Source organism: Hevea brasiliensis, chromosome 4 (assembly GCF_030052815.1).
Source record: "Hevea brasiliensis isolate MT/VB/25A 57/8 chromosome 4, ASM3005281v1, whole genome shotgun sequence".
Classification (NCBI taxonomy): domain Eukaryota; kingdom Viridiplantae; phylum Streptophyta; class Magnoliopsida; order Malpighiales; family Euphorbiaceae; genus Hevea; species Hevea brasiliensis.
In genome coordinates, this window is record NC_079496.1 from 10,544,651 (window position 1) to 10,672,302 (window position 127,652).

General features: G+C 35.1%; 6 protein-coding genes, 1 long non-coding RNA gene, 1 other non-coding gene and 2 pseudogenes across 10 annotated transcripts; 5 read left to right on the top strand and 5 right to left on the bottom strand.

The window, feature by feature from the left end:
- Nucleotides 1-10,568: 10,568 nt before the first annotated feature.
- Nucleotides 10,569-26,692, bottom strand: LOC110636390 (E3 ubiquitin-protein ligase UPL1). Of its 2 annotated transcripts, none has more exons than XM_021786077.2 (16): nt 26,275-26,692; nt 26,001-26,096; nt 25,676-25,882; nt 17,527-25,452; nt 17,132-17,449; nt 15,835-16,036; nt 15,465-15,748; nt 14,972-15,258; nt 13,620-14,742; nt 13,350-13,496; nt 13,131-13,211; nt 12,765-12,990; nt 12,536-12,675; nt 11,323-11,429; nt 11,018-11,188; nt 10,569-10,855 (listed from the first exon to the last, which is right to left on the bottom strand). In XM_021786077.2, exons 1-15 carry the CDS (start codon nt 26,305-26,307, stop codon nt 11,086-11,088), a joined length of 11,280 nt encoding a protein of 3,759 aa, XP_021641769.2. In that variant the 5' UTR covers nt 26,308-26,692; the 3' UTR covers nt 10,569-10,855; nt 11,018-11,085. The 2 variants fall into 2 exon arrangements, with proteins under 2 accessions (XP_021641769.2, XP_021641768.2); XM_021786076.2 differs by having other exon boundaries at nt 17,527-25,455.
- Nucleotides 26,693-28,770: 2,078 nt separating this feature from the next.
- On the bottom strand, nt 28,771-54,696 carry LOC110636427 (uncharacterized; annotated as a pseudogene).
- Nucleotides 54,697-55,845: 1,149 nt separating this feature from the next.
- On the top strand, nt 55,846-59,717 carry LOC110636431 (poly(A)-specific ribonuclease PARN-like; annotated as a pseudogene).
- A 3,334-nt stretch (nt 59,718-63,051) lies between these two features.
- Nucleotides 63,052-63,483, top strand: LOC131179379 (uncharacterized). Its single transcript, XM_058146204.1, has one exon. It carries the CDS (start codon nt 63,052-63,054, stop codon nt 63,481-63,483), a length of 432 nt encoding a protein of 143 aa, XP_058002187.1.
- Nucleotides 63,484-66,200: 2,717 nt separating this feature from the next.
- On the top strand, nt 66,201-68,306 carry LOC110636422 (uncharacterized). The gene is made up of 2 exons (XR_002491340.2): nt 66,201-66,330; nt 66,511-68,306. It is a non-coding gene; the product is annotated as an uncharacterized LOC110636422 (long non-coding RNA).
- Nucleotides 68,307-77,766: 9,460 nt separating this feature from the next.
- Nucleotides 77,767-86,800, bottom strand: LOC110636412 (uncharacterized). Of its 2 annotated transcripts, none has more exons than XM_058145302.1 (10): nt 86,424-86,800; nt 83,464-85,601; nt 83,242-83,361; nt 81,104-82,397; nt 79,915-80,243; nt 79,615-79,818; nt 79,046-79,115; nt 78,733-78,821; nt 78,497-78,615; nt 77,767-77,974 (listed from the first exon to the last, which is right to left on the bottom strand). In XM_058145302.1, exons 1-9 carry the CDS (start codon nt 86,605-86,607, stop codon nt 78,589-78,591), a joined length of 4,455 nt encoding a protein of 1,484 aa, XP_058001285.1. In that variant the 5' UTR covers nt 86,608-86,800; the 3' UTR covers nt 77,767-77,974; nt 78,497-78,588. The 2 variants fall into 2 exon arrangements, with proteins under 2 accessions (XP_058001285.1, XP_021641804.2); XM_021786112.2 differs by having other exon boundaries at nt 79,046-79,200.
- Nucleotides 86,801-87,592: 792 nt separating this feature from the next.
- Nucleotides 87,593-90,217, top strand: LOC110636413 (nicotinamide/nicotinic acid mononucleotide adenylyltransferase). The gene is made up of 9 exons (XM_021786113.2): nt 87,593-87,807; nt 87,902-87,981; nt 88,200-88,285; nt 88,506-88,589; nt 88,763-88,847; nt 88,974-89,053; nt 89,421-89,522; nt 89,880-89,938; nt 90,029-90,217. Exons 1-9 carry the CDS (start codon nt 87,755-87,757, stop codon nt 90,129-90,131), a joined length of 732 nt encoding a protein of 243 aa, XP_021641805.1. The 5' UTR covers nt 87,593-87,754; the 3' UTR covers nt 90,132-90,217.
- A 462-nt stretch (nt 90,218-90,679) lies between these two features.
- Nucleotides 90,680-93,172, bottom strand: LOC110636414 (nuclear transcription factor Y subunit B-9-like). The gene is made up of 2 exons (XM_021786115.2): nt 93,011-93,172; nt 90,680-91,646 (listed from the first exon to the last, which is right to left on the bottom strand). The coding sequence occupies exons 1-2, from the start codon at nt 93,090-93,092 to the stop codon at nt 90,979-90,981; spliced, it is 750 nt and encodes a 249-aa protein (XP_021641807.2). The 5' UTR covers nt 93,093-93,172; the 3' UTR covers nt 90,680-90,978.
- A 13,358-nt stretch (nt 93,173-106,530) lies between these two features.
- Nucleotides 106,531-107,330, bottom strand: LOC131179380 (leucine-rich repeat extensin-like protein 2). Its single transcript, XM_058146205.1, has 2 exons — nt 106,791-107,330; nt 106,531-106,605 (listed from the first exon to the last, which is right to left on the bottom strand). Exons 1-2 carry the CDS (start codon nt 107,328-107,330, stop codon nt 106,531-106,533), a joined length of 615 nt encoding a protein of 204 aa, XP_058002188.1.
- A 6,031-nt stretch (nt 107,331-113,361) lies between these two features.
- On the top strand, nt 113,362-113,468 carry LOC131179808 (small nucleolar RNA R71). Its single transcript, XR_009148694.1, has one exon. It is a non-coding gene; the product is annotated as a small nucleolar RNA R71 (small nucleolar RNA).
- The last annotated feature ends 14,184 nt before the right edge of the window (nt 113,469-127,652 follow it).

Below are 127,652 nucleotides of genomic sequence, written 5' to 3' on the forward strand. Positions count from 1 at the left end.
GTTACACCAGAAGAGAATTAAATAAAAAAAATAAAAAAATAAATTGGAATCGAGAATTAAATTAAAGAACTAATAGAAAAATAAAAAAAAATAAAAAAAAGAAGAGAATGGAAAAGTTAAAAGGTGATGACATCATGCATGACCTCATGCATGATGCCATGAAGAATATAATTTATTTATTTATTTATTTAGATTTTTGATCTTCCTAAAGAGATAAAAGACAAAAGAAAAGAAAAGAAAAAAAAAAGTAAAAAGCCTCATCTTCCTCACCATTTACGTTTCTCTCTCCCTCGCCATTGTAAACCTCCATTAAAGCTTGCTTCAAGCTTTGAAACCACCATTAAACCCCAAATCCTCCCATACTTGCTTCACAAAAACTTGATTTAATCACTTGAGAGGAAGATTGGTCATCAAAGAATTGAAGAAAATTGAGAGGAAGTGAAAGTTCAAAGACATCTAATAAGGTAAGTAATGCAAACTTCAAGTTTTTAGTTTAATTAGTGTATGTATAGCATCAAGAGCATAGAAATAAACTTAAAAAAAAAAAAAATATGTGTGAGGGACTAAACTGAAATTCATCCAGCAGGGAGGGGAGAGTGATTTGCATGAGTTTGATTTAGTTAAACATGTTAAGATGCTTGAATAAGTTGAAAGATTGTGTTTATATGCTTTGAATTAGTTAATTGCAATGGATTAGAGTGGTTAGGGTTTGAGACCTAGGGTTTTGAGGCAAAAATTTAGAGAAATTTGAAAATGGTGTCTTTGACCTAATGTGAAGTGAAAAATGGTCATTTGTGACTAAATGAGGTGTATTAAAAGTGTTGGAATTAAAAGCCAATTCGGATTGGATAAGGTCATGTGCTGGCAGAATGATCAAAATTCCCTTTAAGGGACCAAAAATGAAATTTTACAAATCCAATGGATATGGGACCAATTGGGGATGAAAATAGGCACTAAATGACACAATTTTCATTTGGGAAGCATGCCCAAAAAGTGACTAAAACCTAGTGAACAAATTGATCAAAGTTGAAAAATTGCAGGCTGCCACTGCACAAACTGACCAAATGAACAGTGTTTGTTCATTTGGTCATAACTCGAGCTAGGAAGGTCTAAATGACCTGCAATTTTACCAGTGGTTAGATGAGATATAGATCTAAAACTTTCATGAAGCACACAAACCCAGATTATGCCATTAACTAAATCAAATTACTGAGCAAAGTTGGGTCACTGAATCTGCAGAATGTAGCTTTGCCATTTGAACAGTAAAGTTTCAATAGCTATAACTCTCTCTAGAAAACTCCGATTTAGGCGATTCTTGAACCGATAGAAACCTAAGACATAGTAGAACATTTCATATGAAGAAAATTAGACCAAATTATGGACTTAACTTGATCAAATTGCTAAACAAAATTGGATCAACAAATCTGCAGAACCAAAATTCTGCAGCATGAATAGTAAATGTAATTTGCTTATAACTTGAGCTACAAAACTCCAATTGGGGTAATTCAAAAAGGAGAATAAACTTAAGACAATAGGGAACATTTTCTATGAAGAAAGTTTTTCCAAATTCTAACAGTAAACTGACCAATGAACAGTACAATTAGGGACACCAAAACTAAAAATTTGGCTATTTTGCCTAAAAGACCTAAGTTTTGAGAAAATGACCAAAACCAACAAGTTTGGTGATCAAAATGTGGTATGTGGGTGAAGTTAGAGTTCCCATACCTATTAAGCCTTAGAAAGTCAACAATTTGACTTGAATAGTGTAGTGAATAGTAACCCGAAACACAAAATTTCGAGAACGTCGAGTTTAGTACGTTAGAGCTAAGTAAAAATAAGGCTAAATTTTTTTTTAGATTTATGTTAAATTATGGTACTGAAACATTATAAAATTATGTATTTCAGTTGAAAAGAATATCGGGAAAGAACCCGAGGAACCGACTCGCTTGAGGTTTGTGCACAACGTATACTTTTTATAATCATCTTTTGCATACTGTTTTGAATAATGTAAAATATTGGATTATGGCATTCTTATGATGTTTGATTTAAATTGTTGAAAGTTATTATGTATATTGAAATGACAATGTTTAGCAAATTGTTAAGATAAGTTTTGAAACCACAGTGTCATAACCATATATTTGAACACCTCACTAGCATGACTAGTGGGGGTAATTAATTTTGAATTTTGATTCCTTCTCTGGAGAAGTGTTGAGGTGTGCCAGTAGAAGAGGATATGAATGGATATCCATATATTTGAGCTAGCTAGCCTTGTGATGTGATTTCTCTTTAGCCTCTGGCTATTGAGATTCTATTTGTTTCGAATGGCATGATCTAACTGTGGGTTTTATGAAATGTGTTTTGATACTTTGAAATAAACTTGGTTTGCTTTAAAATCTCATAATTTATGTTTTGTGTTTAATGCTCATGTTTAGTCAATTTTTTTGAATAAATGCGATTTAAGTTTTGCATAGAGATTATTTTAGTATGTTGTGCACCACTGAGTCCTAGTACTCAGCGATAGCTTTTATTGCTGTCGCAGATACAGAAACCAGAGGAGCAGCAGACTGAGCTGCTGAGGTGTGAGGAGCTATCAGCTTAAAGTCATCGGGTATAATTTATACCATAATTGTAAATATTTCTTTTGATGTATGTACTGCATATAAAAGTATGAACATGTAAATGGGTCTTGAGCAGTTTGTATAAAATTTGTATAAAGTTGTAATATATATTATAGTTTGAAATTCTCTTAATGTAAATTTTGTAATAATGTATCTAAATTATTTTATCTCTAATGAAATATGAGTAGAACTATTTTATTTAATTTGAATGAAATGTATTACTAGTATTTTGAGGATTATTAAAATTTGAACTTGAGAAATTGATTAAAATGATTGTGGAGTTGTTGAAATAGATTGAGCGTGATTGTGAAATTGAAGTAGTTGTTGGGGAAAAATTTTTAGAAGTGCTTTTTATAGGTATTTGAAGAACTTTTTTCTCAAAATACAGAGGGAACTCTGTCAAAATTTTTATAAAATTTGCGAAAAATTAAAGTGGACAAAAAATATTAACTAGTTTTAATTTTAATTAAATGTTTTAAATACTTATTAGAAAATGCTCACCACTTATCAAAAATAAGAAAATTGTTTTAAAATCCCTTGTAGGGCACTTAATGAGTTATCGGTCGGTGAAGTTCGGTAGTTCATTAGATACTCTACGGGATCATGTTATGCCTTACAGAGGGGTAAGGTGTGACAATTATTATATGTTCAAGCATGCCCATGCATCACTTATAAATATGTATCTATGTAGTTAAATACTAGGCATATTTTATACTGCATTCATAATTGATGAAGTGTCATGGATATTGTTTGTGGTAATTTAGAGCAGTGTGCGTGCGTTGGTGTGCGTGTGGTATGGTATTGGACATGGACAGGATGGGTAGACACGGCTTGAGAGACACTCGTTGGGACCCCGCACTTGATTTATTAAGCGAAAGTCCTACTTGAGAGACACTCGCTAGCAGAGGTTGGATTAAGAGAGCTGTATAGGGGATCAGCTCCCATATCTGTACTGTTTGAATAGTGTTGGGTGGGTGAGTGCTCCAAATTGCCTTTCTATTGCTATAATGTGGTTTGTATAAAAATTTATGATGATGTTGCATTCCATGCCTTAAGATGCATTAGCTTTAGTTAGCTATAGAAATTGTGATTAAAATTAGTATTTTACTCTCTGAGTCGAACGCTCACTCTTGTTTATCTATTTTTCCAGGCTACAGGAGGATTACTTGTTGTGAATAACCTGCTCTTCTTCTTTGCAGGTCAATTAGTAGTTTTTGATGTATTTTGTATAATTGAGTTAAATTTTAGACTCTGCATGTGTTAGAAGTATTTTAATTAATTTGGGTCTGTAATATAATATTGTGCTGAATTTATAAGAATATTAATTGCATGCATGACTGGATGGGATGAGGGAGCTGAGCTCTCATTGGACTTTGTGATATTATAAGTATGTGAAGGGTGAGCTGAGCTCCCAAATTTATTATATATTGTGTTTACAGGTTGGACGAGTCAAAAACTCCCCGTTGAATAGTCCATTTTACGGTCGGACTTTGTTCTATTGAATTCTTGAAATTGGGCCCAAATGGGCCTTAGGATTGGGTTGAGGAATAGTTACGCTTACTACGAGCCTCGGGGGCTTTAGACTGGCCCAGATCCTAGTGCTAGTCTGGCCCATAGATTGGGTCGTGACATGATATGTGGATATAGATGGCATCAAAGATTAGAGAAGTAGCTAGAAAAGTACTTGGAGAGTCTAAAGGACATGGACCACCCTCAAAAGAGAGATGGTGGTGGAATGAGGAAGTACAAAAGGCAGTGAAGAGAAAAAAGGAATGGTATAAGAAATTATCTAAATGTGGTAATAATGAGGTTTATGAACGGTACAAGATAGCAAAGAAAGAGACAAAAAAGGCAGTTAGTCAAGTAAGAGCACAAGCCTTTGAAAAGTTATATGAGAAACTTGGAACTAAAGAAGGGGAGAAAGTTATTTATAGATTAACAAGGAGAAGAGAAAGGAAATGTCAATATCTCAATCAAGTTAGGTGCATTAAGGATAAAGAAGGAAAAGTATTGGTGAAAGATGAGGACATTAAAGAAAGATGGAGAAATTATTTTAATGATCTCTTTAATAATAGTCGAAATGGTAATAGCGTGAATATAGACTATAAAACAATAGAAAAGAATGTGAATTATACTAGAAGGATTAGATCTTTAGAAGTAAAGGAAGCACTTAAGAGAATGAAGGTGGGTAAAGCTTGTGGACCAGATGGAATACCAATTAAAGTGTGAAAGTGATTGAGAGATATGGGAGTGGCATGGTTAACTAAATTATTTAATAAGATTCTAAAATCAAAGAAAATACCTGATGAATGGAGGAGGAGTATTTTAGTACCTATTTTTAAAAATAAGGGAGACATACAGAGTTGCGCGAACTATAGGAGAATTAAACTCATGAGCCATTCTATGAAGTTGTGGGAGAGAGTTTTGGAACATCGACTACATCATTATACTTCTATCTCTCTCAATCAATTTGGCTTCATGCCCAGTCGTTCAACTATGGAAGCGATCTTTCTCATTAGAAGCTTGATGGAGAAATATAGAAATGTGAAGAAAGATCTACACATGATTTTTTATTGATTTGGAGAAGGCTTATGATAGTATTCCAAGAGATGTCTTATGGAGTGTGTTAGAACAAAAGAGGGTATCTATTAGGTATATACAAGTATTGAAAGATATGTATGAAGGAACAACTACTATTGTGCGCACAGTGGGAGGAGACACAAGAGATTTTCCGATCTCAATTGGATTACACCAAGGATCAGCTATAAGCCTTTACCTTTTTACACTAGTTTTAGATGAATTGATGAAACACATACAAGAGAGTATTCCTTAGTGCATGATGTTTGCGGATAATATTGTTCTGATAGATGAGAAGCGAGAAGGAGTAAATAGAAAGCTAGAGCTTTGGAGAAGTACTCTAGAGTCAAAGGGCTTTAAGTTAAGTAGAACGAAGACAGAATACATGCATTGCAAGTTCAGTGAAGGCCAAACTGGTGATAGGGAAGGAGTTAGTTTGGATGGAGTGGTACTATCCCAAAGTAATCACTTTAAATATCTCGGCTCAGTCCTTCAAGTAGATGGGGGATGTGAGGAGAATGTTAGTCATAGGATTAAAGCCGGATGGTTGAAGTGGAGACGTGCCATGGGAGTTTTATGTGATCGCAAGATTCCCAATAAGTTGAAAGGAAAATTTTACCGTACAACCATACGACTGGTTATGTTATATGGTAGTGAGTGTTGGGCACTGAAGGAGTCGTATGCGTCTAAGATAAGAGTTGCAGAGATGAGAATGCTAAGGTGGATGAGTGGCCATACTAGACTAGATAAAGTCTGTAATGAGAGTATTAGAGAAAAGGTAGGAGTGGTGTCAATTGAGGATAAGTTGAGAGAAGGGAGATTGAGGTGGTTTGATCATGTGAAGCGTAGACACACGGAGACTCCAGTTAGACAAGTAAAGCACATTAGGTTAGAAGATAGAAAGAAAAAAATGGATAGACCTAAATTGACTTGGAGGAGAGTAGTACAACATGACCTAGAAGCATTACATATTTATGAGGATTTAACTCAAAATCGTTTAGAGTGGAGAAAGCGAATCCATATAGTTAACCCCAAATTTTTGGGATAAAGGCTTAGTTGAATTGAGTTGAGTTATAAAAAGTAGTTGGCAATGGGTATGTTGTATTTTTTTTTTTTTTTTGGAAAAACACATGTAGTTAGTATTTAGTATAAATAAATTTCACAAAATTTTATGGAATTTATTTATAAATTTAAGATTTTAATGTTTAATTTATATAAAAATTAATTTGAAATTCTTAATAATAAATTCCATGGAGTTTATTTTAATTAAACTAAATTCCATCAAAATTAAGACTTTATTTGATTCAATTCTTCGATAAAATTCATTTCATTTGTAAATGAATTTCATGATAGAATTTATTTACAAATAAATTTCTTTATTTAGTATATTTTATATTAATTATAAAATTCATATCAAATGAAATAAATTTTATATTTAAAATAAATAAAATAATATATAATAAGAGAATAATTTTATTACTTGAAATATATATAGTTTTAAATTTAAAATTCATTTGTATATTATATTAATTTTGATGGAATTTGGTTTAGTTATAATAAATTTCATGGAATTGATTATTAAGAATTTCAAATGAATTTTCATTTAAAATCAAACACTAAAATTTTATATTTACAAATAAATTTCATAAAATTTCATGGAATTTATTTATACCAAACACTACTTAACAAAATTTGTAAATGAATTCTAAACTTAAAATAATATATATATATATATATTAAGTCATAAAATTAACTTCTTATTATATTATATTATATTATTTATTTTAAATACAAAATTCATTTCATTTGAAATGAATTCATATTTAATATAAAATATACTAAATAAAAAATTTTACATGTAAATAAATTTTATCATCGAATTTATTTGTAAATAAAATAAATTTTCCCATAGGATTAGCCAAAACGGGTTATATAATGATATTTGAGAAGTCATTTCCATTAGAGCCTCACAAAGTTATGAAAAAAATAATTTGGAATCTATTTTTATGAAAAGTTTGGTTGTGGAAATGGTTCAAAAGATGATTAATAAGATGCTTATATATTAATAATTAAGCAATCAAACTATTAATATATAAAAGAAAAAAAATATTAACACTATAACAAAGGATAAAATAAAGGCAAGAAAGAGACAAGTTAGCAAATTTTGGCATTTGATTGAACAAAAATTTGCCAACAGAGCTCCATGACTGCAAATAATTAAGAAGCCAACTCAACAAGCTGAGATCTAAACACTTTTTTTTTAAGGTAATTTTGTTGGTTGTCTTAATCAAAGCCCCCTTAAAATTATATTCTAAGTTTTGTATCTATCCACCATTAAAAAAATGTGCAAATTAATTGATTGTTTTACAATCTTCAAACTGAATTTACTGTTATTAGTTAGGTAAGCTTAATAACCAAAGTAAATTTTTGTTATAACAGCCATATAAATTTAAGGCGCACAAATAATCATATAATTATATAGTATAAAAAAAAAAAGAAAAATAATACAGAATTATGTGATTCTATAATAAAATTTACGTCCACATATGAGACACGAGAAAAAAAATTTATTATCATAAAAAAAGTAAGACAATCATTTTGAACTCTTAAATCTTAATATTTTCTCGAATATTTGATAACTCTATCGTTAAAAACAGAATATTATAAATTTATATTATTGGTCTGTGTTCTCTATTACTACCATATATCTCACTTTCTATCTCAATTGAATCCTAATGTGAAAATTTTCGAATCAGATCATAATTTAAATTTATAAAATATATCTAAAAATTTAAGCTACATAAAAATAATAACTTTTAAATTAAATCAGCTCGATCGGTTTTTCGATTTGAAATGAATTCTGTCTTCGTAGACTGAATCACGGTTGTGAGATTCACCCTGCAATTTTCAAGCCATTTCCAGAGTGATGATAGCAATCATGAAATTATTAACAAAGTCAATTATAGCAATTGCTAGATTCTGTCTGCCATGCCAACAGCAATGCATTATATTTTGCAGAGCAAGATGCCTGATTTTAAGGGTATACTATCAAAAAATTTTATGATTCTCTCTCCATGCCCCCATCTCTGGTGCAAAAGGAAGAGATACGGACACACCATTTAATTTTGTTCCCTCAGTGGCCGCCTCTTGTCTCTCAATGTTAGCAGAGAGTTCCTTCAACACCTTCATTGTGCTGCCATCTGTATGGAAATGTGGTTCTGCTGAAATCATGACACAGGATAAAAGGTTAAATAAGAAAGATCTTGAGAACAAGTTAAAGAAAAAGTTGATGGGGTCTCTTTAAGTCTGATTGGCACTCACAATTTGGTTACTTGACAGCCGTAGATCACCAATACATAATTAGACAGTGCTCATCGGAGTCTGATTAATGTTGGATATCCTGCATGTGCAAGATGACACCCACTTGCAGATGCAGTGAGGACGAGTTTGCATCTCATTGGACAACAAATTAGCCTAGTTATTCTATTGTCCCTTTGCTCAACGTCACTGAAACACGCCTGTATCGTAGCCAACTTGTTGACAACTGCATGTAGAAGAACGTTCAAAATGGCAACACCACCACTCTCAGAACATACAAGCTGTGTCTCTGTGCAATGCTTCCACTCCGAACGTCAATAAATTAGAGGTAAAGCCATTTCAGTATTTTAAGAGAAATTTTGATCATCTCATCAAACATAGAGATTAATGCTTTTAACCCATTGCCCAAATTCCCATAGCCATTTATAATACAATCAAAAGTGACAGAATTAGGGATGCCTCTCCAACCTTTCCATCTCTGCAACTATATATAGACCTTGAATGCTTCCACAAGATTCCCCATTCCAGCTTTGTGCATTTTATATATTATTTCCTTCACGTTTTTAAACTTCCCGACTCTGCAAAAGCCATTAATGAGCACAGAAAATGTGATAAAATCGGGACTTGCACATTCTTGAGCACCTCATCAAGCAACTGCACAGATTCATCAAGTGATCCATTTTTCACAGGCCATCTATAAATTGTTGTGTATGTTATACAACCAATAATCATGCCATCCATCCTCATTCTCTCAAGAAGGCTTCTGGCTGATTCGAATTTGGCATGTCTGCGCAAACCAATTAATTAATTAAAAGAGCACCCTAGCTGAATGCATTAGGCCTTGCCTCAAAGCTTGTTCAAAATTACCCTCATCCCAATGACCATCAATCAAAGCACAAAGCATAGAAATCTCATCCCAAGTAGCAACTCTCTCCTTCACAAATCCATTACAGAATTATAGGTTAACCAGTCCTTCTCTCAGTTGGATCCTAATCAAAAGATCAAATGCTGAAGGGTTTGACTTGCAAAATGGGTAAGATTTCATTCAAGAACTAAAACCAAACTTGGAACCAATACCTATTCGTAAGAGATGTTTTAAAATTAATTCGGTATGAGCAGTAATGGTCTGATGGAGAAGATGTGAATGAGGTGACCAATGTCCAAACTACGTTACTAAGGACCCAATTGTGTAATTTCAGCGCTGGCCTCCCGTTGACCAGCCTCAGTGAAGCCAGCTTTTATTCCATGTGATCCGCTGATCTAAAACTGTTGTTTCCGTTTGATAATAAAATGCGCATGCGCTGTTAATAATATATATACATATCACGTATTTGGTTAAAATTACTGTTTCAAATGTTGTTAGATGCAAGGTAATAAAAAAATACAGTAACTATAAATATAATATTTATATATTTTTAAAAGTTAATAATTTATTTTATCCTTTTTAATTTTTTTTATAATTATATTTAATTTATATAATGAAATATCTTTAATTTCAGTATTCTTTTTATGAAATATTAAGAAACACCAACAAAAATTTTCATCAATATTTACCAAATAGTTATTATCCTATATCGCTGAACTTTACATTTGCAGCAGAAGAGAAATTAAATAAACATTCAACAAGCAAGTAGGCATGGCTCACAATCGGCCATAAATATTCCATTATTCCATAAGAAATTACATAAGAACTTATTTGATCTGATCTTTTAAATAACTTTTAAATGAGTTCATCTTTACAATTTCTATCTTTCGAATCATAAATCAAGTTAAACCTTAAAAAGTTGAAATTAATTAAGTTAATTAAATTTAAAATTAATTAAATTATTTTTTCTGGCAAGCTTTTATTTATTTAATTTTTTTATCCGAATCAAAGGAAAAATTCTAAGAAAGAGATTGTATTTTTTCTGATATATAAGAGTAATCATAGAACGAATCAAATAAAAAATGGTTGAAAACTAGTGTAAACTCTACAAGTTAGTGCATTCACAATAATTAGCCTCTGACCTCCCTAGGAAATTGAAGGTTAGCAACCACTTCAAGCGCACCTAATCATCAAGACGGCAAAATTTTCCATCATATAAAATTAGAGATTAAAAGAATACTATTAGTAAAGGAAAAGACAAACTAATATAAACATTCAAATGACATTTTTCATCCATAAACATTTGGTACGCCCTGCAAGAGATAACACTGACATGGCAAGAAATCCCAAAAAATGATATACATTTCCCAGCTCTATGCTTCAACAAAGCTTCGTTTGCCTCGTAAATCCAATTCTGATGAGCATACCATTCCTTGAATTTATTTTTAATTCCTACCCACCGGAATCAATCCCCTATCTGGATGGAATTCAACAAGAAAACCAATTTCAGTGATCAGATCTTCCAAAAATATATGAAAATTAACGAAATAAAATAAATAGATAAATGAAAACACCATAGCCCATAAGGATGGAATCAATGACTCAAATCTAAAATCAAGGAAACAAAATTCCAACTGACATGTACACAAAATCTGAAGACAGAAATGCTTTAATTTCCCGCCAGTAGCATCACACTCAACTCTATGGCTAACCAAATCCAAAACCTTCACTCGCTTCATGAATGGCAAGCAGCAAACGTTCTTTAAGGTGTTCTTTGGAGGCATACTCAGGAAGATCAAGCTGGTTAAAGCTGAAGGAAAAAAAAAAAGAAACACACACACACACACACATAAATATTCCAATGTCAGAGCACATTCCAGCAGCCAGGCTTCTGAAAACAGATAATATTCTAATTGAACTTGCATCATTTTATTCTGAACCAACCATGTGTGAGCTGAGGGCAACCGCTCAGGAGCTCCATATGCTTTGTGAATCTGAAACCGTTGAGCACCAGAAATACCCTGCAATGCCTTGAAACCCTCCAATGGAACCTGAAAACCCATAATTTGGTGTCAGTGTCATAGATGCCCTATCTGAAGCATTTTTGAGAATGAGAAGACTACACCTAAACCAATAAAAATTTATCAGCTAAAATATTAGGTGATCAATTTAGAATCCAATTGTAGGGTTCAACATTTTTGCAGGTTCAGGTTCAAAATATGTAAAACTTAATCTCTTGGGTTGGTTTTGTTTTAAGTAAAGCTGATCTGAGAAGTAAAGCTCACTTGTAATTTTACGCTTTGCTGAACATTGTTATTTTGTATCGCCTAAAAAAATACACACACACTTTCACCCTAAAACATTATTCTTCCCAATCCCCACGTGCAATCCTTGATTTTCAAACCCTCTGTTAATCTGAATTTCATCTGCTTGATCTTCAGAGACTTGCAGTTCTATCCCTCTCTCTCAGCGTCCCCATCTGCATTGGTACTCCCTAACCACCCTCTTCAGATTTAATATGGAGAAACTATCAACACCAGCAAACCATTTTTGCATGTATGGACTTACTAGAGAGGAAACTATCATATTAAAAAATGAAACTATCAGCACTTGCTTTCTTTCCAACTTCCGGTTTTCACTGAAATACCTTGGTTAGTTGGCCCATGCATTTTCTTTCCTTTTTTTTTTTCCCAGTTCTCTTTCCATTTGTCTATGCATCTCTACAAGGGATTTTGGTTGCATGCTCAACTTGTTTTACTTCAATTTATGAAATTGATTTTTGCTAGAGTGAATGTGTTTTTAATTTATTACTGTGGCTTTTAAATTTTGATTACAATTGGCCTTCTCTTAATTTGGGTTATGATGAAGATATCCGATTGCTATTTCATATTCAATTTCCCAACCCTATACTACAAACAAACAATGAACCCAATTATATTAGCTTTGCAATTTTCTTTTGAAGTGTTTATATATATATATATATATATATTTATTTATTTATTTATTTTGGGGGTGGGTGTGTGTGTTGATTTTTTTTTTTTGGGGGTTGGGGGGGTTAGAAAACTCTTGGTCCAGTTGAGCAAATTATACCCCAATACACCCAACTGAACCCATAAATGGCCCCCAGACTAGCTAGGTCTATAGTTCAACAAATTACCTTTGATGTTCCGGTAACAAATTGCAGCAGTCTTGCCATGTCTTCCTTGTTAAAACCTTTAACAACCTCCCAAAACCATTGAACAACACTGGATGCTGCAGTATAGCCAGTGTACTCAGTGTTGGCTTTTAGATCATCCACTGCAAAAAGAATGATATCATTCAGATACTGACAAAGAAAACCAAGCAAACTACATATATAAAACAAGAAAATCGAGAAGCCAACTCACAATCAATTTCAGGAAGTCCACTAATTAGAAGCTCGAGTTCTTTATCATTAAAAATGGAAATAAGTTCTGGAGGGACCAATTCATTAAACCCTTCCAAGAAGGAATTGATTTGAGGACGAATAGCATTTGTCAAGATATGATCAGCAACAAGGTCTACATACTCATGTTTTGTTTCTTCTGTAACCCTTATATTTCTTCCTCCGGGTTTAAGCTCATAATCAGTAACCTTTTCAAAGCAAATAATGCAGATTAATATAAGCTTGGAGACTGAGATAAAACTTGGGAAAAACAAAAGATGAACTTCTTATTAGCTATATACACAGACAAAAACCAAAGAACATTAAATATTTAACATGTTTAGAGTACCTCAGTTTTCTCATAAAGGATGTGCTTTTCTTCATCAGCATCCATGCTGAATGACAAGTCAGGTATATCACTCACATCATTCTGAAACAGATTATTTACAGAAAGGGATCAAATGTGTCATTCCTCAAAGAGAATACAAACACTTAAAAATGGAAAAAAATGTTGGTATAAGAGCAAGAAAGGAAATCAGAGGAGAAGACCACAATAAATGTCACTTACCTCTAGCATCCATTTCAAATTCTTGTAATAATCAGGATCAACAGCCTCTATGTCATGGTAAGTCACTTTTACTCCAAGAATGTGTTTGTAGAAAGATCGTGTAAAATAAACATCCAAAAGTTGGCCATCAAAGAGTGCCTTCGCAACCTTCACAAACGAATGAATATAGCATAACCTTCAAAAATCTAGCACTGCACCACAAGGCAAAAAGAAAAAGAAGAAGAGATGTACACACAGAGAGCTCAGATATCTTAAGTTTTGGAGAATTACCACACGACCCACAAACTTGAAATAAGAAAGATGTTCAGTCTGATACACAGAATTAGGGTTTGGCTGGAAAGTCGCATTATTCCCCACAGTTGTGAAAAGCAATGCTCCCTTGTCAAATATAACCCTTGACAGTAGTTGATACCATTCTCTTGTCAAACCTCCAGCATCGATACCTTCTTCACCTTGGAATTGCACATTCAACCGTCCCTTCAGATCCTGATTAGGTCGCATCCTCAACTGATTGTATGAATCCTCCAAAACATATGCCCTCCGGACACTTATCCGCAAAGGACCAGAGAGTTGTTGTTCATGTTGTTGCCTTATTCTTGAGCGGAAATATGCTCTCTTGTTGTCAAAATCTATCAGTTTTGGTGCTTTCAGCATCAAATAAAGTGATTTCTCCAATAAGCCAGGATTCTGTCTTATAAAAGTATTCAATAGCCGACGGTGCTTCTCAGCAAACCTGGCAAATGTAACAGCACCATCAAGCTTTCTCTGAGAATCTACACTGCACGATTTGGTCAAGGAAGAAGAGCCCCCAGCAGACTCTTTCACTTCTCTTGCAGTTACATTGGCATGGTCTTGCTGCATGACAGACCTGTTTGCTTGTAGTTTTTCACACAAAACAAAGAACGCTTCAATAAAAGGTAGTAACCTTTGGGTTCCAGCAGGAAGAGGAGAAGAACTCCCCTGGACATGCTCCCCCAAATTTATATTGGACATGGATTGACTAAATGAGCCCTGACCCAGCTGTGTCTCAGTCACACTAATGCATTCACTCAGTTCTCGCCACAAGGGCTCAAGTGCAACATTTAAATTCCACATGGTGGCCTGCTCCTCCTGTTCCCCATCACTGTCCAGCCCTGTATTCTCATTAACACTGGATGAGTTGAGCGAGCTGAGTGCCTGCAACACACGCAAGATTGCTGCCCCAGCCATGGAACCTGCACTAAGACCCAGCATCTGTGTATTCCTCAGAGTGACAAGCTCACTGACAGCTGAATTGCTCAAACTATGAGCTAATTCTGAAAGCTCTGAACTGAAGAACTTCCGATGGGATGTGACAACAGAGGCCAACTTCTTTAGCACTTCACCAGCTAGCATATAAACTTTGTCTGACAACCTGAATTGGTTAATAGAAAAGATTAGTGCTTTATTGGCTTCTTTACTGCGTCAATAAAAACATGAGACAGAGTGCAGAGGACAACGGGAGGGAACTGTAGAAAGGAAGCTGACACATTAAAGAATGTTAAATTGTTAATGACAAATTGACTGACATATATATAGCAAGCAAGCTAAAAGATAACACAAGTCAGAACATTCAGATATAAGAACCAGTGCTTGAATAGTACCCCTCACGACCAAGAAGGCTGCACAGATTGCGCAAATCAGGTAGTGGCAGCCGGAAGAATATATTGCTTGTACTAAAGCTCCTCTTCCCATCTGAAGTGGTTAATTCAGCAGTCGTAAACTTATCTTCTTGATTAGATTCTGGTTCCAATGGAGGACCTTTTTGATCATCACATGAAGCTTCACTCACATTTTGCTTTTCAGAATTTGTGGTTTGATGTCCAGACAGGGCTTGGCCCTCTGATTTTGATGCAGCTGTGTAAATTACTACTTGAAGCAATCCCATAACCTGCAGCATGAAGAATTTATTACACATAAAAAATATATATATGTTAATAGAAGACAAAAAGGGAGAGAACAAGAAAAAAAAGATTGTAGTACAAGCTATAAGAAATATATGACAGTAAAATATGACCCTAACCACTATTTTAACATAAATTAGATTAAGAAAGGGCAAGAGAATTTAAAACCACTTCTGTGGGAGATTGGCTATACCTGCTCAAGATGTGCAGTGCTGCACAAAAAATGTCGTCGATTCAAGAGCTTCAGGAACAGTATCAAAGGAACATCATCCGCATTTACCAAAGATTTTGATGCATCACCGCCACTCTCAATTTTCTCCTTACCCTTATCCATCTTGCTTTCCAAATATTTTGGACCTAAATGCTCTGGGACAATTGAGGGATCCAAGTAGACCATCATATTTGCTATAGATGAATGATTTGTAGCCAAATACGTCAAAATTTCAAGAATTCGATGCAGAACCAAGGGAGGAAGGCCTGCAGGGTAACAAAGTCAAATATTGGTTGAAGTTAAAACAAAGTGTCATGGAAATAATACTGATTTCAAAAGGTCAGGGAAATACCATCCAACAACTGTGATCGACCATAAACAACATTTGACTGACAGCCATAAAGCCTCTGGGAGTTGACCATTGCCAATCCACTGACTGACCCTTCAGCCTCAGGTTTAATCATATCAAGCAATAGACGAACTAAAGTCACCCTTGTAACGCTATGTGCACAGAGGTTTAAGAAAAGTCTTTGCAGAAGGCCTTTCCCAAGGGGCTAATGACAAATAGAGAAATAATAATCACCAATTTAGGAAAATATTAAAATGCTCTGGAGATGTGACACTGAAAAGTTAACTGGACGACCCTTCTTGTTCAGGTACACAACAAACTTTAAGGAATTTGTACGGTAACTCCAAGATTCCAAACAAAACAATTTCTCACACATGCAAGACTTTATTTGATAAGGAGAACCAAGTAAACATATCCTTAACAATAAAACTTTTGAACAAAAAAAACAAGTATAGTATATCTAATTTTGGGCATGTAAATTGTCTAATGTACTTCTACACTAGAGATGGGTAAACATATTGTGCTTGTCTGTACCTTAACTTCCATTCTCATGTTAATTAGTTCATTTCTTTATGATGTGCTGGACAAGAAGAACTAAGCTGTTAAGACTACTATGCTTAGAAAATACAATTTAGGGCAACCACCTATCAAGTTTATATTCCTTAGGGCACAATCAAATTCTTCAATATTGTAAGCCATCCATCATAAACAAGGCTGTCATCCATAGTCCAACTACCAGACAGCTTCCAAATGAACTTCAATGTCCATTGATAAAAGAATTTGTTCAGAGAATTCCAAATTATAAAGCATAATCATTACAGGATTGCCTGAAGGAAAAATTAAACAATTCCTTGAATGATGCAATGCAATTTGTATTCATTATTTAAAATATCTATAAACAATAGTCAATCAAAAAAATTCACATGCATAACCCAACCATCAATATCCTCAATGTGAACTCTGCCTATTTTGATGTTTTTGTACCTGGTATAGCAAGTCCCAAGTCTAGCTAAAAGATAATTTGATGTCAAAGCCTAATCTGACAAAGAAACAATGAAACACGTCTTTCATGCTAAGGATCAAACATGACCTTAACTGTTTTACCAAAAAAGAAAAATGACCTTACATGAGAATAAAATTTTTATCCAAGTATTTTAAACCACTTTTGGCAGGTTAGTTATTGAAAGAAAAGAAAATTAAGGAATAAAAACCAAAAAGAACACATACATAAACCAAACTAACTTTTTCCAGCTAAAAGGATTAATTGCCAATGAATCATAATGTAGAAATCACCCTTTACCTGTGACAGCCGTAGCAGGCGGACCAAAGCTTTCAAAGCATTAGCATCCAGAAGTGGCTCACCTTCAATTTCCTTCACCTTCATGCTATCTGCAATTGCAGAAGCTGCCCTCCGTCCAATTGTAACTCCTACACCCCTGTCCATCACTGTCTGCCTATCAAACCCCAAACCATTTCTACGGCTAGTCAGTCTGTGGCCGCCTCCAAACAGGCTGTGAGCCTGATAATGACTCATTGCTCGATCCCTTAGCATTTGGGCTTCGGCAAGCAATGGAGAAGGCAATGCTGATAATACTGCTTCTGAAGAAGTCAAAAGTACCTGGGATAAAAAAAAAAAAAGACCAGAGGGTTATTTACCACTAAATAAGTAATGAAAGGAAAGTTCATAATGCAAACCTCTTCACGCAAATCAGCAGGGAAAGTAGCAATTATTGAAGCATTATCCATGTCAACAGGCTGTCCTTCAGCCTGTTGTGCAATCCTCTGCACTCTTTGCTGTGCCAAAACTTCGGCTTGAATATCCGGAGGAAGGGCAGCCAAAAACTCAGGATCAATATCATCAACAGGAGTTGGCGTATAAGTTGGAGGTTGAACAGATTGAGCTTGCTGAGAAGCTAGAACTTCTGCCCGTAAATCTTCAGGTAGAGCTTCCAAGAAGGTTGGATCAATTGCAGTTGCACCAGAGGCCTCGTTATTTGTACTAACTTGGTCAGCCTGATCAGCTTCCTGAGCAACCACTGTATCTTGCCTAGATGATGGCTCATCCACTGCATGTTCAGAAGCAGGAATAGGCTGCTCTAACTGATCTCCTTCAGCATCAGGACCATTCATATCAAGATCAACATTTGCAGAATCTAGAGTACCCATTACCAAACCAGAATCCATGAAGACATTGTTATTGGACTGACCATCAGTTCCTGCATGACCACTGCAAACCCCAGCCTCAGCAGGCACATCATTGAGACTTGCAGGCCCCTCAGCAACTCCTTCACATTGCAGAGCAGCATGATATTCTGTAGATGAGTTAACAGGCTCTGGCATCGTCTCTACTTGATCAATTGCAGTTCCATTGCCTTCCCCAATGTCCATGTTATCATGACCATTTGGTGTACCATTCAGAGAAATTGTTTGAACTGACATAGACTCATGTACTAGTAGACATTCACCTGCATCTTCAACTGGAGATGAGGAATTGACTTGCTCTTGGCCAGAAACCCTCTCAACTGCAGGACTAAGCTGATGCGTCACTTCATTACCATTTTCTTGCCGCTGAACTTCAGTTTGCTGACTGCTAGTATTGTCACCTCCCAACACTACCTGGCCACCATTGGATGGAGGGTCATTAGCTGGTTGACTCTCTTGCACTCCAGAATGATTGGACTGCCTTTCAGCATGACCACTGGCCGGAGTGAGACTGCGCAACTGAGACAGGAACATTTCCTCTACTGCTTGCGCAATTACAGCACCTTGGGTACTTGCTTGCAGCCTACCATCATCAGTCCACCGACCATCCCCTGGACCTCTTCGGCCCTGTATCTGCAATGAGTCCATGCCTACAGAATAATCAGTCAAAGATGGGGGTACTGCACTACCCAAACGATCACCAAAGAGACTACTTGACACATGATCATATGGAAGAACAGGAGCATCAAACATGTAAAAGTGAGCTACATCAAAGCTCCCGGCTGAAAGGGCTTCTAAATCCCTGGATGAATGCCCACCTGATGACCACATAGAAACTGGATCCCCTGATTGTGATGGCCTTAGGAGAAGTGGATGTTGAAGTCCATTTGCTTCAGTGACAGAACGCTCAAAGGAAGGTCTAACACTCTGACGCCGGCGCTCAAAACCCAAAGGCCTAGGAAGACCAAAAAGGTCATCCACATTCACCCCTTCGAAAGGCTCAGCTGCAACATCAATTAGATTGCTTGCAGCTCCAGGTTGGCCAAGGACCTGTAAATGATCTAGCCCGTCAAAGGCTTCCCTCCACCTAACCTCTATGACACGATGCTCATGAAAATCATCATCTTCATCAATCATCGCATCATTGTAGTCATCCCCCAAACCAGTATCATCATGGTCTTCCACATCAGTATCTGCTAGAGACATCATGCCAGCACCATCCTCTGCAATATCCTCATCCTCATCTTCCCCATCATCATCATCATCTTCATCTTCCTCACCCTCATCTCCCATGTCATCATCCTCATCACCCATATCATCATCTGCCCTATTCTCAACCCGGAAAGTCATATCAATTTGGTCAGTGTTGTGTAAAACACCACCTTCTTCCATTTCTTCACGCATGAAATCCATCCCAATCTCCATAGGTGGGTTGTTGGCCATTGTCTCTTCCACTTCTATCCTCATATCTTGTGGAGCAGACTGATGCGGATGCGCATCATGATTACCCTCATTTTGATTAGGAACTTGGCTTCGTTCTTCAGTCTCCTCTCCATTTGGAACTTCTGCTAAGCCACTATTTTGGTTATGTTCTACTGCCTCGGAAGCTGATGTGGTTGTTTGATCATCTGGTCTTCCATTTGATCCAATGGTTTTCTTCTTGTTCAGACCCTCAGATTTAAGAACTTGTTCACTGGCATTAGCAGCTCTCGTCAGGCTTTCCAAAGCCTTGAGTAGAAGATTAACAATCTTGGGAGCATCAGGATGGTCCAAATCAATTACCTGCAGAATACCTGTTAGACCCTGCACCATCCCCCCATCTATCATGCTTTTTGCTATATCCGGTGAACATCCAGAAGCAGGTAAGTTGCCAGAGGATGCATTTTTTGACAAAATAGAATACACCAAATCAGCAAATGCAAAAACCTTTTTATCAGGCACTAACGTGCTTTTACTTGAATTGCTCTCCAAGAATAAGAATGAAGACATAGCTTTAACAAGTTCACTAATCACTCGCCTCCGCCCTTCCCCAGATCGGCCACACAGTACCACCAGAAACCATGAAGCTCTTTCAGACAACTTGGTTCTCCATTCATCAGGCCCTACAGATTTGTCAGTAGACATTGGAAGCAGCCGATGCAACACATGATGAACCATCCCACCATTCCCTGGACTATCTGTTTGATTAGATGCACGGAGTTGGCACAATTCTGAATCCCGCCTCAGTATGACCCCAACTGCCTGTACATACATAAGAAGAATTTCACTCAATAACTTGAGAACAAAAGTCACCTTCACCAAACCAGCAGATCTTTCTGATTCAGACTCCACTTTCCTCGTCTCATCAACCTTAGATTTGCCCTTCACCTTGGTGGCAGGTTCATCCACCTCCATAGAATTTGATTCACTTGTACAACCCTCCTCATTTTTTGGCAAAGGGTATTTCAAGACTATGTCCAAAAGCTGATCAATTACTTGAGCAAGATTGGCAGGAATCTTTTTATGGCCTTTGGCACATTTACCTACACCATCGTGTACCTTGTTTTCAGAAATCCGGACAGATTCATCACCACCTGATGCTTTTGATTTGTCCTTTTCCTTCTCTTTTTCCTTTGATAACACCACAAGGGTCCTCCCCCCTGATAATTCCAACTGACAAACTGCAGCTGCAGCTTTCATAAACACCACAGGATCTCTAGAAATAACAGGTGCCATTTTTGTCAAAAATGTCCGCGGGTTAGTACGCCCCACATGCCTGTTTCCACTCAATGTTTGTCGTATCTCCAATTCCATAGCAGTTTGCAAAGTCTGAGGGTCTTCAATGAGATGCCGAATAATAGCAGCAGCAACTCCAGGGAAAAAACAACTCCTTGGAAGATTAAAAAGAGCTACTAATCCTCCACCTTCAAGAAATTTCAGTGCCAAAGCATGGGTTTTTGTCAAACGAGCACATAACTGCAGAACAGCCTGCGTGATGACAGCAGGAACATGTTGCTTCATCAAATCACAAGCAAGTAGGAGCACCTTATGACTCTCTTCATAAGTCAAACAACCTGTAGACTTCCCCAATATTTTCTCAAATGCTGAGCTAGTTTCCTTGTCAGGAATATCTGCAGCCAGTTTTCCTTCTATGGCTGATGCAATAACTGAAGAATCTGGCAGAGATCCTGTCTGAGTCCCTTCCAGAGCTTCAGAAGAGATTCTAGGCCTGGACTGCAACATATTGTCCAAGATAAGCAGCAAAGCACTGATGCATCTTGGGACAAGAATCTCATTTGCTGATGCATTGCTGGCCTTGAAATTCATCAAGATATCTATTGTGGCAGGTATGATACCATTCTCTGCAGCAATTTCACGTACAGTTCCATCCTCAAAAAGCAGCAGTGCTAAAATATGTGATATCATACACAATGCACTAGAATCCTTTGAAAAATCCAATGGACAAAGTTTTAGCTGCTGAATAAGATAAGATGCCACCTTTGGACGGTCCTCTCCTTTGTTTCGGTTGCAAAGGGTGACTAATAAATCTGTCAATGAGAATGCCATTGTATCACTACTCTGAAATAACTTCACTGATGCTGCAAGAATATCATCAACAGGAGGTGCCTTCATTTGTGCTTCTTCTGTCAGTAGATCTATTGACTTGTCTACATTGTCAACTTTAGATCCTTCTGATGAGCTCCCTAGTGACAAAGCAAGTGCTCGAGCCAGTTCATCATCCTCCTGCACAGGATCATCAGCATGATTAAACAGCCACTCCATGGCCATTTCAACACTATTTGTTTCTACCCTTCTCAATGCTTCCTCAGCTCTTGCCCTTGAGAAGCCCATTTCTACAATAGTTGCAATGGTTCCCTCATCAGGAGGTGGTGGCATGAACCTTTGATTTGTGCTTCCTGCAATGCCACTGCGATTCCTTTTTACATCTCCAACACCAGAGTATACGTGTGTAACAACTGAAACAATAGAAGCAATGAATCCTGGACTACAATTTGGAAACATGGGATGGTTCCAGACAGGCAATATCACATCCAGAACCTGAGATTGCAACATGCGAACAAAAACTTCAGGATCCCTTGGAACAGGAAACAGACCAATTGATAAACTGACTGCAACCGGCTGGACAAGCAACTGGGCCTGGGATGCAGAGGTTGCAGACAAGAGTAAAGAGGAGTTAACAAAGTACTCAAGCACACGGCAATAGCTTTGCAATGTGTCAAGCAGCCACGTACATTGAGATAATTTATTTCCTTCACTTGCCTTCTCATGCTCAGCAGTATGTGCTGGAAAAGGGTATGGTAGAGTCCACAATAGTTGACTTGTGGCTTCGAACGTGGCAAGCAGCTCCCTAAAGGTTCCATGTACATAAAAATTATTAACCATTGCTGTGTAGCAAGTTCTACGTCTACTGTCAAATGTGAGAGCTGCCATATCATCCACAATCTTTCCAAGATATCGACATTTCACTGATAGTGACATATCAAGCCCGGACGTAGAATACCCAGAGAAACTGAAAGCCTCAAAAAATATTTTTGCCAGGGCAGTTCCAAGGGTTTTTGACACTGAACTCAATGACCCTAAATCAGCTCTACGACGGTTAGGTGATGTAAATCCTTTGACAAGGGCAGTGAAGAAAGAACGCAAAGTGGATGCCAGCTTGTTCAGAATTTCCAGGACAAGAACATCTGGACTTATCTTTTTCACATCCAAGGATGATGTCTCCAGTACATTTGAAGGAACTTCAGAATCAATGTTTAAAGCATCCAGGTGGCGAGCAGTCCTCCCACCACGCATGTGTGCCAATCCATGTCGACTACGACGGTGTAAGCCTTCTCCTGAACGAAGAACTGAAAGAAACTCCCGCTCTCCACCCCACACGGACTGTGAACCATTCCTAATAGAAACTGGGTTCATGTATCTCACAACTGGAATATTTGTGTCATCATCACTATCTCTTCCAACAACATTAGAGGACGATGCATCTGCATTCTCAATTTCTTGATCTGTATGCCTCTTCTCATCCACTTCGGAGTCATTACACAAAGAAATTTGCCAAATTATTTCGCGGTATGTCTTCCCTAAATCCTTCAAAATATCAGCATCTGCCGTGCCTAACTCAGAAACAACAGTAGTAGTCCCCTTCAACAAAAAATTGGACAGAGAGAGTAAACCCTCAAGGCTGGAAAGATATCTCAGAACCTTTGTCTGGTTAGCAGATTCTACAGCAGCAAGCTGAGTTCCTCCAACTGAAACTAAAAGTTCGTTCACGGATTTCACTTGTTCTCTCAAGAATGTGCATACTGCCCGAGCCAGAGAAGCAGAATGCTGTTGCGAGAAGTTCTTGAAGGCAATAGAGATACTCTGACCAATAGATGCTGAAAGAGGCATTAGAGGCAAATTAAATAATTGCAGAACAGCATCAATCCCCTTCTTCTCAATAAATACACGACATGTGTCAGCATTCTGAAGAATTGTTTCAAGAAGACGAGCAGCATTGCTTACACAATCAGGAAGGAATGACTCAACATTCACTATTGTAGCATCTGACGATGGCTCAGTGGGATGCTCTGAACTATCCATCCTGATAGATTCCCCATCATCTGCTGGAACTGAGCACCTTTCTTCAGCATCAGTTTCCATGGGAACAGGAGTAGAGCCAGAGCAGCAAAGAGAATCTAAGGATGAGCAAGAGGCATCAACTCCAGACCCTATTTTTGAAATGGCATTCAAGATTTCAATAACCATATCCACTCCAGGTCCACGCAGTGAAGAAGCATGGCGCATTAGTTCATCCAGTCCAGTAGACAAGGACCCTGGTGTATCACCAGTAAGGACACGCAAATATGTTCTAGATGTAAAAATTTTCACAAAGCATCTCAAAGCATTACAATCTTTTACAGCCTGAAGACCGTTATTGTTTAAGCACAAGGCATCCAAACATTGAGGTATGCACATTATGGCTTCTGCAGAGCAGAGAACACCATCCATTATAGCATTTAGGAATGCAGAAGGAAGACCAGCTGCTTCTAAGACAGGAAAACAGGTAGGATCCTTGTGAATTAGATCACTCGTAACAGTTGCTGCAAGCGAAAATACTCCACCACCAAAATCTTTTGCTCTTCTAAAGATTATGCATAGGCATTGTGGCAACAAACTCTCCTCAGATCCGTAGATACGAGAAGTGTTACCAGGGGCATATGTTCCCAGGGATATAGCACGTAACAGATTTTTCATCAGTAGCAGCCGATGATATGAAACCAGTGCCTCAGAATATAACGGGCACATATTATCCAGCTCAGAGGAAGCACCCGAATCAGCTTGCAGACTTCTCCCCCTCAAATCAGAATCTTCTCCTTGTTGCTTTGAACCATTTTCTACATATGAGACTTCTATCTTCAAGCGAGAGATGGTATCATCTAAACCACCCAACTCTCTAAACAGTGCAGCAGCTGGGTTACTGAAATCCATGAAAGTTTCTAGAATATGCACTGCTGTGCCAACCAAGTGCAAGTGCTGAGGATCAGTATCCTTAAGGAGAGGAAGAAGAGTTGGAATAAACCCTGCCTCACGCATGGCTGTGCAACCTGATGATGATGAGACCAAAACAGTGACGAGAGATAGTAAAGCTTCAGCGAAAACAACAGACCATTTTGATGTACCACTGACAACAGAATCAATGGCTTTCTGCATGAGGCTAGATAGGATGCCACGATGCCCATCAGATGTGACAGCAGCCAACACAGTTGGTTGGCGGGACCGATCTTGAGAAAGAGCAACCAATGATAGGAGACATAAGATTCGAATTTTCTCAGGAACTGCATCTTCATAACTCAGCAGTGAAACTAACTCATTTACAAACTCTGGCTCAGAGTTAAAGAAAGAAACTAAGTCATCAGCGTCACTATTTGCTTGAACGAGAACAATGAAGGCATACAATCGAATGCAAGTATACTGTTGCCGAGAAGCTAAAGAGCCAAAAGCCCTTGCAAATCGCAATCTTGTCAATAGAGGGAATCTTAAGCTCAGAGGTACTTTGTACCCTGCAACCAACTTATTCAAAAGTTCTAGATCTGTTTCTGAACAAGTATTGACATTAGGTAAATGAATGATTTGCAGACCTCTTGGCTGATCTTTGGTGTGGTTCTCGCTTGACGACTCATCCAGTTCATAGAACTCAAAATGAAGCGTGCAACCTAACTCAAATGCAACAGGATCACACCCATTTTCCACAGTACATGCAATCAATCCAAGACCCTCTTCCTTTCCACCCCAGCCTTGCGCCAGAGAAAATAGCTTTGCATTCAGAAACGCATCTCGAATTGAATATTTTCCAATAGTTTTCTTCAGAAATGCAGCCAAAGTCTGCAGGCAAGCCTCTATCACATCTGCATCAGTAGAAGCAAGAAGGAAAGAAAGATGCTGCTGCAACAACAAAAAGAGCAGGAAACCAATGGTTTTAAGGAATGAGGATAAGGAAAAAAAGAAGAGCTTAGGAGTACTTGATACATGTTTATGAAATAAGTTCATCAGCACTAGAAACAGAAAACAAGACATTGCATGAATACAGATAATTATGAAAAGGTAAATACCATTGACCAAGTGCAAAACACAGAGGAGTTACTCATAGGAGAAAATAAAATACCTCGTAAGAACTATAAAAATGCTTATTTGTGCAATTTTCCAAAATTATTCTGATAACACGGAGAATTTGAAGAACAGCTTCTCTAGGAAAGGAAGGATCAGATTCCAAAAAATTGTCCTCAACCTGCAAATCTTTTCTTGGTTTTAGGTGCTTCTCAAAAAAAGAATCAAAATGGTTAAAAAGATCAACCCAGTGATGAAAATCTCCCTGCACCAACATGAAATACACGTAAATAACACAGACCATTGACAACAACTGTGTAACAACAATTGATTCTTTATCAAAAAATGACTGATTCTTTATCAGATGAAGGACATAAAATCACCTTATCGAACTCCCACACAAAACTTTTCAGGGGTTCTTCTATATTCTCGAGCGGAGTAGTAGTAACACTATTGATGAAGGATTTAATTTTGGGAGGCTGATGCAAATAAACAATCATAACTTAAAACCAACCACTTCAAAACCAATTAGAACATTGAAAGTTAGCATAAACCCTTCAACTAACAAAGTGAATACAATTTGCAGCTCAATAAAAACGTACTACAGAAACAAAACCAAGAACATAACAAATACACGATATTGGTGAATACACTGACCACTTCCAAAGACCTCCTCCGCTTGAGCTTCATCTTGAATCAAAGAGCATTGCCAGCGCAAAATAAAGCGATTGATAATCGATCAATTCTCCAAAATCGAGAACCGATCGGCGGCCCAAAAGAGAATAAATTAGTAACAATTAGATAGTAATATCAAATTGGAACTAGAAAAGTAGGGTTTTTGTCCACTGTCCACAATGATCGGATCCCGCTAAAAAAAACTATGAATGGGAAAGAAATTAAAGAAGAGAGGATTAGAAATTAAGATGAAAAAGGTTTGATTTTGTGATAGAAAATTAGGGGTTTTCTATAAAGATCGAGCATGTTTGTGTATACAATAAATATATATATATAGAATCGTACTTGTACAGAGAGCAAGAGAATAGAGGTTTAGTAAGAACTTGGGAAGAAAGTTAAGTGGTGTTGTATTTATATCAGAGAAAAGCAAGAGAAAATCGAGCAGGGGGCAATTAAGAGAAACTGAGGTAACAGGAGAGAATGACAATAATTTATTTATATTTTCTTTTCTTTTCTTTTTTATGAATATAATATATTTTTCAATTTGTATTACATATCCAGATAAATTGTAATTGAAAATTAATCTTTGAGATTTGTTAAAATTCATAATTTAAATTTTTTTAAATTTAAAATAATTTAATCTCTCAAATTTTATCTTATAATAAAGTGATACTTTCATATAATTTGAGCAATTTATCATTAATTATAATAAAAATAATCAAAACATTTTTAATTTATTTTTAATTTAAAATAATTAAACATTTATGTTTTATTTTATTAATATTTTTTATTTAAATTTCACATTTAAATAATTATATATACTATATTTAACATATATATATATATATATATATATATTATAATATATCCTCTATGTGTTGAGTTGACTTGGAGGAAAGTAGTACAACATGACCTAGAAACATTATACATTTCTAAGAATTTAACCCAAAATCGTTTAGAGTGGAGAAAGCAAATCTATATAGCAGACTTCAAATTATTCAGATAAAGGATTAATTGAGTTGAGTTGAGTCCTTGTGTGGTAAAACATATATCTTCTCTTTCCCTTCCCCATTAATCAACTCCCCGCAAATTTCTTAGCAAGAACATAAAGAAGTAAAGAGAAGAAAACAATCTTCTATTTTCCTGCTTTTCTTTTAGCACCTTCAACTTCGCTTAATCTTTTTTAGAATATCCAAAATAATTTATATTTTGTGACATTCATTCACTGCTTCACAGCATACCTTTAGTTCTTTACCCTTTCAAAATTTTAGGGTATGAAGTTTTCCTTGAGCAAAGAAAAAAAAAAGTACTTTCAAATGTGAAAAAGAAAAAAAAAAAAAAACATGTGAGGAGAGGAAAGTGTTGGATTTGCTAAAGGCGCAGATATAAGGGAGAGTATTAATGTCACATACAAGAGATAGTTTTCATTACTCCTTTCTTACCATAAACATATACTTAATTTTCTTTTTTATATATCTTAAATTACATGTTACTTTCTTTTTAAAATATTAATTTATTTATTAACTTATTAATATGCCCTTATTTAATATATATTAAAAAGGTAAATATTATTAATTTTAAAAATAATTTAATAATATCAATAATTTATTTTTTAAAAGAACAATATGAATAGAGAAAGGTATAACAGATAAAATTATTATTTAATTATATTAATGGTATATTTTCAATATACATGAAAATAAAAACAAATATACCTTTTTAGGACGATAAAGTATAAAAATTATTTCAGCCTCCATCAAAATCTAAGCAAAAGAACTTTATGTAATGTGAAATTAAAATTAAATATTTTTATAGTATAAAGTAAAGTTAATACACTAACGCTAAAATAGCTCTATAGATTAAGAGAGAGAGAGAGAGAGAGAGAGAGAAGGTAAAAACAAGCCAATATTTTCTCTTTAGGGTGGAAAATGGAAAAAGGTGCAACGAAGAAAAAGGGCAGCATTTAAAGTAGGTGATTCCTTACTTTGGCTCCAATTAATATTTAACCACACGCGTGCATAACGCTGCTACTCTGATCCTAGCTGCCCAGTTAGGCATCAATGCCCCGAGCTGGACAAATAAGCATATCCAAGAATTTATTATTTTCTTCTCCAAATTTAATAATTAAAAAGAAAACTATTTCCTTTTTATTTTACTTGTTAAAATATAGGTAATCTCTCGTTTAAATCCTTTTAAAGTAATAAATCTATTAAAACTAATAAATCTATTAAAACTGTAGCTGACACTTTAATTTATATCAACTCTAAAATAAAAGTTTTTTGAATTGATTTTATTTTTTATTTAAATTATATTATTTTTTAAAATTTATTATTTTTTTATATTTTTAACTCATATATATTGTAAAATAAATTAATAATTACATATATATATATATATATATAGTTCAATAATAAATAAAAAATAATATAATACATAGTATTACATACTCTAATAAACAGTAATGATTAGACGTAATGATTAGACAAAATTTCATCATGGCTTAAAATAGATGAGCTTCAATCGGTTATCAACGAGCATCAATTATATCCAAAAGCTAAAAACCAAAAAGAGGCATATGCCAATGCTATTGGAGAAGATGAAAAAGAAAAAAATTACACTTTCCCTCCAATAAGCGTGTATCAGTAAGCATATTCATATGAAATATCAAATAGTAGCAAACAGAGGGTTACCCTTCCCCAAAACAGATGCTTATAATGTACAGTCTACACCCCAAAGCCTAGTCTCAGCACCACTAACTCCCCAAAGTTAATGAGATCAATTTGTACCAACAAAAATGGAGAATCAGATCTTGAAAAGAGTCGGCAACTTCCTTGGAGCAGTCACCTGGAAGACAATTGAATTATCTGTCCTGCAAATCCAACAGCACAACCAAAAATAAATCAAACATTGCAATAATGGATTCTACTTCAGTCCTTTCCTAAAATAAGAGACATTTATAAGAAAAGTACCCAATAAACCGTCTGAAAAGCCCCCAGCAATCATGCTTCAATCACCTGGAAAAACTGTTCCTTGTCACATGACACACTTGAAATTGGAGACACTATGCCTTAGTTGAAGGATTGCTCAAATGGTCAAATACTTGCAGGGCACGTCAGAAATCAAAACTTGAAAGTACAAGAACATGCTCATGCAAAAACTGGGAACGTGGGATCATTATGGAGCACGTCATTCCTTAGTTACCTTTACATTTGGCCATGGGAAGATACAGGCACTAATGCATCATTGAGCATCAAAATGCTGCCGCATATCAATTTTTGGTTTTTTGCTGCCGCAGCCTGTTTTAAAAGAAGAGAAACATCATTAGAAAGTCAGCAATATGAAAATGAAAGAAAGGGCACAACAAATAATTTGAACATGCCAAAATACAACGGTTTCTTCCCTCTTGTTTTAAAAGAAGAGAAACATCATTAGAAAGTCAGCAATATGAAAATGAAAGAAAGGGCACAACAAATAATTTGAACATGCCAAAATACAATGGTTTCTTCCCTCTTGTTCCACAATGACACGTAATATGCTGAAAAATAGTTATCTGCTGCCACATAAATGACAATCTAGCTTCATTGGGCATAGAAGTAACAATCTAACTCCATCACGTCAAACTTTAGCAGTAATGCAAATACAACTTCCAATACCAATTATCACTTCATCAGGTCGTGTATCTCATTTGCAAGTCATTTAAATTTATCTAAATAAAGAAGCAAATAAACAGGCTTGTAGAGCTTCAGGACATTTAATTTAAGCACCAAATCATAATGTTAATTCCGAAGATGCATAGCTTCTCATAATTTATCAATATGTACCCATGGCTTAAATGTCATCAAATTGTAGAGAAATTTTGATAGGGAAGCTGATTCCAGCAAGGCCAAGGGATATCGAGGGACTACACTAGGTGCAGGCTCAAAGGAAAGGGAGAAGCTCCAGAAGGTTCCACAAGAGAACCTTCTAGAAGGAATAGTGAGCTGGGAAGAGGAAACTTCTAGAAGAGATGAGCTGGAGAAGGCACATGGGTAGCAGGCTGGCGTCATCCAGAATAGGAGGGGAAAAAAACCTATAATGGAGGGAGGATTATTGTAGATGAGTATTATTTGTTGATATCTAGTAGCGACTGTTGGGCCAGAGGATGTATTCCCTGGTTGTATTGCTTTCTCTGCTCTAAAAGTGGTTATAGAAACTCTTCTATTTCATTTGCATTACTGGCCCATTCCTTCATCTCATTTTCCAGTTTCTTCCATTGACAAGTTCTTAACTCTATCAAAATTTGGCACCCACGAAATGACTTCCCTTGCTTCGCTTAGAAGCCACATGACCTTCAATAATTCCACCAACAAAAATAAGGAATAAACCTGTAGAGACGGAAAGTAGATCACCCAAAATACAGTGTGGAGCAAGGTTGTCCTAATTAATAAAAGTTAGTAATATATCCTAAAGCCATATCTAGGAATGGCAATCGTCACCCATACCCATTTATCCATCCTAATTCACCTACATTATATGGGTATGGGTCATAAATGGGTGATAAACATTAAACCTCATATTATATGAGTGGGTTGATTTGCATATGGGTACCCATTAAAAAAATTTTACATCATTTATCTATTTATTAAATTTTCTTTACAGCAACTACTACCACTATCTACCACTGCCCCCACTGCCACTCCACCACCACCACCACCACTGCAACCTTCCACCACCACCACTTGTCACGACCCAAAAACTCAAGTCGTGACCGGCGCATGAATTATAGTTTTTTTTTTTTTTTAATCCATGCAATCCTTATCAGAGTATCACAAATTAAAATAACAAAAAAATGTCCTTTATTGATCTAAAGAAAATAATAGTGAAAGCCCATACAAACTCTAAATAACTAAATACTAAACAAATAATAAAATTTCCTAGACAAACTGTGGAGTCTCTATGAAATTCATATAAAACTAAAACTGTTCAATAAGTTAAACCAAACGTTAGCACGAGGAAGCATGAATTCGTGCATACCATGGAAACAAGACCAGAAATTGTCTCTCTCCATAAACCAATCGAAAGTCTGTAAATTCTACAATTAGATATCAATCAATATAAAAGACATTAAAGGCCTGTTCCCAGATCCTAATAGCTCTAATGCAAAATAAATTATTTAATCAAAATTGGATTAAAATTCAATAATAAAATAAAACTCTAGAAAGCCACATGTAAAATAATTGTTAAAATATTAATTTAAAATTTCATTTAATAACAATTCAATGCTAAAAAATTTTAAAAGGGATTAAAACGGTGTCATGTCCTATAATTACCACTCACCTGGAGCCTCCAAGACAATAGTTATTTTCAATGGCAGAGAAACAATTTTAACTAACAGATTGAATATTCAAATTTCCTACATACCCAAAATATAAAAAAAAATATATCAACTAATAATAAAATAATATAATAATAAATATATATGTATATATACACACAAATTATTGTTTGACGTCAGGGACTTAACGCGAGCAACTTTCTTGTTTTCCCATCCCTCAATATATATATATATATATATATATATATATATATATATAATCTAAATTCAAGGTTATTATCTATCAGTGATCATAATCAATCCAATTCAATACCAATGTTCAAAGAAAAAAATGAATTTCTAGAGTTGTTATAACAATTCAAGGAAAGAAAATAAAAATTAAATTCACTCATTATTGAACAAAGAAAGAGAATTTTTACCTTGAAAGCAAATTCCAAGGTGGTGAATAGAGAAGTAAAAATTTAGGAATTCTCTACGTACATCAGATTATAAATCGTATATATATATATATATATATATATGAAAGATGACGAAAAATACCTATTTGAGAATATTTGGCAAAAAAAGAAGGTAATAAATGGGTTTTTGAAAGCACAGTTTAGCAGAAAGAGATAATTAGGGTATATATATTTCAAGAGTTTTATTAGGTATAAAATGGGATAAGAGTTGTTATTGAATAAGGTTGTTCAAATTATAAATATTTATTCAATTTCAAAAATAATATATATATAAATAAATAAATAAATAAATAAGTAGGCCATCCAATAAAATATATTTTTTTTTTATAAATCTATTAAAATATTGTTAGCTAATTAAAATAAATAAATAAATAAATAAAATATTGGGTTTCCACATACTTTCTCCCTTAAAAGAAATTCAGTTCCTAAATTTAAACAGACAAAATTCTAAACTGAAGAATCAAATAAGTGACGATATTTAGCTCGCATTTCAGATTCTGCCTCCAATGTGGCCTCACTACTTGAGTGATTATGCCATAAGACTTTGACCAAAGCCACTTCCTTAGACCAGAGTTTCCTAATTTGTCGATCTAAAATCTTTAATGTTGCTCCTCATATAACATATCATCCCTAAATTGTATGATATGAGGTTGCAAAACATGAGATGTATATGGTACATACTTCATAAGCATAGAAATATGAAAAACTGGACGTACATGTGCAAAATCAGGTGGAAGGGCTAAACGGTAAGCAACTGCTCCATTTCTCTCCAAAATTTCAAATAGACCAACAAAACGAGGACTAAGCTTCCCTTTCTTCTCAAACCTCATGATTCCTTTCATAGGAGAAACTCTCAGAAATACATGATCACCAACCATAAACTCAACATCTTTACGCTTAGAGTCAGCATAACTTCTCTGTCAACTCTGAGCAGTCAAAAGCTATTACGAATCAACTGAACCTTCTCTGAAGTTAACTGTATCAACTCTAGTTTAGTAAATCTTCTTTCTCCAACTTCATCCCAACAAATTGGTGACCTACACCTTTGACCATACAATGCCTCATATAGAGCCATCTCTATACTTGTCTGATAACTGTTATTATAAGCAAACTCCACTAAAGGCAAATGATGATCCAACAACCACCAAAATCCATAACACATGCATGAAGCATGTCCTCCAACATCTGTATGATCCTTTCTCACTGTCCATCTGTCTGAGAGTGAAAAGCAGTACTAAAGTCTACTCGTGTTCCCAAAGCTTCTTGAAAATTTTTCCAAAATCGAGAAGTAAATTGAGTACCACGATCGGAGACAATGGAAACTGGAATACCATGAAGACTAACAATCTTGTCTATATACAACTATGACAGTTTAGCAAAGTCATATGTAGTCTTCACAGGAAGGAAATGAGCAGATTTTGTCAATCTGTCCACTATCACCCAGATTGCATTGTAACCACCACGTTTACTAGGTAAACCCACAACAAAATCCATGGCAATGTGCTCCCACTTCTACTTGGGAATAGGCAACGGCTAAAGTAACCCAGATGGTCTCTGATGTTCTACCTTAACCTGTTGACAAGTCAAACATTTAGCAACAAAGTCTGCAACATCCCTCTTCATGCCACCCCACCAATAATGCTCCCTTAAATCGTGGTACATCTTTGTTGAACCTGGGTGTACTGTGTAAGAAGAATGGTGTGCCTCCTCCATGATTTCTCTTCTCAACTCATCAACACTAGGGATACAAAGTCTAGCGCCATAACGAAGAACTTCATCATCATCTAACATGAACCCTTGAGCTTGGCCTTGATGGATACTATCTATAATCTTACACAACTGAGAATCCCTCTTCTGAGCAGCCTTAATTCTATCAATCAAGAGAGGCCTAACTCGAAAATGTGCTAAGAATGATCCAGATACGATTTCAAACTCTACTCCTTGATCTAGCAACTCATGTAATTCACCAATCAGAGGCCTTCTCTTGGTAGATATATGGGCTAAACTAGCAGAAGACTTCCTGCTTAGGGCATCAGCTATCACATTAGCTTTTCCAGGGTGATACTGTATGGTGTAATCATAATCCTTCAACAATTCTACCCATCTCCTTTACCTAAGATTAAGATCACGTTGGTCAAAGATGTATTTGAGACTTTTGTGGTCAGTAAAGATTTCACAGGTCTCACCATATAGATAATGCCTCCAGATTTTCAAAGCTAAAATTACTGCAGCCATTTCCAAATCATGAGTTGGATAATTTTGCTCGTGCCTTTTCAACTAACGAGAAGCATAAGCAATAACCCGTTCATGCTGCATCAAAACACATCCTAAACCAACCCTAGAGGCATCACAATAAACTGCATATCCCCCTGATCCAGACGAAAGAGCTAACACTGATGCTGCAGTCAAACGATTCTTAAGCTCCTGAAAACTCTTTTCACAAGCCTCAGACCACTGAAATTTCACATTCTTCTGTGTCAACTTAGTTCAAGGTGCTACAATATGAGAGAAATCTTGAACAAACATGTGACACCCCTAATTTTCAAATAATTATTTTATATGTAAATATAAATATTTTGTCTAACCCCTAGTGTTATGGGCTTTTCATAGATACTTTCATTTTGTGGCAATTCGACCGTCATCCGGATCTACAATTTCGGGTCGAATAGATAAGTAGCCGGAATTACTTTGGAATTGGGTCAAAGTTATAGGCTACCCCACCATTTTCAGACGCCCCCGATGAGTTCCAAGCGTCAGAATTAGCATAGATAAACCCGAACTCCGAGTTTCTTCAATTTTATAGTGCTGGGTTTAGAATAAAATTCCATAAAACATTCGTGGATAGCTAGAAAATTATAATTCCTTTTGCGTTAGCTCTATAATATTGCTAAGAACCGCAAGACAAAATTTTAGAATTTTTAGAGCTTGCTAGAATGACTTATGCAAAATATCCGTTTTAAGCCTTATAATTGAATTGTTAGACTATGTGATATTTGCTTGAGTTAGAGGGCCTAGGAGGGGCCATATGCTATTGTTGAGATGATGTGTGGCTTTAGAAGTGTGATTTGAACTATTTTACAGGTTGAGTAAGTCTTAGGTACAGGGTAGGTTATGCCGAATTTCCAGCATAAATTATAGTGTCCTTATTTTTTTAAAATTTTGATTTGAGTTAGCATTAATAAATTTATAACATAATTATTTAGGTGATCAAAGTCATCCATACTTATCTCCTCAACCACCGCAGCAGTTTCTAGTCAATCAGTGAGTAGATATTTATTTTATTTATAATTTCAATATTATTATATTTCTGGCATGCTTATGCATCACTTATATTTATGTAGTTAAATATTAGGCATGCCTTGTTTTGCATTTATACATGATGATATTACTTTGGTTGTTGTGTTTTGATAATCTGGAGCTATGTATGTGAGTTGGTGTATATGTGGAGTATATGAATATGGGTAGGACGGGTAGACGCAGCTGGAACTTGACTCGCTGGGACCTGATCCTTATTATGAATAAGTCGAGGTAGGCACAGCTTTGAGTTGATCTAGCTGACCCCTGCATATAGATTATTAAGCGAAAGTCCAGCTCGAGTTGATCTCACTGGCAGGTTTTGGATTAAGAGAGCTGGGTAGGGGGATCAGCTCCCCATATATGTACGCGTCAGTATGGACTTGACATGGGTGCGTAAGTGCTCCAGATTATCCTTGATGTGACTTAATATGATTTGTATGACTTATATGAAGATGATGCATATCATTTCTAATGATACATTAGAATTAGATAGTTATAGAAATTGTATGTAAAATAAATATTTACTCTCTGAATCAGACGCTCACTCCTGTTCACTATTTTTCCAAGTTACAAAAGAGTTTTTTTCTTGTGTTTAACCTGCTTTCATTCCTCGCAGGTTCCTTTGCTATTAATTTTATGTTTTTTACTGTTAAGTATACATTCTAGTCCTCCGCATATGTAGAAACATATCATTTAGTTTGAGACTGCAATATTTATCAATTTGGGATTGTAATTTATAAACTTTAGGCATGTGTAATTGTGTGGTTGAATACTTATGATAGATGAGGGAACTGAGCTCGCACTGATTTTATTTTGAATTATGGATAATTAATGGGTGAGCTAAGCTCCCCAAATGTATTTTTATTGAGAGTACAGGTCGGGTGAGTTAATAACTTCCCATTGAATAGTACATTTTATGGCCGGACTCTGTCCGGTTGATTTCTTGAAATTGGGCTCAATATGGGCTTACTGATGGGTTAGGGTTTAGTTGGGCTTACTATCAGCTTCGAGGGCCTTACGCTAACCCAAGTCCTAGTGCCGGTCCAACCCGTGAGATCGGGTCGTGACAAAACCGTCTGTAATACCCTGCTAAACCCAAGAAACTATGAATCTTTGACACAGTTGTTGGTCTAGGCCAATGAAGCATTGCCTCAACTTTCTTCTTATCAACACACACCCCATCCTTAGACATTGTATGACCTAGGAACGCCACACTATCTAACCAGAACTCACATTTTAGGAACTTAGCATATAATTTGTGTTCCAGTAAGGCTGATAAATAATTCTCAAATGTTGCTCATGCTCCTCCTTACTCTTCGAGTACACTAAAATGCGGTTGGGGCATTAGTAAGACCAAAAGGCATTACAAAAAATTTATAGTGTCCATACCTAGTCCTAAAGGCAGTCTTGAGTATGTCTTCTTTCTTGACCCTCAATCGGTGATACCCAGATCAAAGATCAATCTTAGAAAAACACTTTGCACCTTGAAGTTGGTCATACAGGTCGTCTATGCATGGAAGAGAATACTTATTACGCACAATCACCTTATTCAATTGCCTATAATCAATGCACATTCTCAAAGACCCATCCTTCTTTCGCACAAATAACATAGGAGCACCCCATGGAGAAACATTAGGGCGAATAAACCCCTTATCTAGTAGGTCCTGTAACTGCTCCTTCAACTCCTTAAGTTCTACAGGTGCCATACGATAAGGTGGCATAGATATGGGCTCAGTTCCAAGAACTAAGTCTATACCAAACTCTACTTCTCGCTCCGGGGGTAAACTTGGTAAATCTTCTGGAAACATCAGGGAACTCCTTAACCACTGCAACATTCTCCAAACTAGCACTTTCTGCCTGAACGTCTCTAACATAAGCCAAATACCCCTTACACCTCTTTCACAACAATCGCCTAGCACTCACTGCTGAGATAAGATTACTAGAGGCTATGCTACGATCTCCCTGAAATTGAAATTCTACCTCTCCAGGAATTTTAAAGAATATAACTTTATTATGACAATCCAATGAAACGTGATGAGTGGCTAACCAATCCATGCCTAAAATCACATCAAACTCAAACATATCCAAAGAAACAAGATCTGCAGCTAATTCCTTATCTCCAATCTGAACCGTACATCCCTTATATACTATCTCAGTGTCTATTGCATTCTCCATAGGTGTTGATACAGAAAAAGGATACTCTAACAAGATAGGTAGTGTACTAAATCTCATAGAAAGTACGGAGAAACAAAGAAATGAGTGGAACCGAGATCAAATAGTACTCTAGCATCAAATGAGCAGATAAAAAGTATACCCGTCACTACCGCATTAGATGCCTGAGCATCCTGCTAAGTCAAAGCAAAAACCATGGCTTGACCTCTACCACTAGATGTCTGTACCTGAATCTGAGCAAATCCTCTACCACCGGAACCTCTACCACCCTGACCATGACCACCAGAACCCTGACCTCTACCACCATACTGTGAAACTGGCTAAACTTGAGAGGGAGCAGAATGTGCTGCTTGACCAGCACCCTAAGTTGTCCCACTAGTAGGACAGTCCTGTCTACAGTGTCCCAGCTGTCCACAACCAAAGCATGCTCCAGTGACCCAATGACAAGTGCCCTTATGTATCTTGTCACAATGCTAACAAGGAGCGGAAGCAGGCCTAGTGCTAATCTGACTATACCGAGCATTCCCTGTATGAGTCCACTGCTCATGTCCCTGACCAACCCCAGACTGATGTGCCCTCTTCCCATCTGTAGACTGAGAACCCTATTTATTGCCCGGATAAAAACCCTAATGACTCTGTCCTCTACTAAACTAATTACCCTGACCATCTTTCTTAAACCGCTTGTGTTGCTCACGAGCCCAACGTTCATCATCATACATCTCTATCTGTCTAGCCCGATCAACCACATCCTCATATTTAGATAGTCGTCAAGGAGCTACACGATCAATTAGTCTACCTTGTAAACCCCTTTCAAACCTGCAAGCCTTCTTCTCCTCATTTGGAATCAAATGTTTACCAAAACGGTATAACTTGGTAAACTTCATCTCATACTCTATAACTGTCATGTTGCCTTGCTTCAAGGTTTCAAACTCCAAAGCCTTAGCCTCTTGAACACTAGGAGGGAGAAATCGCTCCAAGAAGAGAGAGTGAAACCCAAGCCAGAGGATAAAACCTTGCGGTCGACTAGTTCTTTTAGAGAGATACCACTCACAAGCCACTCCCTTAAGCTGATTTCCTGCCAACATCACCCTCCTAGCACTACTGCAACCCATGGTGTCATAACACCTCTCCATGTCATCCAAAAAATCCAGGGATCAGCTAATGCATCCTCTCCAGTGAACTCCTTTGGTTTTAGTTTGAGAAAGTCTGTGGAGTCAAAAAATCGAGCCCTATCCTAGGTTGGTGTTGAAGTAGGGGCAACCGCTGGTTGCTATTGTCGAGCTGTAAGGTACTCAGTCATAGTATTAACAGCACGATTCACTGCATGCAATCTTGTTGTCAGATCTGCCACAATAACCTGACTAGCCTTAGGTGCTTGAGTTGTGGTAGCTAATTGGAATGGTTGCACCCCAGTCTTAGCCATAGGCATCTATTCAGATGTCTAATCAGTAGTTTGAGGTGGAACCTCCCCTATTGGATCAAGGTTTGCACCATTAAGACCTCTGGCTTTAGCTCTCCTCTTGCGTTTAACAAACCCAGGCACCTATTAATTATAATAAACAAGCATTAAATCTGAAAATGTGAGTCAAATTTAAACAAGTCAAAAAGTACTAGGAACGCAGATGCCTAAAGCAATGATAAACTGAAAAGACGTTAAGGATCCTATGCTCCGCAAGTTTACTAGATCTCAGCCTAGCTCTGATACCAACTTTGCCACACCCCAAAAACTCAAAGTCGTGACCCGCGCATGAATTATAGTTTTTTTTTTAATCCATGCAAGCCTTATCAGAGTATCACAAATAAAAATAACAAAAAAATATCATTTATTGATCTAAAGAAAATAATAGTGAAAGCCCATACAAACTCTAAACAACTAAATACTAAACTAATAATAAAATCCCATAGATAAACTGCGGAGTATCTATGAAATTCATATAAAACTAAAACTATTCAATAAGTTAAACCAAACGTTAACCCGAGGAAGCACGAATACGGGCATACCATGGAAACAAGACTAGAAATTGTCTCTCTCCAGAAACCAATCGAACGCTTGGACCAAGAGCAAAAATCTAATAATCTGAAATAGATAACAGACAGGGAAATCGTGATTTGAGCTAATGCTCAGTAAATGATAATTACAGCATACAACGGAACAAGAACAGACAGACGCTTGATTAATTTCATAATAAATTTTCTATCTAATAAAATCATGCTCATGCTATCAAAATCATTAGTAAAATAATTACATAAAATATATAAAAATCATTCAAATAAACTTTATGGTACAGTACACCAGGGTGATGATACCCCACATCACCAAAGGCCAGATGATAAGCGCGCTACTAAATATCAGATACATCCTCCTTCACAGATATCAATGCATATGATACTAATGCAAACCATAAATTGCAATAATGCATGACTCAACAATGCAACATAATGCCGTGATAGTCCATACGGCGGGGCCAGATAGCAAATACAGATACTGGGTACAGGTACCAATTCAAAACAGAAAATTAATTTCCATAAATCAATCAAAATCAACTAAAAAATTTCAGATAATGAACAATAACTGACAATGCAATTCCAATGGTTTATTTCAATAATTTCATAAAGTCAATAGGATCAAATCAATCTCAAATCAATTCTGCATAACACATTTGTAAATTCTAAAATTAGATATCAATCAATATAAAAAAAATTAAAGGCCTGTTCCCAGAATTCTAATGGCTCTAATACAAAATAAATTATTTAATCAAAATTGAATTAAAATTTAATAATAAAATAAAACTCTAAAAAACCATATGTAAAATAATTGTTAAAATATTAATTTAAAATTTCATTTAATAACAATTTAATGCTAAAAAATTTTAAAAGTGACTAAAACGGTGTCATGTACTATAATTACCACTCACCTAGAACCTTCAAGACAATAGTTATTTTCAATGGAAAAGAGAAAATTTCAATTGATAGATTGAATATTCAAATCTCCTACATACCCAAAATATAAAAGAAAAAAAATCAACTAATAATATAATAATAATAACTTCAATATATATATATATATATGTCAAACAAATCCCAGATCGCGTGAAGTTGACGTCGAAGATTACTGATAGACAATAACCTTGAATTTAGATTATTAAAATATATATATACCACTTTTGATCACATTAGATCAACTCCCGTGTTCATTTATCCGGAAACATATATATATATATATGTATATATATATATATATATATATATATATATATATATATATTGTTTACGAAATTGGGTTCTTTTGGGGTTATAGTTGATGGTTGTTTCTCAATTCCATCTCTACTACATAACCGGACATGAGAGTTTCTTCTCATCCAGCTCCTCGCGAATGAAATGATTAAAAAAATATATACATGTGCTTGATGAATAAAAAAAAACAATAGACTAAATAATGGGATTCTTTGTAATTTTACTTAATTTATTTACTTAATCTAATAGATCTATTTATTAGATTATATAGATTATTAAAATGGAAATTAGTATTGATATAGAAATTAGTATCTATATATTTTAAATATTTATATATTTTATATATATTAATATATATATATATATTATATTTAAATTTTTTTTAAATTGAAATTATGTTTTAAAATTAAAAAATTATGTAGTTTTTTTTTTATAGATAATTTTTTTTTTTAAATAATCTTTTTTTTTTTGTTATAAGGTTAAAACGAATATACATATATATAGAATAGAATTTTCTATGTATAATTTTGATATTATAATTTTGATATCAGATCGCTAAAATTTAGAATCCAAGAATAAAAAAAAAAACTTCGCGGGCGAATATTTACTCTTTCAATATTTATTTCATTTGTAGAGATAACCCATGATCTTTCAGAATAAATGGATTGTCTTATGGTCCTTTTCGCTATCCTCCCAATAAATCATTAAGACTTGTTTTCAAAAAAATCTTATGTATTTACAGGTTCCGTCGTTCCCATCGCTTCTCCATTAATGATTAGGTCTTAATTTTATAATGAAGCCTTTTTGTTCTTGAGTCAATCTTCTCAGTCTTTATTGGCTCGAGGCTTTTAATTTTTTGTTTTATGAACGAATTAGTTTAATTATAGATCAATTGGTATTGATGCTTTACTACATTAGCTTTTATATGATGAGTCATAAACCTTACATATTGGAATCATATATCTTTGATATTCTTTTTCTTTCTTTCACCCTTCCACTTATCTGCATAATTTTTTATTTTGATTTACAACTCATAATCAGATTGGTTTTTCTTTTGTTTGTGTAAAAAGGATTTCAATCGTTACAATGATATGACCAATATATCATATCTTGATTGTTTCTTTGGATCCAGATAATGTAAAGCGATGAGTTGGTTATTAGTTGTATACTTATTAGTTCATAGTATGGGTTAGTACTTTTTTTAATCCTGACTCTAAAAAATCAACGAGTCACACACTAAGTATAGCAATTATATCAAATTATCAATCGAATTTTTTATTTTATTTAACCCTATAGAAATAGACTTAAAATTGTTTCTTTTTTTTGTTTAATAAAAAAAAAAAGAATGAAAGAGTTTATCATTTTTTGTTCTATCAATGGATATAATGTAAAGACAATTCAAGGGTTTATTATTTCTCGTCTGGAAATATCCAAATTTTTATGCCCAATACCCTATAAATAGTTCTAACTGTATACGAACAATAATCAATTTTAGCTCCAATGATTTGTAGAGGAACTCTACCCTCTCTAATGCATTCGACGCGTGCAATTTCTTTTCCGTCAAGATGTCCCGCAATTTGCACTTCAATTCCTTTTGTATCTGTCTATTCAGTTAATTCAATAGCTTTTTTCATTGCTTTGCGAAATGAAACTCTATTCTTTAATTGTCCGGCTATAAATTCTGCAAGAATAGTAGATGCCCATAGGGGTTTGTAATTCTTGTAATAGTAATATTGAGTTTTCGATTCACACAATTAAGTTCTTTTTGTACATTCATCTGCAATTCTTCGATTCGTTTAGGTCTACTTTCTATTAATAATTTTTGGAATCCCATACATATTATGACCTGAATCACATCAATTCGTTTTTGAATCTCTATACGTGCAATTCCTTCAATACCAGAAGATATTTTCGCATTTTTTTTTACATAATTCTTGATACAGTTTCTTATTTTTTGATCTTCTTGTAGACCCTCAGAGTAATTTTTTTGGTTGTGCAAACCAAAGAGAATGATGACTTTGGGTTGTACCAAGTCTGAAACCAAGTGGATTTATTTTTTGTCCCATAATCCCCCATTATTTACTATACATATCATGAAATGTCGTATCTGTGGATTTCATTTTTTTTATCCATCCCCGGTTTTTTGAGCATATGTTATATTCTTCATATTCTTCATATAAGGATATATTTTTTAATATAATAGTTATATGAAAAGTTGATCTTTTTATCAGATAACCCCGTCCTCGAGGTTTTAATTTTTTCACAGTAGTGCCTTCATTGACTTCGACTTTACTAATGATTAAATTGGCTTCGTTGAAACACATATCGTGACTAGCATTTGCTGCTGTAGAAGAAATCATTAAGACTTGTTTTCAAAAACTAAATAAATCATACTAATATATATATATATATAAAACAAATCCCAGATCGCGTGAAGTTGACGTCGAAGATTATTGATAGACAATAACCTTGAATTTAGATTATTAAAAAATATATATATATATAGCATATTGGGTTAGAGGATGGAAAGAAAAAAAGAAGTAGACCTAAATTGACTTGGAGGAGAGTAGTACAACAAAATATAGATATATACCACTTTTGATCACGTTAGATCAATTCCCGTGTTCATTCATCCAGAAATATATAAAAATCAACGTTTCGCATCATCGTTTCGTTAGTTTTCTCATCCACACATATATATATATATATATATATATATAATCTAAATTCAAGGTTATTGTCTATTAGTAATCACAATCAACCCAATTCAATACCAATGGTCAAAGAAAAAAATGAATTTCTAGAGTAGTTGTAACAATTCAAGGAAAGAAAATAAAAATCAAATTCACCCATTATTGAACAAAGAAAGGGAATTTTTACCTTGAAAGCAAAATCCAATGTGGTGAATAGATAAGTAAGAATTTAGGAATTCTCTGCGCACATCAGATTATAAATCATAAATATATATATACATATATATATATATATATATATATATATATATATATATATATATAAATGAAAGATGACGAAAAATACTTGTTTGAGAGTATTTGGCAGAAAAAGAAGATAATAAACAGGTTTTTGAGAGCACGGTTTAGTAGAAAGAGATTATTAGGCGTCGTAAGGTATTTTGCGATCGCTTGAATGAAGCTCTTCACTGAAGTGGGAAAAGTGAGGAGTCGTCATTTTAATTTTGAGGGAAACTAAAGAAAACCATTTGTGAATGCAAATTAAAAAAACAACCACTTCGAAAACAGAAATTCTAGGTTCAAGGTCTGTAAACGGGTGAGGAAGGTGTTAGGCACCCCACCTCGTCTCTCAGTGAGGTAAACAGATTTAATGTTATGCTCTTCATAAGTTAAAAAGATAGTTAAAGGGTTGGGATAGTGATGATGTTAATCATTTGTGCGACATAAAGGAATATTTGATATTTCACTTATTTTGGATTGTCCCAAGAACACAAGTTCATAAGATGACCCTTTAGTGATTAGGTGTCGAGTAAAGTTATCTAGTGTATTGGAGTTGTTTTATTTTAATTTGAATTTTGTTAAGAGAGCTCGGATAAGAAGTTTCTACCGATCTCTAGGTATGTTTTTAGAGTTTTAAGCAGGAGATTTCGGATAAGAACTCTCCTCCGATCTCTACATATTTTATTAAGGTTTTGGTTGAGAATCGGATAAGAACTCTCCCCCGATCTCTTAGAATGTTTGGTTTAAAAATTTTAAGTGAAATATCTCGGATAAGAACTCTCCTCCGATCTCCGTGTTTTTTATTTAAATGAGAATCAGGTAAGAACTCTCCCCCGATTTCCATGTTTTCGGTTTAAAATTTTAAGTGAAGGATCTCGGATAAGAACTCTACTCCGATCTCCATGTTTTATTTAAATGAGAATCAGGTAAGAACTCTCCCCGAATCTCTTAGAATATTTGATTTAAAATTTTAAGCAAACGATCTCGGATAAGAACTCTCCTCCGATCTCCATGTTTTATTTTAAATGAGAATCAGGTAAGAACTCTCCCCGATCTCTTAGAGTGTTTGTTATGATCGCATACCATAAGGACCTTGGACTAAGGATTCTGGCGCCTTTAGGAGCCAGAAACCCGCACGATACTTTTCTTAACCCACTGATGCCTTATAACTAGAGGGTGGATACAAGACTGGACTTTTCACCGATCTCCTATGCGATCGCCTTGTCAGAATTTTTTGGCTGGCGATATCCGATCTCTTTTGGTTACTAGTCCGGGATCCAATCCTAACTCGATTCCCGCTCTATTATGCTATCTCTTGGGCTCGTTTAGTAGCCCAACCTTGTAAATCATTTCTCTGGCCTACTATTCGACCTTTTATTATTTTATTTGTCCAAAAAAAAAAAAACCTTCACGTTAAGATATTTCTACCAATATTTATTTTTTTTAAGTTACCTACAATTTGCCCACAACCAGAACACCTATTTTCGAAGGAAATGAAAACTAAGAAGAAATAAATAAAGTTTACGAATGAATAGAAGAAGTAAACTCAAGAAATAACTATCGGCCAGAATAATCTACATTGGGATTTTTAGTGCAACTGAATTTAATGGAAATTTCGAGAATAAAAGCAGAGAAAATAAAACACGAGCATTTGGTAAAGTGACAGTCTAGACACTTATCTGTGGGAGGTTGAGGCTGTTGAATTAACTCCGGGACCACAAATATTGTAGAGTTGAAAGCTGATGGTCCAGGGACTAATGCTTACTTCGAAGTAACGAGAACCAGGTCAGAATGCAGTTGAGCCGAAGCGATGGTAACCGGGTCAGAATGAGATCAAGCTTGGAGAATAATATGTTGGTGTTAGGGTGATGAAGACAAAACTGAAAAAATGGTATCGCAGAGTAATGAACAGACTGAAAATGAAGAATTTCAGGGTCCAAAACTCTTTTAATGAAGATACTTAAGAAAACTAGTTTCTGAAGTTTCTCGATTTTATGAAAGCTTAGAACGGCAAAGTAGCAAAGACTAAATTAAATTTCAGAGCCTTTCCACTATAATCACCACCACCTTTTTCGTCCCTCCCTTCTACAGTATTGCATGCAGGAATTTATAGGGAACGGGTGCTCTTAATGAAGGGTCAGGATCTCCCTGGGGGAGACGGAGGGTTTAGATTCAAAGGTACATGATCCGATGTCTGAGAATTAAAGAGAATCAAAATGGAGGGCTGGGATCCTATTCAGAATATCCGTCCTTTCTCCTTTTAATCCAACGGCTCAGGGTCTTGCCTACAAGATGGATCCTAGTGCTAGGAATAAAAACACCGATCCTGTCATCTACCTTTCGATCCAAGAGCTCCGAGTTCGTCCTTACAAGTATGATCAACGGTTGAGATCAAGGTGTACAGGACTGTCATAACTGTTTTGGCGTCTGTCAGCTAGGTAAGCTTTTCTGCAAATGAGGCATGCGGTGAAGATTTGATCCGCCTGCAACGCTTTAACTAACTCGGCACTGGTTGTGAAGAAAGTTGATTGGAGGCTATTTTATCCTCTTCGTGCTTTCCGATCTCTATTCCTTCCGATCTTTCTATTATGACCATTTCCTTTTCCGATCTTCCTCACATCGGGTCCCCCATCGCTTCCCGATCTCTCCCATTCTAGATTCTTCCTCTTTATCCGTCCTGCCTAGGTCAAAGCAATTAATTCTTCTGTTACCGATGCATCCGCTTCGATTTCTGTATGCAATAAATGCTCAGGCCCTATATATATATGCACCCGAGAGAAAGCCCCTTCATACTTCACTTCTCCTTCAGTTTCTCGATTTCTCTGATTCTAGTTTCTCTGGTAATAACTCCGACTATGGTGACGACTTTTAATCTTTTTTCGACTGTTTTCTTTGCCCCTCGTCTGAAAATTTATGATCCCGGCGATCAGAGAATCATGAGAACAATATCTGATGACAGTTGGGGAACCGGACTAATTTACCGAGCAAGATCGAAAATGACGATCATGCCGATCTCGAATCGGTCTAACAGTATAATTGATGGGCCGATCTCGGGCAAGAATATTGCTGATTTCAATCTTAATGTCGGTGACCGCCTCTTGAAGTTCTTTTGGCTCCTCACCACATCGGACGTCCCAACTGCAGCTCGGTTCTGGTCAATGACATCGACGATGACTCCGCTCACCATCATGAGAGTCATAGTCACCCTATCTAAGCTGCACATCTATCCAATACTTGTGGCCGGCTTTCTGATCAAACACATCTTTTGATTCAGTCACAAGACTAAGCTTTAACATAGGCCGCTACTAGGTGAGATGTAATGCCGATCTTTAGAGATCGCTCAAATAATATAATCCGATCTTTTGAGATCTCCCAATTGATGTAATCTAATCTTTTGAGATCGCCCAACTGATGTAATCCGATCTTTTGAAATGAAATGAAATTTTATTTAAACATCTTGTTTAATTATCACACTATTTTTCGATCTCTGATAAGTGCATCCGATCTGGTCGCTATTTGTCGATCCCTGAGTTTGAAAATTGACTTTAGTAAGCCGATCTCATTTGTTTGAATTTATTATTGTGTTTCTGGAACCTTCCGAGACGTGTCAAGAAAGCGAGCCGATTCCGCTAACCGATGCGCCGCTTGGGACTTCGTGAGCATTAAATGCTCAAACGGGTATAAATAGGGGAAGGGTCAATCAGTTGCTCCCTTATGTCACTTTCAGCACTTTGCTAGCAATTTTAACATTCTCTCGTTTCTTCAAGTATTTTCGGCACTGATCACATTCCGGTAAGGATTCTGATTCTTTTCTTAGTTAAACTTCTTTTCTTTTCTTGAAAATGAGCGGCGTCGAGGGTCAGAGGGCTGCGAGCCCACCTTCTGTCTATGTTTCGTGGACCTCAGAAGAGGGCGACGTAATTAGATCAGGTGGTCAAACCAGCACAGCCCTCGTTCCGATAACTGGTCCGGCTGCCAGACTGAGGCGAGGGGCATCTTCTAGGAGAGAAAATTTGCCAGTGGACGAATTGCCTTCGATCCTGAGGGAAACCGATCTTCAATCTATAAGTCAGGAGTACAATCTACAGATCGACTCCTTTGAACTGATCAAATGCCATGGTGATCATCGGGTTGATCACTTCTTCGATGAGAGCGATCTCATCATGGTGTATGAAGAGCAACTGAAGGCCGGCTCCGTTTTCTTTTGGACGAATTTTCCAAGGCCGTCCTAAAATTCCACCACGTCTCAGTAGCTCAAGTGCATCCGAACTCCTGGCGGACTCTAATAGCTTTCTGGGGTCTCTGCCGAGCTAAGGGACTTGAACCCACAGCTAAAGTCTTTGCCGAACTACATAGGCTCGCCCGAAGAAAGGATGATGAGTTCTGATTCTTTCAGGCTAAGCCTAACTGTTCTCTCTTTACCGATCTCCTTTCTTCATTGAAGAATTGGAAGAACCAGTTCTTCATTTTGAGGAGCAAGATTTGGAACGGCTTTGAGGGCATCCCACGGAGTTGGCAACACCTGGTCGCTCCGATCCCAAAAAGGATCGCCTTAAGTAAGGACGAAGACGCTGTAGTGAAAGAGTTAAAGTCTCAGGCGTCCACCTAGAAATTCTCGTGCTTAGACGCGGTGATGGCTGAATTGAAGTATTAGATGATGCGGCTGATCACTGACGAAGAATACGAGCTTCAGCTCTCTGACCTCGGCCCTGGTACTACCCATATCTCTGGTCTCTGAATCTTAGCGAACTCACTAACTTCTTCTTTGTGCAGGTATAGCAGGCAGCGATGCTTCCAAGGAGAGCCGCAAGCGAAAGAGAGAGGTCTCCAGAAAAGTGAGGGCGATTAAGGGGGCCACCATTGCTGATGCTCAGACCCCTCGTCGTGAATCAGTAGAGGTGCCGAGCGCTCCTCCCTGATCTCAGGAGCAACTGATCCCTGAGGAAGAGGTCATCGCTCCTGCTCCTCAGCAAATCGAGCTTCCACCTCCCCCCCTCCTCCTCCGATCTCTTCCAATGTGGAAGGGGAGTCTTTCAGTCCGACGGTCAGGATGCTTTCCCGGGGGGCTCAACTCCTAATCCAATCGTTGGAAAGGAACCGCTCTACTAGAGGGAATTCCGGCCTAGCCAAAGTCATGGGAGCTTCCATTTACTTCCAAGAAGATCGGAACAGGTTGGCAGATGAGAGCCTTGATGATATCTTAGCTCAGACAATGAGCTTAGGCTTAGAGACCATTGCAAACCAGCACATACTCAGAGAGAAAGCCCACGCCTTAAAGAAAGAGATCCTTAAAGCGGTCCAAGACGCCTCCGCTGCACAAGGTCAGCTCTCCTTTGCTAATGACTACATCGCCAGAATGGAAGATCAAATGAAACATTATAAGGAGAGGATAGCGGAGGTGGAACGAGAATTTTAAGACTCTTGAGCTGGTTGGTCTGCCGATCTCGCTCGTTATGTTGAAGACCTTCGGGCGAAGGAGGAAGAGCTCCGAGCCAAGGATGAGGAGCTTCAAGCTAAGGAAGAGGAGAGCACCACAAAGGAGGCCGGGGCTTATGTGAACGCCATAATGACCTTCTAGCCGAGCTGAGGAAGCGGTATCCTGAAGAGGACTTCTCCTGGATGAATGAGCTCGCCCCAAAGGCCGAAGATGAGAGCAACGAGGAGCCCGAGAGAGAGAGAGAGAGAAAATGAGAGAAACGACGATGTACCTGGAGAACAGGCTGGGGGAGACCCTCCAGCTGAATGACTTGTAAATTTTGTTTTGAGATGCAATGAAGTCCTTTTTGTTCAATTTTTTTGATGAGATCGGAAAGTGTCCAAATTGTATGAGTACTTAATTGCTTTGAACGTGTTATACAGTAAACTTAAAAGCAACCATTAACCTAAGTATAAAAAATCGGAAAACATTATACATAAGCTTGAGATCGGACTAAGCCACGACCAAGCACCGGATAAGACTTTAAAACATTGGAATTGGAAAGTTTGGACATTGATTTGAATTCTAAAGATCGAGATCGTCATTAGACCGGATAGAGACCTTAATTTCACTTTAATACCTGGGGCATTCAAGTTGGAACCCAATCCTTACATTAGCCAAATAAAGTTCCACAATATTTGTAGGAAGAGATCGGAAAACTATTAACTAAGCATGGGATCGATTTATTCCATGGCCGAGCAATCAGTGAGTTCGAAAAAGTCATTTATGATCGAAGGACATCGGCTGAGACCAGATGAAGAAATCGATTTTTAAAGTCCCTTAACTTCGAAGGTCAGCCAAAATATGGTATCGACATTAGCGTATATATATTTCAAGAATTTTATTAGGTATAAAATGGAATAAAAGTTATTATTGAACTGGATTGTTCAGATTATAAATATATATTTAATTTCAAAAATAATATATATATATAAATAAATAAATAAATAGGTCATCCAATAAAATATTTTTTTTTTATAAATATATTAAAATATTATTAGCTAATTAAAATAAATAAATAAAATATTGGGTTTCCACATAATTCGATTAGGGCAGGGAATAGCATAAGAGAGTAAACTCTCGACAGACTTCTAGGATGGTGAGGCTACCTAAGGTAGTAGAATGCGGGGCACAAGAATAAATCGAATCATACATTGACATGAAAGAAACTAATCACTAGAGGCGCCTTTTGGTGGAATGTTTAGAAAGTTAGAAGAACTCTAGGGTTAAGCGTGCTCGCTTGAGAAAAATCCTAGGATGGGTAACCTCCTAGGAAGTTCTCCATTCCACCTATGGGACAAAACCATGAGGCTCAGGATGGGGTGGGCCAAAGCGGACAATTCCTCTACTGGTTGAAGCAGGGCGTTATAAATGGTATTAAAGCCAAACACCCTCTAGTAGATGTGTGGTTCGAGGACAAACCAGGCGGAAGCTGGTGGGCCTGTGACTACCCGACCCAGGAAAGCAGTCCGATGAGGGCAGGGAGTGGCATAAGAGAGTAAACTCTCGACAGGCTTCTAGGATGGTGAGGCTACCTAGGGTAGTGGAATGCGGGGCACAGGAATGAATCGAATCATACATTGACATGGGGAAAACTAATCATTAGAAGTGCCTTTTTGTAGAATGATTGGAGAGTTGGAAGAATTCTGGGGTTAAGCGTGCTCGCTTGAGAGAAATTCTAGGATGGGTGACCTCCTGAGAAGTTTTCAATTCCACTTATAGAACAAAACCGTGAGGCTCAGGATAAGGTTGGCCAAAGTAGACAATTCCTCTAGTGTCTGGAGCAGAGCATTACACCACCTTAGTTTACACACATGTTTTTAAAAATTCTTCTTAGTTTTATTAATTTATATTTTAGGGGCTCCTTTTCATGTTCTTTGCCAAGGCATGTTCTCCTTTTGCCTTTTATTAATGCTTCACTTCTAAAATGATTAGTTAATTACTTAGAATAAACCAAGAAAATAGATATTGAATTAAGGTATGACTAATTACATACAAAGTTTCCTCTCCTCCCCCCCCACCCCCCCCCCCACCCCACCCCACCATGTTCTAGTATATATTTGCAAATTGAAATGCTTAATGCTTTTTTGAAAAGATATAAATAATGTATCACTTTAATTTTAAGATTCCGTTTCTGATATTTTTTAGTTTTTACTAATTTCTAATTCATCCAAATAATGACATTTATAATTTATTTTCAAATATTTTTTTATTTTATTATTTTCTTAAAATATAAATTCTAGAATCCTAAGACTCATAAGTGTCAAACACACGGCAGTCATCAACCACATCACTGAGTACCAACAGATAAATAAATAAAGGTCATTAGCCATCAAGCTATCGATAGGCATCCCAAATCCACTGATCATTACAATAAAATGCAAAGTGTCAAATGCTTCAATTATTAAAATAATAAAAATAAGAAGTATCAGAATCAACAACTAAATCCAATTGTCATTAGCATATCTCTCAAAAATTCTCCTTTTAATGAGGTGGTGGTGGACCTGTTGGTTGTGCGGTGGTAGAGATGATGGCAGTAATAGCAGTGTAAGTGATGGCCATGATGGTGGAGAGATAGTAGCAGTGCAAGTAGGGGCCACAATCTAGTTAGAATCTAAAATTGGCCCAGTCCAACCAAGACTGGAGCTCCACGAAACCAGGAGGACCCTGTGGTCCAGTCCCAGGCCCTCAGCTTAAGACAAATTGGATCGGACAAGCCCACTACCGCTAGACTAGTCTAGGTGCAAGTGCAAGGGGACAATGCTAGCGGCAACGCCAATTTTAACATTGGGCAGGTCAGGGTTTATTGAGGTTAAATGGTGGGTAACCCATTTAACACGCCTAGCCATATCTAGCCCACAAGGTAAGTTAATAAATGATTAGTTTTTCCTTAACATCCTAGAATATCAATCTTTTTGGCCTTTCCTTCTAACCATCAAATTTAATCAAATCATTTATCCATTGCCAACCAAATTATTTAGTATGGGGGAAAAAACAACAATTTGAACTGTAGTTCAATGATGGAATCTAAGATCCTCTAAAGAAACAACTCAACTCAACTCAACTCAGCCTTTATCCCAAAAATTTATTGGGATCGGCTATATGGATTTTCTTTCTCCACTCTAAACGATTTTGGGTTAAATCCTCGGAAATGTGTAATGCTTCTAAGTCATGTTACACTACTCTCCTCCAAGTCAGTTTAGGTCTACCTCTTCTTTTCTTTCTATCCTCTAACCTAATGTGCTCTGCTTGTCTAACTGGAGCCTCCGTATATCTACGCTTCACATGACCAAACTACTTCAATCTCCCTTTTCTCAACTTATCATCAATTAACACCACTCCTACCTTTTCTCTAATCCTCTCATTACGAATTTTATCTAGTTTAGTATGGCCACTCATCCACCTTAACATTCTCATCTCCGCAACTTTATCTTAGACACATACGACTCCTTTATTGCCCAATATTCACTACCACATAACATGGCCAGTCGTATAGCTATACGATAAAAATCCTCTAAAGAAACAAATACAATAAAAACAGTAGTTACAAGTTAAAACAATGATCTGACCTTTTGGAATTTCTCTAAAACATATGCCTTGTAACCAGTGCCACCCAAATTATTTTGGCAACCAGATTCCGTGGATTGCTGCACACTTGAAAGCTTTGTTCCAGTAGCCAGTTTAAAAGGTACAACTAGAAGTGGATTAGATAGATTGCCAGAGACAGTTCCCATAGCAGCAACCTGGCAAGAAAACACCCATTAACTAATTAGAAAGATGCCCAAAGTGCAGAAAAAAAAATGCAATAGTATAAATAATGTTGTAATAATATACTAACGGCTGCTTCTTCGGTTACCATTTGAACAAGTGCAGAGTGCTTTTTCTTGGAACTGCTGATTACCACATCCTCAACCTGACCAAACCTTGAAAACAACTCTTTCAATCTTTCTGAAGTACAGTCCATGCCACTTTTTCCCAAGAAACCTTAAGCATCTTCTCCCTACCTGCATTAATAATAATCCCACTCTCCTTTGTCACTCCTACTCTCTCTTTAAAGCTGAAGCTGCAAGTGCTCCTTTATTTGCAAGCATTGCGCGTATTCTTGCTATCTCTTCTTCAAGCTTCCTAGCAATCATATCCTCTTCCTCCTGAGCCCTGGCAGCAGGTCTGGTGCAAAGGCTGCCCGCTTTCTTTTTTCAGGATCAGAAACCATCTTTTGTCTCTTGGCATCCTTTTGAGATGAGCGAAAATACCTCTCCCACTTAAGTCGGAGGAGATCATCAAATAATTTGCGGGCTTTCTCATCCTTGAGAATCCCATATGATGACTTGAGCTTTTGGAAATTGGCATGGGCATTTGGGTCATCTGGTCTCTTATCTAGGCGCAACTCTAAAGCCTTCAGCTTTTATGCTTGTGATACTTCCTCTTCTGTAAGCTTAGCCCCCTCCTCACCAGAAGGTAGCCCTAAAACCTTATAATGATCGACATCAACATTCATATTCTCTGCCACAAAATATGCCTGTGATTCAATTGCCAATTATGAAGAGTTTCTTAATCAGATTCAATCAAGAAAATTAAGAAACACATAATCTGAATTATTATAAATGTTGCGATTGATAAAGGCTAAAAAGTAACTATATAGAATCCCCATGCAAAAGTTTTTCAGGGTTATTCTATATTAGTGAGGAGACTGTTATGCTATTGATGAAGGATTTAATTTTGGGAAAGCTAAACAATCCAAGAAAAAATTTTGGGAAATCAAATTAAAAAGAACGATAAAATAAATAAAAAGACACAAAAAGCCGACTGATAAAGGACATAATCCATCTAGCAAATCAAAACCTCATTGAATTCCTTTCCATGTGAAGGAAACTATTTTTTTCTAACGAATGACCTTCAATTTTTCAATTTGAGCAACCCCATGATGAAGCTGACTGAGGAGACACATAAAAAAGTGCAAATTTCTTATAAAATTTAATGTGAACAATCTATAGTCAATTGAAAAATAAACAAATATGATTAACAGCACATAGCTGATCCTTCAAGTGAGATAGGTAACAAATTAATAGTTCAACAACCAAGAAAAAAAAAAACCATTCCAACTGCTCCAGAAAACAAATTTATCAGGTTGAATGGGTTGGATGCAACTCTATTAAGTTTCGCGCTAGACAGTAATTAGTCTCAAGTATCAACAGTTCCAAGTGAAACCCAAAGCATAAACATCAAAAAAGTTCTCAATTTCAAAAGGAACGCTATCAAGGGTAAGAACAATTGCAAAATAAGAAAGTAACAAAAGGCACAAAATCGAAACAGATGGAGCAACTCAATTTTGTTTCCCTACAACCAATGAAACCATAGGCCCTCAGATACTCATAATCAATACAAAAACCTTCAATAAACTGTAAAGTAACATGCAATGAAAGAGCTTCAAATTGAAATTCTAAGGATACTTTCACCAGAAAGATAATTATATATGCACTTTTGCGTACCTGAAACAGGGATAACTGAAGTAGATATTTAATTTGTTTGAGCTACTATAGAATTCCAATTGAGCCCTGGATTGCAGGATTGAAAGACCAAGAGGGGCCTGCAAAGAGAGAGAAGGGGACAAAGAAGCTAGGTTTCAAAGAATTAGGCCTGGGATTTGCAGGTGAGGGGCATTTGTGATTTGCCGACGTGCCATGGACTTCGGAATGCTATTGGGGGGTGTTTTTTTATAATGTATTTTATAAAATAAGTTTAATAGTTATTAAATGAAATATTTAAATAATATTTAATATAATTTAAATAATATTAATATAATGATTGTTAAATTTATTTTTAATTTTATAAAATATAATTAATTTAATTTATTTTTTTTATTTTTATTTTTATTAATTAATTATTTAATTAATTTAAATTATAATTAAATTATTAATTTTTCATTATAATATATATAAATTATAAATTAATTGATGATTACTTTTTAATGTTATAATAAGTATTTATTGTTCTGAGGTAATTTATAATATATTAAAATATAATTATTTTATATTTTTAATCAATATTTTTTATAGTTTAATTTTTTATATTTTCATTTTTTGTTGTGAAATTTTTATTAAAAAAATATATTAAATTAAAAATTTATTGTAGGTAAAAAATAATAAAAATAAAATATAAAGTAATTAATAATAAATTTAAAATACTATTTTTACTTTTAAATATTAAAATAAAAAATATAAAAATTAAAATGAAAAAAATTTCAAATATGCCTTAAACAGTTAAAACTTTTTAAGAAAGTTCAAATATGTCAAATTTTAACTTTGAACCAAATTAATCCCTAAACTTTACTTGCAAGTTGAAATTAATTTTATATAAAATATTATATTTTTTTATATTAAAAATATTATTTTCACTAATTTTTAAATATGAAAATTTTTTATTTTTAATTAAAATAAAATTAAAAACAAAGAATTTGCTTTATTGTTTTGGTTAAAATTAAATTCAAAACTCCATATTTATGCTCAAGTTCTTAAATTGGCAGAACACATCCTGCAACTCTAAAACTCAACTGCAAAATATATGGTCAACATACATTCAAATGAAAGAGATTATTCGCATAAAAGGGTTTGTGGAGTTGTGGAGTCGAACATGGTTTATGAAAGGGTTTGTGTTTGCCCAGGGATGCACTCATTTAGCATTCGTTCTCCGAGATGCACACGATCAACCGTTGAAACCGAATTAGATGATTTTGTTGATCAAAATGCAATGATGAGGATGTTCTTTCTTTTTTAATTATGCTTCATGGGTCAAGCAGAAACATATTAGAGCTATTGATGGATTATAATAATTTTATGTTATAGCGGGTATGCAAATCTATTATATACATATAAATCATAGGATTGCAATTGCATAGTATCAAAAGGAGAAAAAGAATAAAAATTTAATGTCATTCAACTGTAAGGTCTATGCCTATAAACAAGATAAGAGAAAAAATTTCACACAAAATTCTTAAACCCTAACCCTATTGTATTTAGCGTTCCCACACAGGGAGATCAGTAGTGGATTTTAAGTCTAGGCTGATTGTCCTGTGAATTTTAAGTGGAATTACAATTCGTATCCATAAAAATATATCTAAAAGTTAAGCAAAAAAAAATAACATTATCAACATGATGTTTATCTTTTAACCTTAATTAGCTTATCCAAAAGAAAAAGCTTAATTACTGGGATTGCAACTATTAATAAATATTACCCTAAACAACTAATTAAACTGGTTCTTAATTTTCTTCTTTCACAATCTCTTCTTCCTTCTGTGCACACTCATATTCTTCTTCTTTCACATTTATTCTTATACACTCATCTAGCTACTCATCCTCTTCTTTGGGTTTTTTTCTTCGCAACCATGTCTGAGTTTATGTCTACGTTACTCTTCGGAGATAATCAAGAGTTTGAAAGTTTTCTTAACTCCAAGGTTTTGTGGCGAGGCTCAGGCAGATAGAGAGTGGCCATGAGTCGTCATCCCCCGCTTCACGCATCCCTTTACTGTTTTTGATGGGCGACGACGATGAGGCTTTGAGCGTGGCTGAGTTAGCGAGTGGTCATGAAGATGCTTCAAAGGTACAAGCTCGGGGCGCGACCAAAGAATGCATAGACAATCTGGAGAAGGTGACAATGGAAAGATCGGGAACGGCGTGTGGAGTTTGCTTGGATGAATTGTCCATAGGGTCAGAAGCTAGGCGGTTGCCATGCTCGCATGTTTACCATTCCAACTGCATCGTGGAGTGGCTGAAGAAGAATAAGACATGCCCTGTTTGCCAGGCTTCTTGATAAGCATTGAATCTTTGACGGCTTATTAATTTTTTAGGAGTAACACATCAGTTGCTGAGTCTTATTCATGACTGTCTCTTATTCATGTGTATTTCTTCTCTACTGACGTCGAGATATATGTGGGTAGGTTTTCGTGGTGATTTCTTAGTTGATCAGCCCATTAATGGAGATAGCTAGCATTTCGTTCTTGTAAGATGAATTATAATATATAACAAATTAATTAAATTCCCTCTTACTGTTGGTGTTTCATTGATTGTTGATTCAATTATATCATGCTACATTCAGAGAAGATGCTAAGGCTCAGCAGCAAGCATTTTATTTTGAGAACATGCAATTAGAACAATTCAGTCAAATTGGCACTCCTCAAATTTAGAATGTCGATCACTATTTTTCTTCAATATTTATGATATCAGTGGCAACAAATAACATAATCCTAAATTATAAAAATTAACATTGCTCTTTGATCACGTATATTCATTAAAATGGGTAATTTACGATCTTGATTAATCTCAAGAGTGTCTTATTTATCTAGAGAGTAAGAAAACAAAGCATTACGCTTGAATGTGCGATTTGAGGAAAATGGATTGTTAGATAATATGAATGGAGTTATAGGCGTGCCGTTGGCTAGTGTGATTGATGTTCTTCTCAGTATGAATGGCTTAATGAGTTATTGAGAATGGAAATAGGGGGTCTCAGTTCTAGGAGATTTCAAATTACTCCAAACAACAGTCTCTTAACTATTTTTTACAAGAAACTGCCGACTCTTTGTCTGAATGGTTTCACTTCTCATCGGCTCAAGTTTGATTCAGCTGGTGATATACTACTTTGACTTGCTTTGTTTGTTCCTGCCAAAAAAATGTTTCAAATATGGTGTTTTTTTTTTTTTTTTTTTTATAATCATATCTTGTATTCAAGAAATTGAACTTTAATATTATTGAAAATGAAAATATGCAGGTCACTAAAAAGCATTTTAAAGATATTTCTTATGATTGTTTTGGCAGTGAAACTTCTTGTTCACAGCAGCTAGTTGTATATATAGACTCCAAGAATGACAGGGACTTACTTATGGTAAGCTACATATAGGATCTACTGATGATATTCAGTCTTAAACCTTGAATATGAATATCTTCTCTTGATATGAAAGACTATTTCATGTGTCATGTGTGCATTGGACAGAATTGTATTTCCTACTCTTCTAGTCGCATCTTAGTGCTCAAAGTGGGTGGCAAGCTTGTGAAACAAAAGTAAGAATATAAAATCTGTATCTACAACCGCGTCACTTGAGCTTAAGGATATGTGCTTTTATGACAATGTTTTGCGGAAAGAAGTGAAGGATGATTACCTTAAAGAGGTAGAGATGATTTCAAAGCTGCAATTGGGTTTCTCCATGTTATTGACCTTCTTTCTTCTGCACAAAGGTTGATCGTTGGTCACAATTGCTTTTTGGGTATGCTTTTTATTCTTGTAGTTCATGAGGACCTTATGTTGATCAATTAAATCATTCATATGTTTTCTTTCTTTGGCACAGATATTGCACACATATACAGCAAATTTTTAGGTCCTCGTCCTCTAACTGCTGGAGAATTTTCTTCCTCTATTAACACATACTTTCCGCTTGATACCAAAGTACTCTTGAATGCCAATAATGTTCTCCTTCCGAGGATGAAGAAATCTAGCACATCACTCTCATCAGCCTTTTCTTTACTTTGTGCACAAATTGCTGTGAATTCTAATAAGAATTCTGATTTGGCTTTCGTCCATGTATGAATGTGGAGGTTCAGGTGGATGATTCGAGGTTTGCTTCCTTCATTTTGTGTCTTTAAGTAATAACTTGGCTGTGCTTGATTCATTTGATTGTAACATCACCTTTTCTTCACTTTTAATTGAACTGGCTCGATGTACATGAATGTTGTTGTTTTGATCATGCAAAAGATGGGGACTGTGGATGCATAATGTGCTCTGCAAATAGATAACGTATTGCCACTAGTTTTTTGTTTGAATCCTTTTGATTCATCACTTTGATGTGAAATTCACAAATCATTCCTCCCCCTTCCCACAAGCCCCTTGGAGAGAGTCCTCTCTCTAGTACTTGGGCATCTGCATTACACTTTATCATGACTTTGTCTTGTTGGGAAAGATGTCCTATGTTATATTTCTCTTATCTTATGAGATGCAACTATTTTGTGCCCACATCATACCTTGTACAGCTATCTTCTAGTCAAATACATGGTCAATTGCGAATGTAACTGCAGTTTTTGTTCAGTTCAGCAAGGCAGAGTTGGTATTTGAATTTCTAGTTTTGAAAGCTTCCTTGGAAAGAAGTAATGATGCAATCTCTTTTTTGCATCCTCTATCAAAAACTGCTCGAAGGTGGAAATACCTGTGCTGCTGGTTATGAAATTTATAAAGAGATCTGCAGTTCACCCATCACCAAAGTTCTCTTTACAGAGCAGGCAGGTACAATTGGTATCAGATGGAAGACCAAGTTGGTAGTATCCAAATCAGAGGCACAATCCCAACAGCAAGAAAGTTTTTCTGAAGAAAATGCAGCAACTATTACATCAGTGTCTAGTGAACAAGTCAAGGTAGCCGATAAGCAACCTGTAATAGATGATCTGTTGAGTGGCCAATCAAGATGTGATGAGTTTATTGATTTTTTCCTTGCAGAAGTCAAACAGATTAGAGCTACTAATTAGTGATTCTGGACTTGTACTCAGATCAATTTGTAGTGTGTTTTTTCAATTATACTGGGAAGAAACTGTTATTTTTCAGATGTTTTGTACACCAAATGTTAGATTGTAGTGGAAGCAACAAAAGAAATTAATTTTTAGGTGTAAACTGTGTAGACTTGTCTGCAGCCAAATGGCATTTTGAATATGAATAATTTTTTTTCCCTTTAAATATTGAACCATTTTTGGAGAAATCGTTAAATACATTTGGAGTATAAGAATTTAATTTTTTGTGCTCATATGTATAGGTGTTTTCATTAATTATTAAAAATGAATACAAATTTATGTAAATGACAGATAAAATTTTCGTAGTGTCTATAATAATTTCCTTCCTGAGTGGGCATTAAAAAGAGAGAAAAGATGCACAATTTTACCATTTTCTCGCCTTGATATTCCTTGCACCTTGCCCCTATATACTTAATCCCTTTCTACAATGTCTTGTGTGACATCAAATAATATCGATTTTCAGGTCGTCTAACTGGAGTTGTCAGTCCAATATTTTTGGGCTTTTTTCTAAATTGGTGAGTTTGAAAAAATAAATATAAATAGGTGACTTATAAAATATTTATCAAAAGAGATTTTTCAATCAAGTAGATGAGATAAACATAAAAAAGTAACTTAAACGCTATTTATAATAGAGTCGCATTGACGTCAAGTCCAAGCTTCTTTTGAAGCATTTATTTGTATTTATAATTTAGCTTTTGAGTTTTGTTTTATATTATATTTTGGTCCTTAAATTTTGAGAAATTAATTATATAATCTTAAGAATTTATACTATATCATATTTTAGTCCCTGTAATTTTAATATATATAACAATTTAGTTCTTTTAACCAATGGATAAAATTATTATAAATATTAAAATTATTAGAACTAAATTATTTTATATATTAAAATTAAAGGAACTAAATAATTTATTGCTCAAAATTTAGAGACTAAAGTGTAATATTATACAATATTTAGGGACTAAATAATTTATTTTCTAAAACCTAAGGACTAAAGTATAATAAAAGATAAAATTCAGGGATAAAATCATAAATTACCATTTTTTTTTTGGAAACCCATCTGTTTAGAAAAAAGCCCAATATTCTTGTATGGTCATCCAGGATTCGTCCTGCAAGAAGCATATCAACCATTTTCAAAAACGGCTTATGTTATATTATACATAATATAATTATATTAATAAATAAATGTAATTATTAAATATTAATCCTTTCCTCGTTCGGATTGGAAGCCCTAATTAACGACAGACAAAACTTGTTATTAATTTCTTCTTTCACATGCTCATCCTCTTCCATCTCTGTGCACTCATCTTCCTCTTTCCAATTTATTCTTCTTTCTGTATACAATCATCTAGCTACACTTCTTCTTTGTTTCTTTTCTTCGCAACCATGTCTCAGTTTATGTCCACATTACTCTTCGGAGATAATCAAGAGTTTGAAAGTTTTCTGGCTGAAGAACTCCAAGGTTTTATGGCGAGTCTCAGGCAGATAGAGAGTGGCCATGAGTTATCATCCCCCGCTTCCCGCACCCCTTTACTGTTTTTGATGGGCGACGACGATGAGGCTTTGAGCATGGCAGAGTTAGCAAGTGGTCATGACGATGCTCCAAAGGTAGACCATAGAATACATAGAAAAGCTTAGGGAGGTGAAAATGGAAGGATCGGGAATGCTGTGTGCAGTTTGCTTGGATGAAATGTCGATAGGGTCAGAAGCTAGGAGGCTGCCATGCTCGCATGTGCACCATTCCAACTGCATCGTAGAGTGGCTGAAGAAGAATAAGTCATGCCCTGATTGCTGGGCTTCTTGATCCATCCCTGGAAGGATTGAATCGGATGAGTTGCTTTGTATGCACTTAAGATCAGGGATTACCTCTTCTGATGATTTTTTCGGCTCTTTTTTCCGTTATAGTTTCACTGATTCATCAGATTTTTCTAATTAATTTCTCATAATGTTATATATTTTATTTTCCAAAAAAAAATCTTCATTTTGAATATTTGGAATTTGATGCAATGGATTTCTGTGCTCGAGCCTCAATATAATTGAAACAGAATTTTGTTTTTTCAATTTTAGGATGTAAAATTTCTTGATTTTTCCTCCCTTGCCTAACCAAGAATGAAAGCCAATTTCAATAACTTCGAGGATTATTTTAACACCTCAGTCATGTAAATTAACATGGAGGTTTCTTCGATGAAAAACTACTGAATTTTCTAAAGAACACAGAAATGTTGTAGTTATACATCGATCGCTTTAAAATAAATGCAAATGAAGCTATATGATTATGATTATGATTATGAACATCCGTTGATATCCATCACGACAAGTTTAAGGAGAAAGCAAAATTAGTTGAAGATTTGGTCATGTTCAGTTTGCTCGGACGAATCAGCTCGGCACGGTCAGAAGCCGAGTGCATACGATGCTTGCTTATCCACCATGAAAATCACAGTAATGAATTGTGACATGTATACGTCATTAATGTGGCTATTAAATTAACTAAATAATGGATCTTCTGAATCATAGTTTGAGAAAATATATAAAATTTATACTGATTTGATATTCTGGTTAATAAGAGGTTCTTATGCAAAGGTTGTTTTTATGCTATTATCAATAAGTGGAGTTGCAACTGTGAACATTTATTAATGTTGAAATGAAAAGAAATTATTAGTTCATGAAAGGGTTTGTGGAGTTGTGGAGTCGAGCATTGTTTATGATAGGGTTTGTGTTAGCCTAGGCATTACTCATTTATTAGAATAAAGTTTATTATTTCATATAAAATATCTTACATAAAATCACAATTTTATTATATAATTTTTTGATCTAGTATTCATTCTTGGATCGAGAAGCACATGATCAACTGTTGAAAAAGCAGCATTTATTATAATTACATTATATGTAATTAGATGATTTGTCGATAAAATGTGATGATGAGAATATTCTTTCTTTTTAATCATATAAGCTTCGTAGGTCAAGCAGAAACATATTAGAGCTACTGATCGATTATATTATTTCTGCTCTGATGTTTATCTTTTAAACCTTAATTAGCTTATCCAAAAAAAAAAAACTTAATTACTTCGATAGCAAGTAATAATGAATATTAATCCTTTCCTGGTTTGGATTGGGAAGCCCTAACAATAAGTCGGTTACCCTAAACAACTAATTATAAACTGGTTCTTAATTTTCTTCTTTCACAATCATCTTCTTCCTTCTGTGTATACTCATCTTCTTCTTCTTTCACATTTATTCTTCTTTCTGTATACACTCATCTAGTTATCATCCTCTTCTTTGGGTTTCTTTCTTCGCAACCATGTCTGAGTTTATGTCTACTTTACTCTTCGGAGATAATCAAGAGTTTGAAAGTTTTCTGGCTGAAGAACTCCAAGGTTTTATGGCGAGGCTCAGGCAGATAGAGAGCGGCCATGAGTCATCATCCCCCGCTTCACGCATCCCTTTACTGTTTTTGATGGGCGACGACGATAAGGCTTTGAGCATGGCAGAGTTAGCGAGGGGTCATGAAGATGCTCCAAAGGTGCAAGCTCGGGGCGCGACCAAAGAATGCACAGACAATCTGGAGAAGGTGACGATGGAAAGATCGGGAACGGTGTGTGGAGTTTGCTTGGATGAATTGTCCATAGGGTCAGAAGCTAGGCGGTTACCATGGTCGCATGTGTACCATTCCAACTGCATCGTGGAGTGGCTGAAGAAGAATAAGACATGCCCAGTTTGCCAGGCTTCTTGATATGCATTGAATCTTTGACGGGCTTTTTAATTTTTTAGGAGTAACACATCAATTGCTGGGTCTTATTCATGACTGTCTCTTATTCATGTATATTTATTCTCTACTGACGTCGAGGTATATGTGGGTCGGTTTTCGTGGTGATTTCTTAGTTGATCAGTCCATTAATGGTGATTGCTAGCGTTTCGTTCTTGTAAGATGAATTATAATATATAACAAATTAATTAAATTCCCTCTTACTGTTGGTGTTTCATTGATTGTTGATTCAATTATATTATGCTATATTCAGAGAAGATGCTAAGGCTCAGCAGCAAGCATTTTATTTTGAGAACATTCAATTAGAACAATTAGTCAAATTAGCACTCCTCAAATTTAGAATATCGATCACTATTTTTCTTGAATACTTATGATATCAGTGGCAGCAAATAACATAATCCAAAATTATAAAATTTAACATTGCTCTTTGATCATGTATACTCATTAAAATGGGCAATTTAAATTTAGTTGTTGTTGATTCAGATAGATTTTTAATGGAAATGGAGGGGATAGGTAATGTAATAATATTTACATATCAATAGTATTGAAATTTAAATTTAAAAATAGTGTTAGTCAAATTAGATATTAATTTATTTTAATTTAAACATATATAAATAATTAAATTACTTTACAAATCAAAATAATTTATCAAATCAATATTGTTATTCAAGTAATTATATTCAGTTTTTAATTTTTATTTATTGTCAATGTGGGACTTGTAATATTCCCGACAAGGTAATGAATTTTTTTTTGTATTTAAGGGGGAAAAAAAATTTAGATTGGACTATTAAGAACTTCATTGAAGCAATACAAAAGGTTTTTGTAAATAATAATAATAATAATAATATTAACAGTGCTTGTATTATATATACTTATATAAATATCTCATATCATTGATTTGAATTCTCCCATTATAAAGGTAATCAAGAAATGCAATCTTCATTCATACAAATTAAGTAGAGGCTAAACTGCTAGATTAATTCATAAATTTATCTTATAAAAAATTTATATTTAGATTTAATTTATTATAAATTTAATATATAAATATATAAAATTTATATATTTAATAAATAAATTTTATCATATATCTTTATTTGAGTGTATAATAAATTAAATTTAGGTAAGGAAAAATCCTTACCCTGTAACCATCTCGCCAGAATGATTTGTGACATTTTGGACAGAGTCTAAATGGTGGGAGAACTTTTTCCATAAATGATGTCCTGTGAGTTAATTGAAGTTATTGGTTGGCTTACATTTATAATTCTAAAAAATTTGTTTGGTCGTATACGACTTAGGAATTCGGACAAATTAATGTGAGTATTGATCATTAATCACCGATAATTAACACTTAAATTTTTTTTATTTACAATTAATAATATTTTTGAATAATTTGTACAATATTTTCACACTCCAACGAATGTTAAAATTAATAGTAAAATTTTTACAATAACAATAATTTTATTGCCTGTAAAATTAATATATAATATAAATATAAATAATTACTATTAATAATATATAAAAAAATATGATAATAACTATTGTTATTATTAAAAAAATTTTATAGTAATAATTATTATTATTTTACAGTGATTATAATTTTATTTTAAAAATTTTAAGACCATAATTTTATAATAATAATATGTAACAATATGTACATATAAATAAAGGTAGGCTATAGACAGCCTTGGCTATGGGTTTGGTATTTGTTAATTTAATTGGTTAGGTGTTGGGTTGGTTGAGGTCTCCAACGGAATTATATTTTTGGTCAAGGAGGGAATCTTTATAAATTTTTTATTTTTTGGACTTTATATAACATTTTTTAATCATCAATTTGATGTTCCTTTCATGAATTTTTGTTAGGTCTTCTTTTACATGTTGGAGAGAGAATTAATTTTTTAATTTTAAGAATTATGATTTTAAAAAACTCTTATTTTTAAAAGTAAGAATTCAAAAGAGAGATGAGTTGTCAATAATATACTTTAAATTAATAGAACATAATGAAAAAGGAGTTAGTAAAGTATATACTTTACAAAAGAATTTTAAAACATATATCAATTTAATTATTAGCTTAATTTTCAATTAAATTGATTTAATTAATTGGGTGATAATTATAATTCTATTTTATATATATTATTTTATATATATTATTTTAATATATATATATATATATATATATATATTAAAATAATATATATAAAATAGAATTGGGACCACCCATGATCCCTGCACTGCATGTCTGCGGCGGGGTATCCTACAGCTCGCGGTTTTGTAATCGAAACCTCATCGACCGCGTGATGCATTTAACTTCACGTGCTTCGTCAGACTCGGACCCTTTCTCGGATCCACCTACTATAGCCGGTCAACGTCCTTCTCTTTCAATTAATCCCACATGTATGAGGTTGCTTATACGCTTTCTTCCATTACCTAAAATGCAAATCCTTTTTAGAAAAATTTTCTATTTTTACCATTAATAAATGTGACAGTGAAAGTTTCTCTCTTTATTTTTTCTTATATTACAAATTTATAAAATTAGGAATCTTTATTTCCGAAAAGTGCCAAGTAATCAACAATGGAAAGAACCCCTTTCACTCGATTAGCCGGTCACACCATATATTACTGGCATTAGCCGGTAACCAAGCCCCTATAAAAGGGCTATTAGTCATCATCTCGCTTACACTGGAATAGGAATAGAGAGTTTTTAGTTTGGACGTCTCTTCCTCAAACCCTTCTCATCTCCAAATCTTCAAAGGGGAGAAGGAAGTGTCTATTAGGGTTTGAATCCTGATCTGTTATATTTTCGAAATCAGATGCAAGGTTTGAATCCTATCTTTCATATATTATAATGTTTCTTTGGATAGTGCATGTGGTAGCTTTGTTTTCATTTTTATTGTTACGTCCTGGTAAGAGATGGATGTGCTTAAGACTGAATTGTATGCATGGTTGATTCATCTCTCAATCTAATATGTTATTTTGTATCAATTTCTCTGATGACAGTGAACAAATGTGATCGATGGATCGATCTGTGAAGAGAAAATGGGAGAGAGATGGAGATGGATATGAAGCAATGTTGACAGAAGAGAGAGAGCACAACCCGCCATTGGGTAAAGGGAATCTTTATTTTTGTTGGGAGTGTACTCTCTCCTCTCCTGTCATCATCTCAATCCTTTCTTTCATGTTTACCATTCAGATCATTCTCCTCATACTGCACTGTAAGCTTTTCATGATCTCTCTAATTTTCAGTTACAACTTGACCATGGCTAATCAAGTTGAAACATTGAGAGTAATCAATCAATTACGATGGAAGGACTGTTAATCAGAATATGTTAAAGAACTAATTAAGAAGGAAAGAAAGTGATATTTCTGTGATGCAGTTCCTTGAACCAGCGCCTGTTTTTGTCATCTAATAGGATACTGTTTCAGGTATATATATTAATGCTTCTAATTGAGGTTCATTTCCTTGTTATTTTTAGGCTACTGGGTAGGGAAGGGCATATATATATATATCTTCTGTTTTCTATTAAGAAAAATAATTTAATTGCATTCTGCTGCACTGCAAAGATGAATGAATCTTAATTAATTACCCATACCATTTTGATGTCTCTACCATGTGAGGGACCAGCAAATATTGTCACAAAATTTATGTTTTAAATAAGAAAAAAGAAAAAAAAAGGAAAATTCCATTCTTTACAAAAGAATGAATTGTTTTTATTGAATATTTTAAAATATTTTTTTTTTTATATAATTTATTTATAATCGCTATCCTCAGGTGTTCGGTCATTAAAATCCTATTCTTTTTCTTATTCAATTTAGTTTAATTGTTTGAAGGAGACTTCTTAGTAGTGGTCCAGCTCTTAAGGGTAATCCCCCCTTGTCAATTCAAGAGATTATGAGTGACATTCAAAATCTTATAAGGGAGCTTAACTCTTTTTCTGTATTTTTCATCAAGAGAGACGGGAACAAGATTGCTAATAGCTTAGCTTCAAAATCTGTCCGTAATGAATCCTTTGTTTGTTATCCCATATTTTGCCTTAATGTTTTCTACAACTTCAATCTAATTTATCACTGTTTCACTACTGAAAGCTTTTATATAGTTTCTCTTATAGCCATGCAGTTCTTTCTTTGAACCTAAGGTCTTATGGTAGAAATAGTGACGATCTATTAATCGTTGGTGGAATCTTGCATAGCAAATCAATGAAGGTAGTGAGTGATGGAAAATAATTGTTCTACTTTCTGATTTGTACGAGTTGCTTTGGTTGAAGCAATAATTCTACACACATGTGGGCATAAACATCTGGTGGCCATGCAATTGAAGCAGAATGCACGGGTAAGTATGAAAAGAATAATCCAGTCCAGTGCAACAGCCAGTGGGAGGCTTAAAATGGAACAACATTATACACAGAAAAGTTAAGATGACCGTTCACTTGGCCCATAAAAAAGCAAACATTAAAAAAATTTGGGAATGGAAGGACCCAGCACAAGTCAAATAGAAATATGAATTTGCAGTCAATTTGCAAATTTGGGAGGTCGATTTTGACATGAAATGCTTACTATGCTATCACTTTACCCTTGAAGCCCACCCAACTGTTATCCCATGGAGAGACTTCAGTTTCATGACGGTTCGCTTCAGCGTGCCTTTCTCTCATAATCAAATCAAATCATCTCCACTTGGTCATCCACTTAGAAGACTATATTTATAGTTAATGAATTGTGATTTTTATTGGAATAGAAAATTAATTTCATGTTGATTTAGGAGTTATCGCATCTCAATAGAAGATATATTTAATATTGAATTAGAGTTGAATGTTTATTTATGAAGGTTCGTTATCTACTAGTAGAGTTGAAGATGAAATAAAGATATATTTATGAAATAATAAAGGTATATTTCATGTTGATTTAGGAGTTATCGTATCTCAATAAAAGGTTTGTTTGTTTATTTCACATGTAAATAACTTGAATATGAAATTCTATAGAAATTATTTTTTTCAAAAAAATATTCTTAATGAAAATATTTTTTATTATTTAGTTTTAATGTTAAATTAATGATGTATATTTATATTATATATGTATAAATATTTTTACATTTTAATAAAATTTAAAAATAATTTTTAAAAAAAAAATAAAAAATTATTTTTATTAAAAAATTATTTTCATTAGTAATGATTTAATTTTTTTTTTTAACTCAAGAAAATATTTTTTTTATTGCCATTGATTATCAAGTTTTATTTTATTTACCTAAAGTTGACGTAAATAAGGCTCACCACCGTCTTCTAAAGCTAACTTATCATCAGTCACTTCCACTTCATTAACTTTTTAATTTGTTGAGAGGCACTTATGGATTTTTTTTTTTTAATTATAGTAGATTAATATACTAATTTTCAATTTAAAGGGTAGTCACGATAATTTCCAATGTATATATAAAAGAAAATAGCTATAGATCGTGAAACATATAATAGGTATTACACTAAAAAAAAAAAAATAAAGATCAAATCGGTTATTAATTTATTAAAATTAGTTACTTTATATATTGATTAGTAACTGTCTGATAAATTAATAATAAAAAATTAATTACAAATAGTAATTAAAAATCGAATCAATTGTTAAAATAATTAAATTTAAAAAAATAAAATATTTGATTAAAAATTATTAGTTACTATTAGTAACCGAAATCAGTTAAAAAAAATTATTGCCTTTGATTTAGTAATTTTGCAACTGTTCTATAAGTTGGTTTATATTTACAACTGATTTAATAATTATTAATTAAAAAAATTAAAAAAATAAATTTTTAAATAATAAATAAAAAATTTTATAAATAAATTATTCTAAAAATTACTAAAAAAATAATTTACCTATAAAAATTAAGTACCACAAAATTAATATAAGAATATTATTAAAAATAAATTATTAATAAAAATAATAAAAAAATTAAATATAAAAATGTATTTATAAGATAAATTAGTAAAAAAATTCACATATATATTATAAAAAAAATTAGAATAATTAATTAGTACTAAAAATTAAAATTAAAATAATTATTAAAAAATATAAAAAAAATTAAATTATAATAAAAAAATAAATTAAATAAATAAAAAAAAAAAGAAAAAAAAAAAGAATTATAATGGAGATGTGTGGGCCAGGAGATGGGCTTCAGCCTTCAGTTTGTGCAATTTTAAAAACAGACCGTTTTTAAAGATGCTTCCGATTAACTGATCTACAAGCTTATAACGCAGGTAACTTTTTATATATTTATCATGTTAATATAAATAGAAAAATATCCATATTAAAAATATATTTAATTTATTTTTATAATATTATGAAATATTATACTTACATCTAATAGATAAAATTATTATAATCTATCAATAACTATTAAAATCATTTAATTAATTTACATTGAAATAAAATTTTAATTATTCAGTATATTGAATGTTAATTATGTGTATATAATTTATTTTAAGACCAACTAATATTAATATTGTAAAATTTTTTATTTAAATATAATTTAAGAATAAAAAATATTTAATTATAGATTTTAGTTATAAAAGAAGATAATAATAATAATAATAATAATAATAATAATAATAATAATAATAATAATAATAATAATAATACTAATAATATTGAATAAAAAGTAAATTAATTAACCATCTAAAAAAATTCCTAACACTATTCTTATAATAATAGGTTTAGTATCTAAAAATAATGTATATGTACAATGTTTTAAAATAATTTTTAATTATTAAAATATAAATTAAATATATTATAATTTAATTATTTATTACTTATAAATGGAATTTAGAGTGAATAAAGATAATTCATATAGCTGAACCCAAATTTTTGAGATAAAGACTTAGTTGAGTTGAGTATAAATGGAATTTAGACATTTAATAGATAAATTGTAACACTCCTAATTTTTAAATAAATTATTTTATATATAAATATTAATATTTTATTACATTAATTATTTTGAGAATTTTTTTGAAATTTTTTGAATTTTTAGAATCGGATCTGATTTTCTGAAAATGTTAAACTTTGATAATTTTTTAAAATTAATTTAAAGACCGTGTGGCAAAACTAAAAATATATCTAGACTCTATAAATTTTTTTGAGTTTTCTAAAATTTTTTCGAAATTTTTGTGACTCGTTTTTTGTTCTATGACAGAGTAAAAATTCAATTTCTGGTATTCTAAATCGGATCGGCCGAATCAAACCGGACTGGCTCGGACCGATCGAATCGAACCGGCCATATTCTTTTTCTCCTTCCTTTCCCGTGCGCCCCAACTCTCTCTCTCTCTCTCTCTCTCTCTCTCTCCTCCCTCTTCCCCTAGCCTGCCAGCCACCACCCCAGCCTTCCCTGGTCGCTGGTGCACCTCCAGGATGCCTCACCACCGCTAACCGAAGGCCTAGCTGGCCAAAAAGTCGCGCCAAACTCCCCCTAGTGCGCGGGCGACTTTCCATCTTCCCGGATCGATTTCGGCCTATCCAACCACCGATTGGACTGAGTATTGTCCCAAAACCCATTTGCACATCGTGAGCTTTCCATAGACACCAAAAATACAAAAATCTATGAAGCAATTGTCCAATTTTTACCCGGAAAGTTTTAGCCCATTTTAACTTTTGGACTAGATTTCTAGCAAACCGTGAACCCCACAAAAAATCCGAGAGTACCGGAGTGCACTCCTCGACGAGAGCTTCACGGCAATATCCATTTCAAAATTTTTCGACATCATTTTTCAGTGGGTCCCACGAAACTTCGCAATATTTTTTTGGGCATTAAATGAGCTTAATAAATTCCATAAAAATTATATACTAACCCCCGTGTTATGGGCTTCACGTAGGTACATTCGATTCATGAAAATTCGACTGTCGATAGGGTTTGTATTTTCGGGCCGGGCAGACAAGAGACTGAGACTACTTCAGAATCAGGTCAAGATTATAGGCTACCTACCATTTTCAGACGTCTCCGATACGTTTCAAGTATCATAATTGGCATAGGTAAGCCCGAACCCTAAGTTTTCTTAATTATTTAGTTTTAGATTTAGATTTAAAATCCATAAAATAATTGTGGGTAGTTAGAAAATTATAATTCATTTTGTATTAGCTTATTAATATTGTAAAGAACAGCAATGCAAAATTTTAGAATTTTTAGAGCTCATGTGGATAGTTTTTGTAAAAAGGGTTAATTATAAGGAGTAGATTGTAATTTTTAAAAATTGTGGTTGTTGACTGTTTAGATGAATCCAGGAGGGGCCATGTGATGTGATTGAGATATGGTTGTGTGACTTGTGAATATAGAAGTGTATTTTGAGCCTTTTTACAGGTTGGGTAAGTCCTAGGTATATGGGGAACTCTACCAGATTTTCGATACAACTTAGGGTGTCTTTAGTTCTTTTTAAGCTTGTATTAAATCAATTATATTACATAATTATAATGAAATTATCAGGTGAGCCGGGACAGCCTTTTTCCTCCGCTCAACCGCCACAGTGACCTTGGTTCATATCTGTGAGTAAAATATTAATTTTAATTATAATTTTAATATTATTATATGTTCAGGCATGTCCATACATCACTTATAAGTATATATTTATGTAGTTAAATACTAGACACATTTTATAATGCATCTTTAATTGATGAAATGCTATGAAAGTTGTTTTATGGTAATTTAGAGCAGTGTGCGTGTGTTGGCGTGCATGTGGTGTATGATATTTGATATAGACAGAATGGGTAGACACGGCTAGAGCTTGACTTGCTGGGACCCGCATTTGATATGATCTCGAGGTAGGTACGGCTCGATATGATCTCGCTGGCCCCCGCATTTGATCTATTAAATGAAAGTATGGCTTGAGATGTACTCTCTGGCAGAGGTTAGATTAAGAGATTTGTATAAGGGACCAGCTCCCATATATGTATTGTTTAAATATTATATGGGTGTGTGAGTGCTCCAAATTATCCTTTTTGTTGTTTATGATGTGATTTATATGAAAACTATGAAGATGTTGTATTCCACTATTTATGATGCATTAGCTTTAGATAGCTATAGAAATTATACTTAAAATCGGTATTTTACTTTCTGAGTCGAATGTTCATTCCTGTTCATCTTTTTTTTTTTTTTTTTTTCAGGATACAAAAAGTCCTTTATTGAGTTTAACTTGCTCTCTTCATCGCAGGTCTACTATAGATATTTAGTTGTATATTGTTTTTTTATTCTATTATAGAACTCCGCATGTATTATTATTATTAGTGATGTATTCATTTGGATCTGTTATGTATAAATTAACTGAAATTGTAAGCATGATATATGAGCACGCATGGATGATCATTGAATTGGATGAGGGAACTAAGCTCCCATTTGATTTTATGACATGATGAGTATGTGAATGGTGAACTGAGCTCCCAAAATTGTTATATATATTATGCTTACAGGTCAGATGAGTCAAAAACTCCTCGTTTGATGGTTCATGTTATGGTCGGACTTTGTGCGATTGAATTTTTGAAATTGGGCTTATTATGGGCCTTAGGATTTGGTTAAAAAATAACTAGGCTTACTACGGGCCTCGGGAGCTTTAGGCTGGCTCAGGTCCTAGTGCCTGTTCGGCCCATAGGTTGGGTCGTGACACAAACAACTTTAAATGGATATAACAAAAAGAGTTTATAAATATATATTTTTAATAATAATAATATTAATTAATATTAATAAAAAAATACTATTTTAAGGTAATTTTTTAGGAAAACATAAAAATAAAAAAGGTACGATAAATATTACTAAAATAGATCAATAATTTGTTATTGTGCTTTTCTTATAAAAAATAGATTAAATTTTAATATTTCATTAATATAATACTATATACAAAATAAAATTCATTGTATCATTAAACGAATTCATTTTAAAATTAGTTTAAGAAAGATTATAATAATTAATGTAAATGTAATAATTAAACAATTCAAAAGCAATTAAGATGAAAAAATAAAATATCTAAATAAAAACTTAAAGAGGACTAAGCATTCTTTATAGTTTAAAAAATTGAACTAATAAAAAAAAGTGGAGTATTGTAACACCCCTAATTTTTAAATTTATTATTTTATGGGTAAATATTAATATTTTATTTTATTTAAAATTTGAAAAATTATTTGAAATTTTTCGGATTTTAGAAATCGGGTTCGATTTTTCGAAAATATAAAACTTTGATGATTTTTAAAAATTAATTTAAAGACCACATGGTAAAACTAAAAATATGTTTGGGCTTTACGAATTTTTCTGAGTTTTCTAGAATTTTTCGAAATTTTTGGGCTTTGTTTTCGATCCCAAGGCGGAGTAAAATCAAATTTTTGTATCATAAATCGGACCGACCGAATCGAACTGATTAAATCAGACCGGCTCTCTTCCTCTTTTTCTTTCCTCTTCACGCGTCCCTGACGTCTTCTCTCTCTCTCTCTCTCTCCTGTTTTCTCTCTCCTCCCTTCGCCTCTCCCCGCCCTAGCCTCCCCAGCTCACCGGCGTATCACCTTAGCCCTTCCCCCTCGTCGGCCGCCGCCTGGAATGCCAGAAAAAAGCGCCAAAAGATGCTTAAGCACCTGCCGCGCCATTTCACCTTCTCGGGCCAATTCCGGCCAATCTGGCCATCAATGGGATCGAGTCTTGTCCCAAAATACTTCTACACCTCGAGAGCTTTCCATAGACACCAAGAACACCAAAATTCATTGAGCGATTTGCTCAATTTTTGTCCGAAAAATTTTAGCCCATTTCGACTTTTGAGCTAAGCAAATCGTGAATCCCACGAGAAAATTGAGAGTATCAGAGTGCTCCAATCGTCGAGAGTTTCGCGACAATACCAATTTCAAAATTTTCATACACTGTTTTTCTGTGGGTCCCGCCAAACTTCGTAGTGATTTTTTGAGCACTAAATGAGCTTAGAAAATTCTGTAAAAATTATGTACTAACCCCCGTGTTGTTGGCTTCGTGTAGGTACCTTCAATTCGCGGAAATTCAACGGTTGCCCGGGTCTGTAAATTTCAGGTCGGGCAGATAGGTTACCGAAAAAGCCTCAGAATTGGGTCGAGATTTTGGCTACTCCACCATTGTCAAACGTCCCGAACGCATTCCCTAGGTCAGAATCGACATAGGTAAACCCGAATCTTACTTTTTCTTAATTATCTAGTACTTGAATTTGATTAAAAATCTATAAAATATTCGTGATAGCTTAGAAAATTATAATTCCTTTTGCATTAGCTTAGTAATATTGCTAAGGACCGCGGAGCAAAGTTTTAAAATTTTTAGAGCTCATATGGGTAGTTTTTGCAAAAGGGGTTAATTATAAGGACTAAACTGTAATTTTTTACATTGTGATTGTTGATTGTTTGGATGGGTCCGGGAGGGGCCATGTGATGTGATTGAGTTGTGGATGTGTGATTTGTGAATATAGAAGTGTATTTTGAACCTTTTTACAGGTTGGGTAGTCATAGATATAGAGGAGACTCTGCCAGATTTTCGATACGAACTAGGGTGTCTTTGATCTTTTTTAAGCTTGTATCGAGTTAATTATATTAAATAATTGCTATAACATTGTCAAGTGAGTCAGGACAGCCTTCCTTCTCCGCCCAGCCGCTACAGTGACTTCAGTTAAGTCTATGAGTAAAATATTAATTTTAATTGTAATTTCGATATTATTATATATTTAAGTATGCCCATGCATCACTTATAAATATATATATCTATGTAGTTAAATATTATGCATGATTTATGTTGCATTTTAAATTGATGAAGCGTTATGGATGTTGTTTGTGGTAATTTGGAGCAGTGTGTGTGCGTTGGCGTGCGTGTAGTATGGTTTTGGATATGGATAGGACGGGTAGACATAGCTTGAGAGACATTCGCTAGGACCCAGTTCTTTATGGATAAGTCAGGATAGACACGGCTTAAGAGACACTCGCTGGGACCCCGCACTTGGTTTATTAAGCGAAAGTCCGGCTTGAGAGACACTCGCTCGTAAAGGTTAGATTAAGAGGGCTATATAGGGGATCAACTCCCATATATGTATTGCTTGACAGTGTTGGGTGTGTGGGTGCTCCAAATTTTCTTTTTTGCAGTTATGATATGAATTGTATGAAAATTATGACGATATTGTATTTCACTTCACATGGTGCATTAGTTTTAGATCTGAGTCGAATGCTCACTCCTGTTCATCTATTTTTTCAGGCTATAGGAGGATTATTTGTTGTGGCTAACCTGCTCTTCTTTTTCGCAGGTCCATTAATAGTATTTAATGTATTTTGTACAATTAAGTTAAATTTTAGACTTCGCATGTGTTAGAAGCACTTATTTTTGTTTTGGGCATGTATTATAAAAGTTATGTTGGACCTATAAAATTATTAACTGTATGCATGATGAAATTGGATGAGGGAGTTGAGCTCCCATTTGAGTTATGACATTTTGATTATGCGGAGGGTGAGCTGAGCTCCCCAATTTATTATATATTGTATTTACAGGTCGGACGGATCAAAAACTCCCCGTTGAATGGTCCATTTTATGGCCAGACTCTGTCCGGTTGAATTCTTGAAATTGGGCCCAAATGGGCTTTAGAGTTGGGTTGAGGAATAGTTTAGCTTACTATGGGCCTCGGGGGCTTTAAGCTGGCCCAGGTCCTAGTGCCGGTCCGGCCCATAGGTTGGGTCGTGACAAGTATCATGTTAAAAATTTTAAGATATAACATGTAAATATTAAAAAAAGTTTATTTTATCAATAAAATAAAAAACAATTTAAAAATAAAGACACCATAAATAAATTACTTGATATTTAACCGTAAATTACACTTTATTATAAATAAAATTGTTAAATATATATGCCCAGAATTATTATTATTTTTTTTTTGCAGAAAATAAATTTATGATAATAAAAAAAATAGTTGTTTGTACAGAGTAATATAATTTCAGCTATGGAGGTTTCCTTGTAATGGTTTGCTCCGATCCCTAGCTAAGTCTTATTGATATTGGGCTTCCCCTTCTATTTTCCGGGCTTATTGATATTGGGCTTGCCCTTATCTTTTCTGGGCTCAATAGAGTTTTTTTTTTGGGCGGAGCTTGGACTCTTTTTCAGTGTAGGATGCTTTGTATTTTGTGCTAGGCTTTAGTATTCAACTTGTAATGGGTCAATATTACTTTACCTTGGGCCAAAAATAAAAGATTCTTACCAAGACTGATTGTTAGATCTCAAATTTAAATGCCAATTGAATCTAATAATAATAATAATAATAATAATAATAATAATAATAATAGTTTTGTTTGTAGATTTATGCAAGACCAGCAATGGAATTTTTTTTTTTCAGGATCAATTTTGCACAATTCCATGCTAATACAACGCAGGAAATGATAAATCCTTTGGAGGCACAATTAAATTCGCACGAACATGTACTTTATGTTTCACCTTTTCATTAAAGTCGTTAATCATGGACGGTGGAATATTTTAGCAGGAAGGGATTAGAGGTGGCCTTGAATATCATTTTATCCTGGGAATGGCTTTGAACATTCATTTAAATTCAAATATAAAGGTTTAAAAAAGTTTCAGAATGGAACGAGTTACAGATGTGGACCTTAAGGATTCAATAATGACAGAAAGGCCACATGAGTTTGGGCCCAGGTTTATTAATTCGAAATGAACAACATACTAGTGCACATCATTTAGCCGATAGAACAATGAAAATACACCGCTCTGCCCTCCTCCCTTTAATTGTTAATCCAAGAAAGAGTTTGGATGATGATAGAAGAAGTAGATAGGAAAATGAGAACAAGCTTGTCCTTCTAAAATGGTCTAATTTCACCATCTCCGACGTTGATTGCAGCAAGTACTAACCAAGAACCATTATGAAATGTACCAAACTTGGAACTAGTGCTGAAGACTTGTGAAAATATGCATTTAGTATCCAAGCTTGACAAATATTGAATAAAGATCACACTTAATTTGTTGTTTTCCATCTGACGTTCCAATTCAAATCATGAAATGGCGATGCTAGGTTACTACTGCTACTGATTAACATAACCACTTCTACAGGTTCAACTTGTTTTCTGCTTTAAGAATTAGGTTCAGTGATTTATTTATACCCCTACATATTTCTTGCCAGCCATTCCTCTTTTTGACAATACACTAAAAGACTGAAACATAGGTTGAACAACTCAAAAATCCTGTTGTTTATGGATAAGAAAATTTTACCTTCATGTAAAACCCAAAAAAAAAAAAAAAAAAGCTCTTTTTGCTACCCCATGTTAACGAAGTTGCCTCAGCTAGTTAACAAATCAAAAGCGCATCAGTAGGTCACTGACTAGAAAGTTTGTTCAAGTACGCTAACTTAGCTAAGGATCTAATCTACATGACAAGTATGTACATTATTATAAATTTACAATCTTCAGTTATAAAATGTGCTAAAAGGTAATCACCCGCTCCTGAATTTCCTGTAGAATGGTCTTTCAAAATCTGTTACATAGAACAATGCAACCCAATTACTTCCAGTTTTGCGGGGATAGATGAAACAAACATATTTGGCATTCCTGGTATCAAAATGGTTTCTCATGGCCAAAATTTTGGGTTAAAGAAAATAGCAGAGTCAACAATAACGCCCATCACATTTTAACAAATATAAAACAATCAAAATTGATTGACTTGTGATGGAAAGATCCTGGCTTAAAACACATGCGTTCTAGCAAACTCATCTAACTGTGTGCCAGTGCATGTGCACATGCCTATGTTTGTGCAAGATAGGTTTCTTTCTCATTTAACATTTCCCCCCCTTCATTATATTCAACCAAGGAAAACCTAGCCTTATTGATGGATTATTTGACGCCACCAAGTTGCTACAATGAATGGTCTCAGGCTAACATATCTAAGGAAATGCCTATGACAATATGGATGACAATTGCAAACACAAATTTCTCTTAGGGGAGGGGGAAGGAAAAAAATTAAAATTAAAATTAAAATAAGAAACTGAGGGAAACAAACCTTTTTGTGAACACAAATGCTCTAGAACCAATTACTGAAGAGACAAGATTATGCATATAATGTCGCCAAACTTTATCGCCATTCCCATTATTTTAGCTGAAGCTTTCTAGGCAAGAGAACTACAAAAGAGTAATTATATTTCAGTACAGAAATTGATAATAATAATAATAATAATAATAATAATAATAATAATAATAATAATAGAGCCATGATGCAATACCGTACAGTAAAATTACCTTCAGAGATGCTACAAAAACTTTCGGGGGGAAAAATTGATTCTGGATATCTTTGCTCGGATGAAACAACCCGAGCCACGTGACTTTTACTGTAGAAAAAAGCAGACACTGATTATTGAATGTTTCATTAAGGCGTGCAGAGGGACGTTCTTGTCTAAAAGGACAATAGAAGATGTGATTTTAGCAGACCAAGCAAGAAACATAATAGGACTGCCTTGCTATATATGCATGTATGGTGTTTTACGTCAAATAAGTTAGCTCCAATATCAATATGTTGCATCCAATTCCAAGATGATAAATTTGAGTCACACACCTGGCCCATGCGGGAATAAATTTACTGTTTGGTGTATTGTCATCTTCCTCTTCGTCTTCATCATCTGAACCTTTATATGGAGAAATCTCATATGATTGTTCTCGACTTAAATTGGAAATTAAGCTGTCACTATCCTTGCAAAAGTAGCCTATTACCTAAATATTTAAGGCAGCCTGGGAATTAGCATATACATGCAAAGATATATAAAGAGAACATATGGGATTCATAAGATAACAGACTATTAACTGGTAAATACTACAGTTTGCATGGGATTTTTAGCCACAATTGGACAAGTCGAGAGAAAGAGTTTTTGCATGTGAAGTTCAGAAAACTCGCCATTTTAAGACTCCTACTTGTCCATAACAACAATAAATAGATGTGGACTACAAAAGGTCTTGAAATCAACAGAAAACCAATTATTTTTCAGGATGCCAAGGGAAAAAATGGATTTGTTTCTCACCCAAGTTGCACTAGGAGTTATTTGCAACTTTGACATAATTTTAGACAATACAATGTTAGTGGACATTATGGTTAATACAAAAATGAAAATGATGCTAATGAGCTTCTACCTTTGAGTTATCTCCACAATGACTCAAAGCCTCAGAATCTTCAGGAATGATGCTTGCATTTATGGTGTCAATTGTTGAAACCTTGGAAATTGTAGGTTCAGTGTCAGGCACTGTCTGAAGATTGTGGCCTCCCTCTGTTTTTTCAATCTGCTCATGTATTCCTAATCTGTCCTTAGATTCCTTCCTCTCATGTGCTCTTTCATCCTAAAATGGACATTCACATAATTATAATATTCCTAAAACAGGAAACACAAATATCACATAAAAGCAAAGAGACCATATGGGAGCACGGAAATTTACTTCTTTTTGTACTTTCAACACGTGCAACTTTTTCTGGTGCTCCAGCTGGTGTCTCTTTCCGTCCTCAACACGCTTTCTTTTTCTTTCTCTCTCCTTCCTTTCTTCTTCTTCCCTTTTTCTTTTCTTTGCTGCCATATCAGCCTCTTTTTTCTTCTGTTCTTCTTTCTTTTTTTTCTCTAGCTCCAACTGCCTTAAATTTTGTTCTTCCATCCTTGCTCGCTCAATCTTCATGGCTTCCTTCCTCATCTTCCGTTCATTCTCCTTCTTTTCAGCAAGACGCTTTGCAGCCTCAGCAGCCTCCAAGGCTTTCACTTTAATGTCTCTCTTTCCTTAAAGGAAGCATAAAAAGTTAAAAAATACACTATTAATTGAGACAAAGATGACTGTTCAATGTTCAATTATTCATACACCATTTGTACTGTTAAGAAAGTAACATGATAATGCTATGCTCAAGTTCTCAGGCAAGGAGGATTCTACTCAAGGATCTGCCACCAAGAATAGAAACATAGAAGAATGTTCAAGATCTAGCAAATCAATGGGTGGAATCCTTAGGTTGTTAAATCACACGCCATCTCTTTGAATTACAAGAACTGAGTGAACAAAACTTTCTACCAAAGCCAAAATAGGGCAGCTCAGAAAATGTCTCTCTCCTTTAGAAACCATAACCATTAAAATACATGATCAAAGTTTACATCAGCATCAAAATTACATGATTATACTGAGTTTTAACAAAAATCCATCTGAACATTCAACAATGTTGGATTTCAACTCTTTTCCTATAATTTACAGTGTATTAAACAACCTTGGGTGGTCAATAACATAAACAATAAAACAATGGCCTGAATGTTGTAACCTTTCAAATAAACTAAAGCACAAGCAGCTAAAAAGGATCAAATCATTTCAGCTTAATAAAAAATTAGGAGAAGAGCACTGAGACTTTGAAATGGTGAAGGGCTGAATATTATGGATGTAGAATCATATGGTCAATGAATCCTTGCAAATTCATTAGCAAAATACTAAATATGAAACTGAATCTTGTAAGACAATAATTTCAAGCACCTAGAAGTATGATCACATTCCAAAATTCAGAAAATGCCAAGTTCAACTTAACAATAGGCCAAAGAAGAAAAAGGAAAAGTTTCTTCACAGATAATTATTTGCAATGCAAAGGAGAAGATTTGCAAGTTACCAGTAATGACTGCAGCAGCTTGTTTTTGTTGCACAAGTGGAATAAAGGAAGTAATATTTGACACAATATTGTTACGCTTAGACTCCTTCTCTGACAGACCTCTTTTTATCGAACCAGTTTTTCCAGATAATTTAGGCTTACTATATCTTCCACGAAGTGATCCATTGCCTTTTTTTAGACCATCTCCTTCAAGTGGTAAATTCTGATTTTCCTTGTCCTTGCTAGCAAATCTTCTTCTACTTTTATTCTGGTTTCCCAACTTTGGTTTGGCCCTGCCACAAGTGCCACTGAAGCTGATTTCTGTATTCAAAGATGCAAGACTATGCCTATCATCATTTACCTCTGCTTCACTAACTGACATTAGAGGAATTGAATTTTTTGTGATGTCACAAAGTGGCTCTCTTTTGACTGAGCTAATCATCACTTCTGGAACAATGCCTTCTAGAAATGTATCAGCTCCGCTATCTGTATTCTCAATTTCTTCATTGATGCAGGGAAGCTCTGGAATTGAGCTCACTCGCTTCCCAGAACTGCTAGACTTTGGTGGGATTCCATCCCAAAGCTTCCCAACTGGAGAGAGACAAGGTTTCCTAATATCCCAGGCAGATTGAGCATTGGAAAAAGGCAGAGAGACAGAATGGGATCTGCCATGAAGTGCATGGTTGACTTCTTGGTTCAAGCAACTGAAACTGCTACCAAGTTGCTCATTCCTGTCACCACTCATATAAAGGGTGCTCCTCAGTTCAATGCCCTCTAAAAGTCCATTAGGGATGGAATGATATAAATTTAGTTCTTTTTGTAATTTATATGCAGCAGAAAAATCAGGAAGTGGTGTATGCAGACAAGTGGACTTGCAAACCTGCTCTAGAACACTCACACACCCTAGTCCAGTTGGTGGAAGGTCCAACTTGTCAAAGTTGATTCCCTCCTTGGAGGCGCATGGCTGCTCATAATCTGTTTCCATAACAAAACCCTCAAATTCGGGCATGTTTTGATCAGTACAAAACACTGATTGACAATGAGAACCAGACGAACGATATGACAAGTTGTCATTCCAGTCCAGATGATCTTTCTTTTCCAGCATGATGTCGTCAGTATAAGTCAAAGTTTCATCAACTCCTACATCTAACTTATCTTTAAGTTGAAATAAAACATTCTCTTCTGCAGTGTGCTGCCCTGCCACCTCTTCACCTGCCAACTTTTTCAAACTTGATACTGAAGGTGCTACTTGTTCGAGCATCAAATTAAATGCAGTGCTTGAAGTTCTACCCCTCCCTTCCAAGATGATTTCAATCTGTCAAACACAAAAATTAAATAAATATTCTGCTTCTGACAGTATTTAACAACAACAGAAAGCAGCCTCAATAATGCAACCAAAAAATGATATTTTCAAAACAGCAGGCACTCTTATCATGAATTTCTTTGATTTAGATTCATAAGGCAAAGTAGCATATTCTCCCATCTAAAAAATGTTCATAAATACATATAACGTAAATCATTTTCATTTCTCCATTATCATAGGAAAAGTTGGACATGCAAAACCAAACCCACTTCAACTCAATCCCCATTAAATTTATCGTCATCATGAGTCAAACAAAGTAATAGCCGATGCAAGATTATGATTTATTTCCAAAAAAGAATATCATATTTTCTCTTAAATAACTAAATTTAAGGAACTATTATTTTTCATTACTAAATTATGTTAACTGAGGGGTTAATCACATAGTGAATTATGCCACTGAGTTCCATAGAAAGAACCATAATTTAGAGAGAGAAATATAAAATTGGCAAGAGAGAGAGGGGAAAAAGAGCGTGCTTCTAGTTGTTCAGTGGCATCTGTACAGGATACAAGCCATTAGATTTTTTCTTGTCCATGCTATTACACTGATGATGTTACCACTTGAAAATTTCTATCATTTGCCTTCGCCAATATTTTGTCAGCAATTGCATTAACCAGAAAGACGTATCACAATCTACAGCATCTTTCTTAAATGGATACAAAGTGATCTACCTTGTAATCTACTTTAAAATTTAACCAACAAAACAATGGAAAGTATACAGCATATCTTTTACATAATTGCTGAACTGATGCAAATCAAACTAACAAGTTTCAGAATCTACACTTGGAAAAGATATACCTCTTCTGCTTGTAGCTTTGATGAAGACACTTCATATTCCTCTATCTTTGGGTGTTCCACATTCCGATGCATGTCATTAAGTGGACCCTTTCCAACATCTGATTGCACTACATCTCCTATCTAAGATAAATACAAGTATTTAGTTATTCAAATTACTTTCAGATTACCTCCTACAGAATATGTAACTACAGGATACATGTGAATAATCCAGTATGGCTTTACCTTCAAGCTTGGAGAAGCAGAAAGGGCATTATTAAGTTGACCCTCTATCTTTATTCGCTTATGCTGAGGCCACGAACCCATGAAGTGGGAATCTGCATTTTGATTTTGGAAAATGAATGGGTCCATCTTCTGCTGCATAAGGTTAACAGTACTTTCATCTGACAAAACAGCACCATCCTCCTTATGAGCTTCAAATGAAACCTTCCAAGGTTTTTCTTTGCTAGAAAATTCCTGCCCTTCCAACAATGGCATCTCAATAGATGGGTTAGGCTTGTCTTGGCAGCTAGTAGATGTTACTTTATCCAATAGATCCACAGAATGTAGCATGGTAGAAAGATGTTTCTCTGGTGTACCTTCTTGTTTATTCCCTAATGCACAATCAAAAGTTTCAAGGAAATTGCTTTCTTCCACATCATCAAAATTAAGTTGCTTGGGCTTGATAGGCATATCACATTCACTAGGTGGCCTCAATTCTAAATCTTCAACTCCACATCTACGGCCATCTGAGTTAGATTCAGGAGAAACAGAACAAGCCACAACTAGCCCATCATAACCTATATCAGTTTCAGCTAGAATTCTTTTAGTACAATGCAGGACATTTGGTTGGGAACCGGACAGAACCTGAAGATTAACTCCTTCTCCTTCAACAAAGCTTGATTGTTGAGGTAGCCTTGAAGATTTGCCAAAAGATTGTGCAAGTCTACCATCACCATCTTTTATAACATCAGAAGAAAGATCCACTTTAGGGAACTCAGTAGTATTATATGGTTTCTCAGTAGAAGAAGAGCTTGTTAATCTAAAGCAATAAGCATCATTTGATGCATCAACATTCTGGAAGTTCAGCACTTTTGCTTTCAACCTAGGACTTTCGTAAGTGATACCTAAAGGCTTGACCAAATCCCTTGAGGCATCATCACAGCTGAATAGCTGCTTTGTTTCGCTAACACTAGCTTCCTTGCCATTACCACAAGAGTTATCCATCTCCAAGCATTCATTCACACAATTAGGTTGTTGGCTAGAACTTCTAGATCTTGTTATTTTCCGCACAAAAATGTTACTTCCAGTTTTCTTGATCAATCTATCCCTTGATTTTGCTTTCCTTGATCCATAACTTTCATTAGAGATTCCATATGAAGGCTTGACCAATTTCAACAACTCACCAACAGAATTAGGCTGCTTTGCTGATTTGTCAACAGACTCCATATGTCCACCATCTTCCTCAGCTACACAAGATGAGATATCTACTTCTAATGGCTGCTTTGAGGAACTGGCTTGGGAGATAGAACTCCTAGATCCTGTAATTCTATCAAAGAAAACAGCATTATTCATATCGTTACCCCAGCAATCAACCTCATTTGCTTCTTCCGCCATATAATTTGCCTTGGCAGGAACAGAAGGATTGACCAATTCTGATAATGCATTGACATGGTTAGGTTTTTGTGTTAATTCATTCATAGAATTTTTGAGGCCATCATCCTTGGCAAAATGAGAAGAGTTGCCATCATTCACAGGCTCATTCACAGAGGTGATTTTTGGGCTAGAACTTTGAAATCTAATACCTATACCACTATCCTTGCCCCCACATTCACCTATTTCTGCTTCTTCTTCTTCACAGCCTTCAGTACTTGTATCAACAGGTTTAACCAACTCTAATTCAGCAACATGATCAAACTGTAGGGAATTAATCCCAGACCCAATACCTTGACTAGTAAAAACAATAGCATTATCACATGAATGTGATTTAGTTACTTTGGCGCTGTTGCGAAGCTCTAGAGCCCTTTGCCTGGACTTTGATCTTTGAATCTTCACTAATGATTGAGTGTGATCAGGGCAATTGTCTGATATTCTTGCATCTACACAATATTGCGGAGATGTAACACTAGAATCTGGCTCAGGAACACCAGTGAAGTTACATTGAGTATCACCAGTAGGAAATGGAGGCAAAACAGTCATCCCATCACCTGCATTAGTGCCATGGTTCGAAGCATGAACTTCAGTGCATGAAGCATTTGGTAGCCCTTTGTTACCAGCAGCAACAATGGGCTTCTGGTATAAAGAGTCGCGAGTACTGAAGTACGGGTTTGCAGGTTGAGGACGTGGAAGTAAGAGTCCTGGTATAAGCTCCTCTTTCTTCAACTCTGTGGCCACAAAACAGTTTAGAGAGAAGACACCATAAAACGCTCTATTATGCAAAAACATCAATCCTAATTCCCAAACAAGACCTAGAACACTCGATCATCATAACACCATTTTCTTCAGTTCAGATCATACTTTTATTGCTACAGCAACCAAAATTACCATTTATTTGCTTAAATTAAAAGAACAAAAAAATGTATTAAAAAAAAGAAAAAAAAATGCTAATGCTGACCAGAGATCCCCTATCATTTTTGTACCAACATAGCAATGACACAGCTTAAAACCATAAAGAATTAAAACTTCAAACACCGAATGTGATTAACTGGAAATAGTACTGGAAGTATTTCATTGCATTATAGAGCCAAAATTATCCGAAAGCTTATTTTTCAAAATCTTGGAACGCATAAGCGCATATAGAAATGGAGAAAATATACTTCCTACGCTAGTAGGAACTCAAGGAACGCCTCCAATTTATTATTATTTTTTTAATTAATTAGAAGGCATTGGACCTGAAGACAGATAAAATTAGGGGAAAAGATAAATGAAATTAAAACAGAAAATTGAACAACTAATCAGCAAAATACCGTTTAGTTGGTTAACCGAAGTAATTATTGTGCTTTCAATAGCAAAATTAGATCAAATTTTTGCTTTCAGAATATAATTGCTACAATAAGACCACAAAGAAAATAACTAAATTTATGCGGTGAAACGACTGGATGAAAATGCACACTAAACTACATATGATTAAGCATTCAGTTTCTAACGCCAAAAAGGTTCAATTTGCGCCACGGACAAAGACAATGAGAGAGAGAGAGGGAAAGTACCCTTTGGATCTGAGGAAAGGGAAGGGAAAGAAGGGGACCAGAGCCAGGAAGGAGGAGCAACTCCGTCGAGGATACATTTAGAGGCTAGGTGTTGGTCGAATAGATCGATCTGTTGCTTGACTTGCTCGATTATCCTCTTCTTCCTCTCGAAGATTTGCACGAACAGCTTCTCAATCGTCGTCATTTCCCCCCCTTTTCTTCGGTTCAGAAAATTGCCGCCATTGATCGTTCGATCCGCTGAGTTCTCGAGAAAGGATGAAATTTCTGGACAGGGATAATATGGGAGACGGACTGAGTGAGATTGCGATATCGCGAGTTCTTGATGGACGGCGGAGATACGTTTGGTATGAGCGCGGATTAGATTTCAAAATTGGCATAGGTTCTGACACAAAACAAATGCAATTATTATAGAGACCATAAAAATTACTATTTAATTTCAATAATTTAATTATTTATATTTAATTTTAAAAAATATATTATTTAATATTTATATTTATATTTAATTTTAAAAAACATATTATTTAATATTTATATTTATATTTTATTTATTATTTAACCTTTCCATCTAATTTAAAATAAACTATTTATTAATCAAGCCAACTATAATATATATGAATGTTTCTTTTATCTTTTTGTTTTATTTTTTCCACACTCTTAAAATTAACTACTCTGTTGAATCAATATATTTAATTAGACACTTAATTTTCGTTGATCATTTATAATTTTTTACCTCATAATAAGAAAATGAAATTACATAAAATATTAAACATCGAAAAATTAATAAATATATATTTATTTATATTATTTTTTATAATTACGTAAAATTTACTTCTTATAATATAAAGATAATTCACATTTTTATAAGAAAGGAAACTCTATTACATTATAAACTTCCCTAGACATCTTATATGATTAGTATTACAATTCTCTGATCAACATCATCTCCATGAGTTGAAATTAAAAAGTCAAAAAACACTTTAAAAATTCATGAATATAAAATATTTATCTTTTAATAAAACAATATAAATATTAAAAAATAAATAGAAACAATACGTATTTTTTAATTAAAATTAAAAAAAATTCTTACTTAAATTAAATAAAAGAATTCATTCCTATGTCTTGGGTTGAACAAGAAAAATCGCTTTTTCAACCGAACCCGGTTGAAACGTGCCGTTGATGACTCGTTATTTCATCGTGTACCCAACGCTCGCCTAGTCGCTTTCGTCGTTCCAATACTTGAAGCAGAATGTCTCTCTCTCTCTCTCTCTTTGAGGTTCGTTGCTTACTGATAAGCACTTCCATATTTGTCTGGCCTCTGTTCCTGGTTTACCATGGATCTTGAATTGCCAATGGACAAAGTATCTATCGTATCGCATACAACTCAGTAATTTATCCTTACCCTGCTTTACTTTTGAGCTGTTGATCAGGTTTAATGTCTATTTTAATGGGCACTTACTTATCAATTTGTTGTAAAACAGGGACGATCGCAAGATTAATGTAGTTCTTGTAGCTCCAGGTAGTTTCAATCCTCCAACCTTCATGCACTTGCGTATGCTTGGTAAGTTTCTTGAACATTTTGATTTGTTGAACTTCAATTTGACTTAGAACTTGTTGAATTCGCTTTTGAATTTTATATATGAAATATGACTTCGCATACGATGAAAAATTTTTCAATAATGCGCATATGGGCGAGTGAATTTGGTGGTGGGATGAATTGCTTGGTTCATTGCACATGATATGTAAATTGTATTTGATCTATTCCATTTTTATGATTAGAGCTGGCGAGGGATGCATTGCATTCAGAGGGCTACCGTGTTATTGCGGCCTATATGTCGCCTGTTAGTGATGCATACGAGAAACAGGTATATATGTTCTTTCGTCATGTCCATCATGCGTAGTCAGCATATTAGGTTGATTTTGATTCTAATCTTACTGCTTCATGCTTTGTCATCGATTTGCTTACATAATGGCAAAGCAGAGTTGTTTATCAGATATGATTTCCCTCTTGATTTTTTTTTTCTTAAATATCCATATATGGAAATGATTTAAGTAAAGAAGTAACTTGACTGCTTGGTTATTTAGGGCCTCATTCCTGGTGAACATCGCTTGCGGATGTGTAATTTAGCGTGTGAAAGTTCTGATTTCATAATGGTGGATCCATGGGAGGTATTCATCTCCAGTTTCCAAGCTCCTTTCTGCCAATAACTTCGAACTCCAAGCTGCTACATTTTGATTCCTCGTTGTTTTGATTCATTGGATGTGCATTCGGTTATGTTATGCTTTTCGTTTTAACACTTTTTGCAGCTGCAATTGATTTAATATTTAAACTTTTGTTACAGGCAAACCAAAGTACCTACCAACGCACTTTGACTATCTTGAAAAGAATTGAGAGTTACTTTATTGATAAAAAACAGATATCCAGGAGTAAGATTAATTTACTGGCTTCACATATAACAAGTATTTTTACCTGAAGGTTTTATGACACCATCTAATACTGCTATTGTAATATTGAGGGCAATGCTAAGTGTTGCGCTTTTGTTCTCCTTATAGAATTCCTTAGGGTCATGCTTGTTTGTGGTTCTGATTTTCTCCAATCATTCAGCATCCCTAGAGTTTGGATTCCTGAGCAGGTATATTCTTGATGCCTTATATCTTTGTACACTATAAGTAAGCTATACGATTAAAAAGAAAAGGGCTGATGGTGGAATTCACTTGGAGGTCCTGTTGTCTTCTCATTTTGATCTAGTGGGTATTTGAGTGCTGTCATATTCTATTTGTCATCAGAAAATCACGGTGGCTATCACTTTATGAATGTTGGAGGTCTTTCAATAATTTGTGTGTAAAAGCATTGTTCACATCAATTGGTGGTGTTGTATACTGGTCAAGTAACTGGTTTAACGTCCATCAAAGCATATTATTTGCATGAAAGGTGCTGATTTGTTGCATCTGGCATCTGCTAATTGGCCATTAAGTTAAACCTTCCCTTTTTTTTTTTAGGCACGGACCATATGCAGAGAGTATGGCATGGTTTCAATTCGCAGAGAAGGGCAAGATGTTGAGAAAATTATATCTGATGACGAAATCCTGAATGGAAACAGGGTGCGTACTAATTTTGAGTATGCAATTGTTCTATCATGATGTATGTTTTATAATCAGTCAAACCGCATCTAGTTCTATGTGCCTTTGCATTGACCACGTTCAAGACAACCATCCAAACCAAGGTCTTCATTCCCACTTTTCTTTTTTTTTTTTTTTTTTTTTTTTTTGAAGCCTAGGTTGTTATTCTTGCTTATATTACAAAGATGGATACTAATTTATTTGATTCCTGGTCAAAATTTTGAATAGTTGAAAATGAATTAAAATTAAGGCAATCTCCTTTTTGTAGGAATTTGTCAAGTGACATTGATTAACTGTTCATTACTTCATTCTGAATTCATTAATTTAATGTTCTTGCAGAGTAACATCAAAGTGGTGGATGAACTTGTACCAAACTCAGTCAGCTCAACAAGAGTGAGGTATATAGAATACATTTATTGACAAAATGGTAGGTAATATTGAGTAGTCAATTTACATTAATGCGTTTCTGTTTTGTTTTTGTATTTCAGGGAATGCATTTCTAGAGGTTTGTCGATAAAATATTTAACAATAGATGGGGTAATAGAATACATTAGAGAACGACAATTGTACATGAATCCAATTGAGAAATGATGCTTTCCTACTCATTATATTGGATCTATGTATATCAATCATGTATTCCTATCAATAAGAAAGTAGCAATTACTCTTATTGGAGAAGCAATGCTTAAATTAAAAGCATAAATTATGGATGACGTTTTAGTCATTCCTATAGTTATATATCATGCCAGAAAAGCCTTATACAAGGTATTCGTTTCAAGTTTTTTATTTTATACTTCACATTGTGAGACCAAAGTCTTATTCTATGACCTGGGAACAATTTCAAGTTAAATTTTGTAACAAAATGTGTTCATCTGCGTACCATCAAGAAAGGTTTTATGTTCAATTTCATCTGGAAATTGGCCTTAACTGACAGCTGCATATCAATCTTCTAGTAGAATATGTTTAAAGGGCTGAAAGAAATATCTTTATTGCCCCGCTAAACAAATGTTTTTTCTTCAATAGTTCCATATTTGGGAGAGAGAGAGAGAGAGTAGAGTTCCATTGTCCAATTTCTCTTACCCAGTGGCTACTGCAGCTATTGCATTTTTCTAAAAATATCAGTTAGACGAGATCGAGGGAGGCATTCAAAATATAGATTAATATTAGTTTCTTACCATATTAAAGCTACGGTAAGGCATACCATTGTTCTGACTCAAAATAGTAAGAACAGATAAAAGCTACAAATTAGGAAAGGAAGGCACAGGAGGAAATATTGTCTCTCCTTGCATGCAGTAAGCAAGAAGGAAGAGAATGGTCTCATTTGTGCCATCCATTTATCAGCTATATTCTTTTTCAACTATAGTTTTATAACATTCCTTGATTATTTTATTCCTTTTAGTCCTATCACTTTCTTGTTTGGCTAGCTATCATGCATGTTGTCACTTAAACTGAGCAAATGGATCAAAGTTGAGGGGGCCGTTTGAATCAGAAGAGCCACCACCAAGGCCAGCAGCAGGATCGGACACATTCCTGTAGTATCCACCCATAATTGCACCATCAAAAATACCCGGTGGAGGAGGTCCCATGGGGAAAAATGGAGCAAAAGCAGGCATCCCAATATTTCCATAATCCACAACTCCAACGTTACTGCGCTTCAGGATTGTTTCACGCATAGAGCTACGCTCATTCTCCGTCTCACGATAGCGGTTGAGGAACACAGTGAGAGGCTCAACATAGTCATCAAAACCCAGCTTCCCCATAGCCCAGAGAACGTCCTCAGCAGTAATAGTCTTGCGCTGCTCGCTCTGGCAACGATCGTTGGCCTCTCCAGTGATGAAACTTATATACTCAGAGACGCATTCTTGGACGGTTTCCTTGGCATCATCAGAGATTTTAGCATGAGTTGGGAGAATGCGACGCATGATGCGAATCACATTGGCTATTGGCATGTACTGGTCTTGTTCACGGACCATGCACTGCACTGGTTGTTGGAGCTCGTTGGCTTCTGCCGCAGTTGATGAGTTGCCTTCGTTGGGCTTGCTACGGATGAGAGTGCTGGGGAGGCTTGGAGGATTGGTGTTTGAGTGCGCTAAACCCATGCCTGAACCTGGAATCAAAAGGTCGTGTTAGTCGTTAAAGAGAAGCAGGTTTGCAGTTTATCTCTTTTGTCCGTTATTAATGCCACCTCTGCAGAAGACAACAAAAACAAAGTAGCTGACCAAAAAGGAAAAGACTTTTTTTTCTTTTGAAAAAAAGGAATAAATGCCAACTCAGAAACTTGCATGGCCATGTGCCTTCATATAGGGAGAAGTAGGACCAATGGGTCCCACATACATCGACCAGAAGCAGAATCTATGTAGGGCACACACCTAACCCAAGAGTAGAGCCAAATTCATGTTCAGTGGGTCAGGGTCAAAGTCAATACCTTTTTGTCCTTTTTTTTTTTTTTTTTTTACTCGTCCCCATGTTTTCATCTACATCCTACAAGAAATCCATTACCATGAAGAAGAAAACTAGAAAATTTCCTTCATTTTAGATCAAAGGAAAACTATCAGCAAGAATCTATATGTAATTTTGAAATGAAAATTTTCCTCAAGGATTATGCATGGGAAAAGATTATCTTCTTTTTGGGCCACACTGATGAACATTTTCTTTAGAAAAGTAAAATAAAAAGATTGATTTCAAAGATATAATACAAGAACTAATTACTTTTGACTTATAAAAAGAAAAGAAACCATGAAATTTATGAATTCTTTTTCTCCTTATTATTAATTAAAAGATGAGAGACTCTTTTGACGGAGTGGCTGAGTGAGTCAGCAGCTACTGCATGCATGCCTGCCACGTCATTAAGGGAATTAGCAAAATAGATATTAATCTCATAATTATCTACAAGATAATCACTTTAATTATGAGCATAAAAAGAAAATAAGAACAACCGTTACTGTAAATAAACAATGAGGTCAAAAGGTCACCTTTTTTAATATACACATTGTTTTTCATACCAAAATCCACTTGAAAATCTTGTTCAAATATTATCCAACATATATAAATAACCCTAAAACCTATTGAAGAAAAGGAATCGTTATCAAAAATTAAAAGAAAAAATTGAAATGATTGGAGCCAAGAGAGTTGATGAGGAGCCTGAAAAGATATTTGCAAACTTATTAAGAACCAACAAAAATCCAAAATCATAAGAAGCATTGAAATGATTATTTCAAAGGGAAGAACAAAAAATCAGTCATGCATGTAGTCTATCACTACTCAGGAACAAAGAAAATCACATCTCATCTTAGCTAGATACATGTAAATAAATAATTTCCTTTTTCTTTGAAAGATATCAAGCAAGAACACCAAAAGAACATATAAGGGTACCCCCAAATCAGGAAGAAACCAAAGGAAATGAGCTTTAATCAAGAAAAAAACTAATGAAAACAAAAGAAAAACCCACAAATCATTACTCCAAAACCTTACCATTACCAGAGCCGATGCTAGAGCTGGCTGCTGGCTGTTTTGCATGCTTGCGATAGCGATGGAACCTGCCTCCACGTTCCATAGTTTTTTTCCCCCTATATATCAAAAACTATACTATTTTATATATACTTTATCTGTCTCTTCAATGGGCAGTAGACCACTCCGAGTGTGGGTTTATTTATAGGCCCTCAAGGGGTGGAACTACACTTGGCAAACCGGCGTTTCTAACGAGGAACGCAGTGTAGCCGGGGAAAACCTTTCTCTGATTGGCTACGAGGGTTTGCCTTTACCGGGAGAAACAGGTGACCGGTCAACCAAACTCAGGTTTTAGCCTCTGGAAAAAAACCACTGGCCTTGATTACGAGGCCATAATTAACTAGGGTGACTAATGCTCTTAAATTAATTACCTGTAACTAATTATGGAGAGTTCCCAAGGTGCTATTCCATAAATTTCTTCTCCTGAAAGTTAAATTATTTTTCAGTACTGCCCTATACATATTTTAATTATTTATAATATTAGTATAGTAATATAGTAATTTTAAGTGTCTTTTTTTTGGCATTTTGTATTAAGTAAAATCAAGTGATCTTTATTTCAATTTTTTTGATGATTAAAAGTGTTTTACTTACAACATTGAAAGATAAATAAATCATATATTTTGATTAAAAAATATATTTTATACTCTCACCTCATAATGTTTATTAATTAATGAATAATTTTTTTTTAAAATTTACTTGTATTTTTATATCAAAAGCATATTATCTATAATAAAATCAAAGATTCATAAGAAATTGTCATTTGTACTATATTAACTTTCCATACACAATAGATACGTAAAATCAATAATCGAATAAGACAGAATTATTTTCACATTATCCTATTCCATCCCGAATTATCCCGAATTATCGGAAACCTACTGCACGTAGCTCTCTCCATTTGTTTTTCATTTTTCATATATATATCAAGAGTGGAACGCAACATGTTAGCTAATTAATTATTTTATACTTATCTTATCTCATCCCTAATAATTGAAAACCTATCATAGTTCACTCCATTTATCTTTATTTTTTGTGTGTGCGTGTATGTATATATATAGGGTAGGGCATGAAACGTGCCTATATATAATTTAATTAGCTAATTAATTATTTTGCACTCTAGGTGCTCTTCTTTTTCCATACATATTCTCCTAGCTAGCTCTTAATGATTTAGATGGAGAATATATGATTTTGAGCTTGGTTGTGCAATGGGGATAGTTATAATTTGTTTTGAAAATGATATGATTTTGAATTTCCAAAGGTTAGGTTACTGATGGGTATATGCCATTGTTTTCATAATTAAAAAAAAAAACTCTATTAATGAATTTTAGTTAACCGATATTAAAGTTAGCCGTAGAATTATAATATTGAATTATGATATCTTAAATTCGAATCATAATTAAAATTAATTATATAAAAAAATTTCTTAAAAAATATAATAAAAAATAATTTCTCGTTTTTTCTTCTATATCATTATTTTTTATAAACAATAAAATATTTATTTTGGGTATTCTATCATTTCAAGAATAAGCAACAGTTTTTTTCCGAATTAACTAAGCTTAGATAGTGTGTGTATACATACATATATATATATATATATATATATATATATATATATATTAATTTATTAATTTTAATAATTACTCATAATAATAATAATTCTAGTTATTATAAATTAGACCGAGCTCGCGGAACTAATTAACATACACTTTTTAGCTTTTAAAAGGATGATTTGTGAGGTAAAAGAAAATTATATTTGTGCTAAAATACAATAAATTATTATAAAATAGTAGAGTGAGTATTAGCGTTAATTAATTAACCAAACATGGTAATTTTGCATAGTGATGACATACATACCATAATAACAAGCACTCATCATTAACAAAGTGTATTGAGACCAATTTTAATTTATTACAACAATTTACAATTTTCACCTCTAACATCATTTATATTTATCTTTAAATGACAAAAACTTGACATATGACAAATGTATCTATATATCGACCATGTGTGTGTGTTCAAATAAATAGCCAACAATGTGTCTATTTTATAACATAAGAAATAAAAAAAAGCAAATTAAATTTTAATAATTTCTTAATTAATTAATATTTTCCTTTTAGCACTATTACTTTCTTGTTTAGCTAGAGCTATCATGCATGTTGTTACTTAAAATGAGCAAATGAATCAAAGTTGAGGGGGTTTGAATAAGAAGAGCCACCACCAAGGCCAGCAGCAGAATCTGACATTGTTATAAATAGCTTATATGTTAAATATTATAGAGAGAAATAATTTATATATTGTTAAAATATAAAAAAGTAAAGGAATGGCAAGAGTGAAATGTGTATATATATATATACATTATTTTATTATGGCACTTGGCACGTATATGTGTGAAATAAAATAATTATCTTATTGTAATTTCTGTAAATAAATTACAAACAGATATGTTTATTAACAAGCAAATATGTCTATTAATAAACAGACATGTCAATTCTATACAAATAGGCACAACTATTTGTATAGGTGTCCGTTAATAAACAGATATATCTTTTACACAAACAGTTGTATCTATTAGAAATAGATAGATGTGTCTATCTAGAAAAGGCGCCACAACTTTTCATTATTTATAAATATGGATGAGTTTTTCAATCCAGATATATACTACTTCTACCTCTTCTTCTTTTCTTCTAGTCTCTCTAAATTCAGTTTGTATAAAGAGTTCGTAAGGGAAATATTCAGGAGTTACTGTCTACAGATTTTAGGTTTTGTTGTATCCTGAAGGTATGTTGCCATAACCCTGTAGTAATCTAGTGGGGGCAATTAATACCTTAAAGATAGTGATTCATTGCGCCTCAAAGCCTATTCTACACCCATTACCTCAACAATTTTAAGGTATTAATCGCAATGGAGTCTAAGATTGTTTCCGTGATGAATCAAAAGTTCGTGAAACTTGATCATTTTAAGGAACAAATTATGTTCACTAAGAAAGTGAAAGCAGATTCAAAAAAGAAGATGAATTGCCATGCAGAGGTCATATTCTCATTAACTCATCAGATAGGGTATAACATTTGTTTAACTCTGTCAAGTCTCCAAAGGAAATCTGAAATTCGTTAGAATTCAAATACAATAAAAAAAAGGTATAGATAAATTTCTTATTATGAAACATTTTGAATTCTAAATACTTGATAATATGCCTGTTATGGATAAGTCCATGAGTTACATATCTTTGTTTTAAAGTTTAAGGATTTGAAAGTGGTAGTTCCTAAATCACTGCAATTAGGAGGAATAATAGCACATCATACTTCTAATTTGAATGATTATAAGAAGAAATTACTGTATGCCACATGCAACTTTTCTCTTAAACAGATTTAGAAACACTTACACATTAAAAGTTTTTTATATGATAATTTATCTTTATGTTGATGACATGCTTATAATTAGAAGAACTATAAGGTTATATGTGACGCCCCTTACCCGTCTACCATATAGCCGAGCAAGAAGTGTCACATTCGGTGCCGGAGCACCCTATCTTGTTTTATCATATCTATTGTAAACTTTTGATGTCATTTAAAACATGTATTCTTTGTGTAAAATTTTTTTTTTTTTTTATATCTTATTTCTGTGGAGACCCGGACAGAGCCTCCCTTATTTTATTAGCATCTGGCGGGTTCCACTAATCACCTGTTAACATGTCCATATTCATTTCACACATTTCCATATCATATTCTCATGTATCATATCATTTACAATTATTTATGAGATCTAAAAATGAAGTATTATCTATTGCATTCATATAGAAATTCATAGATAATAAATTACAAGTTTTCATTTCAATCTCAAAGTTTAATTACAAGTCCAAAATGAAATACATCATAAACTAGTAATTACATCATGACTAAACATAATGAACCAAAATACTAGTCTATACATGGGCCCTACCAAAATACAAAAGACCGGTGAGGTGACTCTGGACAATGGCAGATCTGATCAGAGCTCTGTCAGTGCACTACTGATGCTGCTGCTGCGGCTGCTGGGACTGATGCGGCTGATCTCCAGTACCTACGCGATGGAAAACCAACGCGCTAAGCATAACGCTTAGTGGTGCATAATTTATAATAACAATAATTTAATAATTTGAAACAATATATACAACTCATAATTTTTGGGTCTTTTACATTTTTATTGCTCTTTGGAAATAATTAACATTATCGGGATCTTTTATGATTACTTATTGTATTTTAAGTCTTAATTAATTTTTTTTTTATCAGTGCCCAAGAAAACCTATAACAAATTATAAAAGCTGGATGTACGGGTGTATACTGGTTAGACAGCCATATGTCTATCCAAAGATATCGTCTGTCGTGCACGAGGCCACCGTCGCACGAGACATTGTCGAGCTTGTAAAGCCGTAAATAAAGCAGCATATAGCTCAGTAGAACAATCATACCGCATATATATTGTCGGTTCATGATTTTCTGTGAGGCGATCTTGCTATCTGTAGTCCCTAATTTGTATACCAATTTATCCAACTAAATAAATAAGTCTAGGTATACTATGGGCAATTAAATATTTTTAATTAATTTAGCACTATTCACTATTATTATTTTCTAGTACTGTTCATTGGTACCATAAATTTCATATTAATAGGACATTAGTCCTAATTTACATATTCATATCATTTTTAATATTAAATTTTTTTTTCCTTATGAGTATTTTAATTATCCTATATAGCATTTTTTCCATGAACCTTTCTTTAGGTTCATGTTGATGTGTTATCTTTATCTAGGAATTGTGACTATCTAGGAATTTGACTAGGTTGGGATGTTTATTTAGTCACAATTCCTTCATAACAATTGCTCCTCTATGTTTAAACTTGAATTTTAGTTTTTGAATCACTGAGTTTGGGGTTATAGAACTCAAGTTATGGTCAAAATACAAAAGGAATAGTATTTTGGGACATTTTCTGGGTTGGCAGTTTCAGTGACCCAAATTATGCTAATAATTTGAATTGGTTAAAGGCAAAACTGGGTTAAGTGGTCTTCATGAAAAGTGTAGCCCTATGTCTAAACTTTCCATGGTTAAAATTTTAGGTCATTTGGACCAGTATAGAGAGAGTTATGACCAAATGAACGCGTACTGTTCATTTGGTCATTTTCTGGGTTGGCAGTTTCAGTGACCCAACTTGTGCTAACAATTTGAATTGGTTAAAGGCAAAACTGGGTTAAGTGGTATTCAATAAAAGTGTAACCCTATGTCTAAAATTTCCATGGGTAAAATTTTAGGTCATTTGGACCAGTATAGAGAGAGTTATGAACACGTACTGTTCATTTGGTCATTTTCTGGGTTGGGTTGCAGGGAAATCCGAATTTGGGCAGTATTTAGCTCAAGTTTTGGACAGAATTTGGGCATGGTTTCTTCATGGAAAATGGGCTATTTTGGGTCTAGTTTCACCTCCAATTGGCCTCATACCAATTGGGGTCACACAATTTTATTTATGACCTAAAATGTACACTGCCCTCAACAAACACAACCTGCAGAAAATTAACACTTCCAAAACTCAATCTCCTCCAACTTTCTTACTTCAATTTGCATGCAATACACTTCTATAAGCAACTATCTCATCCCAATAGGTCAATTTCAACATTTTACACAAAGTCCTCAACATTTACACAAACCCTAGTTTTCAAAGTTTCAAATTTACACAATCAAACACCCAAACATTTCAACTAATTACACATTCTCATGGAACTATTTTTCATCACTTGAAAGCAATAAACTTCAAGTTCCATGGCTGCCAAAAATTCAAGGGTTCTTTCCTTTAGATTTTCTTTTTGTTTTAATGGTATTTATGCTTAGCTAAACATGCTTTTCATGTTTAATAAAGAGAAGAAGAGGGATTAGTGCACTAACCTCTTGTGACCCACTTCAAACTTTAATCTTTCTTCTTCTTATGGGTATCTAAAGCTTCCTTATGGTGTGGGCTAAATTTTTTGTGAAGGGGTCTATGGGTTTTGGTGAGTGAAAGCTTGGGAAATCAAGCTTTAAGCTTGATAACAATGGTGGGGAGGGAGAGAGCAAGGGAGACGGCAAGGAGAGAGAGAAGAGGAAGAAGAAGATGGTTGGTGGGGGGTTTTGTCTCTTATGGTTATTTATATATATATATATATATATATATATATATATATATATATATATATATATATATATATATATATATATATATATATTTATGTGTACTTTATTATTTTTAAATTTCATAAATCTATTTCCTTTCTTTTCTTTTCTTTCCTTTTCTTTTCTTTTCTTTTCTTTTCTTCTTCTTTCTCTTCTCATTTTTCAAATTTAAATTCATAAAATTAATTTATGTTAATTATTCTATTTCCAAATTTTAATTTGACATTTAAGTCAAAATTCACCTCTAGGGGTGAAATGACCAAAATGTCTTTCATGGTGCTTATCGGATTATTTTTATTTTTTTTATACCAATTAATAAATTCTTTAAATTTTATTTTATTTCTCAAAATTTTTCCTATATTTTTTTTATATTTATTTCATTAATTTATGCCTCATCACTATAGTTTAGGTATAGTTCCAGACATCCTAACTGTCTGAACAGACATTAGTCGTCGGAACAGTAAAATGTATAGACTACCTACAGTGAGGGCGTTACAATTCTTCCCCTCTAATAGAAATTTCATCCTCGAAATTTACCTAATGTGAAGAGCTGAGGGAACTGCTGCCTCATCGTCTCCTCGCTCTCCCATGTCGCTTCTTCCGTGTTGTGGTGTCTCCATAAGACTTTCACTAGTGGGATCCTCTTGTTTCTAAGTTCTTTCACTTCCCGTGCCAAGATTCTGACTGGTTCTTCTTCATATGTCAAATAAGGTTGCACAATTATCTCCTCTGCTGAAATGACATGTGAAGGATCTGATCTGTATCTCCTGAGCATCGACACATGGAATACACTGTGGATCTTATCCAGCTCAGGTGGTAAAGCTAGCCTGTAGGCTACTGGACCCACACGCTCAATGACATCATATGGACCAATAAACCTAGGGCTCAACTTACCCTTTTTACCAAATCTTAGCACTTTCTTCCAAGGTGATACCTTAAGAAACACCTTCTCGCCAACCTCATACTCTATATCCTTTCTCCTCAGGTCTGCATATGACTTATGTCTGTCCGAGGCAACCTTCAAATTGTCTCTGATGAGTTTCACTTTTTCCTCTGCCTGTCTCACTAAATCTGGGCCCACTATTTTCTCCTCACCCATTTCTGTCCAGCATAAGGGAGTTCTACATCTCCTCCCATACAACGCTTCATATGGAGCCATTTTTATACTGGCTTGGTAGCTGTTGTTGTAAGCAAACTCTACCAAAGGAAGATACTTCTCCCAACTTCCTTCAAAATCAATGATGCAGCTTCTCAACATATCCTCCAATACCTATTATGTGATTCATGTCATTTTTAGTAGTCTTTTAACATTTATAATAATTTACTAGGTTCTAAGGGTTACAGAATCACCCGCTCGATCGGCCCATCCGTCTGCGTGGATTAAAAGCCGATCAAGTGTAGTCGAGTGCCTAAAGACTCCTGTAGCCTCTTCCAAAACCTCGAAGTAAATCTCGGGTCTCGGTCAGATATGATCGATGTTGGCACTCCATGTAGCCGGACTATCTCATCTATGTAAATTTCTGCTAATCTCTCTAATGAGTAGCTGGTTCTAACTGGTAGGAAATGAGCTGACTTGGTCAATCTATCCACAATCACCCATATAGTATCATGCTTCCTCTGTGTCAATGGTAGCCCAGTCACAAAATCCATGGTAATGTGGTCCCATTTCCATTCTGGTATGGATATAGGTTGCAACAACCCTGATGGAACCTGATGCTCAGCCTTAACCTGCTGGCATGTCAAACATCTAGTCACAAAATCACCAATCTCTTTCTTCATTCCAGGCCACCAATAATGTGTTTTCAGGTCTTGGTACATCTTGGTACTTCCTGGGTGCATAGCATGGAAACTACTGTGCGCCTCTTTCAAGATATTCTTCTTCAGTTCCTCATCTCTTAGTACACATATTTTGCCTTTATAGTATAGGCACCCATCTCCTCTCAACTCATAATCAGTCTCCTTCCCCTCTTGAGTTCTGCCCATAACAGTTAGCAACTTTTCATCCCTTAATTGTGCTTCTTGTATTTGCTGTAACAAATTTGGCTTTACACACAACTCAGCCAAAAGTACCCCATCCTGTGCTAAAGACAACCGAGCATTCAATCCTCTCAAAGCCATTATGGACTTCCTGCTTAGGGCGTCAGCCACTATATTTGCTTTCCCAGGATGGTAGTCGATCACACAGTCATAGTATTTAAGGAATTCAATCCATCTCCTCTGTCTCAGATTGAGTTCCTTCTGAGTTGGCAAGTACTTTAGACTCTTGTGATCAATGTAGATATAACACTTCTCACCATATAGGTAATGCCTCCATATCTTCAATGCAAATATTATTGCCGCCAATTCCAGATCATGAGTTGGGTAGTTCTTTTCATGTGGCCTTAGCTGTCTAGAAGCATAGGCAACTACTTTCCCTTCCTGCATTAGAACACACCCGAGCCCATTGTGAGAGGCATCACTGTAGATCACATAGTCTTTCTCTGACTCTGGCTGTGTCAACACTGGAGCTTCTGTAGGTATAGCCTTTGATGTGACTTATCCGCAAGTATACGGGTTGTCTCAAGTAATAAAGTGATGAATCAAGTATCGTTCCCACGAGGATTTGCTGTTTGATTACTAAACTATGAATGAAGCGATTATTTGGGCTAATGATTAATGAATAAATGGTAAATGTAAATGAGCAAGGTAAATTGATTAATCCAATTGAAATGGGTAAAGAGCAAACAAATAAATTCTAATTCTAGTTCGCAATTAAACTAAAATTAACAATGGGTAATTTAAGCAAAAGTCTAATTATGGTAAAAGTGATTCCAGAGTTGGGGGTTTATGCATAAATTAGTCGGGATTTGTCTTGGGCATTCCAATTTTTAGGGAAAAATAGAGTTTGAAGGAAATTGATTCTAAATCCCTTTGATATCTTTTTCAAGCAAATAAAAGCGTATTCTAAAATAACCAAACCTACTTTCGTATGTATTTGATTATTTTAAAACCCATTAAGTTTTGTAACCAATAATTAATTCCTCTTAAAGTCCTAGTTTATTTCTAAATCTAGGTGATTTTAAGTTCTAATCCATGATTACCCATCAATGACTTTCACCTTTCGGTCCTTCAATCAAAGATTAACACAATACCCAATGGGTACCAACATTAGGCAAGTAAATCAAGCACACAAGGAATGAATCAAAACTCATATTCATATAAAATAAGGAAATACCCAGTCCAAATCCACAAATTAATCTAAAACATATTTCCCAACTCTGAAATCTAAAGAAATTACTCACTCATGATGGTATTTACAAGAAATATTGATGGAAAAGTAAAGGAAAACATGATAAGAGGACTGAAATAGAAAAACCCAGGTGGAAGAACCAAAGTCTCTGGTTTCTGGAGCTCTAAAAATGTTACAGCAGCTCCTCCCCCAAGAGAAAAATGGCGTCTCCTCTCTCTCTCTTTCTATTAAATTCTCTTTTCTTTTTCTCTTCTCCCCTTTTTTTCTTTTTTTTTTTTAGATAAGTAAGGAAATGATCAATTTATATCGTCCCTAAAAGTTGCCCTAAAAGCAAATAAAAGACAAGGAGTGGATAGGAAATGAGATGTAAAATTATCCAAGTCAGCAGTACTATTCACGTTCTGGGCAGTCTGCTTAGGGTTCGGCTTAAAACTAAGCGACTTTTAGCGATTTCACTGGTATGTCGCTTGCAGGTTAAGCAGACCTTCAGCAAATCTCGGCAGACTTAGAGTAAAATGGACTTTTCTGCTCATGCTTGACTTGTGCTGCACCTTAAGCACTGCCGCTTTACCCTAAGCATGATCTTAAGCAAAGCCTCAAGCAAATTTCGGCTGGTTTGCTTTTTCAAGGTTTGATTTCTTTAACTTTCCTCCATGCTTAAAGAACTCCAAATTTCTTCAAATCACTTCCTATTGCACTCATTGATCTTCTATTTGCCACAAAATCCTATCAAAAACAACAAAATTACAAAAATCACATATAAAGTATTTAAATTTAATAAATAAGCTAAAATAAAGCTAAAAACATAAAATATACTAAAATATAAGGGCAAAATGGATGCAAAACTACCCTAAAATGCCTATATGAAATGAGTGTAACAAATTCCCCCAAACTCAAACCTTTGCTTGTCCTCAAGCAAATTTAAAACAATTAATGCAATTTGGGGTACCTTACCTTAAATTTATGAAAATTACTTATCCAAACTCTCAAGCTTACTTTTAGCCACCAACAAACCATATACCCACTTTCAAGATGCAAAGAATTCAATCCTTACCAAAGTTATCACCGCTTAGCCTTGGGTCAATTATCCATATCATCAAGCCCAAACCAATCAATCACAAAGAATAATCATGCCTAAATAGACTATAGGGTAATCCATAAACTAAAGTGTCTCAAATAATGATGGAAGTAAATGGATGGATTTAATGATATCCCAATCCCATAGGCAATTCTCCTATTCCAATCTCCACTAATGTAGCAAAACACCATCAAAAGATCAAAAGGACTTTCAAGGGTCGTAATGGGGCTAAGGGGGTGATAATGTGGCTAACAAGAAAGGGATAAGGGTAACAAAATATGAGAATAATCAAATTATTAAAAGATCAAGACACACAATTTTTTTTTTTTTTTGAATCATTTGGGAGAAGGAACTTTACAACTATTCACCAATGCTAGCATATAATTTTGAAGCTTTTAGAGGGACTATATAAATAATATTGACTTTGAATTACAATTGTCCCTTTCAATTCACCCCCAAACTCATTTCTTTGTATGCTTGAGTGGTGAATTACTTTACATACCATAATTGAATTTGCTAGCCTTTTTACTTTAGTCACTTCTCCCAACTAATTGTTATACATATATTTATTTTTTTTATTTTTTTTATTTTTTTTATGTGTATCTATCACTTAAAGGATTATTCTCATGGAGGGTAGGTAAGTGTTTGGGTTTATGGCTAGGTAGTAATGTGGGTTCCAAAGGAATAAGAAGGATAAATGTAGGCTCAAATTGGTTCCAAAGGGAAATTTTTAAGTGAGGTTGGCTAAGGCTAAAATATGGGTTTAAAATTCAAAGAATGCCTAGATCATTTCTTTTTCAAGTGTATGCTATGATTTCGCCTTGAAAGGTTTAGGAAGATTGTTCGAGGATTAGTGAGACATCAATTAGCTACTTCTCACCTTAGAGTTTTCTCTAAGCACTCAAAGTCAATGCAATTGATTGGGTGGCCCTTGGCTAAGAAGATATAAACTAAAGCAAGAATCTAATAACTTTGCACCTATCCAGAACTTTCAATCCATCAAACCTTTCTAAAAATAAGCTTAATTACTCTTCAAAGCAACTCTCAATCCTTTAAGGACAAGGTAAAAATTTATTTTTATGATATGCATGATCCTAAAATGAATGCATAAATTGAATTAAAACTAAGTGTAATCTATATGAAAACTATATGCAAATGTTTGTATATGGGTATAGACATGTGTGTGGTATATGTAAAAGTGTATGGATTATCTATATATGGATGAATGAAATGCAATAAATGAATGAATGAAAAATTTAAAAATTTTGCAAAAATTTTTGCCCTCACCCCCAAACTCAAATGAAACATTGTCCTCAATGTCTAAAATGAATGCAAAGATGGGCAAAATTGTGTGAACTAATCAATTAATGAAATATATATAATTGGGGATTAAATCAATGTAAGCTCAAGTATTTCAAAATTAGCTCAAAATGATATTAACAATGAAGCTTTAGAGAGAAAATGTGAAAAAGTATCCCAAATGTATGAATTTACATTGCTTAAGATGTTGCTTAACCTGTTGCGTAGGGTAAAGCGAAAGCATAAGCATTGGCAACATACCATAGGCTTAACTGGTGTAAGGGAAGCTGTTACCTCCAACTGATGTGGAACAATATGGCTCAACGAAAATTTGTGCAACTCATCAATGTCAACAAAATTAGGATTGAAGAAAAGATAATGTGCAAAAATAATGTGCAAGAAAATGGAAAAGTGTAAAGAAATAAAATCTAATAGTTAAATCAAAAATTAAACCAAAAAGCATTCACAGAGTATCTATGTCCATAGCAGAAAATAAAATAGAGTAAACGAAAAGAAGGAAGTGCAGGTATAATAATAAAAACTAATTACCAAAGTATTACAACCATGACCAAAGTTTGAAAATTAAAATAAACAGATTACAAAATAAACCTAAAACAAAAATTAGAACTATTGCTACTGATCAAGCTTTCATCAAGGCTTTCTTTGTCAAGGCTTTCTTCTTTGCACTGGTGTGCTTCATGTTCTGTGAGAGGTTCATTGTGATCCAAGCTTGAGCGGTTCAAGTTTTCTGTTAAGTCTTTCATTTCTTGAAACATGGCTTGGCCCCAATGATATAAATTGTTGTAGGATTGGGCGGTTTGTTGTAAAGCTCTAGCATTTGAAGTTGATGTTGCTTCGCTTTCTTTTAAGAGATAAAAGTCTCTTTTTAAGTTTCTTTTCTAGCTTCTTCTTTTGGTTAACTCGCTCGACCCATGGTTTCAATTTTGATTTCTAAGCTCTTCAATGTAGCAAGAAATTCTGTGGTGTCAGGTGAGGGAACAGATGGTTGGACAGTGAAACTTGATATTCTGGATTCAAAGGATCTTAAGAGGGATAAAATGACTGCTGAAAACTTTGTGGTAGAGGTTGGTTGTGGTTCTGCTGGTGCAAAAGCGGTGGGTCTGTGATGCAGTGGTATCGAGGATCTTGCTGTATGCAGTATAGGTATGGCCTACTTTCTCACAAACATCCATATGCAGCAACATTGTGCTGTCTATATATGATTCCCCAGAAACTGGCAGCAATTTATATAGACTAGCATCAAAGCTAAATGAGTTTGCTATAGCAGTTATATACCCCCCAAAAACAATACTACCTTTAGTATGCTTTGTGACAATTTGGTGCCAATGAGTAGCTATGAAATGGGTTGTGCTTACTTGTTTTCTCTCCTTCATGCACCACAAGAGAAACAAATCCCCAGCACCCACAATACTGTTACTGTGTCCCCTTCCTAAAACAGTGTAAGTAATGAACCTATGGAGGTATTTCAATACATGGTCAACTATCCTAGAGGCTTTTGCAGTCCTCTGTGTATAATAACCCCCAAAAGGTGCAATATCCTTCCAGAATTGAACAGGGTCATAAACAGTTTGCTGCCACTCAATGTTTTTATACCCCGAATCCTGAAAACCAAAAATTGCATTCATAGCAGCCATGTCTAACTCCCTATCAATTCCAGCACATCGAAAATATATCATATCTTTATGTTCAGGCACTGTTGGTTTGAAACTCAACCTTAGGGAACTCAAAAATTCGAGGGTTAGATCCTTGTACACTGGTTCCCTAATTTTAGCAAAGTCAGTCCAGCTAACAGCATTCAAATAGGCAAATACAGAGTCATAAATGCCTAATTCTTTCAAAATCTGCTCATCCATATACTTGTTTGCCAAAATAGTTTTAGAAACTAATTTCTCATAGGCCTTTTTCATATCCATATCCCTAAAAGCCCAAGGTAATGGAGAAATTACCTCCTCTATAGTATCTGCAGATGACGCAGGTGCTGGAGTTTGCAAGGAAGACTGAGATACTGGTGTTTGGGTCACTGGTGCTGGAGTTTGCGAGGAAGACCTGGTCCTTTTGCTAACTGGTTCAGAGGACGGCTGAGGTGGAGAATTTAGGTCGAAAGGAACAGAGGGTACTCGTTTCCGTTTTCCGACAGGGGTTTTCTTAAGTTTACTTGCAGCTTTTTTTGTTTTGCCTTGGGTTCTCATTTGAGTAGGCACAGGTTCAGGCGCTGGTTCTGGGGAATGGGTGTCGGGAATTGGTGTTTCATTTTGTGGCTCGGATTGCGGCGAGAGGGGAGTCGGCGGAATGAAAGGTGGTATTTGGCTTGGGGGTGGTGGCGGTGACTGAGGTGGTGGCGATTGAGGTAATGGCGGCGTTTGTGGTGGCGGTGAGGAGCGCGACTGGGTCAAGTTAGGGTTTGTGGGTAATGAGGATGGAATACCCATTTTTGATTTGACAGAATGTCGAAGTCCACTGAGTTTGGGTTTGTGGGAAGACCACATTTTAGTTCTTACCATTTTAATGAAAAGGAAGAAACCTTTCGGCTTCCTGTAAAAATTGCCGGAAGAAATGGCGTGAGAAAGGAGTCGATGAGGTTATCGGGAGTGTGGGTGAAGCTTTTGGAAAATTGGCGGAAGTGCTGGGCCTTTTAAAATGTGGGGTAGACATGTGGTATTCTGGGCCATGCTTAGGGTTAGGCATAAGGTTCAGCAGAATTTGCTTAAGACTCTGCTTGACAAGCAATGTCATCAGCAAGTTTCGGCAGGTTTTGGGAAAAATCGTGGTTTTGCTTACCAAAATCAGTCCAAGAGCTATGGAATGCTATTGTGACCCTCAGCAATTACCAAATACACACAAACACCATAAAATTGAGGGATTTAAGTTCATAATCTCTTAGAACTCAGCAAACACCATATATTTTCATTTACCTCATGCAAGCATTTTTTTCAATTTAGGCATCTATTTTAACTACCTTTGTACACATTTAATGAAATGGTCTCCTTTCTTTACTTATACCAAAAGCACATTTTCAGCAGCATTTTGGACAAGTTCCAATCAATCAAGAATTGCATAAAAGATGTAGAAATTGAACTTTTAACAACATGAACGATGAGCGTATCTGATGGCCAAAATCTGCAGAATTCAAAAATTAGCAGCAATTCCAAACAAAAGCATGCAAATTCCTATCAGACTACAAAATTATATATACACTAAAAGGTGAAACTTAACAAACATTAATTTTGCACTTCAATAAAGCTCTCATCAGTCCTAAATATCAAAATTGATCCTCATTCAAGTTGCATTTCACAGAATTTACACAAAACACAAAATCAAACATGTGCTATCAAGTAGATTGCAATATCAGCAATTTAGCACAAGTTTAAAGGTGTTACTGTTCACAGGCACTGCATAAAGTGCAGAATTTTGCTTATACTTGCTTCCCTTCAATTCTTTGTTTTTGCCACAAGTGGAAACTTGCCCCATCTTCATGAATGACCTACAAAAGATAAACAAATGTCACTTTTGAGATTAATGGGGGTGAAAACTGAAATGAAATTAAATGGAAATTAATTACTATAAAAGGATACGCTTGGGTTGCCTCCCAAGAAGCGCTTGTTTAAGGTCTTAAGCTTGACCTTCCACTCCAATTCTCCTAAGTATCCCTGACTGGAGAACCAAGCCATGAAACCTCTACAAACTTTTGCGTGGGTTCTCCAACAATATAGTGTTTTAATCTCTGCCCATTAACTTTGAAAGTCCCTGAGGTCTCATTGCCTAACTCAACAGCTCCATAGGGGTATACTTTTATAACAGTGTAGGGCCCTGACCATCTTGACTTCAATTTTCCTGGAAATAACCTTAACCTAGAGTTATATAGGAGAACAACATCACCTTCTTGAAATTCTTTCCTCCTAATATGCTTATCATGCCATCTCTTAGTTCTTTCCTTGTAAAGCTTGGCATTTTCATAAGCATCCAATCTAAGCTCCTCAAGTTCATTTAGTTGCAGCATTCTTTTTTCTCCTGCAATTTTTAAGTCAAAGTTCAGTGTCCTTATGGCCCAATATGCTCTATGCTCCAACTCCAAAGGTAAATGACAAGCTTTCCCATAAACCAATCTAAATGGGGTGGTGCCAATAGGAGTTTTAAAAGCTGTTCTATAGGCCCAAAGAGCATCATCTAACTTTAGTGACCAATCTTTCCTTGAACTATTCACTGTTTTTTCAAGAATTCTTTTCAGCTCTCTATTTGAGATCTCCACTTGACCACTAGTTTGTGGATGGTAGGGTGTTGCAACCTTATGCTTCACTCCATATTTTTGTAATAATCTTTCAAATTGATGGTTGCAAAAATGAGAACCTCCATCACTTATAATGGCACGTGGAGTTCCAAATCTTGTGAAAATGAACTTTTTAAGGAATTTAATCACAACTCTAACATCATTAGTTGGAGATGGTATAGCTTCAACCCATTTGCTCACATAATGTACTCCAACTAAAATGTATTTGTGTCCCAAGGACGATGGAAAAGGTCCCATGAAATCAATGCCCCACACATCAAATAATTCCACTTCCAATATATTTTGGAGGGGCATTTCATCTCTCTTTGAGATATTACCCATCCTTTGACACCTATCACATGCATTTACAAACTTCCTCACATCCTTAAACATGTGTGGCCAAAAGAACCCTGCTTGAAGAACTTTTTCTGCAGTCTTTGTCACACTCATATGACCCCCATAAAGTGAAGAATGGCAATCTTTGATAACATTCCCTATCTCCTCATCAGCTAAACATCTTCTAATCAGCCCATCTCCACATCTCTTGAACAAAAATGGTTCCTCCCAATCATAATCCTTCACATCAAAAAGAAATTTCTTCTTTTGCTGCCATGTTAAATCAGGTGGAAGGATTCCACACACTAGATAGTTCACAATATCTGCATACCAAGGTGTTTTTGCATTCATGATTACTAACAGTTGCTCATCAGGAAAATAATCATCTATTGGGGGCTCTTTTCCCAAATTGTCTCCTTGTTCTTGCCTCAATCTAGATAGATGATCCGCTACCGCATTTTCTACTCCTTTCTTATCTTTAATTTGCAAGTCAAACTCTTGAAGGAGTAACACCCACCTTATCAATCTAGATTTAGCCTCTTTTTTCTGAAGGAGATACTTGATAGCTGCATGATCTGTGTATACTATGACCTTAGATCCCACAAGATAGGACCTGAATTTGTCTACTGCAAATACTACTGCCAAAAACTCTTTCTCTGTAGTAGAGTAATTTATTTGAGCATCATCTAAGGTCCTACTTGCATAGTATATTGCATACACTTTCTTATCTTTCCTTTGTCCCAAAACAGCCCCAATGGCATAATCACTAGCATCGCACATTAACTCAAAAGGTAATGACCAATCGGGTGGCTGCATAATAGGAGCAGATATCAAAGTTCCTTTATCCTGCAAAAAGCATTCATACAATTAGCATCAAAATTAAATTCCACATCTTTACTCAATAAATTGGTAAGAGGTTTAGAAATCTTAGAGAAATCCTTGATAAATCTCCTGTAAAATCCAGCATGCCCCAAGAAACTCCTCACTCCCTTCACAGATGTTGGGGGTGGCATTTTCTCAATAATTTCTACCTTTGCTTTGTCCACCTCAATACCCCTGTTTGACACAAGATGTCCAAAACAATTCCTTCTTGCACCATAAAATGGCACTTTTCCCAATTCAAAACTAAATTGAACTCTTCACATCTCTGCAAAACCTTAGACAAATTAGATAAGCATTCATCAAAAGATTTACCATACACAGAAAAATCATCCATGAACACTTCCATAATATCCTCAATCATGTCAGAAAATATGGACATCATACATCGTTGAAATGTAGCAGGGGCATCACATAGTCCAAATGGCATCCTTCGATATGCAAAGGTACCATAAGGACATGTGAAGGTAGTTTTATCCTGATCATCTGGGTGAATAGGGATCTGAAAGAACCCTGAATAGCCATCCAAATAGCAAAAATAAGAATGATGTGCTAGTCTCTCAAGCATTTGATCTATAAATGGTAATGGAAAATGGTCCTTTCTGGTTGCATTATTCAATTTCCTATAGTCTATACACATTCTCCATCCAGTTACAGTCCTTGTAGGTATTAGTTCATCATTTTCATTTTTCACTACTGTGATGCCCCCTTTCTTAGGTACAACATGAACTGGACTTACCCAATTCTTTGTCGAAAGCAGGTAAATGATACCTGCATCAAGCAATTTCAAGATCTCCTTTTTCACAACCTCTTTCATATTTGGATTCAATCTCCTTTGTGATTCTCGAGAGGCTTTATGGTCATTTTCCAACAAAATTCTATGCATGCACACAGAAGGATGTATTCCTTTAATATCATCAATGGTATAACCAATTATCCTTCTATGCTTTCTAAGAACTCTCAATAATTTTTCAACCTCACAATCAGTCAATTTAGCACTAACACTCATAGGATATGTAGAATTTTGACCTAGAAAAGCATACCTGAGATTTGTTGGAAGAGGTTTCAACTCTACCTTTGGTGCTTCACTTTTCTCAAGCTTTGATGATGAAGTTGTTTCTTGCTTCAAGTCCCCAATTTTTTCAATATCAACCATAGGCAATAGTGGATTTCCTTCCAAAATTGTAGCATATTCTGCAGCTTCTTCTATCTCATCCCCTTTTCTGATGTTATGAACCAAACAAGCTTCTAAGGGATCTTTAGGATGTTGCTTTTTAAGCACTTCTCTAACCTCTTCATCTATCACATCAACTCTCAAGCATGAGTTTGAATCATCTTTCTTTTTCATTGCTTGAAACAAATTAAATTCAACTTTCTCTTCCCTAACTTCTAATGTAAGTCTCCCATTTTTTACATCAATCACAGCTCCAGCAGTAGCAAGGAAAGGTCTACCAAGAATAATAGGAATGTGTACATCCTCCTCCATCTCCAATACCACAAAATCCACTGGTATGAAAAATTTTCCAACTTTCAGAGGAACATTCTCAACTACCCCAATTGGAAATTTAATAGACCTATCTGCTAACTGTAGTGATATGGTAGTAGACTTCATTTCTCCAATCTTCATTTTCTCATAGATAGACAATGACATCAGACTAACACTGGCTCCAAGATCGCATAAAGCCTTATCTATACTGATATCCCCAATGTGACATGGTATGGAGAAACTTCCAGGATCTTTCAGTTTGGGTGGAAGCTTATTTTGCAAAATAGCACTGCTTTCTTCCGTGAGAGCTATAGTCTCAAATTCCTCCAATTTCTTCTTGTTAGATAAAATCTCCTTCAAAAATTTAGCATAAGAAGGCATTTGTGCTAAAGCATCAGTGAAAGGAATAGTCACATGCAAAGACTTCAATACCTCCAAAAACTTCCCAAATTGTTTATCCAATTTCGCTTTCTGAAACCTTTGTGGGAATGGTAAAGGTGGCATGTAGGCTTTAGGTGCAACATATTTAGGTTCTTCCTCTTTGCTCTCCCTCTCCTTACTTCCTTTTTCTTCCACTGAATTTTCTTTTTCAGCTTCAATTCTAACTTCAACTTCAGTTTGTTCATCTCCTTCTCTGCTTTTCTTTTCTTCAACTTCCTCTTCAATCTTTTTATCTCCATTCTTCAATATTTTTCCACTTCTCAATGTAATAGCCTTGCAATGCTCCCTTGAATTTTCTGGTTGGCTAGGAAGCTTCCCAAATGCTTTGTTACTTGAAGAGCTAGCTTGTTGAGCTATTTGATTCTCTAACATCTTGTTGTGTGTTGCCATTTGATCCACTTTAGATGCTAATTGAGAAATCATTTCTTGTTGACTTTGATGGCTCACAAGTAGAGTTTCAATCATAGATTCCAATCTAGCTGTCTTGTCTAGTTGTGCTTGTTGTGGTAGAGGTGGAGCAGGTGCATTTTGAGGTTTAGAAATTCCAGGAGGGGGGCCTCTATTCTGCTGAAAATTCTGATTTTGTTGATATCCAGAAGGTTGCTGAAAATTCTGATTTTGCCCTTGTCTACCTCCCCAAGAGAAATTGGGGTGGTTTCTCCATGCTGGATCATAAGTCGCAGAAAATGGGTTACCACCTGGCCTTTGATTGTAGTTCCCCACATAATCCACTTGCTCACTTGAAAAATCTTGATTAAGTGCAGAAAAATCTGCTGCACAATTGACATTTGCAGCTCCAACTTCTACTGAATTACTAGAACCTCCGGCTGAAGAATCTACTTTCATGCTCAGCTTGTCCATCTTCCTTGTCAAAGCATCAAACTTAGCATTAATCATATTCATGGCATCAAGCTCAAACATACCAGCTGGTTTCTTGATCTCATTCCTCTCACAACTCCATTGGTAGTTGTTATAAGCAATTTTATCAAGAACGAAAAAAGCTTCATCTTCAGATTTCTCCATAAGGTCACCTCCAGAAGATGCATCAATTGTACTTCTAATAGCTGGTGAAACTCCATTGTAAAAGTGTTGAACAAGCATCCACTTAGGAATCCCATGATGTGGACATCTCCTTTGCAAATCCTTGTACCTTTCCCATGCTTCATACAAGCTCTCATCATCTCTAGGTTTGAAAGAAGTCAGCTCATTTCTTAGCTTAGCTGTCTTGCTTGGTGGAAAATATTGAGCTAAAAATGCTTGAGAAAGTTCATCACATGTTGTGATAGAACCCGGTGGCAAAGAATGTAACCACTCTCTAGCTCGGTCCTTTAGAGAAAAAGGAAATAATCTGAGTCGAATTGCATCATCAGAAACTCCATTTATCTTCAACATATCACTGATCTCAAGAAAGTGTGCTAGATGCACATGTGGACTTTCACTTGGATTTCCTCTAAATTGTGATTGTTGTACCATTTGACAGAGTGCAGGCTTCAGTTCAAAATTATTGGCTTCTACTCTTGGTCTTGTGATACTTGGCATGAAATCTCCAATGTTAGGATAGGCATGATCTTTCACAGAGCGGTTGTTATTGTTATTGTTGTTGTTGTTAGCCATTTCTTCTTGTAATTCCTCTTGCTCTTGTGCTCTTTCTTGTTGTTGTTGAGCCTTAATTTCAGCTTTTCTCCTCTTAGATTCTGCTCTTAAAGCTTTTGCTGTCATTTCTATTTCTGGGTCAAAGAATAAATTGATTTCTTCACTTTTTGTCCTTCTCATAAAATAAAGCACCTGAAAAACAAAAATAAACAAATTCTCAAAGTAAAATGGTAAAAAGAAATAAAATAAAATGCCCAAATTAACCAAACAAACAATTGTTTAATATCAAACAAAAAATCAAATCCCCGGCAACGGCGCCAAAAACTTGATGTGACTTATCCGCAAGTATACGGGTCGTCTCAAGTAATAAAGTGATGAATCAAGTATCATTCCCACGAGGATTTGCTGTTTGATTACTAAACTATGAATGAAGCGATTATTTGGGCTAATGATTAATGAATAAATGGTAAATGTAAATGAGCAAGGTAAATTGATTAATCCAATTGAAATGGGTAAAGAGCAAACAAATAAATTCTAATTCTAGTTCGCAATTAAACTAAAATTAACAATGGGTAATTTAAGCAAAAGTCTAATTATGGTAAAAGTGATTCCAGAGTTGGGGGTTTATACATAAATTAGTTGAGATTTGTCTTGGGCATTCCAATTTTTAGGGAAAAATAGAGTTTGAAGGAAATTGATTCTAAATCCCTTTGATATCTTTTTCAAGCAAATCAAAGCGTATTCTAAAATAACCAAACCTACTTTCGTATGTATTTGATTATTTTAAAACCCATTAAGTTTTGTAACCAATAATTAATTCCTCTTAAAGTCCTAGTTTATTTCTAAATCTAGGTGATTTTAAGTTCTAATCCATGATTACCCATCAATGACTTTTACCTTTCGGTCCTTCAATCAAAGATTAACACAATACCCAATGGGTACCAACATTAGGCAAGTAAATCAAGCACACAAGGAAGGAATCAAAACTCATATTCATATAAAATAAGGAAATACCCAGTCCAAATCCACAAATTAATCTAAAACATATTTCCCAACTCTGAAATCTAAAGAAATTACTCACTCATGATGGTATTTACAAGAAATATTGATGGAAAAGTAAAGGAAAACATGATAAGAGGACTGAAATAGAAAAACCCAGGTGGAAGAACCAAAGTCTCTGGTTTCTGGAGCTCTAAAAATGTTACAGCAGCTCCTCCCCCAAGAAAAATGGCGTCTCCTCTCTCTCTCTTTCTATTAAATTCTCTTTTCTTTTTCTCTTCTCCCCTTTTTTTCTTTTTTTTTTTTTTTTTTTTTTTTAAGATAAGTAAGGAATGATCAATTTATATCGTCCCTAAAAGTTTCCCTAAAAGCAAATAAAAGACAAGGAGTGGATAGGAAATGAGATGTAAAATTATCCAAGTCAGCAGCACTATTCACGTTAGGGCACCGCTTAGGGTCTGGCTTAACCCTAAGCGACTTTTAGCAGATTTCACTTCAGTCGACTGCTCGCTTAAGGTTAAGCAGACCTTCAGCAAATCTCGGCAGACTTAGAGTAAAATGGACTTTTCTGCTCATGCTTGACTTGTGCTGCACCTTAAGCACTGCCGCTTTACCCTAAGCATGATCTTAAGCAAAGCCTCAAGCAAATTTCGGCTGGTTTGCTTTTTCAAGGTTTGATTTCTTTAACTTTCCTCCATGCTTAAAGAACTCTAAATTTCTTCAAATCACTTCCTATTGCACTCATTGATCTTCGATTTGCCACAAAATCCTATCAAAAACAACAAAATTACAAAAATCACATATAAAGTATTTAAATTTAACAAATAAGCTAAAATAAAGCTAAAAACATAAAATATACTAAAATATAAGGGCAAAATGGATGCAAAACTACCCTAAAATGCCTATATGAAATGAGTGTAACAGCCTTCAGCTTCTCAAAGCTGGTTTGACATTTTTCATTCCAGTCAAACTTTGCATTCTTATGCAGTAACTTAGTCAGTGGGGCTGCTATAAGGGAAAATCCCTTCACAAATCTTCTGTAGTATCCAGCTAACCCCAAAAAGCTTCTGACTTCTGTTACATTTTTGGGAGGCTTCCATTCAACTATTGCTTCAATCTTCCTTGGATCTACCCTGATTCCATCTGTTGACACAATGTGTCCAAGAAAGGATATCTCATCCAACCAGAAGTCACACTTGGATAACTTGGCATACAACTTCTTTTCTCGCAGTGTCTGTAGTACTACTCTCAGGTGTTCATCATGCTCTTCCCGATTCTTAGAATACACCAAGATATCATCTATAAAGACCACAACAAACCGATCCAAGTAGGGATGAAAGATGCGGTTCATTAGGTCCATGAAAGCTGCTGGTGTATTTGTTAGCCCAAATGGCATCACTAGGAACTCATAGTGTCCATACCGGGTCCTGAAAGCAGTTTTAGGAACATCTGTCTCCTTCACTCTCAACTGGTGATAGCCTGATCTAAGATCTATCTTGGAGAATACTCCAGCTCCTCAATCGATCAAACAGGTCATCTACCCTAGGTAAAGGGTATTTGTTTTTCACATCACCTTATTCAAATTGCCGTAGTCTATACATAGCCAAGGGTACCATCCTTCTTCTTCACAAATAGCACTAGTGCTCCCTGTAGGACACACTAGGGCGTATGAAGCCCTTGTCTAGTAGCTCTTGTAATCGAACTTTCAACTCTCTCGATTCAGAGGTGCCATCCTATATGGAGCAATGGACATTGGTGCGATGCACTGGCATAACCTCTATAGCAAACTCCACTTCTATCGGGTGGCAAACCGCAGAACTCTTCCGAAACACATCAGGAAAATCACATCTGATGGGGATCTCCTGCATGCTTGGGCTAGTCTTTCCGTATCAACCACATGTGCTAAGAAAGCCTCATGACCCTTTCTTATCAATCTCCGGCCGTTGTGTGGTGATATGATGGTGGAAAGACAACCCGTTCCTTCACCCACAACTGTAATCACATCCCCATCTACTGTCTGTAGTGACATCCTCTTTAGCCGACAATCTACCATCGCCTGATGACGTGATAACCAGTCCATACCTAATATCACATCGAACTCATGGAATGGTAGCTCAATCAAGTCAGCTAAAAACTCATACCCTTGTATTTTCAGAGGACAACTCTTGTAGACCTTTTTCACCATGACACTATGGCCTAAAGGGTTTGTGACTTGTATGTCCTCCTCTAGCTCCTCTACTTGTACCCCTCTATCAACTGGTGGTGTGATGCACACATATGAATGTGTGGAACCCGGATCAATCAATGCACATACTAGCAGGTCATAAAAAGAAAATGTACCTCTAATGACATCAGCTGGCTTTGGCTCATCTCGAGCTCTCATGGAATAAGCACGAGGTGCTACCCTAATCTCCTACCTCTGGACTGTCTCTGCAGTAGGCCTCTGTGATGTGCCAGCTGTATCAAGCCTCGCAGGTCTCCTACCCCTCTGTGCTGCTAGGGCAGACCTCTCCATCTGAGGTGGAGCAGTGGGAGCACTAATGTTCCTCTGTGGACAATCCTTCAGGAAGTGATATGTAGACCCACATCTGAAACATCCACCTGTCAACAATCTGCACTCTCCTCTGTGGGGTCTACCACAATGTACACAAGCAGTGGTGGGCTGATCCGTGTAGCCGCACTGGTGAACTACCCACCGATGCACCGATTGTCCTCCTCCTCTCCTGAGCAAACCGAGACTGCTTTCTTGCCCGACCTTGAGTCCGACCACGAGACTCCTTGGGTCTCTTACTACCCGTGTCTCATCGAACCGGATGACCGACTGCACCAGAACCCTCTTGCGTTGCCTATCCTTTCTGGATCGCTCTTCATTTCGACTCTCCACATCAAGGGTGATGCTATCAACAGAGAGAAATCGTGAAGTGGTGAGATGTCACTATTAACCTGATGTTGTCATTCATCAGTCCTCAAATCTTACGCATTTATCAACCTCTGTAGGCATCAACTCCAATGCAAATTCGCTAAGTCTCACAAATTCTCTCTCATATTCGAGATCACACCGCCTCTGTCTCGGTGTGGAATTCTCTTCTTCGGCCTCCAAGTACACATGATCGATGTATTTCTTCAATTCGATTCAGAAAGAACTCCTGTGTGATCTGCGGCAGTCAGACTACTCTAGATATCGCCGCCACCATCTATATGCATCCTCCTGTAGCAGTGACAGAGCACACTCCAACATGCTGCCTGGGTGCAGTAATCTTTGTATTACCCTCTCTGTCCTCTCCAGCCAATACTCTGCTGCGGCTGGATCATCATCCCTCTTACCTCTGAAGTCAATTGCCCCATACTTTCGCAGTTTCTCTAGTGGAGATCTATGTATAGGTTGCGGCTGTGGGGGTGGAGGTGGCTGTACAGGTGGTGGTGGTGGTGGTGGCTGTGGCTGTGGCTATGGCTGTGGAGGTGGTCGTGGTCGTGGAGGTGGAGGTGGTCGTGGTCGGGAATGGCTCCGTGAATCGACGAACAGCTGTGTCATCTGTTCATAGAAGGCCTGCTGTGCCCTACTCACAGTACCTCGAGATGACTCTGCTCTACTACCACTTCTCCCCGACTAGGAGCAGGTGCGTGACTCTCTACTTCCTCCTCTATCAGTCTCAGAGGTCTGTGCTCTGAATGATCAGATGCCATCGATCCTATAAAATAGACAAAGAACAGATCTGCATTAGTGTCACCTCGACTCTATTTAAAGGCCCATGCAAGTGATGCAACTATTTCTTTCTATCTATCTAGGTCTAGGACCGCCTAAACCTTTGCTCTGATACCACTAAATGTGACACCCCTTACCCGTCTACCATATAGCCGAGTAAGAAGTGCCACATTCGGTGCCGGAGCACCCTATCTTGTTTTATCATATCTATTGTAAACTTTTGATGTCATTTAAAACATGTATTCTTTGTGTAAATTTTTTTTTTTTTTTATATCTTATTTCTGTGGAGACCCGGACAGAGCCTCCCTTATTTTATTAGCATCTGGCGGATTCCACTAATCACCTGTTAACATGTCCATATTCATTTCACACATTTCCATATCATATTCTCATGTATCATATCATTTATAATTATTTATGAGATCTCAAAATGAAGTATTATCTATTGCATTCATATAGAAATTCATAGATAATAAATTACAAGTTTTCATTTCAATCTCAAAGTTTAATTACAAATCCAAAATGAAATACATCATAAACTAGTAATTACATCATGACTAAACATAATGAACCAAAACACTAGTCTATACATGGGCCCTACCAAAATACAAAAGACCGGTGAGGTGACTCTGGACAATGGCAGATCTGATCAGAGCTCACGGTGCACTCATCGATGCCGCTTTGTGTGCTGGACCGATGGTGATATCCAATACCTACGCGATGGAAAACCAACGCGCTAAGCATAATGCTTAGTGGTGCATAATTTATGATAACAATAATTTAATAATTTGAAACAATATATACAACTCATAATTTTTGGGTCTTTTACATTTTTATTGCTCTTTGGAAATAATTAACATTATCGGGATCTTTTATGATTACTTATTGTATTTTAAGTCTTAATTATTTTTTTTTTATCAGTGTCCAAGAAAACCTATAACAAATTATAAAAGCTGAATGTACGGGTGTATACTGGTTAGACAGCCATATGTCTATCCAAGATATCGTCCTGTCTGCACGAGGCCACCTATCGCACGAGACCATTGTCGAGCTTGTAAAGCCAGAAATAAAGCAGGCATATAGCCTGTAGAACAATCATACCAGACATATATTGTCAGTTCATGATTTTCTCGGTAGGCAGTACTGCTATCTGTAGTCCCTAATTGGTATACCAATTTATCCAACTAAATAAATAAGTCTAGGTATACTATGGGCAATTAAATATTTTTAATTAATTTAGCACTATTCACTATTATTATTTTCTAGTACTGTTCATTGGTACCATAAATTTCATATTAATAGGACATTAGTCCTAATTTACATATTCATATCATTTTTAATATTAAATTTTTTTCCTTATTAGTATTTTAATTATCCTATATAGCATTTTTCCCATGAACCTTTTTTTAGGTTCATGTTGATGTGTTATCTTTATCTAGGAATTTGACTAGGTTGGGATGTCTATTTAGTCACAATTCCTTCATAACAATTTCTCCTCTATGTTTAAACTTGAATTTCAGTTTTTGAATCACTGAGTTTGGGGTTATAGAACTCAAGTTATGGTCAAAATACCAAAGGAATAGTATTTTGGGACATTTTCTGGGTTGGCAGTTTCAGTGACCCAACTTGTGCTAACAATTTGAATTGGTTAAAGGCAAATGGTCTTCATGAAAAGTGTAGCCCTATGTCTAAACTTTCCATGGTTAAAATTTTAGGTCATTTGGACCAGTATAGAGAGAGTTATGACCAAATGAACGCGTACTGTTCATTTGGTCATTTTCTGGGTTGGCAGTTTTAGTGACCCAACTTGTGCTAACAATTTGAATTGGTTAAAGGCAAAACTGGGTTAAGTGGTCTTCATGAAAAGTGTATCCCTATGTCTAAACTTTTCATGGGTAAAATTTTAGGTCATTTGGACCAGTATAGAGAGAGTTATGACCAAATGAACACATACTGTTCATTTGGTCATTTTTTGGGTTGGGTTGCAGGGAAATCCGAATTTGGGCAGTATTTAGCTCAAGTTTTGGACAGAATTTGGGCATGATTTCTTCATGGAAAATGGGCTATTTTGGGTCTAGTTTCACCTCCAATTGGCCTCATACCAATTGGGGTCACACAATTTTATTTATGACCTAAAATGTACACTGCCCTCAACAAACACAACCTGCAGAAAATTAACACTTCCAAAACTCAATCTCCTCCAACTTCCTTACTTCAATTTGCATGCAATACACTTCTATAAGCAACTATCTCATCCCAATAGGTCAATTTCAACATTTTACACAAAGTCCTCAACATTTACACAAACCCTAGTTTTCAAAGTTTCAAATTTACACAATCAAACACCCAAACATTTCAACTAATTACACATTCTCATGGAACCATTTTTCATCACTTGAAAGCAATAAACTTCAAGTTCCATGGCTGCCAAAAATTCAAGGGTTCTTTCATCTAGATTTTCTTTTTGTTTTAATGGTATTTATGCTTAGAACTCCGCCTAAGTAGTTTGCGCTTAGCCGGTCCCAAGCCCGGATAAAGGAGGAGGGTTGCGGTAGGTGACAACCAGCGTAAAAATTTCGTCACACCCTATGATATGGATTCAAATGATATAAACGTTGGGACGTCCTCTACTAACGACGCGCTACATCGGAGCCCGGGTGTAGTGATAAATATGCAAGGGTGTAGGGCGTTCACCGAAAGCGACGCGCCATGCCGGCGCCCGGGTGTGGTGTTAAGTGAGCAAGGGTTCCCACATCATGGACGGGTGTGGGTAAAGAAGCTAGTCCATAAGACAGATAATAGAACAAATAGTGGAACAGAACACAAGATAGACATAGAAAATAATAGAAGATATCATAGAAGGAGACCAATTAAGAAGGAGCAGGATAGGAGGAGGATCAGGGTTGGTACTTGGAATGTTGGATCACTTACAGGAAAATTAATGGAGCTTGTGGATACCTTGGAAAGGAGAAGGGTGAATATTGCTTGCATTCAGGAGACTAAATGGGTAGGAGAGAAAAGTAAGGAAGTGGGTAATTCAGGGTACAAATTGTGGTTTACCGGAAAGGAGAGAAACAAGAACGGAGTGGGTATAATCATAGACAGGACATTGAAAGACGCAGTAGTAGTGGTGAAAAGAGTAGGAGATAGAATTATACTAGTAAAGCTAGTACTAGACGGAGAAACAATAAATATAGTTAGTGCTTATGCCCCACAAATAGGACTAGACAGTGAGAGTAAACAAAGGTTTTGGGAAGATATGGATGATTTAATGCAAAGCATACCGAATGAAGAGAATGTTTTCATTGGTGGAGATTTGAATGGACATGTAGGAAGTGATAGGCAAGGTTATGAGAATGTTCATGGAGGTTTTGGTTTTGGCAGTCGAAATGAGGAGGGAAAAAGCATCATGGATTTTGCTATGGCATACGACCTAATACTAGCAAATACCTACTTTATAAAAAGAGAGTCACATTTAGTGACTTTCAAAAGTGGGCAACATAGAAGCCAAATCGACTTCCTCTTAACCAGGAAGACAAATAGAGCTCTATGCAAGGATTGCAAGGTCATTCCAGTAGAGGCTTTAACAAGTCAACATAGGTTAGTGGTCTTGGATGTCAAGTTTAGGAACAATTCAAGTAAGGTCAGAAGAAATAGTGTAGCTCAAACAAAGTGGTGAGAGTTTAAAGGAGTAAAGCAAGTGAAGTTCAAAATGAGCTTCTAGAGTCCGAAGCATGGAAGCTGGATATGGAGGCCAATGATATGTGGATACAGATGGCATCAAAGATTAGAGAAGTAGCTAGAAAAGTACTTGGGGAGTCTAAAGGACATGGACCACCCTCAAAAGAGAGATGGTGGTGGAATGAGGAAGTACAAAAGGCAGTGAAGAGAAAAAGGGAATGGTATAAGAAATTACCTAAATGTGATAATAATGAGGCATATGAACAGTACAAGATAGCAAAGAAAGAGGCAAAAAAGGCAGTTAGCCAAGCAAGAGCACAGGCCTTTGAAAAGTTATATGAGAAACTTGGAACTAAAGAAGGGGAGAAAGATATTTATAGATTAGCAAGGAGTAGAGAAAGGAAATGTCAAGATCTCAATCAAGTTAGGTGCATTAAGGATAAAGAAGGAAAAGTGTTGGTGAAAGATGAGGACATTAAAGAAAGATGGAGAAATTATTTTAATGATCTCTTTAATAATAGTCAAAATGGAAATAGCGTGAATATAGATTATAGAACAATAGAAAAGAATGTAAATTATACTAGAAGGATTAGATCTTTAGAAGTAAAGGAAGCACTTAAGAGAATGAAAGTAGGTAAAGCCTGTGGACCCGATGAAATACCAATTGAAGTGTGGAAGTATTTGGGAGATATGGGAGTGGCATGGTTAACTAAATTATTTAATAAGATTCTAAACTCAAAGAAAATGCCTGATGAATGGAGGAAGAGTATTTTAGTACCTATTTTTAAAAATAAGGGAGACATACAGAGTTGCTCAAACTATAGGGGAATTAAACTCATGAGCCATACTATGAAGTTGTGGGAGAGAGTTGTGGAGCATCGACTACGTCATGATACTTCTATCTCTCTCAATCAATTTGGTTTCATGCCCGGTCGTTCAACTATGGAAGCGATCTTTCTCATTAGAAGCTTGATGGAGAAATATAGAGATGGGAAGAAAGATCTACACATGGTTTTTATTGATTTGGAGAAGGCTTATGATAGTGTTCCAAGAGAGGTCTTATGGAATGCGTTAGAACAAAAGAGGGTATCTATTAGGTATATACAAGTATTGAAAGATATGTATGAAGGAGCAACTACTATTGTGCGCATAAAGGAGGGGACACAAGAGATTTTCCGATCTCAATTGGATTACACCAAGGATCACCATAAGCCCTTACCTTTTACATTAGTTTTAGATGAACTGAAACATATACAAGAGAGTATTCCTTGGTGTATGATGTTTGCGGATGATATTGTTATGATAGATGAGACACGAGAAGGAGTCAATAGGAAGCTAGAACTTTGGAGAAGTACTATAGAGTCAAAGGGTTTTAAGTTAAGTAAAACGAAGATGAATACATGCATTGCAAGTTCGGTGAAGGCCAAACCGTGATAGGAAGGAGTTAGTTTGAATGGAGTGGCACTGTCCCAAAGTAATCACTTTAAATATCTAGGCTCAGTCCTTCAAGTAGATGGGGGATGTGAGGAGGATGTTAGTCATAGGATTAAAGCCGATGGTTGAAGTGGAGACGTGCACGGGAGTTTTATGTGATCGTAAGATTCCCAATAAATTAAAAGGAAAATTTTACCGCATGACCATACGACCGCTATGCTATATGGTAGTGAGTGTTGGGCACTGAAAGAGTCCTACGCATCTAAGATAAGAGTTGCAGAGATGAGAATGTTAAGGTGGATGAGTGGCCATACTAGACTAGATAAAGTCCGTAATGAAAGTATTAGAGAAAAGGTAGGAGTGGTGCCAATTGAAGATAAGTTGAGAGAAGGGAGATTGAGGTGGTTTGGTCATGTGAAGCGTAGACATACGGAGGCTCCAGTTAGACAAGTAGAGCACATTAGGCTAGAGGATAGAAAGAAAAAAAGGGGTAGACCTAAATTGACTTGGAGGAGAGTAGTACAGCATGACTTAGAAGCATTACACATTTCTGAGGATTTAACCCAAAATCGTTCAGAGTGGAAAAAGCGAATCCATATAGCCGACCCCAAATTTTTGGGATAAAGGCTTAGTTGAGTTGAGTTGAGTAGTTGGTATTTATGCTTAGCTAAACATGCTTTTCATGTTTAATAAAGAGAAGAAGAGGGATTAGTGCACTAACCTCTTGTGACCCACTTCAAACTTTAATCTTTCTTCTTCTTATGGGTATCTAAAGCTTCCTTATGGTGTGGGCTAAATTTTTTGTGAAGGGTTCTATGGGTTTTGGTGAGTGAAAGCTTGGGAAATCAAGCTTTAAGCTTGATAACAATGGTGGGGAGGGAGAGAGTAAGGGAGATGGCAAGGAGAGAGAGAAGAGGAAGAAGAAGATGGTTGGTGGGGGGTTTTGTCTCTTATGGTTATATATATATATATATATATATATATATATATATATATATATATATATATATATATATATATATATATATATATATATATTTATGTGTACTTTATTGTTTTTAAATTTCATAAATCTATTTCCTTTCTTTTCTTTTCTTTCCTTTTTTTTTCTTTTCTTTTCTTTTCTTCTTCTTTCTCTTCTCATTTTTCAAATTTAAATTCATAAAATTAATTTATGTTAATTATTCTATTTCCAAATTTTAATTTGACATTTAAGTCAAAATTCACCTCTAGGGGTGAAATGATCAAAATGTCTTTCATGGTGCTTATCGGATTATTTTTATTTTTTTTATACCAATTAATAAATTATTTAAATTTTATTTTATTTCTCAAAATTTTTTCTATATTTTTTTTATATTTATTTCATTAATTTATGCCTCCTCACTATAGTTTAGGTATAGTTCCAGACATCCTGACTGTCCGAACAGACATTAGTCATCGGAACAGTAAAATGTATAGACTACCTACGGTGAGGGCGTTACGTTATATTATGATACTAAAGCTCATGGTGAATGTGTTAAAGAAGGTAATAAGATTTATGTGCATAAGTCAAAAAATACTTTTTATATGCATAAATCCTAATTGATATTGATTGTGTCTATCACTAACTAGGCGGGGATATTGTAAAAAATATTAGTGATAAGAAAATTTATCTTATTTTGAAAGAGTTATGTCTATTCATTAAAAGACATCAAAATAAACTATTTATTACCGATAGTTATATCTGTTTTAAAAGGTGTAAATGAACAAATATAATTATTCTAAGAGATACAAAGTGAATGGTTGTATCTATTCTAAGATGTATAAGTAAATGGTTGTATCTGTTCGAAGAGGTATAAGTGAACGGTTGTATATATTCTAAGAGGCATAAGTGAATAGATATAATTATTCTAAGAGATACAAAGTGAACAGTTGTATCTGTTGTAAAAGGTATAAGGGAATAAATATAATTGTTCTAAGAGAAACAAAGTGAATGGTTGTATATGTTCTAAGAGGTATAAGTGAATGGTTATATCTGTTCTAAGAGGTATTAGTGAACGATTGTATATGTTCCAAGAGGCATAAGTAGACATATGTAATAGTTCTAAGAGATACAAAGTGAATAGTTGTATCTGTTATAAAAGGTATAAGTGAACAGATTTAATTATTTTAAGAGATACAAAGTGAACGATTGCATTTATTCTAAAAGGTGTAAATGAACAGATGTAATTATTCTAATAGATACAAAGTGAACTATTGTATATGTTCGAAACAATGCAAATACTTTACAAATAGCAGTTTGGAACAAAAATCTATTAACATTTCTTTTTTTGTCTCTTCTCTTCATTTTTACTTACAATCAACATTATTATTCTTTAATTTATTCTTGGGAGAATTTTAAAATTGCTGTCTAGATTTATATTTTGGTTATTATCCTTGATGGATCTGTCTAAAACTACCTAACTGTAACATAGTGGGGGTTTTACTCTTTATCAATTTCATTATATTGAGGGAAGTAAATGCTCCATATGATATTTATTACAAATTAACTAGAAATTTTGGTAGAATAATTGCTCAAATTGAGTGTGCTATTGCTATTGGTAGCTTAATGTATGCTATGTATTGCACTACTCCTGATATTGCTTTTGCAGTATGTAAATTGTCAAGATATACTAATAATCCCAGTGTGGAATATTAGAAAGAAATTTCAAGGGTTTTTGGATATTTAAAAAAGAAATTATAAACTATAGATTATTCTGCGATAAATTTTCAATTGTGCCAAAACCATATAAAGAGTTGTATCCATGCAAAGAGTTGTGTCCCTTGGCCAAAAGATGTAACTAAATAAAAAGATGCAATTCTTCTTAGTAGTTACATATATGAAGAGATAAATTTATTGATCAAAAGGTTGATACTTTTTGAGTAGTAAATATAAGAGCTTTACAAGTCATTTGTAAGAAGTGACAAAAGGACAAATGATTATGCATTTGTGTGTGTGTGTACAAGTTTAGCTTAATTCTTCATTGTTGGATACTCTCATTTTAAACAAGTTATGGAGCAATTTATTTCTACAAATAAGGTACATATCTAGACTATGAATTATTTTATGTAGTTCATGTTATAAATATGTTATTATATGGTTGACTAATGAAATAAATATGTGGAGATCCTAGGGTTATACAAATGTCAATTGGATAAGTAGTACTAAAGATAATAAGTCAACCTTTGGTTGGGTGTCCACTTTAGGTAGAGGTTCTGTTTCTTGGGCATCAAAGAAATAAACTTGTATAACTCATTCTATTGTGGAATCCGAATTTATAACTTTGGCAAATGTTGGTAAAGAAGCAGAATGGCTAAAAAACTTGTCACCGGATATTAAGTTGTGGCCACAACCTGTGCTATCTATTTCTTTATATTGTGATAGTTAAATCATGATGGCTCAAGCTTATAGTAAAATATACAATTGAAAGTATATACATATAAGTTTAAGACATGAAAATGTAAGACAATTCGTCTCTAATGGTGTTATTACCATGTTATGTTAAATCCTATAATGATCTAGCAAATCCTTTAATAAAATGGCTCTCGAGAGTTATAATCATAAGTACATATGCTGATTAGGATTTAGAATATTCCATTAAATATACTACTGATGGGAACCCTACTTTATAGTATTATTACTAAATAAAGTTTAAAGGATAACAACAAGTCATTAGTAAATATTGTAATTAAGTACTTAGTGTACTAAGTTAATAGATCGAAAATGAGTATTTATACTCTTAATGAAGTTTAATATTATTACGAAAGAAACTTCACCTAAATGAACATAGAAAGTAGTGCCGCTTCAACAAAAGTGAGAATAACTTTTGTAAATGTTCATGAAAACAGGAGGTAGCATAATGTCATATTCATGCTAAAATTTTGATGAACTTTTTAAGTCGAACTAATTGATTCGTGTGTGTAGTATTTTCAATTCTATTTAATAGGAATCTAGGTTTAAGCTAAGGTCACTA

Bases quoted from the DNA above. Each gene is read 5' to 3' on its own strand.
- LOC131179379 (XM_058146204.1), top strand. From the start codon at position 63,052: ATGTCTGAGTTTATGTCTACTTTACTCTTCGGAGATAATCAAGAGTTT.
- LOC110636413 (XM_021786113.2), top strand. From the start codon at position 87,755: ATGGATCTTGAATTGCCAATGGACAAAGTATCTATCGTATCGCATACA. The intron at 88,848-88,973 runs GTAAGATTAATT...TTCTCCTTATAG, and splicing joins TAAAAAACAGATATCCAGGA to AATTCCTTAGGGTCATGCTT. The intron at 89,054-89,420 runs GTATATTCTTGA...TTTTTTTTTTAG, and splicing joins GAGTTTGGATTCCTGAGCAG to GCACGGACCATATGCAGAGA.
- LOC110636414 (XM_021786115.2), bottom strand. From the start codon at position 93,092: ATGGAACGTGGAGGCAGGTTCCATCGCTATCGCAAGCATGCAAAACAG. The intron at 91,647-93,010 runs GTAAGGTTTTGG...TTTTGATTCCAG, and splicing joins TAGCATCGGCTCTGGTAATG to GTTCAGGCATGGGTTTAGCG.
- LOC110636390 (XM_021786076.2), bottom strand. From the start codon at position 26,307: ATGAAGCTCAAGCGGAGGAGGTCTTTGGAAGTG. The intron at 16,037-17,131 runs GTAAAGGGTGAT...ATTTGTCATTAG, and splicing joins GCCTGCTACGGCTGTCACAG to CCCCTTGGGAAAGGCCTTCT. The intron at 15,749-15,834 runs GTATTTCCCTGA...GTTACCCTGCAG, and splicing joins TCGATCACAGTTGTTGGATG to GCCTTCCTCCCTTGGTTCTG.
- LOC110636412 (XM_021786112.2), bottom strand. From the start codon at position 86,607: ATGACGACGATTGAGAAGCTGTTCGTGCAAATCTTCGAGAGGAAGAAG. The intron at 83,362-83,463 runs GTAAAGCCATAC...TATTTATCTTAG, and splicing joins CTGCTTCTCCAAGCTTGAAG to ATAGGAGATGTAGTGCAATC. The intron at 78,822-79,045 runs GTGTGTGACTCA...TTTTTTCTACAG, and splicing joins TTTATTCCCGCATGGGCCAG to TAAAAGTCACGTGGCTCGGG.
- LOC131179380 (XM_058146205.1), bottom strand. From the start codon at position 107,330: ATGTGGTCTTCCCACAAACCCAAACTCAGTGGACTTCGACATTCTGTC. The intron at 106,606-106,790 runs GTAATTTCTCCA...TGCTAAAATTAG, and splicing joins CTGCAGATACTATAGAGGAG to GGAACCAGTGTACAAGGATC.